This window comes from Saccostrea cucullata, unplaced genomic scaffold (genome assembly GCF_032062105.1).
Source record: "Saccostrea cucullata isolate Sc308-1 unplaced genomic scaffold, CSIRO_AGI_Scuc_v1 ctg366, whole genome shotgun sequence".
NCBI classification, from domain to species: domain Eukaryota; kingdom Metazoa; phylum Mollusca; class Bivalvia; order Ostreida; family Ostreidae; genus Saccostrea; species Saccostrea cuccullata.
The window spans coordinates 344663-481749 of NW_026931480.1; the positions used below are offsets into that span (position 1 = coordinate 344663).

General features: G+C 33.3%; 5 protein-coding genes and 2 long non-coding RNA genes across 16 annotated transcripts; 3 read left to right on the forward strand and 4 right to left on the reverse strand.

Annotated features, from left to right (window-relative positions):
• The first annotated feature begins 6876 nt into the window (after nucleotides 1-6876).
• On the forward strand, nucleotides 6877-50212 carry LOC134232719 (filamin-A-like). Of its 7 annotated transcripts, none has more exons than XM_062714703.1 (18): nucleotides 6877-7156; nucleotides 28860-29001; nucleotides 37317-37445; nucleotides 39144-39314; nucleotides 40180-40209; nucleotides 41595-41753; nucleotides 41948-42151; nucleotides 42345-42497; nucleotides 42747-42875; nucleotides 43159-43323; nucleotides 43702-43800; nucleotides 45428-45565; nucleotides 45780-45910; nucleotides 46210-46498; nucleotides 47674-47889; nucleotides 48273-48287; nucleotides 49165-49356; nucleotides 49492-50212. In XM_062714703.1, exons 1-18 carry the CDS (start codon nucleotides 7091-7093, stop codon nucleotides 49677-49679), a joined length of 2616 nt encoding a protein of 871 aa, XP_062570687.1. In that variant the 5' UTR covers nucleotides 6877-7090; the 3' UTR covers nucleotides 49680-50212. The 7 variants fall into 7 exon arrangements, with proteins under 7 accessions (XP_062570687.1, XP_062570686.1, XP_062570688.1 ...); XM_062714702.1 differs by having other exon boundaries at nucleotides 6878-7156; nucleotides 43702-43803; XM_062714706.1 differs by lacking the exon at nucleotides 6877-7156 and adding an exon at nucleotides 14551-14661 and having other exon boundaries at nucleotides 43702-43803.
• Nucleotides 50213-51823: 1611 nt separating this feature from the next.
• Nucleotides 51824-54382, reverse strand: LOC134232740 (inner centromere protein-like). Its single transcript, XM_062714724.1, has 2 exons — nucleotides 54021-54382; nucleotides 51824-52559 (listed from the first exon to the last, which is right to left on the reverse strand). The coding sequence occupies exons 1-2, from the start codon at nucleotides 54304-54306 to the stop codon at nucleotides 52165-52167; spliced, it is 681 nt and encodes a 226-aa protein (XP_062570708.1). The 5' UTR covers nucleotides 54307-54382; the 3' UTR covers nucleotides 51824-52164.
• A 2220-nt stretch (nucleotides 54383-56602) lies between these two features.
• Nucleotides 56603-58055, reverse strand: LOC134232733 (interferon-induced, double-stranded RNA-activated protein kinase-like). Its single transcript, XM_062714719.1, has 2 exons — nucleotides 56997-58055; nucleotides 56603-56798 (listed from the first exon to the last, which is right to left on the reverse strand). Exons 1-2 carry the CDS (start codon nucleotides 58053-58055, stop codon nucleotides 56754-56756), a joined length of 1104 nt encoding a protein of 367 aa, XP_062570703.1. The 3' UTR covers nucleotides 56603-56753.
• An 8975-nt stretch (nucleotides 58056-67030) lies between these two features.
• LOC134232726 (H(+)/Cl(-) exchange transporter 7-like) lies at nucleotides 67031-100332 on the reverse strand. Of its 3 annotated transcripts, XR_009984835.1 has the most exons (25): nucleotides 100229-100332; nucleotides 99279-99368; nucleotides 98779-98844; nucleotides 98658-98683; nucleotides 97782-97888; nucleotides 97313-97422; nucleotides 94111-94254; nucleotides 93682-93768; nucleotides 91805-91963; nucleotides 90556-90666; nucleotides 90279-90333; nucleotides 89814-89874; nucleotides 89436-89574; nucleotides 87681-87774; nucleotides 87020-87189; nucleotides 85047-85098; nucleotides 84810-84937; nucleotides 84515-84600; nucleotides 82278-82407; nucleotides 70288-70371; nucleotides 69895-69972; nucleotides 69147-69233; nucleotides 68958-69038; nucleotides 67517-67678; nucleotides 67031-67414 (listed from the first exon to the last, which is right to left on the reverse strand). XR_009984835.1 is itself a non-coding variant. In XM_062714715.1 (24 exons), exons 1-24 carry the CDS (start codon nucleotides 100274-100276, stop codon nucleotides 67580-67582), a joined length of 2292 nt encoding a protein of 763 aa, XP_062570699.1. In that variant the 5' UTR covers nucleotides 100277-100332; the 3' UTR covers nucleotides 67438-67579. The 3 variants fall into 3 exon arrangements, 2 of the variants coding, with proteins under 2 accessions (XP_062570699.1, XP_062570698.1); XM_062714715.1 differs by lacking the exon at nucleotides 67031-67414 and having other exon boundaries at nucleotides 67438-67678; XM_062714714.1 differs by lacking the exons at nucleotides 67031-67414; nucleotides 98658-98683 and having other exon boundaries at nucleotides 67438-67678; nucleotides 97782-97914.
• LOC134232730 (uncharacterized) lies at nucleotides 72299-74684 on the forward strand. Its single transcript, XR_009984836.1, has 2 exons — nucleotides 72299-72380; nucleotides 73539-74684. It is a non-coding gene; the product is annotated as an uncharacterized LOC134232730 (long non-coding RNA).
• A 1621-nt stretch (nucleotides 100333-101953) lies between the features above and the next one.
• LOC134232731 (DNA-directed RNA polymerase III subunit RPC5-like) lies at nucleotides 101954-112101 on the forward strand. Its single transcript, XM_062714718.1, has 16 exons — nucleotides 101954-102027; nucleotides 102128-102246; nucleotides 106001-106083; nucleotides 106385-106498; nucleotides 106813-106976; nucleotides 107410-107534; nucleotides 107862-107953; nucleotides 108141-108261; nucleotides 108668-108749; nucleotides 109249-109308; nucleotides 109407-109510; nucleotides 109891-110000; nucleotides 110262-110752; nucleotides 111229-111294; nucleotides 111464-111589; nucleotides 111968-112101. Exons 1-16 carry the CDS (start codon nucleotides 101971-101973, stop codon nucleotides 112025-112027), a joined length of 1974 nt encoding a protein of 657 aa, XP_062570702.1. The 5' UTR covers nucleotides 101954-101970; the 3' UTR covers nucleotides 112028-112101.
• A 1376-nt stretch (nucleotides 112102-113477) lies between these two features.
• LOC134232732 (uncharacterized) lies at nucleotides 113478-118235 on the reverse strand. 2 transcript variants are annotated; one of them, XR_009984837.1, is made up of 4 exons: nucleotides 118021-118235; nucleotides 116605-116678; nucleotides 115942-116065; nucleotides 113478-114375 (listed from the first exon to the last, which is right to left on the reverse strand). It is a non-coding gene; the product is annotated as an uncharacterized LOC134232732 (long non-coding RNA). The 2 variants fall into 2 exon arrangements; XR_009984838.1 differs by lacking the exon at nucleotides 116605-116678.
• Nucleotides 118236-137087: the final 18852 nt, after the last annotated feature.

Consider the following 137087-nt stretch of genomic DNA (forward strand, 5'->3'; position numbering starts at 1 on the left):
ATGGACCTTTCTTTGCAAACATTGTACTCGCTTCTAAATTTCAAAGAAACAACTCAATATATTTTATCAAGCTTCGTATGTTCAATGAGCGAGAGCTTACAACGTTGTCAACATAATGAGACATGATGCGTTTTTATGTCCAAACATTACTCCATACAATGTGTTGGTCAATGCAAACAATCTAGCTATTTATGTGAGGTGCGTGAAGGAAATCCTATAACTGCCTATTATTTCTATCTAACTTCTAAACAAAATATACATTATGTACCAATTTTCGAATGTAGGACATGTAATTACAATTTGTTTTTCATGCACCGCATATTGTTTAACATTTTCAAATTAATTGCTAAGCATCCTCCTTGCAGTGCCCCATTTGAAAATAACTTCTATCGCCACAGAAAAAAGACCAGCCGTAAACACATATGTTTAGGACATTTTTATCTTTTTTTTCTTGAGTTTTAAAGAAACCAACAAATTATCAAGACTTGTTCCATGAAAAATTTAATATAATCATGGTAATAAACTGATCTATCCTCAGCAGATATATGCACATGCCAACCACGTGCTCAGTGGAATAATTTTAACGAGGAAACTCGAACTGTAAACAGATCAGTTTTTCCCGATTTGCTGGAATGGGGTTAAAATCGCGTTTTTTCATTTATCAGATGATGCGATGCAACAAATAAAAGTAGTAAGTAATAAAACCTAATGATTATTACTTAGTAATTTCTTGTCTTGATGTTATTATGGTCGCATTTATTCTAAAATCAATGTTATTCGAATTCTGTGTGACAGAGGAATGGCGGACGAAATAAACACATTGCCTCTGGAAGGCACCCATATGAAAATCAAATTTTCAAGAATTATGAATAATGACAAGAAAAAAGCGAAACAAATGGTTGTAGCCATATTATCAATGAATCAAACTAACACCATTTTCAATGCATTTATCATCTCGTAAATGCTGTACCTGCGCAGTTCTAACATGAGTAATTTCCTCCTAATTAAAACAAAATAAACTTAATTGTTGACTAATTTTGGTCTCTAACAGAAGGTATTTAGTCCATTAGCAGTTTGAGTAACTTTGGGCTAGTTTAGTAGAGAATTAAGCGCATTCTTGGTATTTCTTATTTTACACCAGACTAGATCCAATATGGCTTGTACATCCCCCTTAAAATGGTTTCTGAGTAGACGCTGAAAATATTTAGATGTTATTGTATGACTGACGACGCACGATGACGGAAGAAAAGAGAAAGACTGGTTGACTTAGGGGACCTAACGGTAATAAGAATTACTGTAATAGAACCGTTTACAGTGGTAAGAGCGTCTGCTTTAGAGTAGCGGAATAAGGAGTTGATCCTTACGTCGCGGGTTCGAATCCCAATGTGGAACGTGGAGACCGGCCATTCGGATGGGACCGTATAAACCGAGATCCCGTGTCATAGTAGAAGCTGGTTCTAAAAAGAACTCCACTATTTAGTGGTCATGGGTACCAAGTACAGGTCAAAATTTGTACCCCTACACCGGCAAATGGTGGCGTCTCTATGTGAGTGGAAAATTCTCGAGAGGGAGTTAAACAAAATATAACAATCAATTGACGAGGATAATTCGCTGATAGGATTGGGAAAAAGACTACTGCATGTACATTCTTGACCTAAGATTGTAGCATTAATGTTCACTTTCAAATTATTAGGTCTGTCATCTAGCTACTTTTCATGCCATGCAGTTGTCACTTAAAAAATTAATCTAATACAACAAAATCTGAATGATAGCTGCTATATATATAACATCAGTTTAAAAATCCATAGAGTCTTTGATTTTTAGAAAAATATATGTACATGTATACGAGGGGTGATCAAAAAGTTCGCAAACTAATTGAATAACTTCCATAGAGGAAACAATATTTGGTTTTAATGTTGATTATATTTTAAATTAATCCTCCCCGATTTTATTGCACATCAACCACCGTTCTGCGCATGCGCGAATCACGTGATATTGGCGGTCACGTGACCCCCTCCGTAGCGTTCTGTCACAAAAGTTAAAAGATTTTTCCGAGTTTTATATTTCTTTCCATGTGAGTTAATTTTTATGACAAGAACAGTTAATTTGTCAGAAATGGTCATATCTCGGCAACAGAATGGGTGGATAATAACATCCTTTCCAAAAATAAGCATGGCGACCATTAAAACACAAATCTTCTGTCTCAGGTGAGACCTTTATTCAGGAGGGATAGAGAATGGGTGCATCCTTTTTATCATATCTAATATGTTTAAAATCTAAAGTAAACGATATCTTAGGTATTTAATACTTATATCATTGTTTAAATATTCAACTATTTTTCAAAGTGCTAATTGGAGGTCTTTGATAGCAAATTGCTTAATTAAAAATACATATCTTTTCAAACTTGCTTTCACTGGGCAAGATGACAAGTATCATTTTTAACCATCAGCCTTCCTTCACTAAAACGATTAATCCAATCATTAATTGAATTTATAGGAACTCATTTATCTCAATAAACTGTGTACAAATTATTATATGATACTGTAGAGGGATTTCTAAGATATTACAATAAATTGTACAGTCGTTTGTTGAACGAGTTCGACTGAGACAAGTGACCTAAATAGTGACGTCATTTTCACATTGTGACGTCACAAACAAGGAGAGAAACTTTATTCAGCATATGCTATTTATAGACCTTTTGTATGGCTATGTGTGTACCGAATTTCATTCTAATCTGAAGATATAGAGATAGTTTGCGAACGAACTTTTTGATCACCCCTCGTTTCAGAAGGAAAATAATTTATTAAAAGTGTTATTAAATTTTCTCCTTTCCTTTGCACCGCCATAAAATTACCTTGTTCTTAAATACCTTCTTTAACTACAATTTAATTAAAAAAAAAATGATTTTGATATTTTTAATAAAAATGGTTAATTTGTCAGTTGAACGCATTTGGGATTAAAAGTCAATCAATTTCCTTTAAAACAATCCGTTTGTGTCCACTAAAACCTGAGTAAACTCCATTCTTTATCAAATATTAGGCGTTTCTGTTAGCTTGTTATTTAACGGTCATACATAGTTGCCATCGTTTGCTACACTGTATAAAAAAATTTCGTATCATAAAAGAAAACAGACACAATTCGGTTATCGATTGATAGTACTTTGGCAGAAGTTCCCAATTCTTTGAATAAAGGAAGTTAGATCAAGGGAAAAAAAAGTAAAAACAAGACGTGTCTGTGAAACATTGATGCCCCCACATGGTAACTTTCGGTCAAGGTTTAAGTTTTTAAAATGCAATTTAGATTTCACGGTCAAAAGATCGAAATGTTGTATTCCAAAGAAAGGACATGTATCAATGAATAAAAAGTGGACCAGAGTCCAAGGTTAATGTCCAATCAAAGGGTCAAAATCATTGATACCATGGGGAATGACTTGATAGAAGAAATAAATATATGGGTATGAAAGCCATAGTACCAACTATTCAAACCAGAAGTCTCTGTCGAGACTGAAGCTCTACTGGTTTGTACAGTACTTGTAGCAAAGGAAGAGAAAAGTACTTAAGCAGTTGGGAATTGAAACTTTACAACAGCAATAAATAGAATAATGATCATTGATAAGGCCTTCTTATGTTCTTAAGTGTTTACTACTTGTGTGCCAAGTTATATTGAAATCAGACCAAAACTGTAGGAGGAGTAGCATTTTGAAAGAATTTCACAGAAATTTCTATTTTTAGTAACCACGGCAACACCGTTTATCGAAATCAAAAATCGATAAACAGAATTATGTATCTTAGTGTAGTCTACTTGTGTGCCAAGTTATATTGAAATCAGACCAAAACTGTAAGAGGAGTACCATTTTGAAAGAATTTCACAGAAATTTCTATTTTTAGTTACCATGGCAACACCGTTTATCGAAATCAAAAACTGATAGACAGAATTATGTATCTTAATGTAGTCTACTTGTGTGCCAAGTTATATTGAAATCAGACCAAAACTGTAGGAGGAGTAGCATTTTGAAACAATTTTACAGAAATTTCTATTTTTACTTACCACGGCAACACCGTTTATCGAAATCAAAAACCGATACACAGAATTATGTATCTTAGTGTAGTCTACTTGTGTGCAAAGTTATATTGAAATTAGACCAAAACTGTAGGAGGAGAAGCATTTTGAAAAATTGTTTACAGACAGACAGACGGACAGACGGACGGACGCCGGACGCATTACTATCGCATAAGTTCTTCTGGTCTCTGACCAGTAGAGCTAAAAATTCTGGTCAAGGTTTAAAGGTTTTTTGAATTTAAACGCTAAGGTGAAGGTCAAAAGGTAAGAAATTATTTGTATCCAGAGTAAGGTCTTGTCACAAGAAACACATTTCCTAAATGTGAAAGCCTTAGTAGTACCAGTTGTTCATAAGCTACAGCCAACAAGATGTGTTTTTGAAACACTGATGTCCCCGTATGGCAAAGATTAAACTTTTCGTAGATGAAAATTTAATTTATTGGTACCCAAAGGAGGGTATTCTCATTGGAAATTAAATACAATTGTGAGATATGTAAGTAGGCCAAGGTTAAAGTTTTTTCTTAAGCACGGAAATCGTCAAGGTCAAAAGGTAAAAGTAAATTGGTATCCAATGAAAGATCTTGCCACAAAGAATACATATGTTAAGTATGGAAGCCCTAGCTCTAACCGTTTAAAAGTAATGGCCAAGGTTGAAAATTTTAAAAATTAGGTCAAACTCCAAGGTCAGATGGTCAAAGTTCTTGCTATCAAATGAAAGGTCTTGTCATAAAGATTAAATATGTAAAGCCCTAACCCTTTCAAAATAAGGGTCAAGGTTTGCTTTTTAAAGTTAAGTCAAACTCCAAGGTCAAGGTCAAAGGATCAAAGTTCTTGGTATCCAATGAAGGGTCTTTTCACAAGAATTACATGTGTGAAGTAAGAAAGCCTTATCCTTTGGCATTCAAAAGTTATGACCAAGGTTAAAGTTTTTTCATAAGTATAGAAATCTCCAAGGTCAAGGTCAAAAAGTCAAGGTTGATGGTATTCAATGAAAGATCTTTTCAATAAAATACATATTTGAAGTATAAATGTCCTGGTATCTACTTTTCAAAAGAAATGGCCTTAGTAAAAGTTTAAAATTTTTGTGTAAAAGTGGGTCAAACTCCAAGGTCAAGGTCAAAAGGCCAAATTTGGTGGTACCCAAAGAAAGTTCTTGTCACAAGGAATACACATGTGAAATATGAAAGTCATAGCTCCACTAAATCAAAGTTATGAGCAAGGTTAAAGTTTTTGCGGACAAACAGACAGAGATACAGAGAGACAGAAAGAAAGACGGACGGACACGACAAAAACTATATACCCCCGAAACTTCGTTTACGGGGGCATGAAAATAAAGTAAAAACCGCCCCCTCCAACCCCGGATTCTAGAATGGCAATTTTCGAACCTTTTTGCACATCACATACTACATGGTATAGAATTCCAAAAATGATTAAGCTACTGCGTAAATGTAAGAGGAATTCTGGAAACCATTTTTTTGTACAAAGTAGTTTTTCCCACCCTCAATTGGCAAAGAGAGTGATACGATGAAAATGAAAACTATTATACTTAATTGCAAATCCACAAAACTTTCTTTAGACAGCGCTTTAATTCCTCTGCACTCATATTTATGATCTATATGACCTTGATGCCTTGTTCTTCACTTTCAGTATCGTAACACACACATTGGATCAAGTAAAACACAAAGAGGTGATTTACAGGATATTAAGGCCTTCAGGAACAATATTAAGGTACATGGTAAACGTACGATATCTAATTTGCTGGTGCATTTACGGACACATTATTAAAACCCGTCCACGTACTCCTTCTCAATGAAGTCATTTATTAATTAAGGTGTTAGGAAATGTTTGTTTTGACAAGACTCATCATTTTATTATCATTTTTACGACACATGTTCTAGTTTAATACCATTATATTTGTTATTTAATTTTGAAATTTTGTTTTCATTATCCAGTATCTTAAGACAGGACTTGTATTATGTACTAAAGATGATAAATGCGCCAAATCATAATCAGATACATGTACTGTATACAGGGTTATTTTCGCTCCATCTTATTTTTTTTCGCCCTAGCTTTTACACCAGAAAATCGACCAATTGCAACGGGGGCAAAAGGGGCGAAATTGAACGGGAGCGAACATTCCCCTGTATACATATTACCTCTATGGCATGGAATATAAGTTGAGGAAATTAACCATGAGAAAAAATATTGACAGAATTTTTTGGAAAAATTGAGTTTTGCCCAAACCTCGAAGAGAACTGTTGCCGTCGGCTTAAGGACCTTCGACACGATTTGGGTTATCAGGACCTATTTAACAAATATTGCATTCAACTCCATACAATAAAAAATGTCATTATTTAAGTTATCGAACATTATATTCAAAGTTATTTTCTAAAACTTTTAATTCATGCGATTCTATCTGGATTTGTGTCATTTTTTCCTTTGTAATTGATTTGTATTTCAACAGCAAAGTACGATCTAGAGACAACAATAATGATTTCATTATCAAAGACAATGGCAAAACAGCGTGAAGCTTGCAGGCACTTGCAAAAACAAAGGATTGCTCTTAAGCAGCCTTAATTCCCTGACGTTTGGATGAACCCGGCAGATAAGGGCGCCAAAATCTTCCCTCTTCTTCTGCCTGCCTCATTGAAGTGACAGACTAATCCTGGTATCGTCAGAAACAATAAGCGGGACCTGGAACCAAACAACATTCATCAAATCCTTGCGCAAACTTAATGTATTAATAACATTGACATCCTAATTCCAATAAGTAATACAATCCTAATTTCTTTGAACTGCATGCTGTACATGGAAACCGTTCTTCACATGTGTCGTAAATTACCTTTCGTAGAGGACACTCATCAATGAAAAAGGCGGAAATCGTATTCGAGAAAAAGTTCTGGGAGTTCTGCCAATTTTCACACTTTTTCTTCCCTGTTAGAGAGCGGACATCTATTTTTCGGTCCTTGGATCCGTGAGAAGAACAGTTTCTTATACATTCTGATTTGCATTTTGACTTTATCTTCTCGACATGTCAAATAAACCTTGGCCTTGGTCGGTCCTGCCGCACTCAGCAATCGAGAACTATAAGAAAACGGTAAGCGAGTAAATTTTTTAAAAGACAAAAATATTTATTTTAATTAAAAATATTCTTAATTATAAACGCTTACGTCTTCTAAGCTTTAGTCTTTTGAAAATTTGAAGAAAGGTTGCTGTTGCCGTGCATTTAATTAAATACCGAGACAAGTGGTTCTAAATTTTGATGATGATTTGCAATTCAGCAGAAAAATATATTGAAGCATTTTATTCAATTGACATTTAAGGGACAGAAAATTGTTTTGATTTTTTTCTCAGATTATCAAATTTTGAATTTGAGATGTTTATAGCACTGCAAGTTAAAATAAGTGTATTTTATTTTGTCCATAATGCCTGGGATCAATTATGTTCATGCACCTTTCATATGCATCAACCCATCTTGAATCTGACATGATGCATATCATAATTTAAACAGACATATTGTGTTTTTTTTTTACCATCTGCATGGAATGAGTAACAATTCAGCAAGGAAATGCAATCTGTTTCCGGGAAAAGAAAGTGGCATCTATTGCAGAAAGGTTGTGTTTTTTATTAGAACTTTCTGACTGTTTTCAATGCTTGACGTTTTCTTCCGTTGGTTTTTGACAATGTCACAAGATCAATTTAACGATCTTATTCTTTTGTCCTCCTAAGGACAAAATAAATTCGAATTCAGGAACAAACACCTGTAAACCAACTTTTACCAGGGGTAAACTAGTTAGCGACGATTAATTTTCGCGATCAAGCCTTTTTCGATCTGTTTTAAGCAAGAGACATTTTTTGATGTCTTGACCTACACTTAATTAGATTTTACGGATGAATTCTGCATGAGTTGAGCTCAGTATCGCAATATTTGAATGCACCAATCATCTTTATGTGAATTTTCCAAGCGCCTGTCAAAATTATACATACTCAAAAATGCCTCGATTTCGGGTATTTTGGATGTTAACAGTTTTTAGATATTGGTTCATTTGTATGCTATTTAACGTCTCTCTCTCTCTCTCTCTCTCTCTCTCTCTCTCTCTCTCTCTCTCTAAGTTTTCACTCATATGGAGATGCCATCACTTGCCGGTGAGACCTTTGTCCCAATAGTCGGCACTTACGACCATTCAGGAGCAATGAGAGATCTTTTTTGTGACAGCACCTACTGCGAAACGGGATCTCAGTTTATACAGTCTCATCCGAAGAACCGGTCTCCACGTCCCACAGTGGGATTCGATCCCGCGACGTAAGGATCGACTTCCTACTTCGCGACTCTAGAGCAAACGCTCTAACCACTGCGCCACGCGGGAGATGTAGACTCTATTGGCGTCTTCTGTATTGTGTAAGATAATTTACAGCTCAGCCCAAATTGCCTAAATTGGTCCGTCATTCTACCTCGCTGCAAGACATTTAATAAAGTTTGGGCTCTGACCTGTTGGAACTGGAATTCCCAAAACCATTGCAATTGTATAATATGTTCTATACTCAGTAACCATTTAACTGCTTTAAATTATGAATACAAAGAAACCAATTTCGACACCGAGAAATTTTAACAATCAAAACTATTTTTATTCAGGTTTCGTTTTCCATCCATTCGGCATCGCTTTTCTTTCGAAAAAGAATTATTGTACCCGAAGTACCGGAAGTGAAAAAGGCATTCATTGCTTCTTGTCATAGCTAAATTCTATGCGATTATATTTATAATTCAAACTGTAAAATGAAATATGGAAATAACGAATAGCAATCAAGTTCAATGGTTCATGTGAACAATACAATCTGGGAGCAAAGCCAACTTGGACCTCCAAAAACATCAGATTAATTGAATATTGTTCAACGTCCCTCAGAATTTTTCACTCGTATGGAGACGCCGCCATTTGCCGGTGAAGAGCTGCAAATTTGTCCTATACTCGGCACTCAGGGCCATTGAGCAGGGAGGGATCTTTTTCGGACCAGCACCTACTACGACACAGGGCCTCGGTTTATACGGTCTCATCCGACGGTAAGGTCTCCACGTCCTACGTACAGTGCGATTCGATCCCGCGACGTAAGGATCAACTCCTTACTTCGCGACTATAGAGCAAACGCCACGCGGGCGACCAAAAACATCAGAGATGGGATCAGATGCCATGAAGGAGTAAAAAGATGTGATGCATTTTACAAATTTTGCAAACTGTTTGGTGAAGATCATCAATGTTCTTGGCATTTTGGAGCATATTTACAAATTTTGCTGAAATATCTGTAAATTACAGTGCTTCTAAATATCTTAAATAAAGGTTTTACTCAGCAAACGTTCACATTTCTTGTCCCATATATTACGTAACGATGCTTTATAGTAATAGCCAACCTTATGGTTTTACAATTTCATATAATTACTGCCAATTACAATCTGGAAAGTGACTATCAGGGATACTGAATGACACTACTTTTATAACCCCAAAATGCACTATAGTTAATATTTTAACCAAAAAAAAAAAAAGATTAAATGACGTACTAATACATTATATAAAGTAATTTATGGAACGCCATCACTGCCTTATAGCATACAACTATGCATTTATTACGTCAATTTATCATTACGTGATGTGAACATATCTTTACGTTATATCCATTTTTTATGGGATGATGAAAATTTTAGCATCATGTCGCATTACATTTACATCCTTTCATTATGTCAGCACTTCATAACTTGAAGTAAAAAAATTATGTGAAGTGATAATGTGTTTACATTGTGTTAAAACTTTATTACGTGAAATGAATGTTTCTTTACATCAATTTCTTTAATATGTGAGGTCAAAATTGCATTATCAAGTAAATTGTGTTTTAAAGTTAAACTTATCATCACATGAAGTCAAAAGCCCTTTTGAGAGTGTATATTTCGATTATATCAAAGTATTATTACGTGATATGGATTTATCTTTATTTTACGGCGATAGCATCATGATGTGAGGTGAACACATCTTACCTTTATGTCAGTGCTTTATTACGAGGTGTAAAAATTGTGTAACATAATGTGAACATATCTTTATATTATATCAACACTTTATTACATTATGTTCCATACCGTGATGTGGATATATTATAACGTTATGCCAACTCTTTCTTATGTGATTTAAAAATATCTTTATATTGTGTTAACTCTTTATCATGTGGATTCCAAGTTCATTACCTGATGCAAAAATACATTTACATTATCTCAAAGCTGTATATCTAGTATATAATAAATGTTGACGACCGTGTTTTAATGACTGGGAGGGGGGGGGGGGGCATATTAGGACAAATTACAGGGCTCTTTTCCCAGACATAACTTTACTATAGAAAATGTAATGTTCATTGAAACTGTACAGCCCCCCCCCCCATTTCTTGTTGAAATATAGTCCACTAAGGGTATTATAATATATTACTCTCCCCGAAATAGGATCTACGTTTTTTTTCTTGGCTTGTCTAGTTTTTTCGGATAAATGATTTTTTTTAATGGCTGACCTCCTCTTTCAAAAAAATGATGCTACGTCACTGGAGTTAGTAATTTTTTTTAATCTACCAGTCGCTCATCTAAATCAATTGAATATGCCTTCATGGGTACATATCAGTGGCAGATATGGGAATCTTGAACAAGGAAGGGGGACGGTATATGGTTGGAGACCAAGGGTAGCGGAGAAAGGCTTTATAGTTTTATAGAAAAAAAGTTTTCAACTTAATTCAGCAAACTTAATGTGAAACTAAGGCATTGTCCTACAAAGTTTAAGACTTTATAAAAAAAAAAAAATTCAAATTATAAGAAAAAAAATGATTGCTGCACGACTCATAATATTGATTTATTTAATTATCAGATTAAAGCAAAACACCACTGAATTTCGACGTGACTTTAATTCACAGTCGCAGTGTTAAGGCTTTGCATGTTTCAAGATTGTCAATCATTTGTCCTTAAAGTTTTCATTTAAAGATGTAGAAAATGACAGTTTTCTTTCCCGCCATTTTTGCTTGCGGAACGCGGAAAATACGTTATGCTCATATAAAGGCCGAGGATATCGCATAACGTAATAGTGAATCGACATAATGTAGAAGAGTGCCAATTGAGCTTTTCACACAGTTAATAGAAACTAAGATTGTCATGAAAAGTAAACATAACGAAATGCAAGCTAACGAAATAAAATTGTAGTATGTGTAAATGTCATAAAGAGTTGATATAATGTAAAGGAAAGTTAACACGATGCAATAGTAGTGTGGGTTAATGTCATAAAGAGTTGACATAATGTAATGGAAGGTTGGCACAATGCAATAGTAGGGTGGGTTAATGTCATAAAGAGTTGACATAATGTAATGGAAGGTTGGCACAATGCAATAGTAGGGTGGGTTAATGTCATAAAGAGTTGACATAATGTAATGGAAGGTTGACACAATGCAATTATATAAGGCAGTAATTAATTAATTACTAGTATAATAACAAAAGGGAATATCTTCTCTAACTAGAGTACAAATTTCCCTGCAAAATCAAGAGAGACTTACATGTACCCAGTATCAGAACACTGTTTTATCCAGTGTGTGGTCCAGAATTTTTCAAATCTGGTATATACCCTTGCTCAATACTGATTTGTAATCTCTTTGCTTCTAGATGTCAAGCAGCAAAGAAAAATAATGCTTTTCACAATATAATCAATACAGCTCCACCCCAACACCAGATCCCTGACTCTGAGGCCATGCATTTCACAATTATGGAAAAGGCATCGTTGCTCAACATAACCATGCGCTTTGTTGATTGCAAAATATCCAGGGACAGAGAAATAGATTTTATAGAGAATGTATGCATTTGTTCACGATAAAATCAAGAAAGCCCCACTCTTTGACCAAACCTTTGACCCAGGGTTATTTGTTTCAAAATTCTGAAAAGGGCAATCTTGTCTGCTACCATTTACAAATGCCTAATTTATGCTGGAAGACAGAAGACTTTGAAATAATATACATTGTGTAGGCATTTTCACTATATCATCAACTGAGCTACCCCACCCATCCACCCCTCTCTTATTCAGAACTCTGATCCTGTTGCCATGAATTTCATAGCTCTGAAACAGTCATTACTTGCTCAACATTACCATGTTCTTTGTTTAATACCAAAGGGCAGAAATGATTATTTTTTTTTTATCTAGAATGTATGCTTTAGTACTATATAGTCAACAGAGCCCCCAACACCATGCAGAACCAGAGGTCATAAATTTTATGATTTTGGAAAAGTTACCCTTGCTCTTCAAAATAATGTACTTACTTTGTTTCGTAACTTCACGTCAAACATATGTGTTTGTAGACATCGGCACGATGATTTTCTGGATTATAGTTTTAATGGTTTTCATTAAAACACAGCAGATTTACCTCTTTTATTAAACATGAAGGATAGAGTTTACTTCTTGAGAATGCAAAGATGTTTGTAAAATTAACACTCTGCGAAATTCAAAGTTTTAATATTTTTCAGATAAAATTAAGACGGGAACCCCTAATTCAGGGTTAATGAGTTTCATACATAATTTTAAAAGAGGCATTCTTGCTGATCAGAACAATTAGATTATAGCTGTTAAGCAGAGAATATTTTAAGGAGGAAATTTCATTTTCATATTGTTAATAGAGTACTCCTGTCTCAATCCCTGAACTTCTGACCAAGGGACCATGAATTTCACAACTGTTTATCATAACAGGCATTTATAACATGGAAGGAGTCAATGTATGAAATGTTACTAGATCAATAGATCCCTATCCTCACTCAAGGACCCCTGTCCAAGGGACCACAAATTAAATAATTTTGGTAAGGAGCTGAATGCTTTAAAAAATGGAAAAAGTTTTTCTGCTTGAAGAACATTCGTAAAGATTGCATTTACTAGTATTTCGATGGTTTTAGTGCCACTCCTTATGACCTGGGGGGGGGGGATCATGAAATACCAAAATTGCATGGTTGAAATTGCTTTAAGTGGTTCAAGCGAAGAATTAAGCTAAAAATGCTCAAATGTTACGACGCACGACGACGAACAAAAACAGATATGAGAAATAGGTCACCCGGGTCAGATTCGTCAGAATATAATATTTTTCTATTATTATTGATTTAAAAATGACCGAATGGAATACCGTTAGGGTTTCCGAAATGCATAAAATTATTCTCGAGGAAGTGCAATTTGTTTCATGGCATAAGGCTGACAGAAAGATAGAAGTAGTGCTTCAGTTGCAAGCCCTTTCTCCCTCCTAGTCGGGTAAAGATGAAAGAGTATAAAGTCGTTATATGAAGTGGAAGCAATATCTTCAGCTATTAGAAGTTCATATGGTTACAGGTCTTTGAAAATGTTGTTTTCAATCAGAAAAATATGCATCTGACCACTAACACCGAGATAGGGGTTTCCTTCCTGAAGCAAAGTGAAACTTACTGTGGTAAGTTAGGCATCCCATTCAGGTTTTGAGCATTATTGACAACATGGTGATTTATTATACCTTTTGTTTGTAGCGGTATTTCAGAAAATGTTTCCAAATAATAAAATGAGATTTTTTCTTGCAAGTATCTTTCATCTATCAACAATATTTCTCGCCGCGAATCAATCTTTTTGATTTAGTACATAGAATAGGTGGTCGCAAAGATTTATAGTCGTAAAAGGATTTCAAACCAACGGAACACGAACTAAGGTTGAATAATATTTGGTTTTACTGTATTGGGAACTGTGTAATTTTCTGTAAATTCCAATTAGTCATAGATGTCATATACTGCTTTGTAAGTGAAATTTTATTCAGTCTTCGGTTAATTCTTGTCAATGTTACACGTTTGGAATAAATTGTTGAAATCGCTATGATTGGGTTCAATTTTTGAGTGTAACAGTATTGTCCAATTAAGAATTGCATACCAAATGACTAGTGTGCACCAGTGTTATTAGAACATGATAGAAATATAAAATGATAGGATATATTTGGAAGTTTGTACATGTCTTACATGTAACAGTTCAATGCATTTTTTTTTCAAGCTTAAATTTCTTGAAATTGTCATACACAAAATTTTCGTACATTAGTAGTTGCTATACAGTTCCTATACTTCGCATCTACTTTCCATTCATTCTAAATGATATACAAGAGTATGAATTTATGCTTTTAATACTGGTGTAAGGACGCTGTTTCCTCTTTTTCCGTGGGGGTCAGTTTTAGTGTATATTAATATATGGATCTCTGAGTGGCACCGTCCTACCTTGCTCTTCATACTGTCACACGCCACGAAACATCCTTTCATCTGGAGCCAAGGAGTAACCTTGGAATGAGAAAGTAATGTTTCATCACGCAGTTGGAGATTCATTTTATGGCAAAATAACTTTTTATTGGATAAATCATGTAGGACATTTTGCAGAAAATGCAGGCAGAAAAAGTAATGAATGTCAGCATCCCTTGATTTGGCGGATGGTGTGAAATCTCCAGCATAATCATATAACACAAGATTAAGCTTGTATCCATTTTCTTTTGATAAGTTTCTGTTGAAGGAATACTTGCTGAACTTCGACAATGTCTAAAATATTCAATTTTTGCATTCACAAAAAGGTGAGAAATATTTATCATTTTAATATAATTAAAATTTTTCTTACTACTTTTTTATCTCTCTAATTTAATTTTTTTTAAATATGAGTAATGTTTGACCGTACGACCTTGTAGAATTTTGTATGATGGTCATTCACTTATTCAGTTGAAAGTCGTAACACTACATGTATACTACAGTGCATGAATAAATGCTATTTGCTATTTTCAATTTTTGATATCTGAATTTCTGACATTTTTAATCAATCAATCAAGAGAATATATTTTAAAAAGTGCAAAGTTGAGTATTTAAGATGGAATACAGCATGGCGAAGGGCTTGCAATATTGCATATTGAGAAAAAGGGGTGCTTTGACCTTGTAGTAAATTCTTATAAGGAGGAAAGCTATTAGAAAAGTTTAGTACATTTTTTTTTTGTTTCGACAGTAGCATTTTAAATTGTTTCTAATTATTATAGATACGGTTCAAATTTCTAAAACTGAACTTTTAGGGTATGGTGAAAGAAAGAGGACGTATAAGGCGTGGATAATCCCCCGCTCTGAGACAAAATATATCAAAATTCACAGAAAAATTATATTTTCTAAAATCATGTTCTCGGGAATGTCATCTTCAAAACATTTTATGATTTTATTTTACTGAACGACTTATTATTTGATAATCTTTATTTCAAAGTTGACAGTAAAGCATATTTAGTGGAAAATGGGTTTACTAGAGCTATAAAAAATGAATTTTGAACATCAATGGGTCAAGTCTCCATTCTTTGTTAACGCTTAAATGATGGAAACGTAAATGCGAAATCCATTTCATTCGTCCAAAAAATGAAATCTGAACCCATTCTATATGAAAATCGAAAATTTCTTTAAAAAATGTACGCTTCAACAAACCCGTTCTTTTAAATCACACTGACAGACGTTGATAATGTATATACTTCGTAGCGTAGTGGTTAAAGCAGTCAAAAACAGAAAACATATTTTACAAGAAGTTTTTAAACAGAAATCATACTGTGAAAGAAACTGAAGGCATACTTTTATTTATTTTTTAAACAAACTTATGTGATTTTATTTTCCTTTTCAATATTGTTGTAAATTAATTGTTATGTGTATGCAAATGAAGATGAACATATCGATAAAAGAGAGAAAAAAAGCAGTCGGTCTTCGACCAAACCCTTCGCTATCGAGAAGGTTCGAATCATACGTGAAGCTTTTTATGCGCATTTATTTGGGGCGTATATTGTGTTTGTCCTGTCTGTCTGTCTGTTTGTCTATTTATCTGTTTGTTTGTTTGTTGTCAACTTTAACCTTCACCATAACTTTTGAACCGTGAAAGATAGAGACTTCATATTTGGTATGCGTACTCCACTAATTAAGCACTTTCAACTGACACCAAGGTCAATGACCTTGTGACCTTGGCTTTGACCTATATGCTAAAGATAGCTTTTTCGAACTTTCGCCATAACTTTTGAACCATAGGAGATAGACTTCATATGTAGTTAATAAATCCCTTTCCGAACTTAAAAAATCAGAGACAAATCCCCTTGTCTTTAAACAGAAATTAGCCGAAATAAAAGATTCTAAATCTTCAACAGTAGAAATTTACACAGACGGCTCTAAGGATAAAGGCAGGGTTGCGGCCGCTGCAATTGTCAATAAAAATGTTTTTTCTGTAAGACTTCCAAACGAAGCAACAATTTTTACGGCTGAAGCTAAAGCTATACAACTTGCTTTTGAATATATTACTACCTCGGATGAAAACTCTTTTACAATATTTTCAGATTCGCTTTCGTGTTTACAGTCCATACACAACATGAACAGTGATCATCCGTACATTTTGGATATATTAAATAAGTTCTGTCATCTTGCTAAACAAGGTAAAAATGTTGAATTTTGTTGGATTCCAAGCCATATTGGTATTCCCGGTAATAATAAAGCTGACAGTGCTGCAAAATCTGCTCTTCAATATGAAATCGTACCTTTTAAAATTCCCTACACAGATCTTAAGTACTTTGTAAAACTTTATGTAAATTCTCTTTGGCAAATCTATTGGGATTTTTGTGATGGTCATAAATTGTATTCAATACAAAACAAAGTTAATCAATCATCCGACTTCGGTCTGAAACGTCAAGACGAAGTTATTTTTTCAAGATTAAGAATTGGACATTCAAGATTTACCCATTCCTATTTAATGAGCGGGGAACATCAACCTGAATGCATATCTTGTGACTGTGCCATGACTTTAAATCATATACTTTTGGAATGTTCTGATTTCACACCTGTTCGAAATAAACTTTTTTATGGTGTAAAAACGATGCATGATCTTTTTGCAAATGTAACTCCTAGCGCTATTTTACAATACCTGCAGGATACAGATTTTTACAATAAGATTTAAATGTCAATATTTTTTATAAACATTGTTATCTTTGTATATTTGTATTTAACTGTTTTTATTTTTAAATTCAAAGTCCGTCGGATGGGACGTTAAATGGTGCCCCGTGTCAAGGATAACAACCCCCTTGGCACGCAAAAGATCGTTTCTCTGGAGTTCGGAAAAGAGTAGGCTCACTGGGGGCCGCCAGAGAAACCCAAAACTTTTAAAACCGTTCATACAGTGTTTAAGTTACTCCGCCGAAATATGGCTGAAATATTGCCGACTCGGCGTAAAAAAGCAATAATCATCAATCATATTTGGTATACATACTCCACTAATTAAGTTCTTTTAACTGACACCAAGGTCAATGATCTTTTGATCTTGACTGTAACATATATGCTAAAAAAAGCTTTTTCGAACTTTCGCCTTAACTTTTGAACCACAGGAGATAGAAACTTTATATTAATTTGGTATGCATACTCCACTTATTAAGTGCTTTCAAATGACACCAAGGAAACTGATCGTGTGACCTTGACTGTGACCGATTTGCTAAAAATTGCATTTTAGAACTTTGTTGCCACCGGGCGCATAGTGTTTCACAAACACATCTTGTTCTTTTCTTTTCACATATCTTAAAAACATGAGAGAAAAATAAATTATTAATAAAATATTAAAACAATGAAACACAGAATAAATTGTGTGAAAGATGATATAAACAATATAATTTTTAAAAAATATAACTTTTAGAATTGAGAAATGTCTTTTCTCGGAGCGGGGGATTGTCGTTGCCTTGTACGCCTCCATTCTTTATAAAAGTGATTAACGAAGATCCATGTATGACTAAATCCAGTCTGTAGACAAAACGATTCTACTTTATACTTTGATATAGATTTCCTTACTAGACAAAGAATTTACGTAGTCCGGGTTTTTTTTAATAATGTTGACGTTGCTATGGGTGCAAATCAGTTGAAAAGGGGGGAAAAGTCATTAAAAATTTTTAAAAATCATGTCAAGTTAGATTCTCTCGTGGTTTGTGATTTGATATGTTTATCCAACTATTCATGCTTTTCTATCCCTTTCTGAAAGGTTCGATTCGGTACTTGATGGATAAAAAATTAAATACAATCACAGACAAAATCAAATGGCGATCCTTTATTATCCCGCAGGGGCGCTTGAAAAGTGGGAGGGCATATACTATATAGTGATCGGTCTGTCCGTCTGTCCGTCTGTTACGCTTTGGGGTCCCCATCTTTTATCCACAATTTTTTTTTTACCACTGAATGAAATTTGATGCGACTTTTATTAAAGATTCTTTGTTACAAAGTGTCATTGTCACCTCAAATTTTAATTTTTGATCGGGTTTCCCAGAGCGAAATATGGACATGTGTCACCATTTTTTCTATAATATTGAAGGGTACCCATCTCTTATCTGCAGTTTAATGATACTTTCACAGATTCCTTATTACATGTACATAATGCCATTATGCACCTCCTATTTAACCATTTGATCTGAAACTTATTGCGGGTCTCCCAGAGCAAAACATGGACTTTGCCATTTTAACCATATGAGAGGCGGGGGGGGGGATCATTTAGTGAGCTCATTGCGCTCAGTACCTCTAGTTGATTACATAGTGTGAGCGTGTTTGTTGTGGTCATGCAGTATAACGTTAGATTCGCTGTAGCACACGATGCAGATTTTGCAGTAATAAAACTTGACGCACATGCAGTAAACAGGGGTACTTTTGAACAATAGCTGGACGAGTAAATGAGATAAAGAAATAGTGATAATATAACATGTGCAACTATTTTTCACGTTTTAGCTCTCTTTATTTTGTTTTAAATTGTTTGTTGACTTAAGCTTTTGTCTTGTTATGGAATTACTTCGTTCAACTTCTGGCTAAGATTATACTTTGGGACATAAAGCAGGAGAACAACTTTCGAAGCAAACAATTTCTGCACCACTGCATTGTAGGATAATTGTAAAATAATTTGGTATTGATGCCTGTGCATGTTTGGAATGTTGATCATCCCAAAGGTGTCAACTATTGACGATACTTTCATAAACTGTATTTTTGCGAGTTGATAACCATCATATGATAAACATACATGTCCAAAAGGCATGGTATATATAGTTTCTATTTGTAAACAAATTTTCACTAATTTCTTAGAAAAGGAGCTAGTGCTCCAGAAGAATCGATAAGATTCGGATGCTTAACATTGTACTCATAAACACAACATATCGCACAAACCCACGAAAAAAGAGCAATAACCCAAGTTTTAGCCAAACCTGAGACTTTAAGATATTGAAGATATTTCCAGTTGTATTTTCTTCATCCTTTGGCATTAGGTCATATAAATAGTATTTGTATGCTTACTTATTGCAAAACTCTGTTGTTTCGAGTTTCGATAGTCCAGCTATATGTTCAGCCAACAATTTAATGAGCTAGTTATACATGTACTTTGTTACACTAGAATTTGGCTGTTGATATATATTTATCCAACGTGCTTCGCATAGAATGTTGGTTAGTGTGATATTGTACATTCTGTGCATAACACAGCCGCGAAGCAAACGTAACATGGATCTAAAATGCTGAAAGGACAGATATTGAGATACTTTGACACTGATATTTACACGAGTGTTATAGTTCTTGTCTCAATTCTATGAGTGAACAATTCTCGAATCAGACGTTTAATAATATGAAATTCTATGGCAAGCCCTTTTGCTATTTATTCGGAAAATAAAATTAATCTTAAAATTACATAGATATCTCTCATTTTAGAGAGATATCTCTTTAAAAATAGAGATATCTCTCCTCTTAAAGAGATTTTTCTCATTTTTAAGAGAAATCTCTAAGAGAAAGAGATATCTCTTAAACTTAGAGAGATATCTCTTACACTTAGAGAGATATCTCTTTTTATTAGAGAGATATCTCTTCCACTTGAAAAGATATCTCTTTCTCCTTGAGAGATATCTCTTTCGTGAAAAGAGATATCTCTAAACGTTAAAGAGATATCTCTTTCACCTAGAGAGATATCTCTTTTACTTTTGGAGATATCTTTTCAAGTTAAAGAGATATCTCTTAAAGTAAAAGAGATATCTCTCTTAGTTTATCTTAAGAGATATCTCTTGTAGTGAAAGAGATATCATTCAAAAGTGTCTAAAAGAGATATCTCTCAAGCAAAAAGAGATATCTCTTTGTTGCAAAGAGATATCTCTCTTCATATTTTTTTTATTTAAATTCCATTTTAAATGACTTCTCCCTTTACCGGAAGTAAGCTTTTTTATTGACGGAAGTACTCAAATTAGAAATAGTTGATTATTTCATAAGCTGAGAAAATTCGGTCCATTGCATTTGAGATTATATATTTGTGTACTTTCGTTTTCCTGAATATTAAACTTGTAGCATTTTTATCAACGAAGTTACCATTATTATTTGTTGTTTCAAATAAGGGATTTATAGCATTTTTGTCTACACAGTACATGTATTATTCTGGGTAATTGCTTGCTCAGTCTTTTTTTCTTATAACACTATTCCAGAGACTTTACTTCCTGTTTCGCTTTCGTTTTAAAGTGGAGAATTAATTATTCTATTTTAAGCATCGCTGGAAAAGAGATATCTATTTAGCTTATAAAGATATCTCTTTTTGAAAATCTAAAGAGATATCTCTCTAAGTAAGAAAGATATCTCTTTTAACCTTGTTAAAGAGATATCTCTCTAACTTTAAAGATATCTCTCTCGCTTAAAGAGATATCTCTCTAGCTTATAAAGATATCTCTCTAAGTAAAAGAGATATCTCTCTTATAAAAAGAGATATCTCTTTTGTTTCAAGAGATATCTCTCTAAGGTATAAAGATATCTCTTTTAGTCAAAGAGATATCTCTATAAGCTAAAGAGATATCTCTCTATGCTAGAGAGATATCTCTCTTATTGAGAGAAATTTTTTATTTCACGAATAAATAGTAAAAGGGCTTGCCATACAATTCATCACTGCATCAAGCTGCATTTCTTTAATTTATAGATAAAGTATTAATCCCCATTCATCCAACTTTACAGATTCATAAACAGATTCATAAACTTAGCTGTAGGATCGCCAAGGATAGGGCTAAGTCTGATTACCAAATAATCATCTCAGAATCCACCACGTTGCCTGCGATGTTGGTGATCTGGCTGCGCGCGCATCTAAGTAAAACTACCGAACCAACCAGTAAACACGCGCTTCCTTGACTTACATGTGATAAAAGTAAATTACAAACACTCGGGATTATTTTGACTACGTCTGTACTGTAGACTAATGTATCCGAGTCAAGTGCTAGAGATGATAAATATATCTGAAACAGATACTGAGTACATATAGGAAGGGATATTATATTGATACGAATATTAGATTTTTAGATTTTTTTTTTTAAAAAGTGGAAATATGAGAGCAAAGTAATGTTTAAAACATTAAACCATGATTAAAACATTTCACTCTGCAAAGAAATTTCTTTTTCAATTTTACATAAGATTTGTTTTGTATATCCCTATTCTTTAAAGGAAACTCAAATGTTGCTGATTCTAATATATTTAAGCCACCGCATCGAAAGCAATAATTTTTGAACAGTTGGAGCTAGGGGTTTCATACTTCACATCTGTATTCATTGTAACAAGACCTTTCAGCTTTTGGAAATGTTTTTTTTTACTTCTTGACCTCGACCTAAGAGTTTGACCCATTCCTTGTAACAAGACTTTCCTTTGGGCACCAACAATTTTGACCTCGACCTTTGGACTTTGACATGCATTTGAGGGAATTCAACCCTCGCCATAAGCTGCCATACGGGGGGCATCAGTTTTTCTCAAACACATCTTGTTTTTAGCTCTACTGGTCAGAGACCAGAAGAGCTTATGCGATAGTAATGCGTCCGTCGTCCGTCCGTCTGTCTGTCTGTCTGTCTGTCCGTCTGTCTGTCTGTAAACAATTTTTCAAAATGCTACTCCTCCTACAGTTTTGGTCTGATTTCAATATAACTTGGCACACAAGTAGACTACACTAAGATACATAATTCTGTGTATCGGTTTTTGATTTCGATGAACGGTGTTGCCGTGGTTACTAAAAATAGAAATTTCTGTGAAATTCTTTCAAAATGCTACTCCTCCTACAGTTTTAGTCTGATTTCAATATAACTTAGCACACAAGTAGACTACACTAAGATACATAATTCTGTGTATCGGTTTTTGATTTCAATGAACGGTGTTGCCGTGGTTACTAAAAATAGAAATTTCTGTGAAATTCTTTCAAAATGCTACTCCTCCTACAGTTTTAGTCTGATTTCAATATAACTTGGCACACAAGTAGACTACACTAAGATACACAATTCTGTGTATGGGTTTTTGATTTCGATGAACGGTGTTGCCGTGGTTACTAAAAATAGAAATTTCTGTGAAATTCTTTCTAAATGCTACTCCTCCTACAGTTTTAGTCTGATTTCAATATAACTTGGCACACAAGTAGACTACACTAAGATACACAATTCTGTGTATGGGTTTTTGATTTCGATGAACGGTGTTGCCGTGGTTACTAAAAATAGAAATTTCTGTGAAATTCTTTCTAAATGCTACTCCTCCTACAGTTTTAGTCTGATTTCAATATAACTTGGCACACAAGTAGACTACACTAAGATACACAATTCTGTATATGGGATTTTGATTTCGATGGACGGTATTGCCGTGGTTACTAAAAATAGAAATTTCTGTGAAATTCTTTCAAAATGCTACTCCTTCTACAGTTTTAGTCTGATTTCAATATAACTTGGCACACAAGTAGACTACAATAAGATACATAATTCTGTGTATCAGTTTTTGATTTCGATGAACGGTGTTGCCGTGGTTACTAAAAATAGAAATTTCTGTGAAATTCTTTCAAAATGCTACTCCAAATACAATTTTAGTCTGATTATAATATAAATGTGGCATGCAAGTAGACTGCACTAAGAACATAAAGAGACTTAATCAAGGATCATTATTCTATTTATTGCTGTTGAAAAGTTTCAATTTCCAACTGCTTAAGTACTTTTCTCTTCCTTTGCTATAAGTACAAACCAGTAGAGCTTCAGTCTCGACAGAGACTTCTGGTTGTGTTTTATTTTACATTTTTCTGGAACCTCTTAAGATGCCTTATTAATAACATTCTTATAACATCAATCATTTATTTTTGGATGTCGTTCGACCATGTATAAAAGCACCTGTCCCAGACGACGAATTGAATGCGCGTTATCGCAGTATGATAATTTGTCAGCATGCACGACCAGTTGTTGCTTTCTGACCGACGAGTCGACGGCATCCAAATAATAATTATTCAATACTTATATCCACATTCTTTCATATTCTTTCGTTATAAATCTAAATTTTTCAATCGTCTTTGTCATAATTTTAGCGCCTTCAGAACTGGTTGGTTTGGGTAATAGAGGAAGAACCCTTAAATTTTGACAGGGGAAGTTAATTAACGCAAATGAACACATGAATTGCTTGCTTAGTCAAGATGTGTTGAAACACTGATACCTCATTATTGCAGCTTTTGGCACGTTTGAAGTTTCTCAAATGCAATTTAAACTCCAAGGTTAAGGGATGAAAAATGTTTTTACCCAGAAGAAAGGACTCAATGAATATACCTGTGAAATTAAGCACAAGCAGAAATCATTTAATAGTAATGACCAATTTTAAAGTTTTGTTAAATGTGGATCAAACTCCAAAGTCAAAGGGTTAAATAAAAGGTACTCAGGAGGAGGCCTTGTCATAGGAAATATACATGTGAAATATAGAACCCTATTTCCAACTATTCAAAAAGTTATGGCCAAGGTTAACATTTTTTAAAAGTAGGCCTAACTCAAAACCCAAGGTCAAAAAAGAGGCTTGTCACAAGAAATACACATATAAGATATGAAGGCACTAGTACTAACTGATCAAAAGTTATGTCCAAGGTTAAAGTTTTTCAAACGTGGGCTAACCTCAAAGGGTCAAAAATATTTATCCATAGAAAAATCTTATCACAATAAATACTCATGTGATTATGACCGAGGTAAAAGTTGGGTAAATTCTTGCAAAATTGTGTCAAATTCCTTGGTCAATTTCAAGAGGTCAACAATCTTGTCATCCAAGAAAAAGCTTCTTTTTTTTTTTTAGAAGGAATACACATGCGATATATGAGAGCCTTAGCTCCAACAAATCAATGGTCATTGGCAATGTTTAAGTTTTTTGCGGACAAACAGCTGGACAGATTATTGTCCCTGACTTTTGCGAAAGCGAGTGGACTCTAAATCTCATTCGCCTGCCTTTCTGTCATTCTGTCACAAGAACTTTAAACTTGGTCATAACTTTCGAATGAGAAGAGATGGAGCTTTTTCGTTACATTTTTACATTATTTGTGACAAGACCTTCCTAAATATATGTAGCGGACAGTATATAGGGAACTTATACTGCCTCGCCAGTGAGCTAGCTTTTCTGGTGATGCGGTAGAGTCTCCCTCTATTTCAGGCAAGTTAAGCAACGGCGAGCCTGTTTAACCCTTGGATGGGTGACCGCTTCACGTTACATATACCATGATTTTTTTACCACGTGACTTAGACTTTGAAGTTTGACCTACTTTTGAAAAGTGTTATCTTTCCTTACAGTTTTTGATTGAGAAGAGTTAAGGCTTTCAGATTTGATATGTGTATTAACTGTGACAAGATATTTCCGAGCATGGTCTAATTTTTGACGCCTTGACTTTGACTTTATGTTAGACCCAATTTTTAAAATTTTAAGTTTGGTGATTACTTTTGAATCACATTTTATAGGGCATTTATATTTGACACAATATACCATAAATAATGGCATCCCACCCACTAAGACACCGAAACCACATTTCTTTGAATTTGCTAATTATTTTTTCATAATCATTTAATCTCTCTCTCTCTCTCTCTCTCTAACATATGGTTATGTATATAGCCTGATTTGAAATTCTGCAGAAAGTGAATTACGCCAAATCCCCTTTGGCAGTTACCATTCAGAAGTTTATTCGTATCTTAATTGAGAGTACTTGTAAGGTGCACGCGTGCTCCGTTTCATCTATCATTTCTTATTAGGTGGTTTGCATCTGCAGTTGACTTAACTAGATGTTGTTTAGGATTGATATGTCGTGTGCTCAGGCCTCGGCATCATAGAACGGAATTCCTCTCTTGAAAGAGATAGAGCAACCAGACCAAGGGAACTCTTAACGAGGCATCGGTATAGCAAAGTCAATATAATTGAAATTATTAAATTTAATAAATATGAACTTTGTTTAAAAAAGACACTTTATTCATATTTAAACATTTTTTGGCAAACAAATGAAACTGTTGTGCTCAGAGCTTTGAGTCAACACAGAAGGATGAATCACATAACGTTATCTAATTTCTAGAGAACAAATTGTTGCAAAATGAAATGATATGATAACGAATGGTAATCACTCTCAAAAGATATTATCTACAACAAAGAGCTTTATGTAGCGATATCATATTTCATCAGCATGGACAGAGTTTTTCTATGGTTGTAAAATTTCAGGGTGTTTTGACTTTTTTCCCAAAATACAATCAAAATTATTGCTTGTAAACGATAATTTTCATTACTTGCTAGTGCGATCGGTAAAAATTACGTGCCTTTTTACTCCGGTTTTCATCAAGTAAACGTGGGCTTGGAGATAATTCTCCGCATCTGTAAATGTGGATATATATTTACAAAAGATTCTTTTCAAAAAAAGTAACCATAGCAACCTTTACGAGAGAGAAGAGAAGCAACATTTGTATGCAGTATTTTCAACGAATCGTGTTAGACAGACTACACGTACAAAACAATATCGCAACTATTGCAAGTGACACGTGCAAATGTACTAAGGGTGTGCGCCCAAATATTCCACCGTACTGTAGTTGTACCTGAACTGGTCGTACCCAAAAAAATCTAAGGAACTCCGTGCACACTCCTTTTTAAAATCGCAGGAGAAATAAGGTAAGGATGCAACACACAAATAATCCATTCATTTTTCAAGATGTTAAAAAAGTGGTCATGATGTAACCCCCCAAGATTCTTAATCGGATTGGTCAGCAAGAATGCACGGGGAATAGTTCTCCTTGACGGAACCTTATGGATCATTTGATTGGATTACAGCAGGATATAGCTTAACTCGAGAGTTCCTGCAGATCGTACTCAGAACCGCGCCTGTTGATCATTATCTACCTTATATATAAAACTCATCTACTGTTTTTGACAGTGGTACTATTTTAGGCTCAGTTGCTGATACATTCCAAAAAGTGAGTACTTGTCACTTCTGTTTTTTTTTTCCTTAGTTGTTCTACAAGAGTTTAATATTTTGAATTTCATGTATTTCTGGTTAGAGGTTTTTCCTTCTCTAAAATGTTAGGGAAAAGGGAGATACTTGATCATTGTCGTTCAATGAATCAATTATCATCTAAAATTCGAATAAAATGGTAAAGTGAGGTTACAATCTTTGTGAAAGTAGGTTTTCAAAAATTATATTCCAGTTTTATCAAAGCGGTAACGTACAAGATTGCGTATAAAAACTCGGATTGAGCACAGGATAGATGGTTGCATTTACAATAGAAGGATAGATGGTTGCATTTACTTTAGAATGTCTTCAAATAAGTCTTAGATTCACCGTTATGATGTACCGGTATGTCAACGAACCAAAACCGAGACTAACTGGCAATTCAGTTCCTCAGTTTTATTATATTTTAGCAGACTTTCTGATTTTTGATTCACTAATAACTTTTTCTTGGACTATAATTAATAACAAAAGACTGAATGAGAGTAAATCTCCTAGAAAATTAGGAAGAGTGTATGAAACCATAATATTTTCTTTAGTAAACTGTTATCTCTTTCTTAAGACAGTTCTGTGTTATTGGCACGCCTTAATTTGGAATGCAAATCTGAAGATAAACAGTCTTTTACTATTTTAAATTCAAGATTATGTCATGTCTATTTGTTACTGGCAGCAGGAAGAAATCAATCCAACCTTGTTTCTTTAAAATAAGCGTTTTGTGTAGGGCTGGATAGAAAAGGTATTATGTTTTTGACATCCGATTTATTTGATAATATCAATAATTTAGTCATTGCCAACTTCATCAAATGGATTTGTAATGATGTATACACTGGGCAGGGGTTTTTAGCATTAAGGAAATGAGGTATTTACTACAGAGGCAAAATTCGACGCCATGTTTTGCGAAAACAGTGGCATAGAATGAAGTGCATCTTATCACACAGAAGGTTTTGCATGCTCAGCAGGTGCGGCGAATTGACTTAGATTGGCAACTGAAAAAAAGAGGTCGCTTAGACATTCAAGATTTAGAGGCCAGATTTTCTGACGTTTCTTCTCCACGCAATCTCATTTGGTTTAAGTTAGATCTGATTAAGAATCCTCACCAAATTTTAGAAAGACAATTTCTACAATCCTTGCCTTTTTATTGATATGATGAACAGTATGGCAGACTTTCTAAAATAATAAGACAATGAAAATGGCTACCTGTCAAAAGTTTTATTTATATATTTTTTTCAATCCAAAGCATATGGTTTTCTTTCCAACGTTTCAAAGAATATTTCAAGAAAAATAAATTCTGGCATATTTTCGAAAACCTCAAAATTCTCTTTTAATGTTTTTGTAACGTTAGTCAATGCGGAAGTGGCATGCAAACGCGATCGACAGAACCATAAAAAGAAATTTGCCAAGACACTCCGTAGAATTTTATCTCGCTTCCGCAAAACCTTTTCTCTTCTTGTTCCGTGAATATATGCCCGTGTACAACGTCGAAACAATTATATGCCTTGCCCATCAAACAACAGAGCAAGAATATTTCCATCCGTCTGGGTGAAGTGGAGGCGTACGAAGACCCTTAGTTTCATTATGCAACGCTTTCCTTGTCTTTATGATAAAACGAAAATCAAAGAGGCAATTATAACTTAATGGCTTGTTTGTAGGCAAGTTACGTGGATAGATCATAAAATAATTTTTAACACGAGTACAAGTGCTTTCCCAGCAGTTTCCATTGACATACACGCGCATTTGGGGGTTCAAATTTCAAAAACACGAAACACTTATAAATTGATTGACAGATAAACTCATAAATGGAAAGATCTGTCATTTTGATTAAACATTAATATCTGACAACTTATATATCTGATATATTTCTTTAAAGCTTCTGACAATAATTGTTGATCATTACACGTGAATGTTCTTTTATTGAACTGCATTGTATTAATTAGGTAGTAAGGACAACCAATCAACATTAAGATACCAATAAATAAAAAATACAAAAGTGACTAAAATGTCAATATTATCAATCTTTATTATTTAGTTCTCCAAATCAACAATAAGTTCTTAATTCTTTCGTCCATATGTCCGACTTTTCCAGAGGAAATCTAAAAACGATGTAGATTTGTTTGTACTGCATGGTTCAATAGCACTATGTTAGCGAAAAGTCAACAAAGCAATATTTCATCTTCCAATTACTACCACACAACATCAGGTTTTTGTGTGGTTTTTGCTGTTTTGCATACTCTACATATCCGTTATATGAACCTATCATATTCAGTGCTGAATGAGTTCGACAACAGGTTGGTAACCCTATAGTAATCACCAAAACGTTGTCCTCAACATTCAGTCAATATAATATCGGGAACCCCACATGGTTTGAGTTAAAAGAATCCGGATGCTTTTGCTTTTCTTAACACTCCATCGAATACCAATGCCAAAAGACCACTTAGCAGATCTTCTTTTGTTGTGGAAGCACAATATTTATTTGTCTGGAGTCGTCAACTGACACTTGACTTTTTTTTACAGTTTAAAATGCCTGCCCCAGACGCCGAGGGATTGGGACCGGAAATCAAGGATAATACCGATGGGTCCATCAGTGTTCAGTACCACCCTAACAAAAGCGGAAGACATGAAGTCCAGATGTGTTACGAAGGGTGTGCTGTGGAAGGTGAGAAAATCTGTTCGGAAGGTTTTTTATAGCATTCCTATAGACTACTAATCAACAATAATGCAATGCTATCATAACTTGGATGATACAAGATAAGTTTATATTAGTCGCTATTTGACCTCATCTACCTTCCAATTGTTATTGATGCTCGATTCCGAAGCCAATGAAAATAAACGTTACTGTAAGCTGTGGGGTCTCTCAGAGGACATGCTTAATTGCTTATTGAACATGTTATCATGTTTTAAGTGTCCAGTGTCAACTGGAATTTAGCTAAATGCTACAATTGAGCTAGTTTTTCAAGTTATATTCTAAATAATGATTCAATGAAAGAAAACTCGATATGTAATGTAAATATATGAATTTTCCACAAATATGCGAAAGTCAAAGTAGGGTCTATCGATAGCATATTATTTAATTTCCTGGCAATTCGTCCGTAAATAAGCAATTCCCAACTATTTTCTGCATAGAATTTTCTTGCTGAACTGACATTATTATTTTTCGTAAGTATTTATTATTTAAATTTCATTTTTTTTAAATTGCAATCCAAAAAAGATTTTTTATTCAAAACTTACCTGAACATATTTGATATTTATACGTGAAAGCAAACATGTACCTGTTTACATATATTTCAAGTCTGTTGTATAAAAACAAAATCATCATACGCATATAACAAATTATGGATATAACGATGTCTCAAAGACTTCGCTATAATTGAGTTTTACTGTATGCTTTAATAATTCTCCGGATTTGACGTACAGTGCACGAGTCTCGTGCAGCATTTGTTAAATCCTAACTACTGATGAGTATTTCGGCACAATACATGTACATCCTAATCGTTATATAAATATTTTCATGCAATGTTCGGAAGAAGTTCGGACGATTAACTAAACAGTTACTCTGACAATTTTCTGCTATTGTTGGACGCAAGTTAATAAGTGTAAGTGATATCAATCAATGACATAGCCCTAGTATGAGACCTGTATATAAAATCTGTGATCACACTAACAGTGTTATATCTCTCCATGAGTGAAGAATTCTAAAATGGGACGTTAAACAACAAATAACAGTGTTATCATTATTATGTTCCCCAAACGAAGTTGGGGAACATATTGTTTTTACTCTGTTTCTTATTATTATTATTTTTCTTCTTCTTCTTCTTCTTCTTCTTCCTGGGTACTTTTTTGTCCGGGAGTGATCTTGTAAACTGTTCATCCGACTTAGGTAAAACCTTTTTAGGGTCAGTAGGCATGTTATGTAGATTTGCGGAATCAAGGTCATTTTGTGCGCACGTGCTTGCAAGAGCGTGTACGTGCAACACGTGAAATGACCGATTTAATTGATATAGGCGTAACTTTTTACATTTTTTATGAAATGCTTTGAAACTCATCATATTAGGATATATTAGTAACATAGATAATATGACATGGTCAAAATAGCAAGATCTCACGCGCATGCATGTGCGCTTCGCTCTGATTGGCTGAAACTAAAGTCTCAATATCTTTCTTGTTTTTTGACAAAATCCTTTGAAATTTTGAACTTTGCCATGCATTAGGATATTCTACAACATGATATATAGCAATTATCATGAAAACACGTGCATGCACGTGCGCTGCAATCTGATTGGCTAAAACTTTAAATAGGTATAACTCCCTTGGTTATCAACCAAACAGGATGGGATTTGGAACATAGATAGATATAATGGACTTCTACAAGAAAGTATGGTCACCATACACATGCATACACGTGTATGTACGTGCGCTGCAATCTGATTGGCTTAAACTTTAAATAGGTATAACTCCCTTGGTTTTCAACCAAACGGGGTGGGATTTAGAACATAGATAGATGTAATGGACTTCTACAAGAAGGTATGGTCACCATGCTCATGTATGCACGTGCGTGCACGTGAAATGAGTAAAATCAAAAATACTCTTGAATGAGCGTATTTTTTAACACTTTTGAATTAAATACTTTCATATTTAGTATATTAAAATATATAGATTGTGTAGACATGATGATATGGTCATTATGCACATCCATTCACAAGCGCACGCGTGCAACGCTAAAATTTGAATGAACTTGGTAGACTTCTAGGTAAACGTTGTTAAAGTCTCAAATGCATAGCGTTTGTCTTATTTAATGAAGCTTACAAGGAATATGGCACCAAAAGGGAGTTGGGGAGCGTTTGGGGAACATCTGTAACGGTCCCCGTTACAATTAGCACTAGTTACAGGTTAACTGCATTTGGTATATTCAGAACTGTTTCAAAAAGTAGAATACAGTCCTCTCACTTCAATACGACTATGTAGATCATGAATACTTTTACTGTACTTCAACCCCAATCACAGAACGATGTTACTCTTAAATCGAAAAACTCCTGTAGAAACTACCAGACGTCCAAACTCAAGAATATATTTCATTAATTTTCCCCAAATTTTACTATTTCTAAAGTTTGTTTTGCACATGCTTTGTAAATTGACTTGTATGTACACACGATAAGAGAAACAAGAAAGCAAAATTACATGTAGGTTAGATGGCCTATAAAAGCTGCAAAAAAGAAATCAAAACGATGACCAAGGATGCCTTGATTGATGGCCTATTTCTTTTTATCTGTCAGTATGCTCCAATCTCGGGGTCAAAGGCGTTGTAAATAGTAAAAAGTTTCGACCAGAAACAGATTCCGATCAAAATATACGGTTAGCTCCCAACTCCATTGGCTCTGCAATAAGCTGTTTACTACCTGTGAACTGCAGTCGATTTCTGTTCAAGTGGAATGATGATGGCTTGCCAGATACATTTTTCCTGCAACAAACTGCGTGAAACATTTGTAAGATTGATAAATGTTTCTGAGAATCACAGCCCTCCGGAAAATGAATTACCCGCACGATAACGGAAAGCTTCAGTTTTGTCCATGTCGAAGCAACTGTCGAATAGAAAGCATTTTTTTCTTGGGACCTCTTGCAAAATGTTCTTGGATTTCATTAGGAAAAATATATAATACAAAGGAATATGTTACCGTTAAGACTGACATTTTTCAAAAGAATTTCAATGTTTCCTTCTTTTTCTCATATTTTACCAAATGTTTAAGTACAATGTATGTTATCTGAGTATAGGTAATATCTCAGTATTATGCTTCATTTCCGTGTGATATTCAAGTTTTTTAAGAAATAAGGTATCATTTTTTGAGTGTTATTGGGATGTAAAACGGGTTGGTCACGTGATCAAATCCCATAAAGCCCGAAGGGCTTTATGGAAGATTTGATCATGTGCCAACCCGTTTTACATCCAAATAACACTCAAAAAATGATACCTTATTACTTATATTTATGTTCCCCAAACGAAGTTGGGGAACATATTGTTTTTACTCTGTTTCTTATTATTATTATTCTTATTCTTATTATTTTTCTTCCTGGGAAAATTTTGTCCGCGAGTGATCTTGTAAACTATACATCCGACTTAGGTGAAACCTTTTTAGGGTAAGTAGGCATGTTATGTAGATTTGCGGAATCAAGGTCATTTTGCGCGCACGTGCTTGCAAGAGCGCGCACGTGCAAAACTTAAAATGACCAATATATAATGGATATAACCGTAACTTCTCCATTTTGTGACGAAATGTTTTGAAACTTATAATGTAAGGGTATATTAGTAGTATGCTTAAGATGACATAGTCAAAATAGCAAGATCGCACGCGCGTGCACCTGTGCTTCGCTCTGATTGGCTGAAACTAAAGTCTCAATATCTTTTTTGTTTTTTGATAAAATCATTTGAAATTTTGAACATAGTCATACATTAGGGAGATCTACAGCCTGTAATATAAGATTTATCATGAAAGCATGTGCATGCACATGTGCTTGCAAGAGCTCGCACGTGCAACACGAGAAATGTCCAATATAATTGATACAGACGTAACTATTTAAATTATTGATGAAATGCTTTGAAACTCATTTTTAAAGTATATATTAGAAGCATAGACAAAATGACATGGTCAAAAAAGTAACATCTTACGCGCATGCACGTGCGCTTCGCTCTGATTGGCTGAAACTAAAGTCTTAATATCTTTCTTGTTTTTTGACGAAATCCTTTGAAATTTTAAACATAGACCTACATTATGAAGATCTACAGCAAGATATATAAGAATTTTCATGAAAGCATGCGCATGCCCGCGTGCTGCAATCTGATTGGCTGAAACTTTAAATGGCTATATCTACTTTGTTTTTTGACAAAATGCTTTGAAATTTAAAACATTGCCATGCATTAGGATATCCTACAATATGATATAGAAAAAAAATCATGAAATCACGCGCATGCACGTGTGCTGCAATCTGATTGGCTTAAACTTGAAATGGCTATAACTCCCTTGTTTTTCAACCAAACAGGATGGGATTTAGAATATAGATAGATATAAGGGACTCCTACAAGAAGGTATGGTCATCATGCACGTGCACGCACGTGCGTGCATTTGGAATGAGTGAAATGAAAAATACACTTGCAAGAGTAATTTTTCATACTTTTGGACTGAATGCTTTAATATATTGTATATTAAAATATGTAGATAGTGTAGACAAGATGATATGATCATAACGCACATGCATTCACATGCGCACCGGTGCAATGCTAAAATTTGAATATAATTGGTATCCTTCTGAGAAAACGTTGTTAAAGTCAAAATGCACAGAGTTTGTCTTATTTAATGAAGCTTACAGGGAATATGGCACCAAAAAGGAGTTGGGGAGCGTTTGGGGAACATCTGTAACGGTCCCCGTTACAATTAGCACTAGTTACATTTGTGACTTATTCATAATTTAAACTTGCCTGATTGTGACTTTTAACGTGTGAAATGCATTATTTTTCAAACCCAACGGCATGTATATAATCCACTGACTGCGCGTCGACCCTTTATGACGTCACAGAGAAATTACGTCAAACGTTTATCCATACGAACATCTATGACCTCTTGACCCCGTACCTGTATTTATACAGTTATAAAAACGCTTGCTTTCAGTAGTGTTATATAAAGGAAACCATTTGCAAATGTAAATATATAGTCATAAGACAAAGGTTTCTATGTTGGTATGATTCTATTTCAAGGGAATGAAAGCAAAAATTGTGAATATATCATTGAATTTGAGATAACTTTAAAATAAATTAGAATCTATTGATATGTATTGCATAATTATCTTTTTTGCTGGAGAAATCATTCTGTGAATCAGCTGTTAGATTAAATTTGATTTGATCGGGGATATTATCAGTGGTATCACAGCTCCATTTTGGCTGAACTCTCGCTCTCGCGTCAATAAAATCCTTTATTTTTTTAAGTTATGACGCCATGCCATGGCGGACGCCTCCAAACATCTAATTCTGCCATCTTGGTGATTCCAACACTAAAAAGATTTTATGAATACAGTGATATGCAAAAGATCATAAGCACCCCGCTTTATCGAACAAACTAGGGCTCCCTGCTAAACTAAGAATGGAACTGGTGCCATTAACCATGTGTTAACCAATAATTGAACACCGAAATCCTACTAATCTCAAATTGGCAAAATCTCTTAATGATAAAATAAAATTTAAAAAATGAATTACTATCTTATCTAAGAGCAGTTAATCGCTCAATTGTTTATGAAATTCCCTGCCCCCCTTTGTTAATTTCAATAAACGGTCAAGTTTTCACCATTTTGAAATCACGAAACAATACAAAAAGTTACGATAAAAAAGGTTCCTTGTCAGTATTTCTTTCTGAGATCACCTTACCAGTGTAGGTCTTACAGTGCATTTGTGGTTCAAGTTTAATTGACTATCTTTGATCGAGGTTGTCATAATAGAATCTTGCCATGTGGTTTTATTTACAGCCCCTGCAATGTTTTGTCTATAACTAGGAACAAAAAACTGTTGCATCAGCAAGAAGGAACGGGATAATCTGTTTACACAACATCAATGGACCCTTAACTTTGTTGCTGAAATAAAACAAATTTTTATTGTAAACAATGGCGTTTGGTAGTTGGTTTTGTTTTAACACAACAGTTCCTGTAATTGTTGGGTCTTGAACATTGCTTACCTAGTTGTATTACTTTTATGATCATATTAAATCTACTTCAAAACAAACACAAGTTCTCGGAAAAATTATTAATTTTTTATGGAAGTGCTTGATCATTTTTTAATCTTCTGATGCGTAAGATGTAGCATTATTTCTATTTTACGTTAAAGTGGAAAATATGGGCTTCTGAAATTTTTTATTCTACTATATTATATCTATCATGCTGTTCTATTTCTTTTTATCACGGTTCTTTATTACTTTCCATGAAATTAAAAATTATTTCATTTTCGTATATAATCATTTTTAAAGAACATATTCTTTGAGTTTGATCCTTAAGATATTTTTATGTAAGTCTATTTTCAATTGTACTAGGCGTAAAGTTATTTTTATCAAACGTGACCCAAATAAAATCTTCAAAATATTTAGAATGAAATTGCTGTAGTACTAGTATTATCATAAGAAATATTTCTAAAATTAAAACAGCATGATTTCTAGCTTAGAGATAATTCCGACACAGGTAGTATATTTGAACCTTAACGGAGATATACAGAACACAAACCAGAATGGTCGCCCGCGTTGCGCAGTGGTTAGAGCGTTTGCTCTAGAGTCGCGAAGTAAGGAGTCTATCCTTTACATCGCGGGTTTGAATCCCACTGTGGGACGTGGAGACCGGTCCTTCGGATGAGACCGTATAAACTGTGGTCCCGTGTCGCAGTAGATGCTGGCACGAAAAAGATCCCTCCCTGCTCAATGGCCCTGAGTGCCAAGTATATAGACAAAATTTGTAGCTCTCCATCGCGGCAAGTGGTGGCGTCTCCATGTGAGTGAAAATTCTCGAGAGGGACGTTAAACAATATACAATCTATCAATCAATCAAACCAGAATGATTATGTCTACGAAGTACAGAAACAACCTAATAGCTCTCTAAGTATATGAAACTTAATTGGTCTGAACTTTAACTGGCTTTTGAAGTATTGCAATTTGCAATTGAATCTTGGCCTTTCTTTTCACCAATTAAATCTTGACAGCCAATTTTGCAACACTTAAAACTCTTTTTGATATAGAAGTTACATCATGCAACAAAAATACCAGGTGTCATTTTTTTCTTTCTGCTTTTTGGATACATTCTCTGTGTGTTCTAGTTTTCTTAGAAAATTAATTCACGAGCCTCAGCCCCTGTGTAAGTCGTAAAGAAAAACATTCCAGTTTGACTCATTTCCTTACAGTATAATGCATTTTGCAATCTTTGGAATGTATGCGATAAGCGATTCATTTTGGTTCTTATTGTTTTCCCCGTGCCTCTTGCTGATTTACATTATAGAACTCACACACGATCTATTTTCGTGTCATTATTTGCATTCTAGTCTTTTTACACTACGAGGGTAACTTTTTTGCGTTGCAGCAACTGTTGTTAGATTTTTTTGATTTCGAACTTGTCTTGACATTGTATTCGCCCCACACCCAATGGTCTAAGGGTAAAATGCAAACTCTCTCATGTGTGTATTTCTTTATGAGATACAGATTAAAACTTCATCATCAAACATCCATCTTATTACATAATCAGGGAGAGAAAAAATAGTTTAAAATACACTTCTCATCCTGCCCTATATATACGCAATATCATAAAAAAAACTTTGTCTGTAGAACTCAATTTTTTTTTGGTTATTTATCAAATTCATTTCAATATTTGCAAGATTACATGTAACATGACATGCTAGCAACAGAAAGCAAAAAGTTTAATGCCCTCTAAAGGAGTAGATTCAAGATTTGAAACGACTTGCAGTGTCATGAACTACATGATAATAAACGCCACATAGTTCGTACTTTGAATACTAAATATCTAATAATATACTAAACATCTCTTGGAATATAAATACGGGTTGATCACTAAAACAAACCCAACAAAACAGGAAATGCTATATTGTTAGATTTAATTCGCCATGCAGTATTGTTCATCACTTGGGACGTCATTGTGAAAAATTATAGTTTTACGTCGATCGGTTATGACTTAACAAGATTTGCGGTCACGTGACACGGCTATATCAACTCATTGCTCACTTAATGATAATTTAAGGAGAAATATATATAAAAATACTTGAATAAATAAAAACAGAATGCTGCAGTCCAAATTAAATAAAATCTTTACTGTTAGCGCTTTAAAAATACTTGTATATGCAAATATTTCTTACTGAGCATTTATATGTGCTTGAATTTATTTTTCAGGCAGTCCATTCTTCTGTATGGTCGATCAGATCGTTTATACGTGTTTGACTTTATTTTTCAGGCAGTCCGTTCTCCTGTATGGTCGACCAGATCGATGGCAGCTATGTGACAGCATTTGGAGCTGGTCTTGTCGGGGGGATGAGCGGTCAAATGGTCGCCTTCACTGTCACAGCCAAACAAGGCACCCTTAGTACGTATCGGACGATTCTATTCGAAGAGTATCAACAGTGTAACCGGAAGAGAAATTATGATCCATATATGTGTTTATCAAGAATGATTCTTAATATTAAGCAATTTTTGGATCAAAATGTTAAAGTTTTTATGTCAAAAATGAAAACATTTGCCTGCCCATATATACTATAGCTAAAACCCACCAATAAGTCCCTGGCCGAAAAAATATATACATATACTCGCTTTCTTTTTAACTGATTTAAATAAACTGTTGTCAACACTAGTAGCACCCCTTCTTGCATCAACCTAGATTGTTAAAGTTACGGAAAAGTGTAAGATACTTCATTGCCACCATTAATGCATATTCATGTAAATATTTCAGCAATGCGAATATGTAAAATATCTTAGTTGGTATTTTACTCTTGAACTTATATTACTGTATTCTTTTTCGCTTCTCTTCATTTCTTCAATAAATAACCCATGACTGAAAACCTCAGCCGTCTATCATCTTTGTAAATAGTAAACAAAACCTTGTCCTTGTCCAAAAAATTTGGAGAAACATATTTTTCTTTTGTTCACTTCCTTCAAGAGAGCCAGCCTTAATGAACTTTGGACAATGTGTGGCTGAGTAACTTTTGTAGGTTTATTGGCCGCTCGTGTAATGAACTCCCGAGACACGATCTTGCTTTCACGTTAAGTACCAATATTCCTTCCTTCCGAGAGAAGAGCAAATTAACCATCTTAGTTACATTAGGAATGCAAAAACGTCCATTCAATGCAGAAGCATCGTATTTATTAGCTGCTGGTAAACCCTCCAACGTAGTTTTGAGTATTTCCACTTCTGAATACCACATGTTTGTATACTTTTTATCTTCGAGGATAAAAAATTTACCTTTGCATTCATTAGTATGGGAAAAAAACACAGAAATTGGGCCATTGCTGTCTTATAACATAGATTTTTTTCTGATGCTGAAACAGTGTTTTGTGATTATTCTTGAGTGATTTCAATTGTGGGTAACCTGTTTTGTGTCGATTTGTGTATTGATTTGTCAGAAACACACACGAAGATGTTCACAAAAATCTAAGATCGTTTCAAGAATCTGATAAACAACTTTAAAGTACACTAAAAGAAATATACAAAGCAAGAAAATATTAAAAAAAAAAATAGACAGAGATTCAAGGTTCATGTGCACTGATGTTGAATTTCGTTTTTTGCAAATCGCTCATCAGTTTTTCTTCAGACTCAGAAAATGAAGAAATTAAAATATACAAATAACAACTTTTCAGACATGTAGAAGTGGGGTTGGGGGAGTAGCACCACATCCCACTTTTTTCAAAATAAAATTATTGAAAATCTTCTCTAAAGGTGGGTTGCCCCCTCTCTTCTTTTCTATTGCCGCATAGTGAAATTGCGACATCATTATATTTATCTGTACAAGTTATTTCAAAACACACTCCAACCCCTAACCCACTCAACAACAATGGAGTTTCGACTTTGGACATCCCTACTCCCTTTTTATTGCTTGTCAATGATTTTCAGAAAAGTTGTCATTTTTTTTTTTTGGTGGCTGTCACCTTTCAAAAACGATTCAAGGTGCCTGCTTTCCATGACCTCGATTTTAGTTACATAATACCAGAACCCTATTTTTGTTAATAAAAGTTCATTTAAAATTGCCGTAGACATTTTGTCTAAGATGTGCTTTTTCTACCTTTGCAGGTAAATTGGACGTTAAGGTGGATGGTCCTACAAAGACAGACATTTCAAGGAAGGATCTTGGAGACAAATGTGACATTTCGTTCCTCCCCATGACCCCTGGTGTCTATAACATCATCATTAAATACAATGGAAAGGAGATGAAAGGATCCCCCTTCGTTTCCAAGGTTTCAGGTAAAGCCAACACCCGCATTCAACCGATGCAGCGATTCCAAAGTGAAGCGCTTGATCTAGACAACACTGCGTTAATACTAATATACATCTCGGCATGGATATGATAAATGGCAGTGCCTTTCAAATGCCAACTGGAAATTCAGTGTCATATGTGTGACAGATAAGCAAAAATTCCTGTACACTCTACCATTTACTCGCATTTTTTCAAACATTAGAACACCAGTATATGTTTTAACTTAAAACTCTGTAGATGGGGAAAAACCTCTGTACAGATTATAGTATTTTGTTTTAAAAACAAACAAATGGTATATCATTTGGGTCCAGGAATGGTGTTGACGTTGTGTTTTTGTTGTGTGTTATTTTTTTCCTTTCCCTACACTGCTTTGGACCAAGATATCAAAAATGTTTGTTTCCTTTTAGTTAAATCGATGTGTTACTTGCACATTAAAGAAAAATAGTTTTGCTTTGCATTTAAATACTACTGTATATCTTCATTATTTCCTCAAGTACAGTGCTTTCTTGCTATCAGTGTTGTTCATTTACATCATTGAAATACACAACTGTACCTGCGAGTCTATAAAGAAAGAGGATAAAATTAGAAATACACATTTCTGAAACTTTTTTTTTAATTTGTTCCGGAAAAAGTCCTGCTTTACGTTTTTCGCCAAAAATAGAGTATCAATTTGCGGAAACCTTAGGTACCAAAATAAAGATTATTAAACAGTACATTTAAAGCAATTAATGGCCATCTGCAAGTTTTTGACATGAATTTGATAGAAAGGAAACAGACCTTTTAACTTTGGTTATTCAAAATATATATTGACCCCATCACATAATGCCATTAAACATGTCTTTTACCCCGTAGTTCATGAAAATGGTATCCCTAAGAAACCTGGTAAGTCAATCATCTCGCTGTAGTCTTAGTTTAGAATCTAGTCATTGCTGTAAATGATCGACTTAGAGATACATGTAATATAAATATCTTGTATCGTACAAACTACATGTAGGTGTCGTTTTATTTTCACGTACCATAACACTCTGAACTTAAGCATCATTACTAATAAAAAGAAATGAAGAAATGCTTCTTTTTTTCAGACAATGTATTCAATATTCAATGTAGAGAATGGCAGATTTCAACTTTTTTAAGTTCTTTGATTTCTTGGGCAGGCGGCAAGCTTTTGTTCCGTTTCTGCGAACGTTGCTATACTATTTGTAGACGTAGTTTAGATAACATTAAGATTTATCAAGCATTATGGTATTATTTTAAGTTATAATTATTTGTAAATTTGAAAAAAAAATATGTGTGTAAATATACAATGTGCAAAGCACTAATTGTGCAACACTTGCAGAGCCTTAAATGCGCTCGCACGTTGATGTCGCGAAGAAAAATGTAATTCTAGGTTCGAAGAAAAAATATTTAAGATACGAAATTATTCTCCATGTAAGTGAGGTAATTGGCTTTTATTCAATCAAAGATTTTAACTTTACATAGATATTGTTCTTTCTCAGGGTTTGCAAAGAGGAGTAATGTAAAAATTCCACTTTGTCTCATCTGCATTAACGTTTCACTCTTTTTTTTCTCTAGAATCTGCACTCATTTCTGCTATTATTATTTTTTTATTTACTAACTCGCTAATTAAGCAGTCAAAGCATGCGATAAAGAGGAGAATGGCCACTTGATCATTTCTTCAGACATTAAGATGTGTTGCATGATACAAAAACGATTCACCCGGGTTTTTATTGCAGCCGACGGTGCCAGAAGCCTTAAGGTATATATATCATTTACAATGTTTCCATGGTATACACATGTACATGTACTATATTGGCTTCATCAAAATAATTCTTGGGAAATAATGACAATTCTTAACAAATTTTGAAGCCCTCCCGCATTTACAGCTTTTAATATGTGCTAATTTAAAGCGTTTCTTGCTGTTTTTTGCAAAATATTTGGGGTTAGATGCATTACGATAAGGTTATCGCAAAAGAATGGGCGTCTCTTCAGCGTAATGCGATGATATCGCATAACATATGGCATGAAATTTCTTTCATCTTTAGCAATTTTTAGTAACAATTATCATCGAACACTGTATTGACGTATAATATTTTTATAAAAATATCTAATGTATTTAAAATATTCAAGAATCTCTATGATTGATTACCAAAGTTACACACAGTAAAACCTTTCTAGGAGTCCTAAAATAGACATCTAATTATAAAGAAGTTGCGTGATTGCTCATACCGATTCCAGTATTTTAAATGTCCATAATTAATGATCCACAGGTGAAGGAAGAAAACGATCCCAGCTTTCCCTCGGAAACAGCGCTGAATATTCCCTCAATGTCTTGGAAACCAACGTTGTTGATCTGGTTGGTTCCATCAAACTGCCATCTGGCGCAATCGAGCCCTGTCTTCTGAAGAAGGATGTCGACGGACATCTTTGTAAGCGCACTTTAATTAAAATTGTAAAACCATCCTTTTTATTACCGGGTATGTTTGCCCATTTGAATTCAATAAAACATTCCTTAAGACGAAAAGAATGGTTACCGGAAATCCCTTTTGCAAAGGGACAAAATCCTTTTGCAAAGGATGTTTTGCAATACATGTTTATATCCAAATCAATAATATTCCTACAGGCGTGGGTTCCTTTGCACCAAAATCTACTGGACTTTATGCCGTGCACATTTCTCGAGAAGAGAAACCTATTAAGGGCAGTCCTTTCCACATCAATGTGGGGGACAAAGAACTGGCCCATGCTGCCAAGGTCAAAGTAACCGGTCCAACAACCAAAGCCAAGGCCAACGAGCCCAACATTCTGGACATCGACTGCAGTGAAGCAGGTAAAACTTCTTGAAATTTATCACTTATATAAATGTCCCATAAAAAAAACAAAATTGGAATTTTTTTTATTTCTTGACTACCTACTTATATATATATATATGTAGTTATTTGACAGTAATGCTCCCCCCCCCCAAAAAAAAAACAATAGATTTGGGAAAGAAATATAATTTTTTGTGTTGTGTCTTCCAACAGGATATGGTGGATTAAGTATAGTAATAGAAGGACCACATCGCTCTGAGATTGAATGCAAACATTACGAAAATAGAAAATACCAGATTTCATACAGCCCTCATGAACCCGGAATCTACATTCTGAACCTTAGATTCGCTGATGATCATCTCCCAGGTAAAAATTCGCTAAAAGACATTGAATGATAAAAAAAAAATATAAAAAATATATAGAGGAACCGTTTCAATTTTCCATTTTATATATAAACGTTAAAGACACTTAGTAGTTTGATTTTGTATGGGTTTTTAAAAAAAACATTCTACTAGCTTGAAAGAGAAATGTATTAAAATTGATGTTCATGTTAAAAAATATTTTTTATAATTTGGAATAAATGAATAATGTATCCTTTTGTCTTGTGATTTTTAGGAAGTCCCTTCCTGTTACAAGTAGAGGGTGAACCATCTGGAAGAATCAGGGAGACTGTTACAAAGACAATGGAACAAGCCGAACCCGTTAAGAAAAATCAAAATTGTGAATTTTACCTTCAAATTCCAGGTTACTAATGAATTATTATCTTCAATAATTTAGGCAGATGTAAATCTTTTGTGCATTTTGCAATTCTGAATTCTTTACAACTAAAAAAGATCTTAAAATCCACATTGTAATTCTATATGATTTCTGTGTAAAAATACATTGTTTAAATAAAACTTGAAAAACTTTCTATAGATTAAAAAGCAATGCAGTTTTTATTTAATTTCATGGACTATTAAAAAAAAAATTATTTTTTAAAAAATAAATAAAGAAAAAAAAATAACACTGCTGTTCATTTTTTCTCTAGGAACAAACCCATTCGATATGGAGGCATCGGTCACAGATCCCGAGGGTTCTACCGAGTTGTGTGAGATCATGGACGAGGAGGATTTCCACTACAGAATGATGTTCACCCCACAGATGGAGGGAACACACACTCTCAGTATCAAACACAAGGGGCTTCATATTTCAGGTACGGTGTAGCACATGCAATAGTATAATTCTCAGTTATCCTTGGACTTTCAGTTATGCATGGCATTTATGACATTACATAATTAGCGCCTAAAATTTACACAGCTTTCATTCAATGTACATGGGATAGAAATTTAAAGTTCGTGATGTAATTAATTTATTAACCAATGAGAATGTATTCGCCATTTGACAGACGCTTATTACGTAGCGCTGAGAATGCCAAGCCTTACTAAGGTTAACTGAGAATTGTACTATTATACACTTATTGATTGGGTATGAGGTCAACATATGATTTGATGGACCTGAAGGTGAAATGTTGCTCAATGCTGCATGAAAATTTTCACTTTTTTTTTACCGAAATACTATCATTGGTTTCCAGGCAGTCCATTCGTTTATTCCGTTGGACAGTTGTCATCTGGAGGTTATCACAAAGTACAAGTTGGAGGACCAGGGGTAGAGAAAGGAGAAGTGGGCTTCAGTAGTAAGTAGCAGTTTCGTTATGAAATGACAATTAAGCTGACAAACTTATTGTTTTAATGATGATTAAATCTAAAAATTACGGAACAAATTTAATATGGAGCTATCTGTTATATATATAATTAGAACCTCCTTTTGAACTATGCCTCTCATATTTCAATCCTTGATTAATTTTTCTGAACTCTTTTTCTGTATTTTCTACTCTTATAGTTTCCACTAACATAAGAAAATAAATCTTGTGTTCAGACATAAGTAAGCATGAAAAAAAATAGTCAAAACTGCACTTTGCCTAGTATGTCCATATTTAATAGGCCTACATATTTTTTATATTTTGTAATTTTTGCAATTATTAAAATATATAAGGTATATATTGGATGATGTATTTTATTTAAAATTGTCTAATATTCCAAGGAAAAAATCGAAAAACAATCCATGCATGTATCCCCCCCCCCCAAAAAAAATTAATTCTGAGTAAAGCTGTAATAATAATATTTTTCCTGTTATCAGGAGAATATATTATTGCCAAATAATTATTTGAAAATCTATGATAAAAATCAGAAATGCATGTAGAAAAATTTTCCCCATGCTAAAATCCTATATTGACAATCACGCAAAACTGGTTTTTTTTCCCCCCTTTTCACTTTTTCTTGCTCAAGAAAAATAACTCGAGCACCATCCAATGTCTTTTCTCCCAGCACTCACATGACTTTAACTGACTGTGTCTTTTTTCAGCGTATTTAACAAGGCTAAGTATAAAGAGTGGTGATGTTTGGAATATAAATATTGTATGACATTGGTTGTGATTTGATGGTTAACAATTCAATGATCAACGTATTAAATTCCGATTTTAATATTTTTGAAAGGATCATTGATGTTGAATTGTTAATCCGTAGTTGGAAATATAGTGATCAGATTGATGAGTAAGTAGTGTTCGTTGTGGTTTATATATGATTTGAAGAATCATCTCTGTCATTCATATTTAAAGCTCAGATTATATCTACAAGAATACTGATAAAGAACAACCATCATTGTTAGCTTTCAAACTTTTTCCTATATATTAATCGAAGAAACTAAGAAAAAGTTTTAACAGTTGTAAAGTTTCACTGAGAGGTCCTTAAAATCGGTTTTGAACTGCTGAGTGTGATATTGGACCTTTCCAGGAGATATTGGACTGCTATGACGTTTTAGCGTTACGGGATCAAGTATGTCATATCAGTTATCGTAAATATGGCAGTCAGCGTGAGATATGTCTAAAGCGATTTATATATCATGTTTTTATCATGATTTTAAATTCACAATCAAACTTGCCATCGCGTAAAAATATATTCAACAATTCACATATGCATCCCACGGTTTGAATGATATACCCTATGTATACATTTTCTAATTTTAACTTACCTGCAAATTAACTGGTTTCACAACTTTGACCCGCATGCTGTTCATCTGATATAGAAAAAAAAATAATTATGTGTTGGTTTGTGACACGATTTGTGTTTGTGATTCTATTCCAGTGTCAGTGATTAGTTTGTTATTTCTAATTCCAGAAAATAAAATTTCACGTGTGGTGTGATTATAACGTACTGTGTATGTACATTTTCGAGCACCCTAACACCTGTTCCTATTTTTAGACGTGTTCAATATTTACACCCGTGAGGCCGGGGCAGGAGAGCTGAGTGTTGCCGTGGAGGGTCCTTCTGATGCCGTCATCAAGTTGGAGGAAAGACCTCACGGTTTCCTTGGTGTGAGTTACAAAGTGAAAGTAGCAGGTACGTTCTATGCAATATCAATATGCCTATGCAATAAAACTACATTGAAGATACATGTACGTTTATTTCTTCATACCTTCTACCTCTGATTGTTTACCTTTGACACCCTTTTGAAGGAGCATAGCTAAACACAACACTTCTTGAAATGTACTGTAAATATACAACTTGTATAAAACTCCACTTTTTAAATAAAAGTTTGTGCTTTTTATGACAGGAATGTACGATATCCACATCAAATTCAATGACGTCCACATCCCTGGATCGCCATTCAGAGTCCATATTTCTCCTGATAGCGGTGTGGCACGAAATGTCACTGTCCACTCACTCAAAGACAGGGGTCTTCAGGTATAATTTTGTAACAAGAAAAGATCTTCCCGTTGTACATGTATTACCTAATTATAGGACTTGGTTATTATATTATTTTCATTCAGTAAGGATTTATTGCGGTTTCGAATAATCAGATATTGCATTCTTTGTTCCAGAGGAACATTTTTTCACCCCCCCCCCCGGGTACATTGCACCTCCCAAATGTTAGCTTTATGTAGTTTTCAGAAACTAAGTTCCGACACTTTCAATCTTTCTCGAAGAGTTATTAGTTCACTTCTCAAAATTGTGATATTTAACGAAAATTAATATCATCACAGGTCGACAAAGCTAGCACATTCACCGTATCCTATAATGGCGCAGCTGGTACCCTGAACGCTTGTGTACGTACTCCCTCGGGAGGTCACGAAGATTGCTTCATTCAGGAAATGGACACTGGACTGTATGGTCTCAGATTTATTCCAAAGGAGAATGGTGTCCATTACTTGGACATCAAGTTGAACGATCACCATATTCCAGACAGTCCGTTTGCCGTCATGGTGGGTTCTATGGCTGCCGATCCCGCCATGGTGCTTGCTCATGGAGATGGATTGGAGCGTGGAACATGTGGTATGTAATTTACAAAGCTTATTTTTCCCGTTAAAAAAATACAGTGTGCCTTAGATAATTCAATCCCCGATATGTCGAATAGTATGGATATATCAAGGTCGGTAGTTGCGCTGTACGAAACGGAAGTGAAGTTATTTGCATCGGGATTGATGTCCAAGCTGCCTTGATTTCTAGAAGCGCTCTTTGCAAGGCAAGGGCGGATTCAGGGAAAACCCCCCTGCTCATTGATTTTTTTTTTTTTTTTTTACAAGTGTCATTTTGTCATTTTGTTGCATTGATAAGACTCTAATAAACATAAACCCTTTGTTTGTACAACTGTGAAATATACATCCACTACGTAACAGGAAATCTCTTTCCGCTTGAACGCACACAATACACAGGTATATAATCAACAGAGAGAGTGCCTCAGACATCGGGTAGTCTGTGCATCTAGAGAAGTCACAAGATCACAGTACAATGTAGTTAGGTACCAACAACAAAAAACTGCATAGTTACGGTGCTGCTCAGTAATATATAAAATGCATGTTTTTTAAACTATGAATAAACTATTATTCAGGGTTTTTTTTTACCGTTTTGAAATTAAATTAATATATTTTTTTTTTACAAGAGTTTAGCAAACCCCTCTATAGTTTTGACAGATTCTCCAGTTTATGTAATTTTTTTCTTCAGTTAAGACAGTTTGAAACTTCATTAATTGTGTTATATTGACAGTATATACTCAAGTAAGTTGAAAAGCACAAGTTAGGGATTCTGAAAAGAATTCAATTTTTATTTTTTTAGTGTTTAAAAATTTGCACATTAGCTGTATCTTGGAAGTCAGCTTGACATAGAACTAAATTAATTGTAGGTGCATTTAAAGTAAACTAAGACAACTTGTGATGCCCTTGTTTTTAAGAAAAATTTCAGATTTATGTTTTTTTAATAAAAGTCTTGTGTTAAAGTTAAATTAAATTGAAAACATTTTATCAAAAATTTTGATGATCTTTAAAAAAGCTACAAAAAGTACCCCTAAAATGCTGGAAAATGCACCATTTAGAACCAAAAGTTAAAAAGAAAGTGAAATCTTATTTTTGATGCCCAGAAAAACGATATATGTATTTTTTCAATAAAATCTTTTTTTTATTTATTGGATCTGTGGGAAAAAGTTAAAAAGAAAGCAATCTTATTTTTGACAGGAACTAAGAACAAGTTTGTTGTCAGAACTGCCGGAGCTGGGTCCAGCTTCTTAGCGATATTTATCGAAGGTCCCTCCAAATGTGCCCTAAGCTGTCGTGAGATAGACGAGGGTTATGAATTCAGCTACACTCCTTTTGCCTCGGGCAATTACCTCATCACTATTAAGTATGGTAACATCAACATTGCTGGCAGTCCATACCAAGCGGAAGTAACAGGTACGCATGTGCACATAAACACTGGGAGCGTTCGAAGAATATTTCTGTCTACATATATTTCTCTTTTTTTCCTCTCTTTTTTCAATTCTTATTCTTATCTCATGTATCGTTTTATTTGCTTGCTGTTTTATAATTACCATATATACGTGTATATATGCGGTGAAAATAACATTTTTTTTACGTATATGTGTATAATTTGTTTCTTAAAATATACGTTGGCTTTCTGTTTCCGTTATTTCAAAGTTTTCTATCTTGTGTTCTATTGAGTGCTTTATTTACTGTTTGTGTTTCAGCTATATACAGTTAATTAAGATCGCTGAGGGAGTTCAATATTGATATTTAGTTTCGATAACAATATTGGTTTTATCTTTTTATGTATACAGCACGTGGCGGTTCAGGTATATAGTAATACCACAACCTCCAGCTTAAAGCTTGCTATATTAGCTGCATTCGTGATAGATTTCAATCATAAAGTATTTAAAAGTTGCTAAAATATCGGCAGTTTGTTAATTTCACGTCTTTTAATAATCACCGAGTAATGGAGATGCTGTTTTTGAAGTATGTTCGCAAACGGTGAGAAATGATGGGAGAAAAGTGATCGACACCGGATAATTGAAATCTATCTCGATAAAAGAGATCGACACAGGATAATTGAAATCTATCTCGATAATTTTGTTGCTTAATAGCGATTGTGTGTTCAATCGTTGCTTTTACAAGAAGATTGATTTGAGTAGTTAGAAACCAAAAAAAAAATATTCATGGTAAATATTTTGTCAAAAAACTTTATTTATAAAGAGCCAATACAAAGTAAATATCATAAACATTTACACCGATTTATGTGGAGTTTATGTATCAAGCTGAAAAGGGAATCCAAAGTTGTCATGTTGCATGTACTACATGTATGTTGTTTCTAGAACTCGATTTCATTGACGGTTGTTGACCGTTTCCTAAGTCCTCAATACTCATTTGTAACATTTCATTGAAATTAAAACAAAATTTCTCTCCCTTTCCTAAGAAATCTTAAAGTTCATTTTAAGATTCATACACAAAGAAAACCCGTGATATGTTATCATTCCTTTAATCAATAGTAGATTTTATCCTTTTCCCACCATTTGAAAGATTGTTTTGCTGTGCGAGTTACCTACCTTTTTTTAATTTCCAAGCAAATAATGAAAAAGAAACTGAAACTGTACAGGCATTGGAAAATATAATGTGATTTTTTTGTAATCATTTCTTTACAGTATATAATAGACATGTATAAATAAATTTCTTTAGGATCTGGAAGAAAGCCTTCTCCTTTGAGTGAAACATCCTCCATGGTCGTGGAGACTGTAGAAAAGAAACCGGGCGCTAAGTCCCTGAGGCGTTTCCGTGGTGACGCCAGTAAGGTGCAGGTCAGAGGGCCTGGCCTCAAGAAAGCCAGAACCAATCAGACCCAGACCTTCAGTATTGATGTCAAGGACGCAGGTTAGGAAACTAAAAGACCTAAAGTTTATGCATTTGTTATCCGGCCATTTAATAATGTAGAAAAGTAAGGAAAAAGTAGGAGATAATAAAAAAAAATAGCAAAACAAACCATCTCAACGTTTTACTTTATTTTAGGTCACGCCATGCTTTGTGTTGGTATGGTAGCTCCCAGCGGTCTTCCGGAACCGGAACTTATGATCAAGAAGAACAATCCAACATCATACACCGTCAGTTACAAAGTAGTAGAGGCCGGGGAACACACACTGTGCATCAGATTTGGTGACGAGGAGGTTCCCGGATCCCCCTTTTCCATTGGAACATAATCAGCCCTCCCAGACATTTTATCAAGTTTTTAATTCCCTTTTTATACGTATTTATCCACAGGATGTGGCAATTGTGTTGATATTTGAAAAGTGTGTATATTATGAATATAAGGACTCCATGTGTTCCGTTACCCAATGAAAACCTTAATTGTGATGTAAAATCGATTAGTTTTAATTAGACAATTAAATTTAGATATTGCAATTAATCCAATAGTTTTTCATCCCACTGTTTTCCCTTTATAACACTGTTGATAAATTATTATTTCTAACCTATTGGCAATCGGAGTCAGTTTGAATATTGTGAGAGTGTATGAACGCTTTTTGTATTTCACATTTGAAATAACTAGTCCAGTGGAGAAGAAAAAAAATGCTCACGAAAAATCAGATCATTTTATTTTAATTACTATCAGGGTTCCTAGGTAGGTAGCATGCCGAGTCTAGATGTTTGTCAATTTAATTTAATTTAATTTATTTAAATCTTGTTCTTCCTTCTGACATCCGGCTAGGATTGTTTCAATAAACTGAAGATGTCATGTTTGTTTCTTGTTATTTATTTGCCATTCAAACTCGGGAATTGAAGAAAACGGAGAATTTCTTAACCTATTTACTACTTACTTACAAGATGGGGCTTTCGGATTTCAAGCACCTATGTACATTACCTATGACAAGACCTTTCCAAATATACTACGACTAGACACTTTTTGGTTTCTGATCTATATTTTAGTGTCATTGAAAACTAGACATTTATGACTGGGTTTGAACTCAAGACACTAGTATGTTTTGTCTGACCCAAAACCAAAGTGTTTCCTTTGGACGAAGGCTAACAGTTTGGTTAGAGGGCCGACAACACATTTTACCCGAGAACACGGAAAAAAATTGTTATTATAGCTTTATTTTTTTTTTAATTTTTTTTTTTTACATGCATGTGTCTTGTACGGTCTTCCGTTATGTAAACTGAGATTAATTCTTCGATGTCTCTGTGGTATTCGAGAAGAAATTTTTTGAAAGATTTTCCCTATATTATTCATTCCCTATTGTGAGCGCGCTGATTGGCGCTTTTCGATTAGTTATCGCGGGCAAAGAATTAGATTTGCTAAATCTCTGTTTCTAAAATTACATCGAAAAAAAATGCCGCAATGCTTTTATGGAAAATGAGACATAATCATAACCAAGGATTCGGGAGAATAGTTTTTGTCCTGTCCGTCCATCTGTCTGTTTGCAAAAACGTTAATCTTGCACATATTTGACTAGGTGGGTTTTGGCATTTATCTTTAATGGGTGTATTTCTTGTGACAAGACCTTTCTTTGGGTATACAAGTACCACCAAATTTGACCTATTGGCCTTGAACTTGGAGTTTGACCCATGCACTTTTACAAAAAAAAATACCAAAGTTTAACCTTGGCCATATCTTTTGAAAAGTTGGTGCTAGGGCTTTCATACTTCACATGTGTATTTAATATAATAACACCTTTCAATTGGTGTAAATATTCTTGGCCTTGATTTTAGGGTTTGACCAACTTTGTAAAAAAAACTTTAATCTTGGCCATAACTTTTGAATAGTTTGTACTAGAGCTTTCATATTTCACAGGCACAATGTATACTAGTATTCCTTGTGGAAAGACCTTCCCTTAGATACCAACAATTTTGACCTTGACCTTGAAGTTTGACTTGCATTTGAGAAACTTCAACCTTGCCATAAATGATAAGCTGCCATTTAGGGGCATCAGTGTTTCACAAAATACATCTTGTTTTTCAATTGAAGTCCCTTATCGAATATTTCAACATTTGATTAGAAGTCCCAGTGACCATTTGTATTATGGATAACTTGAACAACTAATTATTCATGGATTCTTTTTATTAAATAATCTAAATAATAAAAAAGTTCGTTTCATTTAAAATGACATAGTAGAGATACATGCCAGGGAAAAAGTTTTTCATTACAAAAAAACTACACTTTATGGATGTTTAAAAAGTAGTTTGAAATAATTCGTTGGAAGATTATATGAACTTAAAGAATGGAGGCGTACAAGGCGAGGACAATCCCCCGCTCCGAGAACAGACAATTTTCAATTCTTAAAGTTATATTTTTCCAAATTATATGGCCTGTATCATCTTTTACACATTTAATTCTGTATTTCATTGTTTTAGTATTTTATTAAATTATTTTTCACGCATGTTTTTAAGATATGTGAAAACAAAAAAGAAAAAGAAAAGAAAAGACAATTTGTCTCAGAGCGGGGGTTTGTTTACGCTTTGTACGCCCTCTTTCTTTCATATTTGATTTGTATATACGCCGAGATCTAAAACAATATACGTATATTCATTAACCAAATAAACAAATTATTAATTATATGATTTTTAAATTAACAGAATGTATCACATTTATTTTCATTACGTTGCATAAAACACTAACATTGGTCGGCATCTGCTGAGAGAGGCATATTTTGGCACCAAGGACATGACTTAAATACACAGTACCTGTGACTACGGAAATTCGTTTTTATTATCTGTGCGTTCTTTGGATAATTGGCGGTCTTCATACAACTTCTGTCTGTATCGCAATATCTCCTCCCGTCGAAATACGGCAGGCACTGGTACCTCATTTTGCTTCAGTTTTTGGAGTCTCTCTTCGTCTTCCACGATCTTAGTTGCTGTTTTTTCTCGGAAATCTTGATCCATTGTTTCTTTTCGACACCTCACTTTTTCAAGTCGTTCCTCTGCAGCTTTTAATCTTTCTTTCTGTTTAGCAAGTCTCCTTTTTCTTTTTTCTTCAGCACGGGTTATTTTATCTTCCGATTTCTTACGTAGATTTTCAATAATCGTTTCTCGTTTTGTTTTAGCCTTTTCGTATTTTTCTTGGTATTTCCTACTCATCTCTCCTACATTTGAGAATGAAAAAATACAGAATTTAAAAATATATCCGTGTCGATACACTTGTATAAACAAGCTAGAGTATTACATTTCCGCACATTTTTAGAAAAAAAAAATACGTTTCCGCAAAAGTTTTATCACGTTTCTTTGAAATAATATACAGTTATTATTGTACATAAGCATTATTTCCACAATTTTCCGAAACTCAGTAGACTTTCATAATTTTAATCCCCACCCATAATATTTGTGTTCCTGTCTTTGTACTGTTGCAATAACATCAACAACAGATACTTCAAAATCAGCTCGTGATTACTGGCAATAATAGAAACAAAACGGAACAAACTTGACTTTCTGTATAAAGCAGAATACACGAAACTAACAAGACTAGATTTGAAGGGCTGTCGAGTTTAAGTTTTGGACATACATGTACATGAAACATGTTCTGACACAAAATCCTCCATATTCGTAGGTGATTGCATACCCCCTTTTTTCAAAATTAACTCTTTCTTCTTTTTAAAAGCGTTCATTGAAAGGCAGCCACTCTCCCTCCACTTACTATTTGTTTAAGTGAAGTTTAATTATAAAATTCTAGTAAACCAACCCCTCATCCTTAAATAAAGCGAGTACTTGTGTTTCCTTTTATTTCGGTTTACCTTACCCACCCCACCCCCCTAAATGCACTATGCGCTTGAATTTTTTTTTTGTATCTGACAAACATTATGAATCAATATTGTAATTAATTTTTTTAATCATTATTCAATATTGTAATTACATATTTTAATCATTATTTTAAAAAATATGTATTTTTACTGAATCGAGACTTTTTGTGCAAAATGTAATATCAATTGGAAGAAAAGTTGGGTGCCAAAATAATCTAAATATCAACAATATAATAAATTCATTAACGAATTAATAATAAAAGAAAACTAAAAAAAATCGGTAATAAAATAATTTTTATTCTTCGGAGTTAAGAAATTATATCTTTATAAATTCAGAATGAATTTGTACTTGAGATTGTAAAATGAACAAGGTCCCCGGGGATTATAAAAAGTTTTTTTTTTTCAAAAGACTTTTTTAAGGATAGGAGGAAGCAAAATACTATGTAATTTATATAAAGTGTATCGTGTAGCTCGTCAACGAACTAAACCGACTAACTGTATTAACAAAAAGAAAAAGGAGTACAAAAATTGACATTATTATTTATATATGTTATATTTTTAATGAAATTCAAAAAAAAAATTGAAACCAAATATTAAAATCTGTTGAACTATTCATATAATAATCAGTACTTAGATAGGGCAAATTGGTTTAAAGAAAAAAATGCCAGAATAGCGAAATGAGATTGACCTTTGTGCACTTGCAACGAACATGTCGATTTTGCGGGACATAGATCTATGCTAAGGAGTCCTAGGCATATGTATTTTTTTTTCAAATGAATTCCCGAAGTTTCCATTGGGGTTTGAACAAACCTTTTTCGTTCAGCTGATCCTGATGTAAAATGTCCGCCTGTAACATCTTTTCATCATGATTTAACTTGAACGTAGGCTCATCTTGTTGATTCTTTTCCGAATTTTCTCGTATCTTGGATTTTGACTTCTTCTTCTTCCTTTTTTTGTACCTGTTTCCCTTGTCAAATTGATCATTAACTGGGATGTAAAACGCAACAGGTCGAAAATTAAAGTTTACAGACTCAGTGTCTTCTTCAGGATCTGTTTTTACGTCGTCTTCGTTACTTTTTTCCAGTGGACTGACCATCTTTCTTGCGAGTTCGCCACAGCGTCATTGACAACGGAAGATGTATTGTTTATTATGACGTCATAAAAGAATCCTGAAGAGTTCCATTACAAAACATCCTAAAGGATACATGTAGGCTATTTTAGCATAGGGGTCGGAACCGGGGGGGTGTAGGGGGGTCATAGCCCCCCTTTTTTTGCAAATATATACTTAATATAGGCATTGAAAATTCGGTTAACCTTTTTGTTGGTTTAGCCCCCCACTTTCAATTAGCCCCCTCTTCTTTTTCAAATTGCTTCCGACGCCTATGTTTAGAATCAGGCTCCAGGGCCATAAAACTGAGATAAGCTCACTTTTGATCTAAGTCTCGCTTTTCCACCTAGACTATTAGGACTAATCCTTTTTGAAAAAAGTGAGACTGAGATTTTAAATAAAAAGCTCTTAATTCTTCTTTGTGTTTATTTTTTTTTTTCAGTTTATTTGATATTTGTTTGTCAGTTGGAGACGGACAGTCGTGCCGTCACGATCAAACTGCAGTCGGAAAGACATACGTAATAAATCAAGAAAATATTCTTAGTTGGGACTGCCGGGTTGTATTGGACATCTTTATTTCTGCTTATAATGTAAAACGATTTGCCATTTATATCAAACGGAAGCATTGGGATAATCAAAAAACGGAAATGCGTTTCTTGCTTTGAATCGACAATCATATTGTAAGGTACTTTTGAAATAAACAATGAAGGTGAATATAATTATTTCTTTTTCTTCTTTTGTGCAAAAAAAACGTTTGACACTCACCCACCCACACCCCCGTCCCACCCCCTTAGTTAACTATAAATCAGGTCATGAGTTCGAACCATGCCAGAGCTTACATAAATTTCACCTTTCCAGACAAAATAATAAAAGAAATTATGGATATTTATTGAAAATATGACAACAACACTGCTGATACATATCAAGCAAAGTAATGAAGATAAAATGTGCTAAGGCTGATATTTAATTTCACACAATCAGTTATTAAACTAAAGCTGTTACAGTAACAATTTTAACACTGCAGGTCTCAAATTGTTCAAAATATGACCTCATCAATAAAAGAATTGAGCACTTCTTGCCTAATGCATGCATTGGGTACACAATTCAGCAGATGTGATGCAAAACATACCCCCTCCAAAAAAAACAACATACTGGTTGTTCAAGAGATCATAATGAATACATGTATTAATTAAGAATATCAAATGAACTTTATATATGATCTGAGAAAAATGCTTTTATGACTGTCTGTTTGATATGAATTAATGTAATATATATCCTTGAATTAGTGCATAGAAAAAGTAATAAAAATAAATTTCTAAAATTGCTTTTAAATTAATATGATATATAATACATTTTTTTTTTAATTATAGTTTTGTATATTCCTTTGTAAGTTAATGGATTTTTTTTTTTGTTAAAATTATTACCTTAATATACTGATAGTATATTGACTTTGTTGTTCTTGTGAAGATTTTTCCTATGTACTCCTACGTAATAACCTTGATCACCCATTGTGGCCCCATTCTACACCCGAGGGTCATGATTCGAACAAACTTAATCTACATATATACAAAAAGGGCGGGGAGTTGATAATTAATCATACATATTAATTTATTTTGTTACTTAAATCTCCACTACCCAAGGATGCTTCCATGTAAATAATTTTGAAAAATCACGCCTCAAGAAGAAGAATTTCAAAGATTTTTTCTTTGTAATCCTTCTTAAAACTTTGAACACCCATAAAACTTGAATTTCCTTCACCCAAGGATACTTTGCGGCAAGTTTGATTGAAATTGGCCCACTGTTTCTTGAGAAAAAGATGAAGATGTGAAAAGTTTACGCCAACGACGACCGACAACGGACAAATTTAGATCAGAAAAGGCTCACTTAATTGAGCCTTTGGCACAGGTGAGCTAAAAACAAATTGATAATCTTCAAGTACTTATGATAGTGGTATATATTCCATATAGACAAAAAGACTGTAGTCTACACATCATTTTCTCAGGAATAAAAATTTTGTTGAATAAAGGGGCGGGGGATAGCAATCCACACTTATATACCTATCCGATTATGTTTACACACTTCGGACTCTACACATTCATTCGATAGAATTTTTTATCCGATTACTAGTATGTGTTACAATTTTGATATATATAGTAAAGGAAACAAAACTAGGCTTTTTCTCGGAATATTGCAACTTGCATACGTCATGTGACGTCAGAGTCTAAACGCACCGAATGTTGCGGTTTGACGAGCCCGATCTAAATCAAAACAATTGAAGAGCCAAAGTTCAAGCGTTATTAGTGTTTTAAGTCTGTATCAGAAAATTTCATCGAAAGCAAAAGGAAGCCATCATAAGTACAGGAAACAAAATTAATAACTTAAATAATATTTGTTGATCAACGACTTTGCCTTAGTTATGACTGCAGATTGCCTGATCACTGTTGATCCTTCTTTAACTTTGTGGAGAGCTCCTCAATTTCCTAAAACAGCAATAATTGTAAAAACGTTATTGCTAAACTGTTTGTTTAATAGATATACAAGTAACAATCTTGTGAAAAGAAATGCTATCTTTAAACAACTGTCAGAGTAAAACATTTTTTTTCTTCATAAAGAGATATAGTTAGACATAGAATAATAAGGGAATAATTCAACAATTTAATTTAATGCAAAAGAATTACCTCAGATGTAACTTCAGTCAACAATATCTTTGCCCTTTCCAGATCTATGCGAGATGTTGCCTCATGTTTAAGTAAACCCTGTATGGTCTCTCCGATCTTTTCTGGAATGTGTTTCAAAACTTCTAAATGAGCTTTGTTGTTCTCATTATCAATGATTTCATCGTGAATCTTGGATTTTGCGGTCTCTAACTGTTTGAAACTCTCAATTAGCTTTTCAATCTCCATCGCTGTTTTGATATTCAAAAAGAGTTCAAAGAAAACGACACCTAAGCTGAAATAATCGACTCTTTTATCGTACGTGCCGTTCAATTTCATTTCAGGTGCTTGGTACAAAGGTGTTCCACAGTTTCCAGATAATGTTTTCTTACCAGATGAATGTTCATCGTCATCTAAAATAATTTCAAAGAAGCGTGACAATCCAAAATCCCCAATTTTCGCCTCTCCATTGGTGCCAATGAGAACATTACTTGGTTTCAGATCCCGATGAATAATATTTTGAGCATGAATTGCTTGTAAACCATCCAAAATATTTAAAGAAATCATCTTTTTATCGAATTTTTCTCCACTCAGCAAAAGCGATTTCAGATTTTGTGTGCAAAGCTCCGTAACTATAATGAGACAAGTGTCTTTTGAAATACACGAAATTGCTTCATCATCTTCTTCTTTTTCAAACTCAACACCCCCATCATCATCGACCGTGCCATCACTTTCTTCGTATTCTGCTAAGAAACAATCATAAAAACGGACTATGTTGTCATGCTTTAATGTCTCAAGACTCTCTACTTCTCGGATGGCTTTTTCATAGTTCTTGTTATGAACAGGTATTGCTTTCAGTGCACGCTTTCCTCCTCCTACTTTGAGTTTGGCACTATAAACTATACCGAACCCCCCTCCATCTAGTATTTCAATATCCTGATATTTCCTTGTAATAATAGGATCTTTCAAGCAATTACGAATGCACTGTAAGTCTAGAGATCCAGTGGAACTGTCTGTTCCATTTCCCAATCCGCTGTCCACAGCCAAAAAAGACGCTGCAGATAAGGATGATTTGAAGGACATCTGCAAATAATGATGTTAATAAACTTCACCGATAATTTTAAAAGTTTTTTTTTTCAATGGAAAATACTTATAACTAGAGGCCCATGGGTCACATCACGCACCTGAGTAGTTTTGACCATGCTATTCTTTACCAGTTTTCCCTCTTGCAATACCCTAACCTACCCCACAGGTCATAATCTGCCCTTACCAAAGTAAAATTATTGCAGCAATATTGCCGCTATATTGCGGCAACATTGCAGCAACACATTTTTGTCACCAGAAACAAGCTTTTTGGGTCACAACTTCTGGTGACATTCTGGCAATACTGCCTGAAAAAAAAACTTTCTGGCAGTATTGCCAGAATGTCGCCAGAAGATCTAGGATTACCCATTAGGCATTTGTGAGCATGCTCAGTCATTTACTTCCTCTTTTTAAATAAAATGGAGGGAATTCAAAGGCAAGCATGTTTTGCTTCATTATTGAATGGTATCAAGTTAATTGGAGTTGTTACTTGTGTACAATAGGATTAGACATGATGACTATTAAGACTGAATAATGTGGAATAGCCAGAAAAAAAGAATTTCAGCAGTTTCCATGGCATGGCCTTTTGAAAAAATAATAGGAATGTCTAATCTGTTTTCATGGTATATATATCAGACTTGGTAAGTCAAAACCATATTCTTTTTTAGATGAATGATTTTATGGAGTTAAAATAGGAAAAAATTTTATGCATTTCAACTAGTGCTTGTGATGCATGTATACTTGTATGTCTATATATACCATTATTGCAGGAGAAGATGAATGCATGTTATCAATTAAATGCATGCGCATATATGATTAATTTATTGCATAAATTTGAATACCTGCAAGAAAATAATGATTCTATATATATGTTGGAAATTACAAACAAGCTATGTATTATACATTACACTGATTGGCATTAGGGAATATGTGATGGTCAGCTAATTATAAGGTTATCTGAAAATTAATGCAGAGTTGCTGGACATTTTTACAGTGGCATATTAATATTTTTTATACACACATTTTTTATGTGCCCGGATTGATAGATTAGGGCGCATATTGTTTTTGTCCAATCTGTTTGTAAACTTTAACCTTTGCCATATGTGATAAATTTTGAACCAATGAGATATAAAGACTTCATATTTGGTATGCATACTCCACTTATTAAGTCCTTTCAAATTACACCAAGGTCAATGACCTGGTGACCTTAACTGTGACCTATATGCTAAAAATAGTTTTTATTGAGTATTTGCCATAAATTAAGAACTTAGTATATGCATACTCAACTAATTTGGGTCTTTAAAATGACACCAAGGTCTTAGACCTTGTAACCTTTGCTGTGAGCCATATGCTTAGAATAGATTTTTTGAACATTCGACATAACTTTTGAACCATGAAAGATGGCAGCTTCATATTTAGTATCCATTCTCCACTATTTATGTCTTTCAAATGACATCAAGGTCAATGACCTTGTGACCTTTTTTGTGATCTATATGCTAAAAATAGCCTTTATAAAACCCCACCATAAATTTTGAACCATAAGAGATAGAGACTTCATATTTAGTGTGCATATTTCACTAATTAATTATAAGTTCTTTCAAATGACACCAAGATCAATGACCTTGTGACTTTGACTGTGACCTATATGCTAAAAATGGTTTTTCAAACTTTGTTGCCATTGGGGGCATAAAGTGTTTCAAAACACATCTTTTTTCAACAAAATTTTTCTATCTTATCAAAGAATAGCATAAGCTTAAGTAGCTATTTCTTACTGACTCTGTAGCTTACTATGCTCTTGATTCTTATGTTCCTCAGCACAGTTTGTTAATTGTTAGATTGATAGATCATTATTTCTATTAAATACCAATTTATATCTAATTTACATACGAAAAACGATATTGCCGCAATATTGCGGCAATAATGCCGGAAGATGTTGCCAGAAGATCAATATTTTGGTCATGATTTGCAGCAATATTGCTGCAACCCCTTTCTGGCAATATTGCCGCAAAACTAATTAACATACGAAAAACGATATAGTCGCAATATTGCGGCAATAATGCCGGAAGATGTTGCCAGAAGATCAATATTTTGATCATGATTTGCAGCAATATTGCCGCAACCCCTTTCTGGCAATATTGCCGCAAAACTAATTTACATACATTGTACGAAAAACGATATAGCCGCAATATTGCGGCAATGTATTGCCAGAATGTTGCTGCAACATTGCGGCAATAAAGCCAGAAGATGTTGCCAGAAGGTCAATATTTTGGTAAGGGTGGACAATTTGATATACACCATCCCAGGATATATCCACATAAGTTTCAGCTTTTCTGACCCAGAGGTTCTGGAAAGGAACATTTTTAAAGATTTTTTTCTGTATATTTCAATATAAAACTTTGATTCCTAATGTGGCCCCGCCCTATCCCCGGGGTCATGATATGAACATTTTAGAATCTGCACAAGCCCTGTTTGCTTACCCATAGGTTCTTGAGAAGAAGATTTTTAAAGATTTTTTCTATATAATTCAATGTAAAAATTAGATTCCCTATTGTGGCCCCTCCCTAGCCCCGGAGGTCATGATTTGACAAATTTAGAATCTCCACTGTCCCAGGATGCTTCCCATTAAATTCAGCTTTTCTGGCAAAGACGTTCTTGAGAAGAAGATTTTTAAAGACTTTTTTCCCTATATAATCCAATGTAAAACTTGGATTCAATATTGTGGCCCCATGCAATTCCATGATCATGATCTTAAAAAATTAAAATATGCACTATCCCAGGACGCTTCAACATAAGTTTCAGTTTTTCAGGCCATGTAGTTCTTGACAAGAAGATTTTAAAAGTTTTTATCTATATTTTTGAATAAATGTAAAACTTGAATTCCGTATTGTGGCCCCTCCATACCCCCGGGGGTCATGATTTGAACAATTTAGAATCTACACTAGGTTTTAACTACTTCGAAATGAAAAAAGATATGTATTATATTTTCTTGTGAAAATGCTATTGCAATATATAATTCGAAATAATAAAAAAAAGAGAGAGAAAATATTAACTTCTAATCTGTGTATGCACCTTTAAGAATTTTCATTAATTAAATTAAATTTTACTCTTACCTTGCAAATTTTACTACAGAGTACAGGCTGTCACTTACTGCCTACAGCAGCATATATTCGTGGACAAATACAAATCGAAAGTAAATCTTCACTTCCTCTTTCCTAAAATGCAATCGGAAATCCTCACCGACTCTGCAATTTTATTTCTAGTAAAATCAGACCCCCTGATCTGCTCACACAGATCGCTGTAGCGATCTATGTGAGCCGATCAAGGGATCTGATTTTAATTAGATTGGTCATGTCTTTTTAACAGTAAATACCAGGACTTTTATATTTCATATATGTATTCTTTGTGGAAAGACCTTTCATTGCATACCAAGAACGTTGATCATGATCATTTGACCTTGGAGTCTGACCTACCTTTAGAAAGGAAAACTTGACCATAACTTTTAAAAGGTTAGGGATAATGCTTTCGTACTTTACGTATTTAATCTTTGAGACAAGACCTTTCATTTAATATCAAGAACTTGACCCTTTGACCTTAGAGTTTGACCTACTATTTAAAAATTTCAACCTTGGTCATAACTTTGAACTGTTAGAACTAGGGCTTCCATATTGCCCTAACACCTGAACCCCTGTCGAAGGCCATAAAATTAACAATTTTGGAAGAGGCAGCCTTAATTATTCATCATACTTATGTACTAAGACTTACTATGTACTTGGTTAGTTTGTTTAACATCAAGGAGAAGAGAAGATTTTCAGAAAAAAACCCCCAAAAAACGCATTTTCACTATATAATCTATATAACCCTGTTCCTCCTGGACATAAATAACCTAACCAAGTACATATCTGTGTTGAATAAGGCTGCCTCTTCGTATTTTGTGAATTTCATGGCCTCAGGGTCAATTGTTCTAGGGCCAACACAGATTTACTTGTGTTTTACCTGTATTTTTTCAAATTGTTGGCTAAGTGGGAAGACACCTCCAGGGTTATAAAGAAGAAGATTTTTAAATAAATAATGCATTTTCACTGTATAATCTATATAGCCCCGCCCTAGTACTAGAACCCCCTGACCCAGGGGCCATGAATTTCACAATTTTGATAGAGGAACATTCATGTCAACAGTATGACTGCTTGATGTCCAGGAGTAAAGAAGATTTTTAAAGATTGCATTAATTTTAGTGATTTTGGCCCAACCCCACCACAAACCCGGGGGGGGGGGGCAGGGACCATGAAATTAAAAAAAAAATTCCCTTCACCAATTGATGCTTTCTGCCAAATTTGGCTGAAATTGGTTCAGCGGTTGCAGAGAAGAAGCTGAAAATGTTCAAATGTTAACGCACGACGACGAAAACGGATAGCAATAGGTCATGTCCTGAAAATGAAAAAAAAGTTAATTCAGAGAATCATCGACCCCCGCTTAAGGAAAAATGAAAAGCATGTTCGGTTCTAAAAAAAAAAGGGGGGGGGGGGGTTCAAAGGGTGCCACTTTTAAGAAGGACGGGCCTAGGGAGTTATGGTATAAAATCCAATTGCAAAAACTCAAAAGCGTCTTGAGGTATCTCCCGGAAATAAAAATGTTGAAACATACAGAATATTTGAATTTATGATCTTGACCTTTGACCTTTTGACCTCAGAATTAATTGGGATCTTCCTTAGGTCATGGGTATGAGGCGCCGTTTTAATATTTTTGAGGTATTTTCTGATATCAAAAAATGAATTCTTGATATCAAAAATTCGATTTTTTGATATCAAAAATAATTCTTGACATCAAATAATAGATTTTTTTTAAAAATCAGAAAATCGTTTTCTGATATCAAAAATTCGGATTCTTTCTTTCTTTCGAAACCGAAATAAATATCCCCAACCTTCAGAGGGGGGTGATATAATGAATTTTAAAAAAATTGTCAATTTTGACATATTCTAAATGAGCTTCCGTAGATGGCGAATATGAAGTTTTCAGGTGAATTTAATGGCATACGTGTTATACTAACAAGCTTTCTTTAAAAAAAAAAATAGGTGGTTTTATATTTAAGGCTACAAATTCTACATGAAAACAGACTGAAGTTATATATTTTTTTAAATACCAAACTTGATTTTAAAAATATTTACGAAAATATCTTACAAGTGCAAGGACTATCAATTTAATTAGGAAGGAAAACAAAACTAGCGTTGTTTTGAGTAATAATAATATCATGAATAAATGTAACATGTCATGTTTAGTAAAGCTATAATGTAAAACGAACTTGAAAAAAATTATATTATGCTTTATGCCAAATTTGGCTGAAATTTTTCAGAAGAATGAAAATGTTCAAATGTTAATGTTGTTTTCATGTGACCTGAAAATGAAAAAAAGTTAATTCAGAGAATCATCGACCCCCGCTTAAGGAAAAATGAAAAGCATGTTCGGTTCTAAAAAAAAAGGGGGGATGGGGGGTGCTTCAAAGGGTGCCACTTTTAAGAAGGACGGGCCTAGGGAGTTATGGTATAAAATCCAATTGCAAAAATCAAAATCTCGTTTTTACAGAATATTTGAATTTATAATATCTCGAATTTTCTTCCTTAGGTCATGGGTATGAGGCGCCGTTTTAATATTTTTGAATAAGTCGTTTCAAAAATTCGATTTTTTGATATCACATCAAATAATAGATTTTTTTTAAAAATCAGAAAATCGTTTTCATATCAAAAATATCTCGTTTTCAACCAAGGGGGGTGATATAATGAATTTAAAAAAAAATTGTCGTTTTCACTAAATGAAGATAATATCTGAATTTTTCACTTTCTTTAAAAAAAAAAAAGAAAATATTATCTTGGTTTTCACGTTGTGATGAACTTGGCTTAAGTAATATCTGAAAACAGAGCGTTTATCAGTTGCAATGTGATAATATCTCGTTTTCACTAAGATAATTTCATTGTTTTGAGTTTTCATGTCATGTTTAGTAAAGTTATAATATCTCGTTATCACAAGCTTTATGCCAAATATCTCTGAAAATGTTGTTCACGACGAAAACGGATAGCAATATCTCGTTTTCATGAAAAAAAGTTAAAGATAGTGAAAAGTCGTTTTCACAAGATAATAAGTCGTTTTCACAGAATAAATAATATTGACCTCAGTTTTCAGGTCATGGGTAAGAATAATATCTGATATCGTTGATTCAAAAACGAAGATCAAAAATTATTTTTTGATATCAAAAATGTTTGACATCAAATAAAGATCAGAAAATTTTTTTCTGTTATTTAAAAAAAAAATAATTGCGTGTCCTAAATATACGAATATGAAGTTTTCAGGTGAATTTAATGGCATACGTGTTATACTAACAAGCTTTCTTTAAAAAAAAAAATAGAAAATGAAACTCACTTGGTTTTCACGTTGTGCTTTGAAGCTTGGCTTAACTGTTCGTAAGCTACAAATTCTATCATGAAAACAGACTGAAGTTATCAGTTGCATATGTGTCATACTATGAAATGAAAACGAAACTTGATTTTAACTTTATATTTACGAAAATAGATAATAGAGTACAAGTAGTACTATAGGACTATCAATTTAAGGCCGTTTAGGAAGGAAAACGAAACTAGCGTTGTTTTGAGTAATAATAATATCATGAATAAATGTAACATGTCATGTTTAGTAAAGCTATAATGTATTTTCAAAATACTTTCATGTACTTCCGTGAATAAAAAGCTTACTTCAAATCATATAGCCTACGTCTAAACACAATTTACATGTACAAAGACTATTGCATAAGTCATGCAGCACAGAAGCGTATTAGGGCCGCAGCAGTATCTTTTATTAATTTGTTAAAGCAAATCAGTAATTTGTCAAAACAAATTAGTAATTTGTGAAAACAAATTAGTAATTTGTTAAAACAAATTAATAAAAAAAATACTGATGCAGCCCTAATACGCTTCTGTACTGCAGAGTGAGTCTGTAAAGATAAATATAAGTACAGTGAAACCTCATTACCCCAAACATGATGGGACCAAGAAAAACTGAGAGATACCCCAGGACTTGAATTACATGTATTGACCGTAAAATATTTACAGAAAATATTTGCATGGAGTCCCGAGTCACTTAAACATATCCATGTTATTCGAGATATTACCAGTGTTCAAGATATCAAAGTTCAACTGTAAATTGCATTTTTGGGAATAAAAAATTAGTAATTATAAATATGATTTACATACTGTCTTTGCGTATGTCATGGTATGTAGATGTAATCAGACAAACATACAAGCATTTATTCAAAATTGTATCAGTTTGACATTTTTTCTACCCCACCCCCCCCCTTTTTTTTTAAACGACACTTTCTGCTTGTTTTCTTGTAATTCCTCCATTTGTAACTTGCACCATGCATAACTTGGATCTGTCACTTTTAAATCAAATACTTTTGAATAATACACAACAAATCTCGTTGTTTTGTTTTTGTTTCTACACGTACATAAACAATAAACTGATTTTTAAGATGTTAACGGTTGCATCAGTGGTAAAAAAGCTTTGAGAACAGCCAATTTTTATAACTTAATGTTTTTTAGAACACAAAGTTGACAGATATATTTTCAAAGGTTAAATAAAGATTTGTAATAACAAAGAAGTAGTCTTGATTTATTTTCAATAATACATAACAATACAGTTTAACATATAAATATTGCAAATTTCATCAGAACAACTTATAAATTATATCATATATAGACAAATTTGCTCTATAACAGGTTTGCATAACTTAAATATGACAGAATTTGCTTCCCATATTTGCAGTAGTTACCGGTATCTTGTCCTGTTTTGGGACATGTAAGCAAAGCAAGTATATAATATATTGTATTTTCCCAAGTAATGAGACTGCAATCATTTGGGGGAAAAAGATCACTGTGGCTCCATCACCTTGGAAATCGTTTCATTTCTCAGGGGACAATAAATTCTCCACTCCCCCTCAAACCCATTCCATAACTATACACTATCTTAAAATTAGTTTACCATTTTCATTTTTTAAAGGAGCATTTAAATATCAAATATGTTGCCTGTTTCACTAAAATGAAATATAGATAATATGAAGACATTCTACTACCAAACTATATAAAGGGTCCCTGAATTGTCTATGCTACATTTGAGTTATGCTATAAATTTATGTTATGCATCAAAATCTAAGGACTTCCTAACTATAGTATTTTCACAAAATCTTTGATAAATCCAATTTTTTGACATTTCTTTTTCTTTAAGCCAATCAATCAACCTATACCTGCTAATCTTCCAGTACAGCAACACCCAAAGAAAGCCATGTACATTACCCTTAATGTATAAGTTACCTGTACGAGTGTATAAAGATTAAAAGTTTGATGAGATTTAATATGGACAGTGTTAATTTATCATTAATTAACAGAATTTATTTTATCCTGGGAGGGGGGGGGGGGGAGGGGAGGTATCAATGTTCAAGTAAATTAAACCCAAATTAGAAATCAATTAACAATCATAGATTTTGATGGAATATATTGAGTTTTGTGTTGTATGAAAATAATTGAGGTCTTAAAAAGTAATGCCCAAAATTACAATCAAGGTACATGAAATTAAAATTGTTTTTTTTTTTAAAATCAATTTCATGCAAGTTAACCATGTTTAACATTTTCCACTCTTTAATCCCTATTCATTTTAATTATATGATTTTCTACAGAAGAGAAAAAAGAGCAAAATTCTTGAGATTCTCAGTTACCTGTATTCAGCTTAAACAAAACATTGAGCAATTATGCCATATGATTATTTTTCAAAGTTAACATTTATCACAGTTTAACTTGAACAATTTTTAAAACTATCTGAAGTCAGAAAATTAACAAAGAAAATAAAAAAAATATTAAATCACATAGCTTGTCTAAAAATAATGTACAAAATACATTGTCAAAGTCATGCAGGGTGTTCAGTAGACATACATATACATATTTTTACAGTCAAACCCCATTTTTTTTAACTTGATGGGATTCAGTAAGTCTTTGAAATATCAGAGAATTTTAGATATTGAGGGTAAAAAACTTAAAGCATATGTGATTAGGATTTCCAAATCAGTTCAATATATTCACAGTTAGAGATAAACACTGTATTTGCGTAGGTCATGGAATGTAATTGACTAGATCTAAACAGACATACATACAAGCAATTGTTCAAAATTGTACCAGTTTGACATTTTTAAATGTCAGTTTTGACATGTTAATTTATCAACAAACAATGAAGTTCTAAGTACAATTTGTCCCTGAAAAGCACTCTATAGTGAAGATCTGACATCACCTTGTAAATAACAAATCCTCCATCACAATGTTGAAGATAATCTAGTTGAAATTAACTTTGCCTCCATTACAATGTGAAGAACAACGAGTTGAAATTACCATTTTCTCCATCACAATGGTGAATATCATTGAGTTGAAATTAACAGCTCTTCCATCATCATGGTGAAGTTCATGGAATTGAAATTAACAGTTCCTCCAACATAAAGATCATTTAGTTGAAATTAACAGTTCCTCCATACTGACTTTCCAAAGTTTCTGTGTGACCTTGTATCTAGCAAGATCCTTCCTTGTCACCATACCAACAACCTGTTAAAAAAAGGCACAATTTAAAAAAAAATGTGGGGGGATTTTGTTCAGATCAAAATATCTTAATTAATCTTCTAAGATTTGGTTACAAATGAATGAAATTAGTTAAGCAATATTGTGAACTGTACGTAATTTTACATGTGCAACAAGCAGTAATCAGCATTTACAGGTACAGTATACAGAAAACAAGCAATTTCAAAGAATTGTGGTCCCCCACTTCTGGTGTCTTTGTGAGTGAGATGTCATTTTTTTATGACATATTGTCTCAAATATGAATGCCCTATCATATGTCATTTAAAATTTAAAAATCAATCCTGAAGGTCAAGATCAATAGGTCACAAATCATAGCATGCTTGGATTATTTTGTCACAGGTAATGCACATGTTAAATATGAAAGTCATATCTCTTTTTCAATATAAGGAACAAGATGTGTTTCTGAAACACAAAGGACCGCTAATGGCAACATAACGAAGACTTAACTTTTCTTAAATGCAAATTAAACATATTATTACCCAAAGATTTTTTTTTATTAAAAGTAGGTCAAACTCCAAGGTCAGGTCATTCTTGAAATCCAATGTAAGGTCCCTTCACAAGGATTGAATACCAGAATGTGAAACATGAAAGCCTTAGCCATAATCCTTTAAAAGTTATGGTCAAGGTTTCTTTTTTAAAAGTAAGTTAAACTCCAAGGTCAAGGTCAAAGGGTCAAACTTCTTTGTATCCAATGAAGGGTCTTCTCACAAGAACTACATAAGTGAAGTATGAAAGCCCTATCCCTTACCGTACAAAAGTAATGGCCAAGGTTAAAGTTTTTTCACAAGTACAGAAATCTCCAAGGTCAAGGTCAATAGGTCAAGGTTGTTAGTATCCAATGAAAGGCCTTGACACAATAAATACATATGTGAAATATGAAAGTCCTAGTTTTTACCATTCAAAAGTTATAAGTTTGGAATTTTTGTGTAAAGGTGGGTCAAACTCCAAGGTCAAAAGGTTAAATTTGGTGGTACCCAAAGAAAGTTCTTGTCACAGGGAATACACATGTGAAATATGAAAGTCATAGCTTCACTTATTCAAAAGTTATGGGCCAGGTTAAAGTTTTTGTGATGGACGGACAGCTAGACAGACGGAGAGATGGACAGACGAATAAGATTTAATGTTCCCTCGCTTTCCTTAAAGCGGGGGACAATAATAATGATGTTTGATTTTTTAATAACATTAAGGTTTCTCAGTCATTCACAACAATAATATATCTATGAGAAGTAGATTTACGTGTCCATACCTGATGATGTTTGTCAACAACCACAAGATGCCGAAGACCAAGAGCTCTGAACAATTTAAATATCCTTGGATAAAGAGAATTCTAAAAAAAATATTTAAAATCAACATTGAATTAAAAATAAATAAACAATGTAAATAAATGTTTTAATGTTGTGATTTATGCTTCATACAGCTACTTCATTATACTTACATCTGTAATACAGTATGCGGCGGGATTCATATATGGCTCTAAATTTATTTCAAAATGTTCACGTTCATACTGGGATATATGAATTTGCTGCAATAGATACCAATGTATTAATTTTTTGACATAAGCAAAAAGAAACAAGCTTTTAACATTCATTATGAAGATCATACAGCATGATGCAGTTTACTGAAGATATCATAAAAAGATAAGGATAACATAAAATGTGTAGCATTTTTTACAAACAAAAGAGTCAAAACTGATCTTCCAGCTTATCTTTAAACAACTGTCACTCAAATTTGAATTAAAAAATTAGTTATTAATGCATTCAAGTAATTATTTTAAAGCAGAGACTTCATGCTTTCAAGAATTATGTTGGAAAGCAGACCTGATAAAAACTCAAATGTAACCCTTCATACCAAAAATACCTGTACTACAGGGGCATGTGTAACTATAGACTGATGTAACAAATTACACATGTAGAGTTGGGATCAGATCTTGTGCTCTTTTGAAATATTAAGATAAACACCGGTATATGCCATTTTGGAAAAAAAAATTTCCAAATTGGGTACATAATTTATAGCATTTTTAATTTAGACACTTTTGGCAAAATTCATTTCAAACATCATAGATCCAATAGTGATATTTTAGGTGCTGTCTATTTTAAATGTTTAAATGTTTATAAAAGTTGATTTTTAAATTTATTTTTTTCATATGTAACATGTACATGTATGAGGTGTCCCGTTATACTTACTCTTACAGGAGTAAACTTTGGATATGCATCTCTAAAATCCTTAGTTGTCAATTTTGCAGTTAGATTATCTCCATAAATCTAATAAATAAATCAAGTGAAATGAAAATCAATCAGTATTGTGCTTTACTATTAATTTCAAAATTTTCTTAGAAGACACTGTGAACCAACTTTCCTTCAACATTCTGTTTCCCTGCAACTCTTTGAGAAAATTGAAATCAATTAACTTAGAGTTTATAGAAGTTAACAAGCAAATTACTTCAGCATGATTTATAAATTAACAAAATTAACCGCTGAGCAATTTGTTAGAAAGATTTCATAATGACAGGAAATTGTAGTGAAAAGAAAGTTAGTTCACAGTTAATGAATTGCATTCCTTGCATATATATGGCGTACCCTTTGCTTTAAAAGAACTAGTAACTGTGATCTTAAAATGATCCCTCTGTAGGTTCCAAATGACATTTCTTCTTCCTCTGAAGACTACAATACAAAATTCAGAATCACTGTATTAACGAATTCAAATATTTATATCATACATACAACTGCATCTGAGTAGTAAAAAGTACATGTATTTGAGAGAAACATTTCTTAGTTTAATTAAAACTGAACAAAATAATTTTAAAAAATATTTACTATTATTTGCCATTTTTAAAGATTATGATATCTATCGATTGAAACTTTAAAACTCTAATCCTTTCATCATAAACGTAAACAACTGTTTTTGGTGCCTTGACCAGGATACTATTCTCACACAATATTTTTTCATTCTTTTTATGGCGTCGGGCTTGCCCGATCGTCATCTAGCGGTCTGTCAGGTTTACGCGACCGCACGTGTCAGTGGATGCATCCGCAATAGAAAATAGCAACAGCTGTAAACCAATTTCTTTTAAAACGTTCACAATGAATAATAGCTTGAATATAAAATTAAATCAATTGTATCTTTAATTAATACTACTAAATCAAAGGCCTGAAAGGCCATAATGGCTTACGTGCTTGACATGGATGTAAAATGGAAGGAAATGTAGTATACTAGAATATTACTAAGTGTTTTCCCCAGAAATTTCTTAATGCAAGGGTTGGGGTTCGCTGAATTGACAGCCTGAGGTGTTTCTCGGCAGTTGAATTTATTTTATCTAAATTCATATTTAAATGGAAAATACAAATTCACTAATAAATTCTTTTTTTTTTTTTTTTTTTTTTTTTTTTTTAAAGGTAAATAAAAGCTAAATATATATTTTGAACAAATTGTCAAATTTTACTGAAAATTATTCAACAATAGAGTTTTTTATATACAGAGATCTAATCACGAAAAATTGTTCTATTAAAATTTTCTTTAAAGTCTTTTTACTGTTTTATGTATTGACACTATTGTGCTATTTTTTGCTATCTACAAATAGGCCCCTAATGACCCCCCTTATTTTTTTTATGTATCTACTCTTGCAGTCATCTTGAAAATTTTTTGTTCTCATTATGTAGCACCAATGTCATGCTTACTGCATGTAGATATTGTCACTTGGAGAGCTTTTGAATATATAGGTCACTGGGTATCAGCACAGGAGTCGGCAATTTTATCAATAAATAGAAAATAAATGGTAAACAGGCATAAATCCTACCAGTGAGCTTCGCGAGCGTAGCGAGCGAAGCGACAGGATGGCAACGAGTTTTCTCGATTTTCTCTAAATCGCTGTCCAGCCAACATCAAACTTCACATATCAACTTCGGAGTATCCAGTAAGTAATTCCTAACATTTTTTACCATTCAACTACCCTAAATTATCTTTATAACCACACTTTTTCACATCTCGTTTACAACCAGCGGCCATTGACAATCGGCGTGACGTCACACCCACTGCAGCAAATAATAAATCATCATTTTGAGTCTCTTTTAATGTGTTTTCGGCATTAGTAATTGATGTTAAAAAATCCACTTACTGAACAGAAGCTCCAAAATTGCTGGACATCTTCAATTGTCTTGAATCATTTATTAGAAACGACTGTCACTCTCTGTTTTTAAAGAATCAGGGGCAGTAAGCATATGTGAGCTGCCCAATATTTTTCAAATATTTTTATACCAGTGTTATCGTTAAGTTGGTTTATTTTTCATATATCGAGATGTCCAGTTTGATGGAAATAGCAATAAAATTTTCAACATTTGATTTGTAGTTGAGTTATCACCATGTGAAGTAGGGCGATTTTTCCGGAATTGAGAAATTTCCATCAAATTCTCACATTCCAAACAGGATTTAGATATGGCCGCACGCAAACAACAGAGTAAAAATTTAATAGATTGTTTAAAATGGCACAATAAATTATATCCCAAAATATCATTCTGTTGCTTGCATGCGGCCACCCTGAAAAATATATAAAACGATGTTTTTCGAGGCCGATTTTGATCGCTTCCGGTTTCGGTTTTTACATTCAGACGTAAACAAAGTTGGAGGAAACAGAAAATGTGACAGTAGATTTATCGAAGTTCTAACCATTTAACAGGTAGGGATGAATTGAAAATCAGAGCAATTGTAATTTTACATGCACTGTTCAAAATTAAATCCCCTCCTATACTTATTAATGATAGCAGATTCGACATGACAGACTCCGCTAACTCCATGAACTCGGGGGGACGGTAATCTTCACATGCATGTCAAACAGTTGAAAATAGAAAATGTGTATCTAAAATACATCAAACAGGAACACAACATGCTATCTTCTTTCAAAGAAAAAAATAGATTATAAAAAAAATGACTTAATCATCGATTCTTTTTTATTTAGGCCCTAATATTCATGATTCATTCATATGAACCCTCGATCGGCCGGTTGATCTTCATGATTAGCCGCGTTTTATCAGTTGTGAAAATCTTTACATATACGGCATTAAAATATAAATATACTACATTTCTAGGTTGGGGTTTATAACATATTTTTCTGTCTGAGTACAAATACAACTGAGTCTAGCCTTACACTGGTACCTGTGTACTTTGTGTAAATGTATGGTGTGCTATAACAGTCAAAAATAAAAAAAAAAAAAAATGGCAAGAAGTTTTTTTTTTTTTTTTTTTTTTAATGTTAAACCATTAAAGAAATAAAAAAAAATGTTTCTTAAAAATAAGCTAACATCACTAAATCTAATTAATGTTCTTTGCAGAATAAACAATATAAATTCTTTCTATTTTTCTTGTGGGAACAATGTATTTTTGTTGTTTTTTTAACTTATTAATTAAAATATTATTAATGTAAAATTAAACTTTTGTCAATATTAAAAAAAATAATTAGATTACCTTGGAATATTATGAATTCATTTAAATCACCATTTAAATGAAAGAAAAAATGTTTGTCATTACAAGGTTCATCTTTTTTGTTTTAATTTAAAGTACCCAATAATGTCATTGCTTCAGATTTTATTCATTTAACTCAAATAGGTAAATCAATAAAACTGCTATTTAAATTGATTTCATGAATGAAATAATTATATATTATACCTGGTGATACATGTATAAATAAATTATTCCCCTTTTCTCATATGTAAAGAAAATCATATGCAAATGTATATACACTGTACAAGTAACCCCCTTCATTCATGTATAGACAAAATGTGCATAGTTACATAATATATATAGTAATTTAATTTTGATATTTATATTTTAATTGTAGGATGCCTGGAGATGGTCCAAAACAATATCCTGTTACTGGAGCTGTTACTTATTAGTATTGTCAGTGCCGTGCTGGAGCCAGAGTTGTCGGGGCATGTGCCCATGTGGCCTCAGTATTGTGGTTTCTTGGCTATGAAAGACACACAAACTTTGCAGTAAGACCTATTCAAGACTGGGCTGACTACTTGAGGATGCAGCTGTGCAACCTGCAGTAATGGATGGCTCATCAGAAAGTGAAATGAGTGCAACGGAAGAGTGACATGAATTGTGACATTGGTTTATTGATAGTGAACATTCTTGATAGTGAACATTCTGCAGATTATAGGCGTCTCCATATAAATGAAAATTCTCAAGAGGGACGTTAAACAATATACAATCAATTAATCAATCAATCTGCAGGTTATGATATCAACTGCATTAGACTCCCATTATTGTTTTCAACAATATTGTGGAAGGCTGTGTATATATTGTTATTAATTAATTGTAAATAGGGATTTTTATGTATCTATGATTTTTTTTTATGTTTAAATTGTGATTTCTTAACATCTGTTATAAAATTGGGAAATTAAAATATAGTACATTGTACATCCCAAAAACATAGTAGATTCATTGCATGAGTTTAATAAGTTTGGTTGTAAATATTGAAAGATGAATTATGTACTTTGACAAATGAAATGATTTGTTATTATCATATGATTAATTGTTATCAAAATTAATATACTGATGTAAAATGCATAATGTATCACAAAATGTTTCTCAGATAATAGTAACAATTATAGTTTATTATGCAATGTGTTTATTTGCATATTGAACTTTGTTAATAATTAACATGACTATACAAGTACTTGTTATTTTTTGTAACACAATGTAATTACAAAACCTTTCCAGACAAACATGTACTAGAATAACTAATTCTTTGATGCTTAGGTCATTTTTATGACATTGTGAGGATGATAAACATTATTTTATTATGAGTAATTGCAGTGTATAAGGCATGAGTGGTGTGATGTTAAACTTCTATGATCTTTTTGGAAAAAAGTATAGGTGGGTGATAGGAGTTCTGGAATTTGTTTATGCAAACTGAAATCCCTTATTGTTATTTTTGTCAAGTTTAATGAATTGTTATTAAAAATGTTAGTTGAATACATTTCTTGTTCACTTTGTGCATTCAATGTATTTTTATGTGAAATACATACAAGTAAATTCAAAGAATTGTGGTCCCCCGCTTTCGGTGTCTTTGTGAGTGAGATGTTATTTTTTTATGACATATTGTGTCTAATATGAACACCCTACCATATGTCATTTATTTAGAAATTATCATTGAAGTTGATTTTTTTGAAGGATGAAAACCCTAATCCTGACCGTTAAAAACTTATAGCCAAAGTGAAAGTTTTTAAAGGAGGTCAACTCCAAGGTCAAGATCAAAGGGTCAAAGTTGTTGATATCCAATGAAAGGTCTTCTCACAAGAATTACGTATGTGAAGTATGAAAGTCCTAGCCGTTATCGTTCAAAAGTTATGGTCAAGGTTAAAGTTTATTCATAAGTAAGTAGATCTTTAAGGTCAAGGTCAAAGTTGTTGATATCCAATTAAAGCTCCTGCCACAAAAAAATATATATGTGAAATATGAAAGTCTTATTATCTATCGTTCAAAAGTTGTGACCAAAGTTAAAGTTTTTTTCAAAGTAGTGAAAACTCCAATGTCAAGGTCAAAGGAAAGTTGTTGGTATCCAATGAAAGGTCTTCTCAAAGGATTACATATGTGAAGTAGGAAAGCCCTAGCTCTCACATTTCAAAAGCTATGGTCAAGGTTTTAGTTTATTCATAAGTACGTAAATCTCAAAGGTCAAGGTCAAAAGGTAAAGGTTGTTGGTATCCAATGAAAGGTCTTGACTCAAAGAATACATATGTGAAAAATAAAAGTTCTAGTATCTACTGTTTAAAAGTTGTGACCAAGGTTAAAGTTTAAAAAGTAGTTAAAACTCCAAAGTCAAGGGTTAAAAGTTGTTGGTATCCAATGGAAGATTTTTTTACAAGGATTACATATGTGAAGTACGAAAGCCTTAGTCACCACCATTTAAAAGTAATGGTCAAGGTTAAAGTTTTTTCATAATTACTGAAACTCCATGGTCAAGGTCGAAAGGTCAAGGTTGTTGGTATCCAATGAAAGGTCTTGCCACAAAAAATACATATGTGAAATATGAAAGTCCTAGTACCTACCATTCAAAAGTTATGGCCAAAGTAAAAGTTTGGAATTTTTGTGTAAAAGTGGGTTAAACTCAAAGGTCAAGGTCAAAAGGTCAAATTTGGTGGGTACCCAAAGAAAGGTATTGTAACAAGGAATACACATGTGTAATATGAAAGTCATAGCTCCATTAAATCAAAAGTTATGGGCAAGGTTAAAGTTTTTGTGACGGACAGACTGACAGACTTACAGACTGACGGACAGACGAACAGACGGATGAGATTTAATGTCCCCTCGCTTTCACGAAAGCGCGGGACAAAAACAACTGTTTTACATTTAAATCCGTTTTTTTTACCACTTATAGCTAAAAAAATAGATTCTATTCACATGTTTAAGATCATTTCTGTTGTACTTGTATTAAACATCCATCTTTTATTTCTTTAATCATATTTACAGGGAAAAAAATTATTAAGAATTTCGAGAAATCAGTGAAAATTGTGTTATTTTTGTATTGACCCCAAAATGTCTTAATAGTGGTTTTTTCATCAAAATATGTCTGAAAAGGTGTGATTCAATCATAATTCTTTTAATATTTATAATATTTTGTCCATTATGGTTGGGGCATATTTAGGGTCTTAATGCCCCTGATTCTTTCCCACAAACGAAAGTAGACGATTATCTCCCTTTCTTTTTGAATCAACACATTCCAATTTATATTAAGGGATAGAGTTAGATAATGTTTTTTTGAGTTATATAAACATTAAAAAATAAATAAAAACTCAATTCATTGGTAAATATTTTTTTAATAGCATATTTATTAATTTGAAGAATTATTATTTGCTGCAGTGGGTGTGACGTCACGCCGATTGTCAATGGCCGCTGGTTGTAAACGAGATGTGAAAAAGTGTGGTTATAAAGATAATTTAGGGTAGTTGAATGGTAAAAAATGTTAGGAATTACTTACTGGATACTCCGAAGTTGATATGTGAAGTTTGATGTTGGCTGGACAGCGATTTAGAGAAAATCGAGAAAACTCGTTGCCATCCTGTCGCTTCGCTCGCTACGCTCGCGAAGCTCACTGGTAGGATTTATGCCTGTTTACCATTTATTTTCTATTTATTGATAAAATTGCCGACTCCTGTGGTATCAGAAGCACATGCGTTTGAACATTGTTTGAACAAAGTGCTTTCCCAGAGTTCATAAAGTAAATTTGTAAACATTGATCATGTTAATCACACGTTTCGTTTTCAGTACTTTAATGCAAAAAGAAAATTCTTAAATATTATGTGTTTAAATAATGAATCTTTTTTTTTCACGTCGGAGCATCAACGTTATTTATAGAACGACCTGTGAATGTTGGAAAACCCCACATGTGCATTGCTTTTACCGTTCGTACTATATCTGACAGCCATCAATTACATTTTTATGGTTAGTAATTAATATTTTCATCAACTACAAGCTTGATACTTAGTAATATACCAGTAATTAAATTGCAATAAACAAAAATTGACAGCTAGGCTATTGCATCATACCCCGTGCCGCGATTCGCATTGAGTTCACAACATTGAGTTGGCGGGAGATCGTGATCGCTTACCGCCATGCAAAAACGGCCTTAGAAAATCACTGCTTTTAGCAGCTGTTTAAACAGTTTGTAAGGTAAAATACATTTAATCTGTATTCCTATGAACTATCTGGCGCGATAACGTACTCCCGACAGAGTCCTCTTTCTTTCATTTAGATCGACTTACCTAAACGGTGGCGCTGTTGTCACATACGGTCAGAAGATATTCTTCCGCGTCCTCACAAGAGTTTATTCAATTTAGTTTTTTTTTTGATTTGGTTTATCTTGTCTTCAGTAGCGAAAATCAGATGAAAATAACAAGGTTTTTGATTAAGAACTTGGTGAGTAATTTTCACAACAAAGGTAGAATAGAATTAAAGAAAAGACGAGGACTATTTTATCTTACTAGAATACACAGTGAACTCTTTGCCGTAAAGATACACCGGGAGCTATATGGCTTCGTAAGCCATAAAAACAACGATATTATGTATATTATGTTTAATTTTTACGCAAGAAAAACGTTATGGTTGTTGCGGATGAATTTCTACTGAGAGGGTGCGTCGATTGACATGAATCACATTTTGGGACCGATTACTGTAATACAAACAATCTTAAATACGGTAAAATAATTACAAAATAAACACGAATACAACAAGACTATAAAGATTGAATTTCTTAATCTTAGCTTTACTTTTACAATCTTCAATCCAATTTTAGCCGAACAACCTACGATATTGACCAGTAATGCCAGTATTACTGTATTTATCCATTTCCTCCATTTGTTTACCGCGCTTATCATGCTTATCGTAAGTCGATCGTACTTGTAACATTAGAGTTATGGTTGCAGTTAAGATGCAATCACTATACAACAGAACAACACTCTGACAATGGCAATTAATTAAAATAATTTATGAAACCCTTCATATGTCTTCGATTGACTGAAAAGAAATTAGATTGATATAGAGGATGGACATTTCTGACGATGTCTGGTCAGTTCGAACCCTGACTCATTCAGACCAGGACACAAGGCTATCAGGCCCTATACTGTATTTGTGTTAAGACTATTTTTTTTAAAGATATGTATGCCGTGTTAAACAGTATTTTTGCACAGCTGAAACCGAACAAAAATTTCTGGAGTATGATAAGCTACCAAAAATGAAGCATTCTTGCAAATTCGACGAAATTTTATTCGGTATTAACAAAGTACTGGTCAGGAAAAGAACACGATATTCTCATGCATATTTATAAAGGACTGACGTTTATCCTGGATCTGCGCATGTGCGCGGGAAAAGCATCGCGAGAATCATCAGGTCGAGGAAAATATTTTTTGTGACGTCTGTTCATTGAGGGACTCAAATAGACCAATCAGCTCAATGAGTTGCATTTAATGCATTTATGGGTTACTACATAAAATACTACATGTGTTTTTCAAAAAGGCTAGTTTTTTAAATCGCTCTCAGAAAGACTTGATGCATTATGTACATTATTATCTACTAATCCCATGCTCATATTTGCATACAAATGATTAACAATGATGAAAATTTAAAGTTTTCCCCACTCCATTGTACAGGTCCGTTTGTTTAGAGTTTCCCCGTGCTGTACTGCTAGTGGACATTTTTGGTTGGGTGAACATTTACAGATCTTCAGTGTGGAGCGCATTATGCGCAAAAGATATTTTATGTCAAATACAATGTATGGAAAGTAATTTAAACTGCTATGTTTACACCCTGAATGGGATATCGTCAATTATCCCTTTTGGCTTTTTAAAATGAACTACATAACATATGTAGATGAAACTTACATACCATACATCTTGCCTTCTTAGAAATATAGTTGGGCTAATAAAATAAAATTTGTCAAGGAATTCCAGGCCTCTAAAAACTATTCCAATTTGAGGGCACAACCAAGCATTTTGATGAACACCATTAAGAAAAATTAATTCAGGTAGGTAGCATCGGGTTTTTTTTAAAGTGGGTGGGGGGATAGAACAGTTAGAATAAAAATCAACTAGCTCGAAGAAATCTGACAAGTAAAATAAGTTCCAATATCTTTCACTACTAAATTTTATTCATTCACTACAATTTACTGCCAAACTCCAAATTTCACTTTCGAATTAGCCCGAGCCAATGCTGATAACCTACTTGCAAGATTTTTTATATTATTTTCAAGGGGTCAGAAATACTGTGGTTCATATGTAAAGAATATAAATATATTATTTAGTAGTATTCTGGTTTTGGCATTCGGTATATTGTGCAGATTTATACATGATATTCTGTGGAATACTTTTTGTTGTTTTGAACCATTAAGAAATGCAGAATCGAATGTATCTAATAACCATTTTGATTGATCAAATTATATTATTTGTTTGTATTGGTTATTTCATTTTGGCACAACATGGTTTCCACACTTCTTTATCCATAGTCGCTGACAGCTGTAGAAGTTCACCCAACCGAAAATGTCCATTGAAAAGACAATTGCACGTGATTATTCCTCGGCACAAAAAGCAACCAACTCTGAGGTGCTCTCAATATTGACAATCCCTAACTCACGTGTTTGTAGTAAAAACGTAGTAGACCATCATGCTTTTCCGTTCATTCACGAGTTTGGGCCATTGTTTGCTGTAAACATGCGAGACAACGTGGTCATGAATATTTCAATAAGAGGCGGTTTTTTATCCGACACGGAGAGAAAATAATTTTTACCAAATAATATTTCATAACTTTTAACAGTGATGGAGTGGAATTGTCTTATTTGCAGAAAGTATATAACTTATATAACTTGATGAGACACCACATATATTTATTACTTTTAAAATAAAACACTAATACGGCATATATAGCTTTAAATTTTATTATTATATGTTACTGGAGTCACTCACTTGACCTATTTGCAGATCTTTTAAAATTGTTTTTCTTGTTCGACGCCATTGAAGCCTTTCAGGCTTTTGATTATTACCTTTTGCTTCCATATTATTAAGCATAATTGTACAAATTTCAAAACTGCTCTTCATAACTCCTACTTGTATACAGTGGACCTTCAGATATCCGGACGCCAGATATCCAGATGCTTCAGTATCCGGACGACTTTTCATCGGAACAGAATTTTTTAATGTTATTTTGTATTGCTTAACTGGTAATTCAGATATCCAGACGCTTCACATATCCGGACAAATTGACTAGGAACCAAAGCGTCCGGATAAATGAGGCTCCACTGTATTTAAACCAGAAGTCTCTGTCGAGACTGTAGCTCTACTGGTTTATACTTAAAACAAAGGAAGAGAAAAGTAGCAGTTGGGACTTGAGACTTTAAATCAGCAATAAATAGAAAAATGATCCTTGCCACTCATCAAAATAAAAACCGATGCACAGAATTATGTTTCTTAGTATAGTCTACTTGTGTGCCAAGTTATATTGAAATCGAACTAAAACTGTACGAGGAGTAGCATTTTGAAACAATTTCACAAAAATTTCTATTCTTAGTAACCATGGAACACCGTTCATTGAAATCAACAACCGATGCACAGAATTATGTATCTTAATGTAGTCTACTTGTGTGCCATGTTATATTAAAATCGGACTAAAACTGTACGAGGAGTAGCATTTTGAAACAATTTCACAAAAATTTCTATTTTTAGCAACCACGGCAACACCGTTCATTGAAATCAAAAACTGATGCACAGAATTATGTATCTTAGTGTAGTCTACTTGTGTGCCGAGTTATAATGAAATCGAACCAAAACTGTACGAGGAGTAGCATTTTGAAACAATTTCACAGAAATTTCTATTCTTAGTAACCTTGGCAACATCGTTCATCTAAATCAAAATACGATGCACAAAATAAGGTATCTTAGTGTAGTCTACTTGTGTGCCAAGTTATATTGAAATCGAACTAAAACTGTAGGAGGAGTAGCATTTTGAAACAATTTCACAAAAATTTCTATTTTTAGCAACCAAGGCAACACTGTTCATCAAAATTAAAAACAGATGCACAGAATTATGTATCTTAGTGTAGTCTACTTGTGTGCCAAGTTATATTGAAATAGGACCAAAATTGTAGGAGGAGTAGCATTTTGAAACAATTTCACAAAATTTCTATTTTTAGTAACCTCGGCAACACCGTTCATCGAAATCAAAAACCGATGGACAGAATTATGTATCTTAGTGTAGTCTACTTGTGTGCAAAGTTATATTGAAATCGAACCAAAACTGTAGGAGGAGTAGCATTTTGAAACAATTTCACAGAAATTTCTATTTTTAGTAACCATGGCAACACCGTTCACTAAAATCAAAAACCAATGCAAAGAATTATGTATCTTAGTGTAGTCTACTTGTGTGCCAAGTTATATTGAAATAGGACCAAAATTGTAGGAGGAGTAGCATTTTGAAACAATTTCACAAAAATTTCTATTTTTAGTAACCTCGGCAACCATGTTCATCAAAATTAAAAACAGATGCACAGAATTATGTATCTTAGTGTAGTCTACTTGTGTGCCAAGTTATATTGAAATCGGACCAAAACTGTAGGAGGAGTAGCATTTTGAAAGAATTTCACAGAAATTTCTATTTTTAGTAACCATGGCAACACCGTTCACCGAAATCAAAAACCGATGCACTATTCTATGTATCTTAGTGTAGTCTACTTGTGTGCCGAGTTATATTGAAATAGGACCAAAATTGTAGGAGGAGTAGCATTTTGAAACAATTTCACAAAAATTTCTATTTTCAGTAACTTCGGCAACACCGTTCATCGAAATCAAAAACCGATAAACAGAATTATGCATCTTATTGTAGTCTACTTGTGTGCCAAGTTATATTGAAATCGGACCAAAACTGTAGGAGGGGTAGCATTTTGAAAAATTGTTTACAGACAGACAGACAGACAGACAGACAGACGGACGGACGACGGACGCATTACTATCGCATAAGCTCTTCTGGTCTCTGACCAGTAGAGCTAAAAAACTGGACAGTTTAAAGAAATCCAAAGAAGCACACTTACACTTTGTATATCAGGATCAAAATTCTCCACAACAGGGAATCCATTGTGCATCTCATTCTGTAGAACCTCCATGATTCTGCCAACAGACTCCCTCATTCGGAAAACAGACACAGGATGACTCATCACCTCTCTAGTATAAAATAGATAAATCTAATTTTTTTTTTTTACACTTAGGTCCAGATAAAATTCTTGTTTTTCTGAAATTGCCTCCAACTTCATTGAAATGACTAAACCTAAACCAGAAGCCTCTGTCGAGACTGAAGCTCTACTGGTTTGTACTTAAAGCAAAGGAAGAGAAAAGTTCTTAAGCAGTTGGGAATTGAAACTTTACCAGAACAATAAAAAAAGAATAATGATCCTTGATTAAGTTTCTTTATGTTCTTAGTATAGTCTACTTGCATGCCAAATTATATTATATTCAGACTTAAACTGTATTTGGAGTAGCATTTTGAGAGTATTTAACAGAAATTTCTATTTTTAGTAACCAAAGCAATAATGTTCATAAAAGTCAAAAACTGATACATGTATATAGAATTTTGTATCTTAGTGTGGTCTACTTGTGTGCCAAGTTATATTGAAATCAGACCAAAACTGTAGGAGGAGTAGCATTTTGAAAGAATTTCATAGAAATTTCTATTTTTAGTAACAATAGCAACACCGTTCATCGAAATCAAAAACCGATACACAGAATTATGTATCTTAGTGTAGTCTACTTGTGTGCCAAGTTATATTGAAATCAGACCAAAACTGTAGGAGGAGTAGCATTTTGAAAGAATTTCCCAGAAAATTCTATTTTTAGTAACCAGGGCAACACTGTTCATTGAAATCAAAAACCGATACACAGAATTATGTATCTTAGTGTAGTCTACTTGTGTGCCAAGTTATATTGAAATCAGACCAAAACTGTAGGAGGAGTAGCATTTTGAAAGAATTTCACAGAAAATTCTATTTTTAGTAACCAGGGCAACACTAATCATTGAAATCAAAAACTGATACACAGAATTATGTATCTTAGTGTAGTCTACTTGTGTGCCAAGTTATATTGAAATCAGACCAAAACTGTAGGAGGAGTAGCATTTTGAAAGAATTTCATAGAAATTTCTATTTTTAGTAACAATAGCAACACCGCTTATCAAAATCAAAAACCAATACACAGAATTATGTATCTTAGTGTAGTCTACTTCTGTGCCAAGTTATATTGAAATCAGACCAAAACTGTAGGAGAAGTAGCATTTTAAAAGAATTTCACAGAAATTTCTATTTTTAGTAACCATGATAACACCGTTCATCGAAATCAAAAACCGATACACAGAATTATGTATCTTAGTGTAGTCTACTTGTGTGCCAAGTTATATTGAAATCAGACCAAATCTGTAGGAAAAGTAGCATTTTAAAAGAATTTCACAGAAATTTCTATTTTTAGTAACAATAGCAACACCGCTTATCAAAATCAAAAACCAATACACAGAATTATGTATCTTGGTGTAGTCTACTTGTGTGCCAAGTTATATTGAAATCAGACCAAAACTGTAGGAGAAGTAGCATTTTAAAAGAATTTCACAGAAATTTCTATTTTTAGTAACCATGATAACACAGTTCATCGAAATCAAAAACCGATACACAGAATTATGTATCTTAGTGTAGTCTACTTGTGTGCCAAGTTATATTGAAATCAGACCAAAACTGTAGGAGGAGTAGCATTTTAAAAGAATTTCACAGAAATTTCTATTTTTAGTAACAATAGCAACACCGCTTATCAAAATCAAAAACCGATACACAGAATTATGTATCTTAGTGTAGTCTACTTGTGTGCCAAGTTATATTGAAATCAGACCAAAACTGTAGGAGAAGTAGCATTTTAAAAGAATTTCACAGAAATTTCTATTTTTAGTAACCATGATAACACCGTTCATCGAAATCAAAAACCGATACACAGAATTATGTATCTTAGTGTAGTCTACTTGTGTGCCAAGTTATATTGAAATCAGACCAAAACTGTAGGAGGAGTAGCATTTTGAAAAATTGTTTACAGACAGACAGACGGACAGCTAGACAGACGGACGACGGACGCATTACTATCGCATAAGCTCTTCTGGTCTCTGACCAGTAGAGCTAAAAATTATAGAACAAAAATTAAAGAATCTTCTGTTTTTTCTTTAATAAATTCTTGGCCTGATGGACAGGCAGATCACTTTATACTTGCACAATATTACAGTAATTATTTAAACAGAGCCTACCTGGCTGACAGGTTTGTTAATACTGACGACGGTTCCCACCCCAGGATGGGCACACCCTGTATGTGGATATGCATGTCGTAGATCCCCTGTAAATTAAAATAATTTATTAAAAAAAGAAAAACTTGTTGAAGATTGATTATTCCTGCATGTTTTTATATAATTATACACTATACAATTATTTGTTTTTTTCTCATGTGTTTTTTTTTTCATTTTTCTGTGTAATTCAAATATTCAGATATGTTACAAATATGTTGATTTTCAACTCCCCCCCCCCCGATTTTCATTGTTAACTTACCTCATTGAAAATGTCCCCTACCCATTTAGCCACTATCAGAACAATCATGATAGGCAGACCGAATGTGATGTTTCCTGTAGCCTCCATTATGATGACTGTAAGACTTATTGTCATACGTACAATACCCCCTATAAATAAAAAAGTCAGACTTCATTATTATCTAAGATTATGTATCTTATAATTTCAAATAAAGAAGAAGACATTATCTAAAAGCAAAAAGGAAAGAAAACTACTCACCTAGTTGTGCTGCTGCCCCTATTAAAGAATACTTTCCAAAATCTACCCATTCCTGAAAATATATGAAAAATTACTTTTTAGTTTTACAAAGCCTCAGCTTCTCAAATATGTACAAAGCAACAGGATCTGAAGTTTTATTTTCTGGGAAGGATTTTATCTTATGTCAATCTAAAGAGAAATCATTTCCAAATCATTCCTATCTCTGAGCACTTCCAAAAATCATGAGTCCAAATGATTCATTGTCACTGACTTTCACCTCATACAAAAATGATAATCCAGATGAAACTCAAATTTAGATTCATAAGCTTTTTTAATCTATTTGAACACATCAAATTTACTTTCCCTCAATGGGCAAAAAAAAGTTGTTTAAAAAGCATATAAGTTCTTGTCATCAAAGTAGTGGGTCATAGTTCAGTTTGAAAAAGAAGTAATATCCTATTGTATGGAGTGTAAAAACAAATATTAAAAGTTTGGTGATAATTAGAGGAAGTAGGAAGTGGGAAAATTGCAAAGGGCATTTATATTTCACAGGGTTGTAAATCTTAGAACCCACGGGCTGGAGAACTTCCCTGATATAATCAGATTGTTGTGAGATGTGTATAAATGTTTCATCTTGTATATTATTAGTAACATTAAGTTTCTTGAACATTCCAGAGTGGTCAATATGTTTGGTCATTTTTTCTAGAACATTCTTGAACTTTGTTTATGTCTAGAACTTTCCAGGAATATCATGTATTTACAATTTCTAGAATATTCTAGATTTATAATACTGTATAAATACCCTGTCAATTCGATGCATAGATATACATTGTCGTACAAGCATCATTGAGGTATTACTGGGATATAATTTCACTGGGACATTGTGTGCAGCAACGGACACTCTGATGTATGTATTTTTAGATTTTTGCTAAGTTTGTACTTAATGATTTGTATATTACTGTAAATGAATTATTGTTAAGTTTAAATTTTGTTATTGATCTTTGCTGGCATTTCGGGTAATTCTGACTCATAACAAGATATTGATGTTAACATTTGGTTATTCTGGTATTCCCACTCAACCCCCTGTTATGGGAAGGGGGGTTTGACTTCCTAGCTTTTAAGGTCCCTTGATATTCTTAGGAACAAACCCTATATGATTTCAGATATTTGTATTTTGTGAAAATATTGTCTGCTCCTAATTCTAGCTGTAAATTTACAGGGAATCAGTAAATGTGAAAATAAAAAAAACATTTTTTTTTTATAAATCTGCCATTTCTTAGGACAAAATCTGTATTATTTGATATGCCAATTTAACCTTTCATAAAACACCCCTTCAACATTACCTAAATGACTGACATTTGCTGTTATTTTCCTTTTATAGTACATAATGAAAAAATTTTGTTTAAATTCAAAAGACATCCAATCATATGACAGTCAGGAAACAAATTAAGCAGAAATACACAATTTTCAGCTGATTTTAAGCAGTAGACAACCACAAGTTACGATTTCTTGTGTTAATTGTTAATCAAGTCAACAACAACCCATAAGTCACACAGTACATGTACACATAATTATACCATTTGGAGACCCAAGAATCTGCAATTAATTTCAACTTATTTGAAAAAAAAAGCATTTAATGCCCCCTTTATATCAGTTAACTTTAAGTTTGCTTATTTTCAAGATGTTAACAAATCTATGTGAATGTATATATACATTTACAATTTACAATATATTGATAAATCTTCTTTCATAAGATTCACCTTTACATTGATAGCCTGAGAATGACTATGGTGTAACAGAATTTTGAGACATCCATTAACTGTTCAAAATGCTAAATTGAAATGTATTTTTATGATAAACTCAGATCTACCAGCTTGAAACATTCCTCATATTCAAAATAAGATGTTTGAACTATCCTATTTCCCAATTCCTTAAGATAATTTAGAACAACATGTAGCATAATATTTTTTACTTTGTTCTTTAAAAAAATTTACCGCATCGGGGAAGATATAATTGAGACTGATCCCCACTAGCCGTCCCCAGGTAGCGCCGATTAAAAGACCAGGTATAAAGAGGCCACTAGGTACATAGAGTCCGTAAGTCCAACAGGCCAGCAAAAACACACACAGGCAGTACACAATGAGGGTAGCTGGTGCATAAGTCCCTGAAAAAACAGGTTATTTAAAAAACAATGTCAGAATTACTGTTGCACACTAAAGAATGTTAGCTGTAGGTCTTTTTATGGATGAAGTTGACATTACATTTTTTGGTGTGTGCAGTTGTGCCAGAAAGTATTATCAAAACATAAATTGGAAACAATCTAAAGTTATTCTCTTCATCTTGAGTCAGTGCAAGCTTGGCTACACTATAATCATGGATAAGATTCTTTTTTGAGCAAGATAAAATGGGAAAAATTAAAATTTTGACAATACATTGTGCATATTTATAAAGTTTAAAGAAAACAAGTTCCTTGTATATCGAAATTTAGATTCAACTATAATACAAACTACAGTCAAACTTCATTTGCTTGAAGTAAATAAAGCCTAGAAAAAATTTTTGATATCAAGGGTAAAATACTTAAAGAATAAGTTGTAGGGACTTCCAAAATAAGTTTGAAATATCCAGGGCATTTGATTTATTTGAAAAGTGACAAACCTTTGGGGTCATGAAAAAGACTTTTGACGCTATCCTCAGGTGACTGGAATAGGATGGAGGCTGTAGAACTGTACTGACCATCATTGCAGTAAAACTGAAAAAGGCAACAAAAATCAGGAATAACCAGAAATATTGAGGTTTAAAAAAAAAATAAAATCAGAACTCTTGCCATTAACTGGGGCATATTCAAAAGCATAGCAGTTAAATATTTGCGTAAATGCAGTGTTATTTCTTAGCTATATGTAATATCTGTACATTGTTAGAAATTTTTGTAAAACATCTGCACAGTATAGGTTATTTTAATTGTTAGGAATACCTGAACAGTTATTTGTGTACAATCCTGTAAAGTATACACTTATCCACTGGTTGTGAGTGGGATAGCTCTTTTATCAAACCCGTGACAGGGAACTATTCCCTGAGGGCTTGCCCGAGGGGAATAGTTCCTGTCAAGGGTTTGATAAAAGAGCTATCCCACTCACAACCAGTGGATAAGCGTTTTATTATACTGATGTATAATATAATTTCTGAGGTTTGAATTTTTTTGGAGTTAGATAATATTGCAAGAATAATCTGAAATCCTGATGACGTCACAGTGCTACTGAAGTCATTATGACATCATCAGTCAATAGATTTATTGCTGGAAATCAAAATTGGAGGCAAAAATTGCATGAAAATTTTCCGAGGGTGGATAGCAAAAACTATACTCCGGGGTATAGCTTTGCTATGCTTGAACTATAAAAGATAGTTATTTTACCATCTTAACTTTATATAAGAAACATTTTAACAGAAGTCTAATAATGTAGATTATTTTCAGAGAGTGTAATACTTGTACAGTTTTAGTTATTTGTGTACAACACCTGTATAATGTTATTATTTGACTATATTATATACATGTAACTTTGTGAAATCCGGTAATCTGATTGGTCAATACGAAGAGTTATTTTTTGATGGCCACTGAAAGCAAATAATGACTTGTACGAGCTGTCTCCTTTTCACTTTTGCTTCAGTCAAATATGGATACAAAAGTTCGCAAGTTTGAGAGTAGTAGTGAGGAAGATTTAAAAGATAAAGTGAAGAACAACTCTGAGGCTAAGAATACAAAACGATAAACAAGGATATCTGTTAACATTTTTTCGGAAATACTTAGCCCAAACCATTTCATGGTTGAATTCAACTTTTCCACTTGGCGAGCACTGAAGAAAATAAAGACAAGCATCTCAAGCATGCCATTTATGGTTGTGAAGACAAATTATCATAGAAGACATAGGTATTAACATTTTGTCAGTGCATTTCCTCTGCAAGTGTAAATGAGTGCAATTCTGGGGGAGGGGAACTCTGTGTTTATTTGGAATTAGATACCTTGTGTTATTATTATTATGTTATAGGTTAAAAAATTATTACTGAAACCAATGCCTGTGAGTAACATTCAATAAATTCTGAAACATTTACATTCAACTTATTTATGGTTTACAACAACAGCATATCAATATCTCTGTAAACATTAGGAAGATATACATGTACATTGTACTAATAAATTTGGGAAATTATATAATATAATAAATATGGACTCAGCACACGGTCAATATGCATTTATAATGACCCAGGATGACACTGACTTCAGATACATGTAGAATATTAACCTTGGCCTAGCACCCTCAGTTGATATACTCCATGTATCTTTGGTCAATATCCGTCATCCTGGGTTATTTTAAATGCATACTGACCTACATTGAGTCCATATTTGTATAATAATACCTGTACAGTATTGGGATCCTGATCATGTATCATTGGAGTACAGTTATTATTGAAGTACAGGGACACAAAGCCAACTGTAGCAGTGATGATGGCTACAACCATGGCCTCCAGCACTCGGTCTCTACCTTTATTTATATACCTGTAGTAAAAAAATGTCATTGTGTACTGTAAAGATTCTGATCATAGAAAATTTTAAGCTAATCGATCAACAATTAAGTAACTTTACAAAAACAAGATTTAAAAAAAAAAAATCTTTTAACATGCAAAAAATGCTGTTGTTACAGACTTTGACTGAAAAATTTACACTTCTACTTATTTAATGGCATCATTTGCTAGATAAATTTTGTTTTTAAAAAAGAACAAAATTAAATCACTTGCCTTCTCCTAAATTTTGTTAAAATGTAGTTAAACTGGTTGAATAAAGCACCAAAAAGCCCACCTGTAAACGATAATAATGCATAAATATTTACAGTCTTTTTTAGCACTGAATATTTCACAGAGTGTGTCATGTTTAAGTGAATACTTATGTTGACCTCTTTTGCCACATAAAATTTTAAGATATCTGTATACTGTCTTTAATGACGATGATGTATAAAAATACAAGCATTTATATCTCCAAATTGGGGGAAGGGTAAAATTATTTTTGTTATCAAAAGTAGGAGTGAACATAGCTTAATTCAGGGTCTTAAACTGTCTTTGTGTTAAACAAAGTTGATTGCTAATTGCATTATACAGGGAGTTATATTGAATACAAGTAAAATAAAATGAAAAAATTCTCCAGAGGGAATATGATACGAAAGTTCTATCTGACTTCATGTTTGACTGTACACATGTATACCTTACCTAATACTCCCATCAATATAAAAATTGGAATTTCAAATGCTGAATATGATGTAGTCTGAAAACAAAAAGAACTAAAAGTAAGTAATATAGTACATTTTCATTAAAACAACTTTGCATTCAAGTATAGACACTTTTACAAATCAATTAAATCAGAGAGAGAGAGAGAGAGAGAGAGAGAGAGAGAGAGAGAGAGAGAGTGAGAGAGCAAAAGAGAGAGAGCACAAGAGAGAGTGCAAGAGAGAGAGAGAGGGATTATGACAATAAGTAAAGAACTTACATCAAAGTTACCAAAGTTAAACAATCCTGGATAAGAGAGGTCCCAGGGATGACCTTTGATGTAGCTCTGTATGACGTTAAGGGTAAAGGTAGACATCATGGAGGCAAAGAACTGAAAAATGCAAATAATAATTATGTCATTATAATGAGTACATGTAATTTTTACAACCCACTCCTATAACAAATTCTGTAGAGTAAAACATGCTTATAACATGGTGACAGGGACGGACAATTTTGCTTTTTTTTTTATATCCGTTATGTGTTCAAATGTTTTTAAAGTCAAGGGGGGAATGAAAAAATCACTTCACTATAAGCATCAATTCAATCAGCGTGTTCGCTTTAAAGCTGCTTGGTCCAATTCTAATCGCTAAAAATATATATTCGTTTTTCTTTTTGAAAAATAATTGTCCATGAATTATTTCAACTTTTGTCAAATTATATCCCCAAAGTCTTTTTCTTTTTAAAGATATCAAAATTCAAAAGTAAAAAAAATAATTTTTGTTAGGTCACACAAAAAATAATCTTTTGTTGACATTTGTTGACATTGCGTGAAATCACCTTCGAAAAATTAAATTTATCGCTTACATGTATAACTCATGAAGAACAAACCCGAGCATTTTTTCCACAACAAAGTGTACATGGGCAATATTCTAGCCCTCGTTACTAAACTCCCTTTTTAAAAAATCTTTAAAAACATCTGATTTTCTTTTATTCTTTAAATATGCATATTAACATAAAAATTACTATGGATTATATTCAATTAATTTCTTAATTTTTAAAAGATATATCATGACTTAGGATTCTACTAATGGAAAAAAAATACTCGGGTTTGAATTCTCTTCATAACTAGATATAACTGATAAAAGTATTTTTTCAAAGGTGACTTCAAAACAGATCTTAACTTCCCGTCAGGAACTGCTGTTTGTCAACAAGGTTTTTGGTCTATGTTTTCCATGTAAGGATTGTTGTAATAAACTATTAAATCAATCTTATAATTAATTTTTACATATTATCTATGTAATGACATACTTTTATTGTTTAAGATAATATGTGCGTGTTTCGGATGAAGCGGCTTTAAGTGTGTTTTACTGCATACTGTAATGAAAATTACATTTTGATGGCCTGTTTGACTGAGCAACAAAGTTTATTGATACCAAATAAAAACTGAAATATATAATTTGTATAATATATACAATTTTCATCAGAAAAACTGCCTAAATAAGATGTTTGTTATATAATCAAACACTTACTATTCTCCATGCTAAGGCTTGGTTCCAGAAACTCGCTCCCTCCTCCAGACTGAACAGTACTCCCCCCACTGGGGCCCCAAAGGCAGCGGACACCCCAGCTGCAGCCCCTCCAGCCACAAAGTCTCGTTTTTCTGTGTCAGCTCGGAAAAATTCAAATATCTGTAATAAACATTACTTACAGCTATAATTTTCACAATTTCTCTTATACATTTATTTGTTCAAAAATTATTTATATCATTTAATTTTGGTATTATTGTATAATGTTTTTTAAAGTCATATCCTTATTCTTCATGATTAACATTTTACATGTATTACCTTTTTTTATATTCTTGAGAATTTTAAACCTTTTATTTCCTTTTCTAATGGGAATTAACAATTTAGTTCCTTTTTTTATTCTTGGGAATAATTTTTTTAAGCTGGGTATATATCATATACTGCATGAGGATCATGTTGAAAAAGTACTCAGTAATCTACATGCACATGTATAGGAATTTATCAATAAAGTGCCCCGCCACAGCATGATACGCCCGTCAAATATTGTTCAATAATCATAACTGTTTGGGGTGCAAGAAAATCAAGTAACCTTGATTAATAGATTGATACAGATTTCAATGATCTAATTTCCATTTCTTATCATGTTTATTGTACATACATCTCTAAGAGACATACAGTGTAGGGATTAATTATAATAAATAATACATCATATAATTCTAAACTGGCTGCATGAGTTAGAGCTTAACAAATAATCCATCTGCAGCTTTAAATTGTTTATTGCATATTTTATGAAATAATGGAAATGTACAGTCTACATGGTCTAATAAAAAAAATCAAAAATGAATTATTCTTTAGACTATAAAATTCTAAGAGAGACATGACTGCAATTTGTTGCAAATATATAACAAATGAAATGTTTTTTTTTTCAATGAACACATGTATAATTAGTTTTAATTATATTATACAATACTAATTTAGTTTTAGTCATACACTAAAACATCAATTTGTTTTAATTACATTACACCAATTGAAAGATCTTTATCTGGACTATAGCCACCAAGAACTCTTAATTAACACAAGCAACTACGAGGCCATTTCTTTTTGCCAACTCCCAAGAGATAAATTAAGATAACAGCTCCATGATCAGATCTAGAGATGCTCTTGCCAGTTAGCTCCCGACAATAAACTCATTAATTTCTCTCTAATTTGACATGCACATTTCTGCTATCAAAATTTTCCTTGACCAGTGCTTGATAATTATGCCCATGGGACAAACTGAATTCCTCTCAAAACATTAACATTTGTTACAGATATCTGTAAAGTATATGATGAAAAAATAATTTTTTACTTAATTTAACATTTTTTAATAAGGATACAACTATATTTTTACATCTTTTAGGATTATGAAATTTAAAATTTAAAAGACTTAGTTTTTAAAAAAAATCACTTAAATTAAAGGTCACAGTGACCTTGAAATAGGCTGCGACACACCTTCTACCTTAGATGTATACTTTTGCCAAGTTTGAAAGCTCTAGGTCTAATAGTTTTCTAGTTATGAGTCGGACAGGATTTTTCCATATTTGGCTATAGCATATTAAAGGTCAGAGCGACCTACTTTTTGTGCGCAACACACCGTCTACCCAAGAAGCATCAGTTGACAAAGTTTGATAATCCTAGGCCTAATAGTATTCAAGTTATGAGCCGGACACGAATGGACAGACGGACAGATGGACGGATATGAAGCCTATAACATAATACGTCCCGTCTTAAGACGGGCGTATAAAAAAGACATTTGAGCTTAATTTTAAAAACATCACAGCATGTATTTTTAAGAAGCAAATTTAAAATGCTGTACATGCCATTACAAATGTGGTAACACATACCCTTAAGTCAAATTTTCTGAATGTGTCTGATCTTCCTTGAGAGATCCCAGCTGCTATCACTGCACCAGAGTGTATCATTGGTCCTTCCTTTTAAATGGTTAACACAAGGATTATTGATAAAAGGAAATTTTCTGAGCTTCCATCTTATTGAAATCATATTTGTACATGTATCATAATTGTATAAGTGACTTTATAAGGTTATAATTCAGATACAGTCAAACTTGGTTATAACAAAATCACAGGGACTTATGAAATTACTTCGCAATATCCGTAATTCATTATATATCCATATAAGGAATTCATTACATTTACATAGCTGGGGATGCAAGATACATGTAACTTCGCTATATCTGTGAATTTGCATTATCTGTGTTTTGTACTAAACGAGTTTTACTGTAATTTTAAAGTAACTTTAACTAAAATACAAACCTTTCCTATAATGAGTCCACCTGCAACTGAACTTATGACCCCAATGACCTTCACAACAATGGTTTTCAAACGAACAACATGTGGTACCTTGACCCCATTCAGGTAACACTTAATCTGGGGAATCCCACTCCCAGCTGCCACAGGCTGAAATGTGTAAGTAGAGACAATATTTAACGTTTAAAATCGAGAATAAATGGAATGAAAGAAAAAGTGAGCTAGCTCACATACCCCACGCTCCCCCAAAACTTGACGGTGAAACACATAATGAAAGGCACAGCTAGTGCACTTTAAATACGAGGGTCATTCAAAAAATACGTAGACAATGCTTCTCATCGTCATATGATTATTACAAGATTATAGATCAATACATTTTCGTAAACATAAACATTTATTTTGTCGAAGTGTGAAGTTTCATTCCATTTGATTAAATAGAACTCATGTTAGCCATATTTTAAAGCAACATGTTTTGTTACCACGGAGCACGGTTATCCAATATTGTAATGTCAACATCAACGCTGAGAAAGTTTGTCAAAAGTATACTCATTTTTCTTAATTTCAAACACGGTTTGTAGTGTCTTCTCCATTCAAAACACATATCCTCAACACTTAACACCTAATTTGCTAACAATTGTACAAATATAGCTTGAATCAGAATGTATAATTGTTTTCAATTTCTTTAAATTACTATGCAGCTCTATTATTTCTGCAACATTGAAGCACACATGATGTTCAATGACGTTCCTAACTCTTTTGACAATATTTTTTATCTTTAACCTGTTTCTTTACAGACAATCCATCGTCTGATTCAAACTCGCTACCACTCAAAATTGTATTTTTAATTTAATACAAATACACAGATTATTTTTCATACAGATCCTGGTTTAAAAGGATTTTTTAAGCTTGTAGAAAAAGTTTCCCGAAAGTAAAGTCTAATTTTATTGCTACTTGCTGCTCCGTGACGTCCTCCAACGTCATGGTTTTTTGCCTTTTTCAATCAAGTCCTTACGTATTTAGAAGCTGATATCTTTTAAATGGAGCGAGATACTACATAACCTGATTTCATTTTAATTAATACAACAATACTTCATTTAAACATGTAAATTTTATTTCGTTTCAGCTCCATTTATTAGAGGTACAGCTGTAAATACTATAAAGTAAAAATTAGAAAAATACTCAATTTTGACGGTGCTCCGTGACACCATTTTTGCTGTTCTAAATCCTTGGTAATATTAATAAATATGAAGATACATTCCAATTTTTTTACTCAAATTATTTGAATCTGTTGTTAAAATATTTGTATCAAATTTGGATATAATATGACATTAAATAAAATAGTTAGGACAAAAGTCTACGAACTTTTTGAATGACCCTCGTACATAGTATAGATCAAAAAGGGCAATAATTGCAAAAAAATCTTCACATCAAAATGTCTTGCATATGAGGACATTTAAATGTGGAATGAAGTTTCTAGATAAATAATGGAATCAAAATTTCTTGGCATTATACAAATCCAAACATTAATTTGAAGTGGTTGGGGTGGGGGAGGGGTGGGGTGAGAAATTTTCTTGAATAATAGGCAAAACTCTTTGGGATAAAATAATGGAATATGTCCTAAATATCTGCATAGGTTGACGAAACTATGTACAACAGTTTAAGAGGAGTGGTGCTGACAAACTGTTCATCTGTATATTCAAAATATGGCCAAAAAGTCTAAGTTGGAAAGTGTGGAAATTCCCGGAAAAATAAAGGAATCAGAATTTCCTGGTAATATGCACTTCTACATATTGTGTCCTAAATATCTACAAAGTTTAACAAAATTCTGTGCAGTGGTTTATGAGGAGTTGCGCTGACAAACTTTTCATCTCTAAATAAAAGGTATGGCCAAAAACCTAAGTTTTTAGTGCGGGAAGTCCAGGAAAAAGTAAAGGAATCGGAATTTCCTGGTAATATGCACATCTACATATTGTGTCCTAAATATCTGCAAAGTTTAACGAAATTCTGTGCAGCGGTTTATGAGGAGTTGCGCTGACAAACTTTTCATCTCTATGTAAAAGGTATGGCCAAAAACCTAAGTTTTTAGTGCGAAAAGTCCCGGAAAAAATAAAGGAATCGGAATTTCCTGGGAATATGCACATCTACATATTGTGTCCTAAATATTTGCAAAGTTTGACGAAATTCTGTGCAGCGGTTTATGAAGAGTTGCACTGACAAACTGTTCATCTCTGTATAAAAGGTAAGGCCAAATGCCTAAGTTAAAAAGTGCGAAAAGTCCCGGAAAAAATAATGGAATCGGAATTTTCTGGTAATATGCACATCTACAGATTGTGTCCTAAATACCTGCAAAGTTTGACGAAATTCTGTGCAACGGTTTATGAGGAGTTGCGCTGACAAACTGTTCATCTCTATATTCAAGGTATGGCCAAATGCCTAAGTTAAAAAGTGCGGAAATTCTAAGAAAAAATAATGGAATCGGAATTTCCTGGTAATATGCACATCTACACATTGTGTCCTAAATACCTGCAAAGTTTGACGAAATTCTGTGCAGCGGTTTATGAGGAGTTGCGCTGACAAACTGTTCATCTCTATATTCAAGGTATGGCCAAATGCCTAAGTTAAAATCTACAGGATTGCTGTGCGGAAATTCTAAGAAAAAATAATGGAATCGGAATTTCCTGGTAATATGCACATCTACACATTGTGTCCTAAATACCTGCAAAGTTTGACGAAATTCTGTGCAGCGGTTTATGAGGAGTTGCGCTGACAAAAAAAGAGGACTGACTGACTGACTGACTGACTGACGGACGGGTCAAAAACATTATACCTCCCGCAACTAGTTGCGTGGGGTATAATAATCAAGCATGTTATCATACATTAATTACAAACCACCAAATCACATGTTAATATGGATGTATACTGTAGACCGACTTTTATTTGTGTGTTAGTAATATCCATGAATTTTGCAACCTAATTTTAATCGTGAATATTAATACTTGCAAACCATTTATTTTGAATTTTATTCATGGAGAATATTTCCTCAGCCTTGAAAAGTAATGATCACTGACTGATTTCAAAAGGATGAATCACAAATTAAATATGACTTGAATAACAGTTGGTTTACTGTAATATGAGTATTTTGAACATACATGTATATAGAATAAAGCATATTCATTAATATATTCATTGATTTACAGTTCATCTTTACCTCAAAGCAGGCTGTCAGAACTGCTGCAACAAACACCAGACCCCCATTGATCCCTGCCCAGACAAACAGGGGGATCTCCATACATTGGTCATCCACACATTTGTCTATATCTTTAGGTCAACGTTAAGAAAAATAACAGGGTACACTGTACTTGCTCTCTAAACATACAAAAATTTATCAAATCATCATAAAATTTATGAATAATACATACATGGTGGCTGATTGATTTTTATTGTGTAAAAGTATATCTAATTAAACTTTTTTATTTGACATTTTAGTTGCTTTTTGAAAATTAAGGCATAACAGCCATGAGGGAAAAATTAGGTCAATTGTTGAAATTTTATATACATGTATATACTTTTACTGATCACAATCATAGAACCTCTCTTTTGTATCATCTTGTAACTCTTCTTTTAATTTTGATTCAATGGTTAACACAGCAAGAAAAGAAACCCTAAACAAAGGATACATTTTTTGATGATGCTGAACTTGAGATCTGTAGATTTGATGACACAGTAGTCAATCAGGCTGGCCACCAGTCCAGTCAGAACTCCAACAAAAAGCATAACGAGCCACCTTAACATTTCAATCACCACAACGTCCTGTCAAACAAAAGACTTATTAAGTTACTTAACAATACCTAAGTTACTTTAGAATACTTAAGTTACTAAACAGAACTCCAACAAAAAACATGACTAACCACCTTAACATTTCAATCACCACAACGTCCTGTCAAACAAATGACTTATTAAGTTACTTAACAATGCCTAAATTACTTTATAAGACTTAAGTTACTAAACAGAACTCCAACAAAAAACATGACTAACCACCTTAACATTTCAATCACCACAATGTCCTGTCAAACAAAAGACATATTAAGTTACTTAACAATACTAAGTTACTTTAGAAGACTTAAGTTACTAAACAGAACTCCAACAAAAAACATGACTAACAACCTTAACATTTCAATCACCACAACGTCCTGTCAAACAAAAGACTTATTAAATTACTTAACAATACCTAAGTTACTTTAGAATATTTAAGTTACTAAACAGAACTCCAACAAAAAACATGACTAACAACCTTAACATTTCAATCACCACAACGTCCTGTCAAACAAATGACTTATTAAGTTACTTAACCATGTTAACAATACCTAAATTACTTTATAAGACTTAAGTTACTAAACAGAACTCCAACAAAAAACATGACTAACCACCTTAACATTTCAATCACCACAATGTCCTGACAAACAAAAGACATATTAAGTTACTTAACAATACTAAATTACTTTAGAAGACTTAAGTTACTAAACAGAACTCCAACAAAAAACATGACTAACCACCTTAACATCTCAATCACCACAATGTCCTGTCAAACAAAAGACTTATTAAATTACTTTATAAGCATTTCATGTCGTTAAAACATTCCTGTTTTCACAAAACAGTACAATGTAGGGTACTTACCCTGACAGACTTCTTTTTCTCCTCCATTTCATATAACTCATTTTCACAATTATCATAATCCAAACTCTGTAATATAACACAGTTTATCATTAAAGACAAAAGAGGATTGTAGAAAAAATGTAAATGACAAAAACAGAAAATATACCGTGTAAGTGGAAACTTTAGCGAGACGCAAATTTAGCAATTTGTTCTTAAAAATGGGTATTTTATTGTTAGCGAGAAGTAATTTTAGCGATATTAAATAGCTCATTAATGAAGCCATTACAACTAAATCGCAATTAAATTTTAGCGATATTCAATTTTAGTGATCTCAGCACCCTTGCTAATAATGCCAAAATTAAATCCTCGCTAAAAATTTTACTTATACGGTATTTTAAATCTACTTTCATTATTATATATTGAAACATAGTTAATACAATGGAACTGTCAGCTAATTAGAATATTTGTTATAAATTAAGTTAAGTTTATGTCAATGGCTTTACAGGGTATCTTATACAGACCTCATATTCCCCAGAGAGGACCTTCTCTGTTGTATAATTAAGTTTATTTTCAGAATCATCTTCATCTTCCTCACTTGATTGATTAATTACCTGGAAGAATAAAATAATAAAAATATATCTTCTAATTTCAACCTTCTTTCAGATTTGACATATTTCATCATGTTCATCATTTAAAACCTCAGGATCAACTTAAGATTTGATATATATTCAGCATTTCAGCATAAACAATGCTAGTATTGTACTGCTACAATGGCTTACTGAACTGGATACTTCATAATTAGGGCTGGTTAAGTACAATATGGGTAATGTTGCTGACATGTACTGATGTAGTCATAAATTATTAAGCGATAATCATTATCGTGCTTATATTATATATTACATGTACTTGTTGCTATTATCCGCCTGGTCATTGCAGTGTAAAGGAGCTTGGTATTTCTTTTTCTTCATATTGTATTATTATTATATCATATGTGATGCTTATATTTCATGGTAAACTATACCTGGCTGTATTTCAAATCTGAGAGCTTTTACAAGTGAGGATCAAGTCAATTTTGCATTGTTACAGTCATGAATATATTGTTTGTTTCTTAATTGTATTAGTTAAAATAATCTAACTGTGTCTCGGTAAAAGCCCACACAACCGGGTCCGTAGGACATTTATCATTTTAACGATGGAACATTCCATCTATAATTGCATATGCTCCCAGAGGGCCCTTGATTTAGTTGATTGGTGAATAAATAAAAAAAAAATTATCAAGGACATCATAATACATGATAATCAAGGTCCCTGATATAATTCGTCCAAATCACAACACCCTCTGAACACTGATGATTCTGATATACTGATATATATAGTACTGATGAAATGTAGCTTGAACAGTTGAATGAACTCACCATTTTCAGCAATAATTAACAGTATATAAATAGTATAGACGTGTTGAAATACATACTGAATGAGGTCTTCTGTTAATCAGCGGACTTGTCTCTGAATCGTCCATGATCACGTGAAAATCATATGTTGTTTTGCTTCCTTATTCCAAGAATAATATTTACAACAATTATGCTAGGAAAAATTCAAAGGACTTCCGAAAAATGAAAGTGAGAGTCAGTCAATTCTTTCTAGATTGTTTCACGTGTTAAGTATATTATTTTCTCGAAGACATAACTTTACCATATGGTTTGATGTTTCTATTAAGAATTAATCCATATCTTCAAAATAAGATCAAATAGATGATATCTTAACCCACTTAAGTTAAATTACTGACATTGAACAATACTTTATCGACAATATTTAGGGCGACTTATCTGAGGGATACATGCCGTTCAACATGGCGGAGGAAGACGACCCGGTTTTGCATGAGGTAATTATTTTAGCTTGTTAAGTTTTTATTTTTCAGTTTCCATGTATAACAGGGTTTTACCTTAGTCAGCATTACTGTAAAATGCATCTCTTTTGAGCTATTTAATTAAAGATTTGTGAACTTATAGTTTTAGGTGAAATTAGTTATTGCACCACATGCCATCACCCTGTCTGCACTTCGCTGTGTTAAAAATCAAAACAAAAGTATTACATTTAGATGAAATAACAACTCCCTTTAAGGGCATTAATTAAGTTGTATCTCATAATGACATGAGTTTTGTACCAATAATTTTATCTTTAAAATATATGTATATTGTTTATTAATTTTTACCAATGTTCTGATACTTTGTAACTTAGCAGGGTTCGACACTAATATTTTTAGGCTTTGGTCTGGCCAGACTAGTGCTTTTTAACTTTTACTAGTCTGCAAACGATTTCATGAGTCCAGCCAAAAACAAGACAAAAAAAAAAAAACGCAAACATCAATGTTTTAAAACAGTAAATTTGAAACACAATTATTACAATGTACTTGTAATACTTTTTTGAAGTAAAGCATTTAGTGAAAGTGTTTCTGATTTGTTGAAAGCTTGCAATCAGGAAGAACGATCATATTCCCTATCTTGTTCTTTTTTTCTTTAGGCCTTTGCATTACATCCAAAATGTCTAACATCTTTCTTTATCTCTCATACTAAATAATTCATGATTGATTCATCATTTCTACTTGAGATTCAATAATAAAGTGCACAGATAAACCTTTTATGCGTTATTTTCAGATTGATGTTTTCATTTGTTGTTTTCATGTGATATAGTTAAAAATTAGTAAAATGTGTGGCATATGTTTTATTTTCAGATTGATGTATTCATTTCCAAGAGTCTTGCAGATAAATTATACTTACTGCAGGTAGGACAAGTGAAATTTGATGCATATCTTTAAAGTTAGCTTTAAAATATAGATTATATGATATGGAAATCCATTCAAGGTGCCCCCCTAATAAAACCGTCCTAGTCAAAGCGTCCCCTGATTTTAGTCAAAGCGCCCCCCCAACATATTTTTATAGTGAAAAATACCGCCCCCAAATAATGGTCAAGGCATCACCTAATTTTTGTGAAAGCGCCCTGTATTTTTCTATAGAAAAAATTTGTTTCAAAACCTTTCCCAAGCAATGGTCAATCTGTGAATTCATCACTGTTTTACAGATGAATGATTCTGGGATGTACACTCCTAGATTATTAGTTTAATGTAAGACTTTGACTTACTTAAGGACAATATAGGTGAGCTCTTTAATGTCTGATTACCTATGTTTTTTCTAGTACCCTGTTCGTCCTGGTAGAATGACTTATGATGATGTAGACATTCTTACTGCAAGAGTTAAACCAGTTCAGAAGAAAGTGAGTGAGAAGTAAAGTAACTATTTCTGTTATTTCTTCTACAGTGATGTGACTTGAGTTTAAAGTAACTTAATGATTTTTATTTTTCTATGTAATTTAGGTAGAGATTGAAGCAACGATCAACACTAGGAGTCCTCATTATGCCAGAAGCAAGGGAGAACAGATTGCATTGAATGTTGATGGTGCCTTTGGTTCTTCATCAGATTCAATGTATTCTAGGTAGGAATGGAAATATATCCAGTTTTTATTAGGTCACCTGAGTAAACTCAGGTGACCTATTGCTATCTGTTTTCGTCCGTCGTCGTGCGTCGTTCGTCGTGCGTCGTGCATTAACATTTGAACATTTTCAGCTTCTTCTCTGCAACCACTGAACCAATTTCAACCAAATTTGGCACAAAGCATCTATGGGTGAAGGGGAACAAAAATTGTGAATTTCATGATCCCTGCCCCCCTGGGGCCTGAGGGGTGGGGCCAAAACCACTAAAATTAATGCAATCTTTAAAAATCTTCTTCTTTACTCCTGGACATCAAGCAGTCAAACTGTTTGCATGATTGTAATCAGCAATGAGTCCTCTACCAAAATTGTGAAATTCATGGCCCTGGGGTCAGGGGTTCTAGTGCTAGGGCGGGGCTAAATAAGAAGTTAGTGAAAATGCATTATTTCTTTGAAAATCTTCTTCTCTGCTCCTGGGTATTAAATAAACCAACTAAGTACATAGTTATGATGAGCAAGAGTGCCTCTACCAAAATTCTGAATTTTATGGCCCCAGGGTCAGGGGTTCTGGTGTTAGGGCGGGGCTCTATTGTTTATATAGTGAAAATACATGAATTCTTTGAAAATCTTCTTCTCTGCTCCTGGGTATTAAATAAACTAATTAAGTACATAGTTATGATAAGCAAGAGTGCCTCCACCAAAATTGTGAATTTTATGGCCCCAGGGTCAGGGGTTCTTGTTTTAGGGTGGGGCTCTAATGATTATATAGTGAAATGCATGAATGCTTTGAACATCTTCTTCTTTGCTCCTGTTTAATATGCTAATGATCTAATTACATATTTAAGGCCAGGATTTATTTTATTTTCAGTTTTACAAACCCTCCGCTCAAGGTTTTGAATTTTCAGAAAAAAATAAAACAATTTTTTTCTTTCCGATGTCAAATTTGAGTCGGGATCGAGATTTCAAATTTACGAACTCGCACTTCCGGTTTTACGATGAAACGGTGGGTAAATAAAGCTAGATCTTAGAAGATAGCTTGGTTTAGTGTAAAATTCATCGATAAGAGTGCCATTCAAAACGTTTCACCCGTTCAAAGGACAAATAAAATGCTGACGACTTTGTTGCACAATGACATGCTGGTGAGATAATTATGTATTCATTTCAAAAGTAACTGTAAATTATTTTCCTCCCCCAGGTTTTAAACTGCCCGTGGTAGCTATTGCATATTGCCAGGGACATTGTTTAGGTCTCTGTTATAGCTTACAGTCTAAGCACCATTTTTCGGAAAAGGGTTGCTTATGCATCAGATGCAATGAATAAAACTATGGGAGAAGTGAAGTCCATTTGAGGAAGAAATAAACAATAACCTGAAGAAATTTAAAAAAAATTCAACTATTAAAAGGCAAGAATATACAAATATATACAGGCATGTAGTATCATTTGTATCAGCCAGAAAAATTATTTTACACTTAATTGAAAAAATGTTGACCCTACTCCCCAATACTCCCTGTCTGTTTTATGATAGGAATTATAATTTTAGGCATCAAGTAAATTTTAGAACAATGTCTACACATTCACCTAACACATATTAAAAAAATGAAGATATATTGAAAGACTTTTAAAGAATTGATTTTTTAAAATATATTTTGATCAACATCACAAAATTTATATAACTGGCCCAAACTGACAGATGATGAAATAAGCAATTAAATGTTCTACTTTCCCATTTTTAAGCATTATGTGTCCAGTGGTAAGGAGCCTATTAGGATAGCATTAAAAAAAGAATGTACAAATGTTAATAATTGATTTATCAAAAAAAAAATTTTTTTTTCCTTCTCCTTTGGGACTTTTTTATTCTCATGTTCATAACTAAACCTAAAAAAAAAAATGCTGGCCTTATAATGAAGAAAGGGGCCTCTGTCAAAATAGATAATTTCAGGGCTGCTGGGTCAGGGGTACCAGGGGGGCACTTTGACTAATAAAATAAATTAATGCTTTGAAATCTGCCCTTTGATAAGCAATGGTGCCTCTTTCAAAATTTGTGAATTTCATGGCTTTTGGCTTAAAACACGAACCAAATACAATCGCTGGAAAGTTGTTACATGATACTCAGGTGACCTATAAGGCCCGTGGGCCTCTTGTTTGAAAAATAGATTGTTTTGGATCATAAAAAGTGTTTATTAAACATTGTTGAAATTGTCCTTATTAGTATTCAAAAAACAGAAAATTTTGATTTTTTAGCTCACCTCAACGAAGTTGGGGGAGCTTATGTAATACCCTCGGCGTCGGCGTCGGTGTCGGCGTCCCAGGTTAAGGTTAAGTTTTTTGGAGCAGTTTTCTTTTTAAGTACTTCTATGTCCTATATTGATTAGACATGCATGGAAGATGGTTCTAGTGTGTTTCATTGTATCAGTCAAAGTTTCAGATGCTGCAATTTCAGCAAAGGAATGACCAGGTTAATGTTTTTGGAGCAGGTTAACATTTTTGGTGCAGTTTTTGGTGTAGGTTTCATTTCCAAGTAACTATAATCCCTATGTTGACCAAACTTGCATAGATAATACATCTAAGGATGGATACTACTGGGCTTGCTTCGGATGCTGAATCTGACCTACATTTTCCGGTTGATTGAACAGGTTAAAGTTTTTGGTGTAGGTTTCATTTCCAAGTAAGTATAATCCCTATGTTGACCAAACTTGCATGGATGATACATCTAATGATGCATACTACCAGGCTTGCTTCGGATGCTGAATCTGAGCTACATTTTCTGGTTGAGTGAACAGGTTAATGTTTTTGGTGCAGGTTTCATTTCTAAGTAACTATAAGCCCTATGTTGACCAAACTTGCATGGATGATACATCTAAGGATGCATACTACTGGGCTTGCTTCAAATGCTGAATCTGACCTACATTTTCCGGTTGAGTGAACAGATTAAAGTTTTTGGTGCAGGTTTCAATTCCAAGTAAGTATGAGCCCTATGTTGACCAAACTTCCATGCATGATACATCTAAGGATGCATACTACCGGGCTTGCTTCGGATGCTGAATCTGACCTACATTTTCTGGTTGAGTGAACAGGTTAAAGTATTTGGTGCAGGTTTCATTTCCAAGTAACTATAAGCCCTATGTTGACCAAACTTGCATGGATGATACATCTAAGAATGCATACTACCGGGCTTGCTTCAAATGCTGAATCTGACCTACATTTTCCGGTTGAGTGAACAGATTAAAGTTTTTGGTGCAGGTTTCATTTCCAAGTAACTATAAGCCCTATGTTGACCAAACTTGAATGGATGATACATCTAAGGATGCACACTACCGGGCTAGCTTCGGATGCTGAATCTGACCTACATTTTCTGGTTGAGTGAACAGGTTAAAGTTTTCATCAAGAGATGAAAATTCTCAAATTTGCTTCATATGCTGGATTTTGATTACATTTTCATGAAGAAGAACTAGTTTAAATTTTTTATGTAGGTCTATTTCAAAGTATCAGATCAAAATTGCTTAAATATTTTCATTTTTGGAATGTACACTTTTTGTTGGTTAATTGTGTGAATTTGCCTTATTTAAAGACAACATTCGTTGAGGTGAGCTCTGTAATCTCTGATTACCTATGTTTTAAATTGAAGGGTGATTTGGGTAATTTTTAAATTAAAGAAATACTACAATAATGTTAATTATGACAAGATTGAAGTAGATCACATGTTTATTTTTAGGGGTGGATCACATGTATTTACCTAATGCATTGCAATGCTTGTTTCAGTGACAAAATGGATAAGCAGGTGCTGACCTCAGTTTCTACAGGAGAAAAATCTGGCAGATATGCTGCAGGAATTTTCAAAGATGGTAACTTGACAGTTTAAATTGTAAAATATAACTGATTTTATTCATTGTATTGTTTCATTAGAAAACTAAGATTTAATACCCATTCTATACAATTTTGCCAAGTCCAAAATGTAATCCTTAAATTTGTTTTCATGGACATAACTCTTGTGTATTAAATCCCCCCCCCCAATTTTATAACATGTATTGCTGTTTACTTCTAACAAAATCTTCAGTAAATTTTAGACTTAAATAAATGTGTGAAAAATATTATGAATGATTTAACTATGTGTATCACAGTATGTTTTATGTTGTTTATTTACAGGAGAGCTACATTTGACTCCATTGAACGCCATTATTCAGATGAGACCCAGTTTTAGTTACCTGGACAGAGCAGATCTAAAAATAAAATCTGAAGTGGGTCCAGCAGGAGATGGGGGTCAGTCTTTTTTTTTTTTTTTTACAGAACTTTCATTAAAACTGAATACCTAGTTGCCACAAAGCATCTATGGCCATGGGAAGGAGATTCAATTTTGTTTAAATGAAGAGCCTTATCCTCTTTCAAGACCATACGGAGTTAGGTGGGGCTAAAACAGGAGATCTGTTTTACATTGAAAAATCTGGAAATCTTCTGGAAAAGAAATTAAGGCCCAATGGTGTTTAATGAGGCCACAGTTCTATTAAGAACCTTAGTCAAAGTTAATCAAGGTTAATCAGGTTAGCATTGTGGCTCAAGGGCTTTTTTTGTTGTAGGTGAGTCTTCCCAGGATGAGGAGGAGGAAGTGAAGCCGGTCACGGTCAAGTTTGCCCAGCAGGAATCGGAGGAGGCCAAAGCTCGCCGGATGGCCTCTTTCAACTATCTCCAGAAAAAACAGCAGGAGGAGGCCTGGCAGCCCCTCAACTACCACAGCATTAGTGTCAGTGTTATTTATCATAGAAGTTAAATCATTGTAATTATATACATGTAACTAAAGTAAGCATATCATATGTAAGTGAAGTATTGTTTAACCCTTGAAATCTAAAATATGGTTAGAGCTGTCCAAAACCCTTGAGATATTCAAGTGTTTTAGATAAGTAATTATATTGAGAGTTATTAAGGGAGGCAATGCACTTACAGTAGATGTAACATAATCAACATTCAACAGTACCATTTCTTTATATTGGCAAAATCCTGTTCTCTTTTTGATCCATGAAATTTCATCTATGCTATATTAATTTGTGGATGTTCCATACTTAAATATAATGACTTGATCGATATATGAAAAATTGGTAGCTTAATCCTATTGTTTTATACATTCTCTGCATGAGTATATTGGTTTGTTATTTAATATTTTTGTGTTGATTTATCAGAGTGGTAGGGCTGAGTCCGAGAGGCTTCAGTTGTATGCTGGGAAGGGTGACGAGTTGTCAGAATTCCAATTACAGCCCGGGGAATACCTACAGGCCCTCATGCCTGAGACAGACCAAGCAAAAGAGTAAGTATTCTCAATAGTTTAAGTTGATGTGTGTAACCAAAGTATTTTATATAATCCACTCTTTAACGTTGTAATGTATTGCAATGTTAAATACTCATGGTAAAGTAATTTCGTATGAATTAGATTGAAGTAATGGTTTCTCATGCTTTTCATTCTTCAAAATTGCCTTCATTGAATTTCAGGTGTATTGAAATCAATTTTAGTCTGTTGAATTGGTTTAATATTAAATGCAGTAAATAACTGTAGATTGAAGTATATACCGGTACATGTATGATAAAGTCCATAGACACAGTTTTCTGTAAGAGATTATGTCAATATTATTAACAGAGAGATGCCTGCAATGCCCAGTAATGTGTTGTCTCTGATACAACTGAGAACCATGCCCCTACAGGACCAAGTCAAAACATTATTAACAAATGGTGAGTAGTAATGTGTTGTACATATACAGTGATGCAAAATTGTGTAGAAGTTTTCTATTTTTAACATATCAGGTGGACTGGTGTTTGTCATCTTGAAAGTGAGTCTGATTTACATCTTAAAAATGTCTGTGGATTGCGTATTGCTGGGTATATTTTTTAATATTTCTATTTTATGTAAATTCTTCAGCCAAAGTAATCCGTTTTAGCCAGCTGCTGGCACTGCTTCCTCAAGGTGTGGACGCTACAGCTGTTCTCAGATCTCTACAACAGGTGGCAGTATTAGTTCAAGGTTGCTGGGTTGTCAAAAGGTTAGTCTAATAAATGTCATATGAAAATGAATTTTTGAAATGAATTCAGTGAATGTTTTACCCAAGTAGACTGTCAGGAACATGTATGCATATTTACTATTTGAATATGAAAATTAAGGAGTCTTCATAATGGTATCTGAAAAATATTATGATGTCACTTAAAATGATGTATGCTCACTTGTGAGTGGACTTTTATTTTGAGAAAAACTTTCTTCCATGCACTCCAAACTGATTTTTAAAGAATTCTTAGTAATTAATTTGTCTTTCAGATGGTGAGCACTCCAATTTTGAGGATGGGATTTTCTCTCTCTTCTTAATTATGCAACACTTGATTAACAATTTTTAAATGTTTATATGGGTATATGAAATATACATACTGAATTTCATATTATACTTTTATGAACAGTGAGATTCTGTATCCAAAAGAGGCTACCAGTCCCCACAGTGGTGTGTCAGCAGAGCATCTCTGTAGAGGTAGAGACTATGTGGTAAGTGTTTAGTGTAGAGATAGTTATTGTGGTAAATTACCGGGTACTGAAATTTCAGGAATAATTTTACCTGTATTTAACTGAGTAGAGCTAAAATTGTAGTGTCTTTGATAGCATCATTAGTGTTCTAATTCACCCAGACTAAAAATTCATTACATAATAGAATTATTTATACATTAATGAATATTATATTATCATACACTGTGAAATCACAAATATTCTTGGGGGTTTAATTTTCATTCTTTTCGAGGTATGAAGAGGCCATCGAATTCATGTTCATCATGAAATTTAAAATGTTACATGCATAACCACTGAACCATTCTTCATCCACGAATTCAAATCCCCACAAGCTAAGAGTTTTTACCCACACCACGAAATTTTGACCCCACGAAAATATGTGATTTTACAGTAACAGTATTGAATGCACTTACTTAATCACTTTTAAATTTGAGAGATTCAGTTCTTGTAAATATTTCTCTGTTGTTGTTTTTTTCCCCAGATGTGGAGGTTCACCCAGTCTAGACATGTCACAAGAAAGGATATAGCTTCCATTGTCAAGGTACGATGCTGCATTCAAATTTCTTTGTAATCTTTTTATTCATGTTTTCTGCACTTTATTTCAAAATTGTAAATGAAATAAATATATTTATATTGTAGCTACCAGCTGAGGATGTCAAAGATATCCTTGAACAAATTTCACATATTCGAGTCAATTGTGGCTGGGAATTCCTGTTTACATATGACTTAGATTTTACATGCAGGTAAGGTGAAATATACCATTTAAAACCAAGAAAATACTTGTGAAAAGGATTACTAGTATTATTTTTGAGTCTACTCACAGTCTCTATAGTTTTTAACTTTACTGTTAAATAAACTTTCATAGAAACTTATCATCAGCTTCATTATATTAAAACCAGTGAATATGTATAGTCAAATTTCATTTTCTTAAACTCCTTGGAACCAAGAAAAAACAGATATCCGAAAGTCTGAAATATAGAGGTTAATATGCCATATGTTTAATAAATAATAATAATCACTTCAACATATCCATCACATTTGAGATATCAGAGTTCAAGATGTCAAAATTCAGCTGTATACAATATGTTTGCCAATAGAGATGTAATTTTCTGAAAAAAAACAGGTATCCAGATATTGTTCAAAGACAGAAAATGTTATGGGAAGCTAAATACCAGGGTCTGGCCAAACTTCTGAAAATCCCCAAGGAACATGATAAGAAGTTCAAAGACAAAGGTACTTTGGTATACATGTAGTTAAAATGAAAATAATCAAAGCTATTAGTTTTGTTTAGAAGACTTTGCAAGAGGGTTATTTTTGCAAAATTTCCAATTCTGATTGGAATAAACATTTGACAAATTTTACTTTATAATTCAAACATGGATTATTCATTAATGAAAAACAATGCTGCAATATTTTAGTTCTTTATAAAGAAAAAGCGAATATTTGATTATGAAATATTCTTATGAAATAATGTGAACAAAACTTATTTTAAAGAACCACCCATTTCACCGGGGGAAAAGCCAGCAAGACGACGCAGAAACTCCTCAAGGTCCTCAACAGGGACCCGCAGAAAACGGACATTAAGTGGTCGGTCTTTGTCCGACTACAGTGACGCTGAAATGGATGCCATCAAACAGGATCTAGAAAACCATGACGACTTTTCTTCCAGGAAAGAGGAGCCAATGGAAGTGTCCTCATCTAAACTTTCAAACTTTAACGGTACCCTAGAGGTCACCCCTGATTCTAACTGTGATACTACCAAGGGAGAAAACTCCTCCGATTCTCCCGAATTTAAACTGGAAATCCTCAATTTTGTGAAGGAGAAACTAAATACAAGATTTGTGGTTAGTGCAAGTGAACTTCAAAGATTATTTCAGATGCATCTGGCTCAGAGTCCCCCAGGACAAATTCTGGCTACAGGGGTGTCGGATAAAATGCTGGAGGAGTCGGCCCTGAAAGTGGGAGGGGTGCTACTACAAAACCAGGTCAGTCTCACAAAAGTAAAGATAAGTACTATTGTAAATATTAAAAATAGCAAAGTTTGTTTCTATTTTAAGGTGATATGATGGTTGCAAGCATTGATTATAGAAAAATAAAATAATGTGGGGTGCACCTATTGTGTGTTCAGTTGTATTCATATGCAGAGTTAAAAAGCATGATGACTTGTGTGTCACAATGTTGTACATGTACATGCAGTAGATAGGAAAATGCTTCATAGATGTAAATCTAGTAGTAAAAAAAAATATACCAGTATCATTGTATACCATAGAACTGTTCCAAGGAAGAAGAACTTTTTTTAATATGGAAAACAAATCTAAAGTGAAGAAAACATCCTTTTATGATACTGAAATTTGATTTTGCATTGAGGAAATATATGTCTTACCATTTATAGGTGATACTGTGTGCAGAATATTTATTTGTATTCGTAATGATAGTGTATATCTAAGTGTGTTCTTTGCAGTGGCCACCAAATTCTCAACAAGAACCCATATACGCCTTACCAAAAACTGGAGATAAACTGGACCCTGTATGTTTCTACCATGTCTACTTTTAGTATTACTTGAAATTATCAACAAGTTTACATATCTATAAAAACTGTTGTCTTAAAGTTTATTATTTTGTATATTTCAAATTGAGTGTGTGTTTATTTTACAGCGAATATGTCTTGGTATACAGTTTCTGTTTTGTTTTAACAGGCCCGTGCCGTATTGTTGAACTACTTTACCTCTAGTCATAAAATCAACAGGAAACAGTTTATGAAGCTGGTAGAGGAGCAATGTGGGTTAACTCTCTCAGAACAGGACACAAAACTCTTACTCAAGGTGAGTTTACAAGACAATAGCTATAAACATTCTGTTGCTCAAGTCGAGTTACCAGCCAAGAGCTGTAAAGATTCTGTTTAATAGAGTTACTAAGCAACAGCTGTAAATATTCTGTTACTCAAGGAGAGTTACTAGGCAACAGCTGTAAACATTCTGTTACTCAAGGTAAGTTTTCAGGCAACAGCTGAAAAATGAACATTCTCTATTTAAAGTTTACTTGGTAGGCCAGCTACTACCTTGACTACTGGGTAAATGAAAATATTAAGTTGTTAGTCACAAAAAGAAATTTCTTCAGATTCCCGTCAGAGATTGTTGAAATGTACATTCAATTTCGTTATGTGTAAAGGGTAGTAAGATGCTGGTCTTTATCTTTTACAGGACTACTGTGGTCAGAAAGGCAATTCCTGGATGTTGAAGGGAACTATTCCTGCCACATGACCCCGGCTGTTTTATAGTTGTACTTAATCTTGCTTTTGTTAGACTGTTGTTGTAATAAATTATGAGATGATAAACCTTTGTCAGTTTTAATTTCAAATGAATGTAAGGAATATTGAGAAATGTATCATAGACACCCCTACTAATGTTATTGTTATTTAAATTTACATCACGTGGTTTCTCTTGAACTAGTCAAAGGTCATTAGGTTCGCAGTAAAGGAGAGTGTTTACACCTATAGTCTGTTTTTTCTGTATACAACTCAGATCTTGACAAACCAGTTACGAGCAATTCCTTTATACAGTTAAAGATACACATCAAATGTTAACAAGATTTTCGTCATCATGGTTCAGGAACATTTAATACTTAGGGTTCCATTATCCAATAAATCCATCCGGGCATGGAAGGGGGGGGGGGGCTTGGAGTTATTTGGATTTCAGAGCTAGTGCTATAAGTATATATTAAATTAATATTAAATGATACAAAAATATTTTTTTATGAGTACTGATCATGAATTACATGCAATCTAAATGACTCAGAAACTCAAAACCTGGATCCCTAAACATGTCAAGTTGGTTACACATGCAGGAAATTACCCCCCCCCCCCCCTTGAAACAAACACAAGTTCTTCTCTTTTTCACAACTTCATTTTATTTGGAAAGGAAGGATGAGACCCATCCATCCTGCCTCTCAATATTTTTTTCTCCCATTTTCATACTTCTTTATTTTAAACCCTATCTCTAGGGTTTAATAAATTTTCCAGAACACTTAGGATATTTTTATTGAAGGCATGGATGGGGAGAGGGGGGGTTGTTAAAAAAAAACATGCATGAAAACACACACACACACACACACAAATCTAATTTCCTAGTAATACCTAGAATGATTTAGCATACTTCAAAACATAACCCCTTTAAATGTAGCTGACTGTTACATGTAGGTGTCATTTGATCATGTTCTTACACATACTTAGTATATCCCTGCCCCCAATGTCAAGTTTGGATAAAAATGTTCACATTTCTTCACATTGTGCCTTTTTCATAGACCAAAAAGCATTTAAATAAATATCTAGAACATATACATGTACATGTAAGCTCTTTTTACACCCAGGACCTGGTTGTATCAACAGTTTAAATATTGATACAACTGGATCCAGTTCCTTTTAACTGAGATCATACTTGAAAAAAGATCCAACAAGATGTTTTCTAAATATATGTTTTACCATATAAAACATATTTCTGTATTTTAATCTCACTCTGAAATATTTTAAACCCCTAGCTGTATTAGCCAAACACTTCTGGCGACAGCTCCAATGATATAAAAATACTTTTTAATATTATCACAGTTTATTTCAACATCATTAATACGTGTAAGAAAAGCAGATTCCGGACACAATGAGGACATATAAAATAAATTTATCTCTTTGCTTTTTGTAAAACAGTCATGCATATATCATTCTTAGTTTTTTTTTTTTTTACACTGTGAACAAGGGAAATAACTCTGAGGGAAGATCAATTATTTTCACAGACATACATGTACATATATCAATGTGATTAAAATCAGATCCTTGATCCGCTCCTTTGTTTTTTCATTGTCGCTACACGAGGTAGTGACAATAAAAAAACAAAGGAGCGGATCAAGGATCTGGTTTTAATCAGATTGGTACATATATTAAACACATTTACTCTGCTTGAATTAAAATCAACAGAGTTCAAAACAAGACCTTTCCCATGTTCCAAAATTAAATTTATAACATAGAATGCACAACAAATCTAAGGTTAAGGGAGATAGTTCAATAAAAAGCAATATGAGCCACAATTCAAACTTCATAAACCTTGAAATTTGAAACTTTCATGTTAAAACATTTTTTGTGTAAAATTGCAGTTCATTATTACAGTATTTCAATGACAGTAAAAGAAAATATTATAATCTTCTATTATCCATACATGTATTTACATTAGAGAGTCTTTTTAGGAAATTCTGATTGAAAAAAATTACATCTTTTATCCTTAAAAAAATTTGATTCCTACACAAAATCATTACATTTGATATAATCATTGCAAGCTTTATACAGTTTTAAAATAAGCCATTATACTTATATACAACAAAATACTTAGTATTCATTGTCAACCACTTCTAAAATTGGATCAGTATGTATCATTTCAATAACATTTCAACCAGAGAATAAAATCATTCAAAATTGATCACCATTATTTTGGGCTCATTACATTTGCTTCTGTGAGTATCTGTTTCATTCAGCAACTGTTCTTTATTTTCTGTGTAAAAAATACAAGGTCTCATCTCCAATCTTAAGGTAGTGCTGATATGCTGTCATCTTTTATAAATGCATGATCTGGATTTGAAAAAAAAAAATCAAACATCAATACAAAGATTATACATGTACATACTGCAGATTCCTTATTTTTTGTGAGTACTTATTATTGCAAAATAGCTTTTAAAAACATTAAATCGCAGGAATATATATTTGTGAATGGTCGGTTGATAAGGAAAATGTGCATGGGTTTCAGTACCATAAAAATGAAAGTGAAACATTTTATTTTGCAAGTGATGCTACATGCAAAATTGCAATAATGAATTCCTTGCATTTAATAAGGAATTTCCAGCATATCACATCAGTCTGTTGTTGTATACATAAAATTTAATAACTTTTAAAATAATCGCACAATAAATTGTGTAAAATGTACTCAGATTTATAATTGACTATAAGGCTATATGGACCATGATGCTTCTCTGAGACATGTCAAATGAAAGTAAAATACAACCATATTTTCTTTTAACATGTTAAACATTCTACACAGGAAAAGTGTGACTATAATCCCTAGGTGAGGGTCATTCAAAAAAGAAGTCACAATATTAAGTCAGATTATATTTCTGTGTAAAAAAAATATGCAGCCAGTGTCAAATCAGTATATAGGGGTGATTGATTGATTGTATACTGTTTAATGTCCCTCTCCAGAATATTTCACTGATATGGAGACGTCACCAATGCCGAAGAAGGGCTGCAAATTTAGGCCTATGCCCTGCACTTACGGCCTTAGAGCAGGGAGGGATATTTATAGTGCCACACCTGCTGTGACAAAAGACCTCGGTTTATATGGTCTCATCCGAAGGACCGCCCCATTAGTCGCCTTTTACGACAAGCAAGGGGGTGCTGAGGACCTATTCTAACCCAGATCCCCACGGAGTAGTATATCGGGGTGGATACAGGAATTTTTTGTGCATTAATTTGTGCCATATCTTGTCAGGAATTCCAGATTTTAATTCAAAAAATACTCATGTATCCACTCCTTTTAATGTGCAGATCTGAATCTGCAAAAATGACTGCAAAGTGCAAAGTTTTGCATGAATATGAGATTGTCATTTAGTCTAACCATTCTCCTGAAAATATTTTGCCTTCAATTGGTTTGGGACAAATATGAATGTACCTAACAAGAATCAGTTTTCAGAAGTACAATGTACATGTATTTGTAAGTTCTGAATAATAAGGGGTTGTTCAAATTTGTTAATAGTAATATCAAATGCATCATTCTTGAAGAAAATTGCTGATCTCAATCAAAACCTAAATGTTCTTTGAAAAGCTATCTTCCCATTTGAGATACAAATTCCAACATCCAATTCAAAAATACTGAACATCTTCCCCAATGTGACATGTACATTTTCTTCATATGTTCATTTTCGAATTAAATAAATAAGAAAAAAGTGAAGCATTCTGCCGATTTATCTATCATTTCATACAATCAGCCTCATAAAAAGATTTTAAAATTTCTTTGTGGACAAAGGGCATATTTTAAATACATGTCAGTTAATGAATGCATGTGTTGAACTTATCTTAATATACACTGTAATATGCAATATCATACCAAATTTTTGCATGCATGTTCAAAATCAACAACATTACCGTGATTACCCTGTCCAACATGTTCCATTTCAATGCCAGTTTCCTTTTCCTCATCCTTCCAGAGTTTTAAGAAGTTTCAAAATCCATGTCCATAAAGGTTTTAAACCTTCTTTGTTAAAAACACCTATAAATAGAGTGAAATATTAAGGCATTTGAAATAGTGTGTATTATAATGTTAGTTTCCATTCTTTGATGTCAAGGAAGTTAAGAAGGTCATGTATAATAAATTTATCAATTCAGAATACCGTAAATCTCGAAATTTTTACATCAATTTTATTTTGCGAATTCGGGTCAAAATGGTGTTGATTAATTTTTACGTGTCAAAATTTTGCGAATAACCATTGCTTTGTTTACATTTTCTTATTGGTAATTTATTTTTAAGACAAATATTTTTGCGAATGCAATGAACTCGCAAATTTGCTAAAAATTCATCTACAGCAAACATTTCCAGATTTACGGTATTGTCTTCAGTACTGAATTTTGTATTTGCCTGAATTAAAAAGCCATGAAGTAACAGAAAGCACTTACAGCTAAAAAATTCATTTGTGTTTTGAGAATTTTGAGATGTACATTAGATAAACCAATTTATTATATTTTACATTTTAAACAGTGAAATACTGTAATTTATTCATTAAATAAAATGATATTCTTTCACAGAGTGACAAATACCAGAAGTGCGAGAAAACTCCAGATTTTCCTTTCCATTACAAGGAATGATGTAAAAAATATTCCTTGGCCTGTTATAAGATTGAGGAATAAGGAATGTTGTAAAAAAGATTCCTTGGCCTGTTATAAGACTGAGAACAAGTTAATAAACCATTCTGACAGAGATAAAGACTGCAAACATTCCCCAAATATGTTAATTGCTGAAATTTATGTTTACAATGTTTTTCACTTTAAGCTGACGTATCGACCGCTCAACTATGACATCATGTAGCGTATGACTACATTACAAAAATGAGGTAGACAAAGGGAAAATCAAAGAAAATGTAATAAACAGAAAATTCAATGTTTCGTATTTGAATAATATGGAATTTATTTCACTAATGAGACAAAATATCCTGTCCCACACATGAAATAATTTCCATATTCAACTACAAAACATTGAATATACTCAATATACATGTACTTAACAAGAGGCCCATGGGCCAAATCGCTCACCTGAGTAGCTTTGACCATGCTGTTCTTTACCACATTCCCCCACTGTACAGTAATACATATTGTGACCCAACCCTACCACATGGGTCATAATTTGGAAAATTTAAAATCTACACTACCCATGGATGCTTCCACATAAGTTTCAGCTTTTCTGGCCCAGTAGTTCCTGTGAAGAAGATTTTTAAAGTATTTTCCTATATCTTTCAATTTAAAACTTGTGTTCCCTATTGTGGCCTCGCCCTATCCCAGGAGGTCATGATTTGAACAATTTACAATCTACACTACCCTAGGACAATGTAGGATGCTTCCATATAAGTTTCAGCTTTTCTGGCCTAGTGGTTCTTAATTGAGAAGAAGATTTTTAAAGTTTTTTTCCTACATATTTCTATGTAAAATTTTGATTCCCTATTGTGGCCCAGTCCTACCCTGGGGCTCATGATTTGAACAATTTACAATATACACTACCCTAGGATGCTTCCACATAAATTTCAGTTTTTCTGGGCCAGACAACAGGTGATAAGAGAAACTCACTTGAGTGTTTCTCCTCAGGTGAGCTAAAATCTTTATCTCTTTTGTCGCCCTACCTTTCGGGGCTTTGTACCCAATCCTCCAGGGCAATGATAACAATTAAATCTATATATGCTACTTGTTTACATGTCAAGACAGCATTCATGTCTGGACTATCCTTAGGAAGAGGCATTGCATTTTCTTTAAACCTTTTTTCTTATAACCTTTATCATGTTTATTCCCTTGTTCAAGAATACTTTGTGCCAAATTGGTTGAAAGTGGCCCAGTGGAGAATGTGAAAGTTTATATACAAAGATGACAACAAGGGCAACAATACTCACAATAAGTAAACGAATATACAACAGACAAATTTTGATCAGAAACTCCCTTGAGCCTCTGGCCCTAGGGACTTACAACTTTGACAAATCCTGCTTTGTGTGTATTTTGAAATAGCCTCTGTACAATTTTTTATGTCTCAGTGGACAGTTTCTTGAAGTTCTTGAACAGATTTTCTTATTTGTTTGTGATCATGACTTCATCCTGTAGATGATAGATTGTCCAAATCTCTGTACCACCACTGTGTTTCAATATATTAGGGGTATGACAGGCGACTGGCAGACTCAGAATATTGATATTCCCCATTTTCAAAAGTGAGTTATCTCCCCTCAAAATCGGAACTCTTCAACACTAGCATAACTTCCGCGGACTACATGTTACGATAATCCAACAAAATAGTGATCAACTTACACGCTGTATTTAAAAATTTTAAAAGAAGGAAACGGTTTGCATTTTTTTAGATAATAAATTATTTTATAAAGGGTCTGTTAGCCCCCCCCCCCTTTCTAGAAAGCTATACGAATTAGCCAGGCACCTAGCATCGTCTTTAAAAGGGGGGGGGGTTATCCAAAGAAATATTTTTTTCTTACCTGGAAAAGTTGGCAAGCAAAGAAAAACCTTGCCCAAAGTTGAAAAAGCTAATACTTATTTCAGTGCCAGTTCCTTGGCATACAATACTACATTTCCCTTATATAACTTTACCGTAGTATAAACTGAGTGTGTGTGTGTGTGTGTGGGGGGGGGGGGGGGGGGTGGGGGTGGGGGGGGGGGTTGACAACCTGTCTATCAATGAACATTTTCAATAGAAAAAGTAATATTGGGAAAAAATTGGGGGTTGGGCTAAACCCCTTGACCCTGCACCCCACCCCCCTCCGTGCGTACAGGTACAGAGAATATGTAAATGGGTTGAACAGTTGAAAATGAACCAAAGTTGTGAAAATTAATATTATTATTAGAATTTTTAATTGTGAATTCGATAAAATTACGGTACATATATTTTTTCACAGATGTACATGCATGTCAGTTACACGGAGTCTCTCTCTCTCTCTCTCTCTCTCTGATATTGTTTATTTACACACTTTGCAAAAAAAGAATAACTTATAAAAATAAATACATGTACTTACACTGAAAGGATTTTAAAAAAATAAATAACACTTGAGAAAAGATTGTTTTCAGTTAATTAACGAGAAATACGCTAGGAAATTATTGTATCAATTTCGTGTTTCTGCTCTCAATTCTCTGATCTAAAACAAAATGTGTATTTTACTCGGGAATATACATGTACATATGCTTAGATCCTACACTAAAACTTTGATTAAATGCAGCTCAGACTTTATACGACATATGTAACACGAATTCAGGTCGATGCTATTTTAATTAGTCTTTCTTCGTTACATGAGCGCATGAGATTAAATTATTCATTTAGAATTCCATTCAAAGTTTTAATACTAAATAGTGAATCAATTATTTTACAAATAGAAAATTCTAGAAACACGGTTAATTCAAATGAAATAGGCCTTTAATTGTCACCAAATGTGTTCTTAATTGTAAGTAAAAGTTCTATGTTATGACATACAATCGAGCAAAAACGCAGTTTCTTGGTATCGGTAGCGGAAGACGAACTACTGCTGTATATGCAGCAATTTCAGAGGTAAAACTGTAGATGGACATGTCATCAGTCTTCAAAAAATTCCTAGAGATACAATGAAATATGGCTGCAGCAGGCTAGATTAATTCGTAAAAACTTCATAACTAAAAATTTGTTCCGCACATTTTGTAAATAATGATGATCCGTCTGCAGAACATCCACTACCGAAAATTAGCTTTTTTGTTTGTGGTTTTTTTTTAATAGGCCTATTCGAATATGTATCAGCATTTTAATAGTAATTTGTTTCTTTTTTTTGTAAGGGGGGGGGGGGGGTCACACAGCACCTTATTATAGTACTACACAGATTAATACAAATCCAGAAAGAGACTATGAGTGGGCAATTTAAAAAAAATACGAATCAGTTAAGATTTCTTTTTATTCACAAACACAATAACATTTTTCCATATGACAGAGGCATACACCATGAACATGTTTACATCAAGAACGTCCGCGGAAGTGACTTTATTTATAGCGCATGCGTATTAAACACAGTAAAAGAGTTCCCTTCAGGGGAAATAACTCACCTTTTGAATATGGGGAATAAGAGACCTGAAAGTTAAGGCTCAGTGTTAAAAGTTAATCAACATGAAGGCAAAAGTTGTACAACATTATATATAAATTTGCATATGAAAAGTCAAATGTTAGATGCCAAAAGTAAATTTATTTGGTGTAGATGTTATTCATCATTTTCAAAGGTTAAATCTTTAAAATTTGTCTCTAAGTGATTTTGTCCCTCCAGTATAAGGCAATAACTTTAAATACCTAATATAAGCAAAGTTTACAAAACAAATTTTGCAAAATTAAATTGTACGTGTATATAAATAGGATTTGAGCATGTTAAATTAGTAATCAGTTGGCCATAATATTGTGCTATTCAGTGCTTTGCAAAAGATTATTTTTCCTCTTATTTATCACTGTTTATTAAATGTTCATGATGATAACTACATGCAAGCACATACATTTGTTTATCACAAAAATTATAAAACAGGTACACAGATTCAGGTGGGGAGGTGGGGGTTTTGACACTAGCTCCCTCTAAAACAAACATGATAGATATGATGCATATAGTTTTCATTGTTGTACACTCGACGTACACTGACCTCAGTTTATACAGTCTAATCGGAAGGACCGTCTCCAAGTCCCACAGTGGGATTTGAACATTTGATGTAAGGATTGACTCCTTACTTCGCGACTCTAGATCAGACACTCAAACCACTGTGTCAAGCAGGGATTTGAGGCGAAAAAATGCAATGAAGCTACCCCTAATGACACTTAAAAACTAAAATTATGCCTGAAGCAGAATTATGCCTACTTGAAAGTCCTTATTATCAAATTATACTACATGTACTTTGTGACTTAAAATGCTGTACAGCCAAGAAAAGTAACTGAAAGTTGATTTACACAATTGTAAATCAAATTGATATACATATTGTAAATCATATTGATTTACAATTGATTTACAATCGATTTACAATATGTAAATCTTAAAATGCTGACTGACATTTTTCATACAAATTGTTAGTCCATTATTTATACACTGAATTGACGATGGATTTTTCCATTATTTCACAATCATGACAAGGAGCTTACAGTGGGTGTGACCGGTCAGCAGGGGATGCTCACACCTCCATGGCACCTGATCCCACCTCTGATGTTTGGGAGGTCTGTGTTTGCTTTGCTCCTATTTTGTATCGTTTTATGGACTTTGAGATTGAAAATTGTTCGTTATCTCCATATCCTATGTTTAAGATGAAGATAGATTATAGCCTTTTTTTCATCATGTCTGTAAGAGATATTTTATTTCGATAATGATCAATCATTTTAGTCATTAACATCTAAAATATTATAAAATTATTTGAGAATTTATTAAAGCAATTATATTCTTTGCATAAGGGACACTGACACAATTAATTAAACCATCATGAGTGTGAAACAATTATGTTTTTTAGAATATGACAGACTTTTTGAAATACTTTCATCACTCCAGGCATGATAATGAATCAATCAAATTACTTACTAGTACTGTCCATGTGCTCAGTACCCAGTACTTTACAGTTTAAGTGTCTGTATGTCATCTAAGACTGGGATCAAGGAAATTTAAATAATCTTAAAGTAATATTTGGTGGCAGTATTTTTTCTATAAAAAATATGTTAGGGGGCACTTTGACTAAAATCAGGGGACACTTTGACAGGGACGTTTTTATTAGGGGGTGCTTGGACTGGTTCCTGCTGCACTCCCTCCCCCCTTTTGATTTGCAAAATAAGAGAGAGAAAGAAAGACCCACATTTCTACAGTGTATTTTGTTCTTATTATAGAAAAATTTCAATGAAAGGCTTATGTTGTAATATATAAAGAAATTTGGTTGTGAAAACAAAATGAAACCCTACTTCTTTATGAAATCTTTACATAATAGGATTTACAGGTTCAGATAAAAAAATTTCAGGTAATCTATAGATACGAATATTTTTTTCATAGGTTGATCAACTTACCATTTTTAAAACCACACTGCACCCTGTATCCTATTGAGTTATTTAACTACATGTACATGTTAATGTAAACGTAAGTTATACAAGTTTGGCTTTCCAGAAAGCCTGAAATGTAATCTCTTTGGCTCCTTTATTGACACAGAATAAACAGTGAAGTGTAATTTTTTTTCAGATATTTTCCTATTTCCTTAGAAAAGGGGTGACAGTTTACCTGAACAATTTTAGATAAAGAAAAATAGTTTAATCACCAAACACCAAAATCCCATGTTGTGTATATAGCTAGAAAAGAAAATAATATTTTAATTTTTTTTTTTTTTGGGGGGGGGGTACATGACTGTACAGTGTGGATAACGGAGGAGGCTTGCAGTTATAACAGAAATTATTTGATTGAAATTCTAGTTTAAAATTCATTTTTAATCCACATGAGCTGTTTTCAAAAACTAAGTCTGAATGTATGGTCCAAAAGAAAAATAATTTTAATTTCCAAATACATGTTGGTTGAAATTTAATTTGATATAATCCTAACCCTATAATATAATCTTAATGACACTGGTAAAAGTAATAGAAGTAATTTTTTTCAGGAAACGGCTATCTTTTTCAAAGGGGGGAGGGGTGTCGAGTCAGATCATGCTTTGTACCAATTAATTTTAGGATGACGAGAGCTTCATTTGTTTGACAAAAAAAAATATTTGACAACTTCCTTATTTATTTACGACATCATTGAACCCCCTCCCCGCAAGCATACATAAATCATTTAAGCAGAAATCAAACATTGACCCCCTCATATATTTCCGTTAAAGGCTGAACAGAAAATTCTGATTTATCTATTATTTTCAAACAGATATTGAAATTATTTGCCCTCTGTGTCAATCAGTATAATAATGTGCCTTCTAGCGTAGGTGGGGTGGATTGAAAATGAATTTCAGACAAAATTCAATCCAATGTTTTCTCGGCCGTCAGTGGTCGCCCGCTTGGCGCAGTGGTTAGAGCGTCTGCTCTAGAGTCGCGAAGTAAGGAGTCAATCCTTACGTCGCGGGTACGAATCCCACTGCGGGACATGGAGACCGATCTTTCGGATGAGACCTATAAACCGAAGCCCCTTGTCGCAGTAGGTGCTGACACGAAAAAGATCCCTCACTGCTCAAAGGCCCTGAGTGCCAAGCATAGGACAAAATTTGTAGCCCTCCACCGGCAAGTGGTGGCGTCTCCGTATGAGTGAAAAATTCTCTCGAGGGACGTTAAACAACATACAATCAATCAATCGGGCATCAGTGCCGGTTGAATTGTAACTGCCAATTCCATTGTCTATCATTAATGTTTTGATTGTAACAGATAGAAATGACATCAGATGCATATTTCCAATCTTGTCAGTTAATGTTCTGCGGTCTTGATTTGAAATATGAAATCTTCTTTTACACACTTAGCTTATCCAAGGAAATAAAGCACAAATGCTTTTAAAATTAGATACATGTAAGTACAGGGCTCGACATTAACACTTGTCCGCTTGTCCGGTACCAGGGAAATGAAAATACGGACAAGTGAATATTGCTGGGCACTTGTCCGATTGGACAAGTGCATTTAATGTAAAGGAGTCTATCAATACTAAAAAGAACGACTGTTGAACGCTAATCGGTAGTTTCAAGATGGAAGTTGTTCATAAAAACCAGACTTCGATCCCAATTTTTATTGCTATATTAATATTGAGTTCATATTCGATCGGAATTGAAGTTCACAGAAACCAAAGTCATGGAAGAAAGGAACCGAAGTGTGGATGTCGACAGGGTCACTTGTGGTTTATGTTATTGTCTGGAGAGAAAGCCCAGATTAAATTTTGTTTAGTAAATATATTTGTTTTATTTATCAATAACATTACGAATCAATCAAGCACATGTCATGTGTAATGGACTTTATTTTAATTATCAATATGAAACTAATAGATCTTTATTGAAAATTCATCGGACAAGTGTAGTTGAAGTTCGGACAAGTAAATGTCTTGGTCACTTGTCCAAATGGACAAGTAGGAAAAAAAGTTAATGTCGAGCCCTGAAGTAGTAACATTTCAATGCTATCAACTAAAATAAGGCACTAGTATTTACAAATTATCTGGAAAAAGTTCTCATTTGGAAACCCCGAACTTACGACTGGTTTCGGAATATACAGTTTTGTGTCATTAGTGATCCTCCAAATTCAAGTACAGTGCGTATAGACGTCAATTATATATATTTTTGTGCTTTGTTAAACTTTTTCTGCATACTAAACTTAAACAATTCTGTATAATTATAATTTTGGCATCATATTTCAATAATATAGGAGAATTGATTTGATGTCTTTTTTGCCAATAATGCAATTCAAACTGCCGAAAGAAAATATTTGCAAGTTCCTTAATTATAAACATGAAAACTTATTAAAAAGAACTGAATAGACATGCAAAAAATACTCATGAAGATTCTTTGTGATCTTATAATAAATTTAATTTTCCAATGTCTGCATTTTCCTATCGACATTAATGTACTAGTATCCGCTAATAAGATATGTGAATCACACTTGTATCATGTATAAAAAATATTTATGAACCAAGTAATTTGTTTTCAACATCAATCCATATCAGTTAATGTGATTACTTCTACATGTATGAATGTTTTAAATTTGATATTGTTTTTCTGTGAATTCTTGGATCCACGCGTCGACCGCAGAGGATTTTTACACACGCGCTGACCTAGTTAGAAGATTTTATCGAATATCTGATCATCATTTAATTTTATGTAATAGCCAAGAAGAATATATAGTGTATATGTATATTTTTATGAACCCCCAACACCCAGACAATGTATGTCTGAATCTCTATGATTTCTGTGAAGCGTTTAAGGCAGATCAGTTCATTGTTTACATCTCGATCTATATTTAGAAAATCGCATCATCATCAAACTGACCAGATGGTAATCCTCGGGTGGCCTCGCGCTCTTTGTATGGAGCATACTGGACTCAGCCGAGGATTGCCGATTGATAAATGGCAGCTTCTACTGCATGTTCTCGGACGTCACATCCGGAAATCAAACTTAATGTGTCATCTCTCGTGAGAGATGACAATAAACTCTTTTCCTCTTCCCCCCCCCCCCCTGAAAAATTTCTACATCCGCGCCTGAATAATAATCACCAGCTGATCACTTGAGGGTTGTTTACATTGTCATTTACCATTTCTAATCTTTTGAATGTCACATTCATTCTATATTCTTTTAATTAAGCACTTCTTCACACGTTTATTACATGTATATTGCATGTAAGTAACTGAGAAATTGTGTATCTGCTATTGTAAGAAGTAAAACGGACTATAACATTTTCTGCACATTGAATCATTTTCACTTCTTTTAACACAGGGGTAAAATATTTCACAACACCAAGAACAACATAAATAATTTAGTATAATAATTTAAAAGCATTGACAAGCCCTATATATTTTTATAGCACCAAAAGATTTTTATTTTTCCAACCACGTGGAGGCATGTAAACAAAGGAAGATAACTCTAAATGCACCTGATTTAATGTTTCTCGTTTCATGTGTTTGAGGTGATAGAATTCGAGAAATGAAGACTAGTTGAATCAAATTTTATGTGCAAAAAATGTTCAAGTGAATGAAGGCAAATAAAATGAGCTTTACTTACATTAAATGCATAAAATGATAAATCCCAAAACACACATCTACTTCCTGTCTAAATCTTACAGGAACTGGTGCAGATCTCGCACGGTCTCGAGGCTGGTCTCGTTAAAGGTCAAATCGACCACTCGGATGTTACGCTACACTTAACAGCGATAAAGAATATCATCCGAACACATTAGTAGGGGTGATAGATATATGACAAAATTTGAACTTGCCTGTTTAAGTGAGCTTTTTTTTATCAAAATTTGTCCATTGTCTGTTGTTGTCATGCACTGTTATACCCCTGCTCTGAAGGAGAGGGAGGTATACTGTTTCACCCATGTGTGTCTGTTCATCAGTTTTCTCAGTGACTACTCTGCTGATGCTGGAAATTTTAGTACATTCGTCCATGAGGCATTCCATATGGTGGTATTCATTTTTGTTGTAAGGGCATATGCAAGGTACCTTATCTACTGATAATTTTTCAAGATATTTTAAATTTAAACTTATAATACCATAACATGTTCTTATACAAAAAATCAGCATGTGTTACCAGGGGTTTTTAGAAGATATAAAATTATGAAAATTTTTGCATTTATCAAAAAAAAAAAATGTACAAAAATTACAAAACATAAATTCCAGATTTTTTTTCATCAAAATTTGTTCTAGAAGAAGTGAACAAATCTATATATAGACATTAAAAGTATTGCACACAGGTCCTTCATTTAGTGGAACTCTTCAACTCCAGGGAAGAACCCAATGAAGTTCAAACTACATTGCGTATGTCAACTTCCTCTTAATCCAAGCATCTGTACATGATACCACACATAAAAAATTTTCGTTTAAAATAAATGCAACAAAACAATTCTGCCTTTTACTAAAATTTATCAGAATTTTTGTTTTAACACACATTTTTTTCAAAGATCTTCATGAAAACAAGAGGCCCACGGGCCACATCACTCACCTGAGTAGCTTTGACCATGCTGTTCTTTACCAAATTTCCCTCTAGTAATACCGGTTTTAGATTTACGGTACATATTATGACCCCACCCTGGCAAACAGGTCATAGTTTGGACAATTTAAAATCTATACTACCCCAGGATGCTTTCGCATAAATATCAGCATTTTTGTCCCGGTAGTTCCTGAGAACAGCTGGATTTGTAAAGTTTTTAGGTCACCTGAGTAAACTCAGGTACTGATTTAAATAAAACGTGATGGTATCCGAAGAAAGATCTAGTCCCAAAGAATACATCCGTGAAATATGAAAGCTATAGCTCCACCCACTAAAAAATTATGGGCAATGTTAAATTGCCTACGGACAGACGAATGGAAAGGGAAAAATACGTACCCCCAAAATTTTGATTACGGGGCCATAAAAAACAGCAATAACTAGAGATATTTGAGCAATGAGCTCACTAAATGATACCCCCGTCTTCCTTATGAATATAATGACAGTGTCCATGTGTTGCTATGGGAAACCCAAAATATGTGTCCGATCAAAAAGTAAAATAAGAGATTCACAGTGGCATTATGTAATAAAGATTCTCTGATAGTCTCGTCAAATTTCATTCAGTGGAGTGGTAAAAGAGGGATTGCGGATAAGATATGGGTACCCCAAAGTGTAATAGACGGACTTACAGCTAGGCAAAAATAAAATTATAGTTTTTTTGGAATTGCCGCCCGCCTCATGGCAAAGGTTAAAGTTTGCAGACAAACAGATAGCTGCAGAACTGTAGCGTTATGGTTTTATATATTAGTCTTGACCTTAACGCTACAGATCCCGTAATGCAAAAAATGTGCAATTTACGGCGCAAGATTTTTGCGCACTGTTTGGTAGAATTTCTCCACTTTCCAAAATTTTTAAATCATCTACCTTTCCCTCCATAATTCTAGACACATTTTTTAATATTAAAATCTGTATATTTTATACACCTCCCATCTCTACAAGCTATAAATATGCTTGAATTAGAATTTTCTGCAATCCCCCAGACAATTCAAATCAAGCAAGGCAGTTTAGTGCCTGTAAAGGCGACTATAAAGGGTTGAGAGGAGGATAAAAGATACAAATTTGTTTACGAATGTGTCTGGAATTAGCAGGTGAAAGGTAAATGATTTACTAAAATTGGAAAGTGGAGAAATTCTCCCAAACAGTGCGCCAAAAAAAATCTTGCGCCGTAAATTGCACATTTTTTGCATTACGGGATCTGTACCGTTATGGTCAAGACTAATATATAAAACCATAACGCTACAGTTCTGCAGCTAACAAACAGATAAACAGACAGACAGGACAAAAACAATATACGCCTCGGATCTTTCGATTAGGGCGCATAAAAATGTTGTCTGTCAGTATGATGAGTCATTGAAACGTAATGTTAAAATTGATTCATAACGAACACTCAAGAACATACCAAGCACCCCCTCCCGCTTTTCCACAAAACATCCCAACAATTCTTAAGCAGTTAAGAAATTTTATGTAGTTCGCACTGTTTGTAAGAATTGTCTTAACAAAAGTCTAAATTTCAAAGAGAAATGCTTTAAAATAGACTGATAAAATTATTGTTTAAAAACGATTTTTAAAATAAGAAGTTTGACGCTGAAATTTGACTTTTAATAAATGAGCAGATCTAACATCTAAATTAGATTGATATTTGAGTTAGCACCGTCCAGTGTAGGGCTATATTTTTTTTGAGAATCAAACAAAAATTATATTAATAAAATAAAAGGAAATTAAATTAATGAAAATTACCACTGTTCATTGAGATTTTGAATATTACCACTGTTCATTGAGATTTTTATTTTTATCATTTAGCTTCAATTTGAAAACAAAAATATATTCCTCCCTCCCTCCTGGGTCTGAAACCCCCCAGGCGGCATTTCCAAACAAACATTCTTTAAGGATGGTCCTTGATGATGCAAACATGGAAGGCAAGACAGTTAAATCAATAATGATCGGGTTCTTGGGCAGAATGGTGTTTGGTCAAATCAGCTAGGGCCAACAATCATATGAAAGATGCCTTAGCTCAAATTACACACTCGGAAAAATTATCATTCAAGAATAACGACAATTTGTCTTTCAGAGGTGAATTTATCAGTATATCTTAGAGTACATGTACATATTAAGTAGTGTCAAAAACTCCCAACCATTTGACGCACTTGAACAGGCTTATCTATAATGCATCTCATCACGATGAATATTCGGCTTTTATTAGTAACGCAAAGCATCACATCAGCTACAAACAAAACTTAGTATTTTAAAAAGAGTATTTTCACAAGGACGTGTGCGTAAGTATTCAAGAAAAACGCAACGTACAGTTTTCAAAATTAAAAGAGTGTATACATTTATTCCAGACTGTCTTCTAACTTTACACCCCACCCCCTATTATTAATTAACATCAAAATCAATAAAATTCAGATCACCAGATGAACCATTTGGCTTCATGGCGCGATGATGAACAACTCGGCAACGTGGGAATGATGAAAGCAATAATGACAGTGACAAACATGATGAATAAATATTGAAAATTTTGGTTAAGCCAAGATAAGATTGTTTCCAGCATGGTATATGGCTGTAATTGACTCAATGATTTTTTTTCTCACTTTTAAGTGGTATATAAAACCATCAATTCTGAATTTAAAGCAATTTTCTTACACTTTACTCGTTATTTTATCAATTTTATCATTGACATATTAGTTATCAAACTATATATTGCATATCATCTTATCCCCCCCCCTCCACACACACACACATTGTAACGTAACCAAGAAAAAAGCGACCGCTCCTGCAGCCAATAATAATTTTATTCAAGAACTTGTGTTTGATGTTTGCTTCAATAAGGTACAATACCGTGTACTCATTAGCTCATACCTGATGATGCGGGGTATTCTACTCAGGCCAGTACACAAGCACTTGTTTCTGAAATAAATTTTTAACCAATAGTATAATAATAACACGTGTTATTATTATAATATAGGTTAAAAATTTATTTCAGAAACAAGTGCCTGTGGGCCAGTAACAAGGATTTTTAAAGAAGGATGTATAGATGGCTAAATAACCCACACTATCTGGGTTGCTGGAATTTGCTTGTTTTTAACCGTACAGCAACGAAAAGTGGAGAGGGGCAGGGTATACAGCATTGAAATGCAAATTTCAGTTTAAAAAACTACAGCAAAAGAATTTGACTCTTTAATCAGAACCCCTCCTCTCACCCTACCCCACTTCGCATTCTAGGAGCCTTGTATATCACTGGAATTGCAGTTATCACAAAATATGGTAATTTTATCTTTTGAGATATTTTAAAAACTACATGTAGTCAGATCGAGACAATTAAAACATCGTACGTTTTTCAAGGGGGTTGCAATTATAAAGGTATAACATTTTTAAAATGTGTTTTGAAATAAACGAAAGTGTGTGTGTGTGTGGGGGGGGGGGGGTAGTTGAATGGGACTAAACAATCTAAAAAGGTAAACCCAAATTTCAATGCCTATGTTATGTATATATTTGCCAAAAAAAATTGGGGGCTAAGCCCGCCTTTGATAAATTTCATAAAGTGATAAATTAAAAAAAAAATTTCTGTTATAGAGATAGCAGCAAATTACAAATACCAGTAAATTTTGGCATGCTACCGGAAACGTTTTTTTTTTCTATTTGGCTCGATCAAAAAAAAATCTGAAACAAAAATAAATTTTAATAACAATTAATTTATTTTATTCAGTTTTGAAATGATAAAGTTATCCAGAGCAGAAATTATGTATTATTTATTCATAAAGTCATTTGAACACACTTCCGGTTTTAGAACTTGTGGAAATCGTGAATGACGTGAACAGTGTTCAGATGAAGGTGGGCAGGCCAATCTTAAGGTAGTGATTATGCAGATGAAAATATACATATTTATCATAAAACGTAGGCTTTTTAATGAGCACTTTTGTTATGAATCGTTGATTTGTATAAAATGTATAATTAGAGGCAACTATAATGGGGTTTAACAACAGTAAAGTTAAACGAAAAATCATTCATGATTTTAAAAAAGACCCATTCCTATAAATAGATTTTCTTTCGGACAAAATGCTGTTGGATCTTTACCTAATGTATCAAACACGTTCGACTTCTCTCCTTCTTTGTCTTTTTTAAAAAAAAAAGATTCCTTTCATTATTTATCGTGTTAACTTGTAGAATAATTAATACAATAGATCCAGAATTTTTTCTTAGACGGGCGAGGGAGTATTTGAATGATTCATGTTCATGAGTTTTTGAAAGAAAGACCCCCACCCCTCCCCCCCAAAAAGAAATCTGTCTTGTTTGTTTACTTTCATAAATGACAGCAACAGGAATCTTGGAGAAGGGAAGGGCGTTGTGGTGTCATTTATTAGTTAACTTTTTGTTTAAATATAATAACTGAATTTTTTAGGGACTTTGGTGTTTAGTTTCTGACCATATATATACAGCTACACTCAGATAAAATACTGTAGATGACTGCACAATGATGTGCCTACATAAAGGGCTTTTGCACTTGATATTGATGGTTATTAATTATGAAACTATTCACAAGAATTTAATCAAAATTCATATTTAAATATTGATTTAAATTAATGAAGATATTTAATCTGACATCTTGAGTTTTCATGTGACCTTGACCTTACTCTTTATTTTGTGTTGAGCCCAGTTTTAAATATAAGTACATGTATTCAAGGTTTTTATTATCAGAATTTTGTTTGTTTGTTTTTTTTACTCTCAGACCATACAAGGGTATATGAGGTACAGTGAGGAACATATTTACATAATATAAAAAAAAAACCAAAGTCAAGTAAGGAAGAGTAGTGACAAATATGAAAACAGTACGTTACTGAAAGCAGGCCAATATCTTTTTAGCAAACAAAGACAGTTTTAACAGCGAGTCAACATTTGTGATGGACATAATTTTCTCAAACTTATAAGTATTTGCATGAGAACAATACTTCTCATCAATAAGTTTTACACGTAAAGACGAAAAATATGGACATTCCATTACATAATGAAATTCATCCCCCAAAATATTTTTGTTACATAAATAACATAATCTTAAAGATCTATCAGTATTAGTCCATCTTCCAGCTTCAACTGGAAGTTTATGGTTACAAGTTCTCAATTTTGTCAATACATTTCTTAAGTCTTTTGGGAGTTTACTTGAGTTCATTTCTCGTCCAAAATTGTTTTTGAAAATCCTGTAATTTAAGGAGGAATGCCACACCAAATTTTTATTTTATAGATCTGTGAGTCAACCTTTTTAAACAATGGTTTCAGCATTGAAAGGCCGACATTAGCTCTCAATTATTTTATATGAATTTTTTTGTATTTTTTCAAAGAAAATGAAAAAAATTATTTCCATCAAAATAAGACGCTTTCTTGTGAAATTTTCACTGTAAATTAATGCATCACATTAATACCTAATAAAATATGTGTAGAAAAGCCATATAGATACTAAATTTTTTAAAATAAAAAAATATTTATGAAAATAAAACACATAATTTGTGAATATTTTTTTAATTTGTGGTTAAAATCTTCTTAAAACCAGTCACAACTGGGGAGAACATGTTCGTTACTTATATTTTTAAAAGAAATTGAAACGAAATGGCCACATTTTAGAGAAATTAATTTTTTAAAATTTTGGCCGATCCCGATCAAAATTAAACCGATCCCAACCATAATTGTATATTTATTGGAAATAAATACATTTCCCCAAGAACACTAGTCTGATTAAGTGTAATAAGGATTAAAACATTAATGAACCTGACAATAAAATAGATTTCTTCATTGTAAATACAGTAAATTAGCATTTTATTAATTTTGTATTAATTTTGATCGGGATCAGTTTAATTTTGATCGGGTTAGGTGCAAATATCAAAAAAATTAATTTCTCTAAAATTTCTCAATTTCGATTCAATTTCTTTTAAAAATATGATTGACAAACATGTTGTCCTCAGTTGTGACTAGTTTTATGGTGATTTTAACCATAGGTTTAAGAAATATTCACAAATTATGTGTTTTATTTTCATAAATATTTTTTTATAAAAAAAAATTAAAAAGTCTAACAATCCTTTCTTTACATATTTTATTAGATATTAATATGATACATTAATTCCTTTACAGCAAACTTTTAACTCGAAAACATCTTAGTTGAATTTATTTAATTTTTTTCATTTTCTTTGAAAAAATACAAAAAAATTCATAGAAAATAATTAAGAGCTAATGTCGACCTTTCAATGCTAAAACCCTTGTTTTAAAAGGATGACTCAAAGATCTATATAATAAAAAGTTGGTGTGGCATTCCACTTTTTAAACATTCAGATGAATTTGCTATGCTGATATGTCAGTCTTGTAAAAATTGATTTAACAGCATTTAATTCTTTCACAATTTAGATTTTAACCATGTAATACTAATGAAATTTTGATTCATCCACACATATGACAGACCACAGGAATTCAAGATTACATTTTAACCATGGGTGCGTAAATGATCCTTCGGAAAAGTGTTTCTAAAGAAAGCAATAATTATAAATTATGTATGTCAGCTTAGTCTCTCATGTGACATCAAATGTTTAGCCCAGTAAGTAATCATTCGTACCTTTATACATACTGTAAACCAACTTTTATTCGCGAGGACTTTATTTCGCGATTAACCAGGGATAAACTAGTTCGCGACGAATAATTTTCACGATTAAGCCGTTTTGGAACTGTTTTTAATAGAAATGGAGACTTTGATGACCCGTTCGCGACGAGAAATATTCGCGATGAAGAGGCTCTCGCGAACCTCGCGAAAATTTCTCGCACGCGAATAAAAGTTGGTTTACAGTATTATGAAAGGAAATCGCCCAGTTTCCCCATACAAAATACATTTTGTGGGGTACTGGAATCAACATGCAAAACAAATTTCAAAAATGTTAAGTGTATCTTTTCTAAGATATCTATGTTTTTGTAGCCCCAAACTTCACACCCATACAACAAAATTGGGCTTATAACTCTGTCGAGATCTATTTGACAATCTACTGGCAAGTTAAAAAATCTTATCTTTCTAAGTACTCCATACATTGCATTTGAAGCTTGTTTAGTGAAGTGTGTTTTGGCACTTTTGAAAAAAACCACTACGGGACATGATAACACCGAAGTATTTAAAGTTGTTCACAATTTCAATTGGTACTTCTCTGTACGAAAATATTTTTTTGTGTTTTTGTGGGGGGGGGGGATCCTTCCTCCTGAAAAAATTAATCTTAGTCTTAAATTGTCTGTATTTTTACTTGAAGTTTCCAGTCACGGGTCACAATTATCAGAGAAAATATTCAACGCTCTTTGTAAATCATCTGGGTTATCAGATAGTAAAACTGTATCGTCAGCATAGAAAAGTAGAAATAGTTTAAACATAACCTGCACTTCATTTTCGAATTTTTCACTTAAGCTCTTAATCCCTTCAATATTATTCCGCGATAAATAATTTTCTAAATCATTGATATATAAGTTAAACAGAAATGGGGATAAATTCACTGATACATATTGCTGGGAATTTTTCCACCAATTGTCATTATTTTCTGAGCTGAGACCTTTCTCTTTCTCCTGGTCTTACTATGCCCCATTTTATTAAACTGTGTCAGACTCTGACATTCACCAGAACATTGATCCAGCCATTAACCATTTTGAATTTAACTTGTTTACAAAGAAACTGTTTCACTAAAATTAAAAAAAAAATATTTAAAAACCTATTTTAAAATCTGTAGATATATTATCTGACCTTGACCTCACTATTTTTAGCTCTTCTGGTCAGAAACCAGAAGAGCTTATGCGATAGTAATGTGTCCGTCGTCCATTCGTCTGTCTGTAAAAATTTCAAAATGCTACTCCTTCTACAGTTTTGGTTTGATTTCAGTATAACTAATCAGAGCTCCGGATAAGGTGCGTATTTGCAGAAATACGCATTAAATTTTACAACATACGTATTGAAAATTAAAATAGAGCATACAATTACGCATTAGCAATTATAAGGGGTGTTAAGAAAGTTCGTTCCATGATGAAATATTTTCAAAAATTTCAAAGTAGTGCTAAACTAAAGAGATGATTTTTTTTTCAAGTCTGACAAAGTCACAAGAGTGTGCTTTAGATTTATATCAATTTATTTTTAGCAAAAGATTATTTTTATTCTCTCCTATATGAAAATATGTATAACATCGATCTTTAAAGCAACCAAATGATAAAAATGCTGGAAATTTTGAGTGAAAATAAAGGATAATTTCCGTTTGTTTCTATATAACTTATCTTGCATCATGCAGACAAGCTGATGAGTGTAGGTATAAGAAAGATAGATCACTTATCAGAAGAAAAGGTCGTCATTTTGAAATTTTTCTCTGACTTGATAATTTTTGCATAGTATTTGAAAGGAATGTTTTGACCTGTGTGCTTATACGTCTCTGATATATGTCACAAATATGCGCATTTGTAATTTTTCTGCACAGACATTATCTGTTTTAATACCTGCCATCCCCTTATTGATTCAACAAAAGACAGTTAAAACCTTTTCAGTAGCAAGAATGACTCTGTAAACATGAAATATCAAAAATTATAAACTTCTCATCATATTTCTTTTTGAAAATAAAAGAAAAATATGGAATGAACTCTCTTAACACCCTTTAGATATGCATTACACTACGAAAGTACTGCGTACAACAAGTTGAACACAAGTACGACTTACTTAATGATACGAATTGAGGTTAATTCAGTGTTTGATTTTTCTCAAAACGAAGTACAGATTTAAGGATAAATAACACAAACTTTTTTCAGAAATCAGCATTATTTCTCATATATTTACATTTAAATTGGTAACCTGAATAATGTTTACCAAGTAGAGTGGGATAATTATATAAGATTTTGTCATAAGGTTAAAAAAATGTGCAAAATTTTGTATGGAATTATATAGAAGACAAAACAAAATCTCATATTTAAGCACCAAGGAAAACCTACGATTTCTTTATAATTCAGGGATTTATTATTTATGTCATTTTAAATCGAAATCAGTCAAAAAATATATATCAAGCCGTGCATCCATTTTTTGTTTGTAGTAAGTACCCTTAAAAGCATTTTAGTGACCAGGAATATTCTAGTAATGACGACGACGATCTCCATTTCGGGAGGAAGAATCAGAGATTTAGATTAAAATTAATTTATATGTAGAAATACTTTGCACTAGGCATAACTTTTGTTTTATTCCGGTTCATAGCCAATTTTTCATCTCTTTAAACTTGCCACATTAACAAAGATTCTTTTCTCTCAGTTTACTCTTGATACAATATCTTAAATGAAGGAAAAGTTTTCTGTGTCTCTGACTCTATGGTACCTTGACCTACTGTATAATCTTCCATGTCAAAAAAAAAAGAATGCTTCCCAATCTTAGCATAAAGTCTTGACAAAGAAGGGAGATAAATATGAATTAATAAAAAGAATAATGGCATCTTTAAAAAATCTTCTTCTCAATAACCACTGGGCCAGGAAAGATGAAACTCATGTGGAATCATCCTCAGGTAGTGTAGATTCAAGTTTCTTTAAATCATGACCCCGGGTCAATCAAATTTTTATATAGGAAAAATCTTAAAATTCTTTTTAAGAACAGCAAATTAAACCATGATTGATGATATTTATATTGAAGCAAACTCACGTGTTGTAGATTCAAGTTTGTTTAAAACATGACCCCCAGGGGTAGGGTGGGGCCACAATGGATGATCAAAGTTTAACATAGAAATATATAGGTAAAATCTTAAAGAATCTTCTCCTCAAGATTAATGAAGACATTATTGATCATATTTACATTGATTGATTGATTGAATGTTGTTAACATTCCTCTCAAGAATTTTTTCACTTGCTGGTAGAGAGCAACACATTTATGACCTATGCTCGGTACTCAGGGCCATTGAGCTGGGAGGGATCTTTTTTGTGCCAGCACCTACTTTGACACGGAACCTCGGTTTATACGGTCACATCCGAAGGACCGTTCTCCATGTCCCACAGTGGGATTCCTACTTGGACGTAAGGTCAGTGTAAGGATCGACTCTAGAGCAGATGCTCTAACCACTGCGCCACATGGCAATCATATTTATATGGAAGCATCTACAGGTAGTGTAGATTCAAGTTTGTACAAATCATGACCCCTGGGGATAGGATGGTGCCACAATGAATGATCAAAGTATAACAAAGGGAATATATGGGGAAAATCTTTTAAAAATCTTCTTCTTTTTAGGCCATAGATTTTCATCCAAATTTTTCAAAAAATTGAAATGGGCGGGTGGCATTTTTATTTTTCCATTTTTGCAGATTTTTTTATTAACCTGGTCAATCAGTGTAGATTTTTTTATTTATACAAAATT

What these genes read in the sequence shown, in the direction of transcription:
- LOC134232733 (XM_062714719.1), bottom strand. Translation starts at nt 58,055, where the DNA reads ATGTCCTTCAAATCATCCTTATCTGCAGCGTCTTTTTTGGCTGTGGAC. An exon ending in TGACTGAAGTTACATCTGAG is followed by an intron (nt 56,799 to 56,996) that starts GTAATTCTTTTG and finishes TTGCTGTTTTAG; the next exon opens with GAAATTGAGGAGCTCTCCAC.
- LOC134232731 (XM_062714718.1), top strand. Translation starts at nt 101,971, where the DNA reads ATGACTTATGATGATGTAGACATTCTTACTGCAAGAGTTAAACCAGTT. An exon ending in GTAGAGGTAGAGACTATGTG is followed by an intron (nt 108,750 to 109,248) that starts GTAAGTGTTTAG and finishes TTTTTTCCCCAG; the next exon opens with ATGTGGAGGTTCACCCAGTC. An exon ending in ACACAAAACTCTTACTCAAG is followed by an intron (nt 111,590 to 111,967) that starts GTGAGTTTACAA and finishes TATCTTTTACAG; the next exon opens with GACTACTGTGGTCAGAAAGG.
- LOC134232740 (XM_062714724.1), bottom strand. Translation starts at nt 54,306, where the DNA reads ATGGTCAGTCCACTGGAAAAAAGTAACGAAGACGACGTAAAAACAGAT. An exon ending in GGATCAGCTGAACGAAAAAG is followed by an intron (nt 52,560 to 54,020) that starts GTTTGTTCAAAC and finishes TCTCAAATGTAG; the next exon opens with GAGAGATGAGTAGGAAATAC.
- LOC134232726 (XM_062714714.1), bottom strand. Translation starts at nt 100,276, where the DNA reads ATGGACGATTCAGAGACAAGTCCGCTGATTAACAGAAGACCTCATTCA. An exon ending in TCCTCTCTGGGGAATATGAG is followed by an intron (nt 98,845 to 99,278) that starts GTCTGTATAAGA and finishes GTTATATTACAG; the next exon opens with AGTTTGGATTATGATAATTG. An exon ending in TATATTGATGGGAGTATTAG is followed by an intron (nt 89,875 to 90,278) that starts GTAAGGTATACA and finishes TATCGTTTACAG; the next exon opens with GTGGGCTTTTTGGTGCTTTA.
- LOC134232719 (XM_062714702.1), top strand. Translation starts at nt 7,091, where the DNA reads ATGTCAAATAAACCTTGGCCTTGGTCGGTCCTGCCGCACTCAGCAATC. An exon ending in TTACAAAGTGAAAGTAGCAG is followed by an intron (nt 45,566 to 45,779) that starts GTACGTTCTATG and finishes TTTTTATGACAG; the next exon opens with GAATGTACGATATCCACATC. An exon ending in TCAAAGACAGGGGTCTTCAG is followed by an intron (nt 45,911 to 46,209) that starts GTATAATTTTGT and finishes ATATCATCACAG; the next exon opens with GTCGACAAAGCTAGCACATT.